Raw genomic sequence first — 139,109 nt, forward strand, 5'->3', positions numbered from 1 at the left:
ATGAACCCTAGGCCACTTTCTCTCTTCTATCATCTATTCGTTATTTCTTTATCCTCCATTGGCCAACTGCTCTCTCCATTCCCCACTCCTCTTCGTGTTTGGCATAGCCTCAGACTTCTTGATGTAAGTCATTATACTGTTACATGTTTTGTATAGAATTGTGCTTACTTTGCCATTGCAATTTGACATTGACTTTGTTTCATGTGAATCCGTAGTTGTCTTTGAAAATGTTGGTTCCTCATCTCAAGGCCGAAGGAATAGGTCAAATGTTGTCTCCAACAAATGCAGCGGCGTATCGCAAAAGCTATATGGCTGCAACCGTTGTCTAGACATTGATGAAATATAGATGGTGCACAAATCTTTGTGATTGTGGATTTGTGAAAATAGTATTGCAATATGTTACTGAAGAAACTTTTCCTTATCCACTTATAAGTGGAAATAGGAAGAATGTGTATATATGTAAGGGGTGACAATTATTTTGAAATAAAATTAAGAAAATAACAATGAGTGGCCATAATAATTCCGTTTCGACGAATTTACCTTTCATTTTATTATTATTGTTATAAACATTGCTTTTGCTTTTGCTTTTATCAGTGTGTCAAGTCATATCTTAACAAGATGTCAAATGATAAAACAAAAACAATTAAGTACGTGTTTGAAAATGATGATCATCAGAACATGTACAATGGTGAGAACCCATGATGATTCTAATGATTAGTTTAATAGTTAAATTTTTAATTTGTGAAGTTTAGAATCTTTGCTAATGTAATTAACTTTTTCATGGTCCAATGAAAAAGCTTTTTTTGAGGTTTTTAAAAATGATTTTTTTTTTTAATTTTAAAAATTGAATGATTGGATTTCATATAATTTATACAAATATGACATAAAACATATTAAAAATAGAAATACAAATTCACTACAAGAAAACACATGTTTTACGAGGAAATTTAACGAGGAAAAACAATTCTCGTAAATTTACGTCGATTTTACGAGAAACTTACGTGGAAAACTAAAGTCATCGTTATTTCCTCGCAACGTAACGACAAAAGCGTTTCGTCGTAAAGTGGATGTAATTTGACGAGTATTTTACGAGGAAATACTATTTCATCGTAAATATGACGTAAACTTCGCGTGTTATTTACGAGGAAATAGTTTACGTGTATTTAGCGAGGAAATTTTGAATCCACCAACTTTATAGGTGTTACACATTTTTTTTTTGCCACCTAATTAATTTTCGTCGTAAATTCATAGGAAAATTACAACTACCAGATTCGAAATTTCCTATAAATATGGATGTTTGAACATCATTTTAAACACACCAACAACAAAAAACGTGAAAGAAAAAAAAATGGCTGGCTCCGGGACTATTTACGAGTTGCGGAAGTGGATGTATATGCATAGAGATGCTAACGGGAGAGTGACGAAAGAATACCTTGCGGGCCTGGAGACATTTATGCATCAAGCAGATTCAACACCGCTCGCCCAAGAAAGTGGTAAGATGTTCTGTCCTTGTCGGAAATGCAACAATTCGAAACTGGCAAACCGTGAAAATGTTTGGTAGCATTTAATAAATAGAGGTTTCACGCCAAATTACTATATCTGGTTTCAACATGGAGAAGGTTTTAATTATGATCAGAATGAAGCTAGTAGTAGTAATAGCAATTTTCAGGAAAAAGAACCGGTTCATCATCATTTGCATAATGAACATAGTTACCATCAGGAGGAGATGGTAGATTATGATAGGGTTCATGATATGGTAGCTGATGCATTCGTAGCTCATGATGAAGATGAAGAACCTAATATAGATGCAAAAAAGTTTTACGAAATGTTAAACGCGGCGAATCAACCACTTTACAGTGGTTGTAGAGAAGGTCTCTCTAAATTGTCGTTAGCTGCTAGAATGATGAATATTAAAACTGATCACAATCTACCTGAAAGTTGCATGAACGAATGGGCGGACTTGTTTAAAGAGTATTTGTCGGAAGACAATGTGTCTGCTGATTCTTATTATGAGATTCAGAAACTGGTTTATAGTCTTGGGTTGCCTTCGGAGATGATAGATGTTTGCATCGACAACTGCATGATCTATTGGGGAGATGATGAGAAGCTAGAAGAATGTCGATTCTGCAAGAAGCCACGATTCAAGCCGCAAGGACGGGGACGTAATAGGGTACCGTACCAAAGGATGTGGTACCTACCAATTACAGACAGATTGAAAAGATTGTATCAATCAGAGCAGACTGCTGGAAAGATGAGATGGCATGCCGAGCATACTCAGACGGATGGTGAGATGACTCATCCATCAGATGCAAGAGCCTGGAAACATTTCAACAAAGTACATCCGGATTTCGCTAGCAATAGCCGGAATGTGTATCTCGGACTATGCACAGATGGATTTAGTCCGTTCGGAATGTCAGGGAGACAATATTCATTGTGGCCAGTCTTTCTTACACCATACAACCTGCCACCGGAGATGTGCATGCAACGGGAGTTGCTATTCTTGACCATATTAATACCTGGTCCGAACCATCCAAAAAGGTCCCTGGATGTTTTCCTACAACCACTGATAAAAGAGTTGAAGGATTTGTGGTCAACAGGGGTGAGGACGTATGACTGTTCAACGAAGACGAATTTTACGATGCGAGCGATGCTTTTGTGGACCATAAGTGATTTTCCTGCCTATGGGATGTTGTCTGGATGGACTACACATGGGAGATTAGCTTGTCCATATTGTAATGGAACGACATATGCGTTTCAACTGAAGAATGGTAGGAAGACAAGTTGGTTTGATTGTCACCGTCGATTTCTTCCCATTGGCCATCCTTACCGAAGAAACAAGAATTTGTTTAGGCACAAAAGGGTTGTGAGAGACACTCCTCCTCCATATCTAACTGGAGAACAAATTGAAGCGCAAATCGACTACTACGGAGCTAACGAAACAGTTCGTTGGGGTGGTAATTGGCATGTCCCTCGTAATATGCTTGATTCTTACGGTGTTCATCACAACTGGCACAAGAAGAGTATATTTTGGGAGTTGCCATATTGGAAGGATCTTCTTCTGCGCCACAACCTCGATGTGATGCATATAGAGAAGAATTTCTTTGAGAACATCATGAATACAATATTGAATGTCCCAGGGAAGACAAAAGACAACATAAAATCGAGGTTGGACTTGCCGGATATTTGCTCAAGAAGTGAGTTACATATTAAAAGCAATGGACAAGTTCCCGTTCCGATATTCAGATTATCTTCAGAAAAAAAGTCGGTGTTGTTCAACTGGGTGGCATCAGAAGTGAAGTTCCCTGATGGGTATGTTTCGAATCTCTCTAGATGTGTTGAAAAGGGTCAAAAGTTCTCCGGTATGAAGAGTCATGATTGTCGTGTCTTTATACAACGACTACTGCCCTTTGCATTTGCGGAGCTACTTCCAACAAACGTACATGAAACACTTGCAGGTAAGTTGTGTATTATATCACAATAATTTTATAACGGTCTAATTTGCAAAATAATATATGACTAACAATGTGTTTAATTTTTTTTGGAATATAAAAGGCATTGGAGCATTTTTCAGGGATCTGAGCACACGCACTCTTAAAGAAGAAGTTGTGGAACAGCTTCAGGAGAACATTTCCATCTTATTATGCAATTTGGAGAAGATATTTCCTCCTAGATTTTTTGACGTCATGGAGCATCTAGCTGTCCACCTCCCATATGAGGCATTGGTTCGTGGACCTGTACATTACGGATGGATGTATCAGTATGAGAGAGCCATGAAATATTTGAAGGGAAATCAAAGAACCTCGCCAAAGTTGAAGGTTCTATAATTGCTGGAAGTTTGATGGAAGAAGTTTCTCACTTCACATCGTACTACATTGCGTCAAAAGTACGTACCCGGAGAAGAGCTCCAAGAAGATATGATGATGGTGGTGTTGCGCCAACATATGCAGTTGCTGGTGTTCCAGACATCTTTAGCCAGATTGGGCGACTCGGTGGGAAGTCTAAAGAGGTTTGGTGGTCGACTGAACAAGACGCTCATAGTGCACACACCTATATTCTACTCAATTGCGAAGATCCATTGATGCGTTATTTTGAAAGGTAACATGTATTGACACTTCAAAACACATATAAGTATAATTAATTATATAATTGCGAGAGATTCATTCCTATAAAATGTGATTTTAAAGCCTATTTGTTTCTCAAGTCGAAGAAACATTTTCTGGTATATCCACAAGTGACGTAGACAAAAGGAAAGATCAACACTTCATTAAGTGGTTGCGGAATCAGGTATTAACTCAAACTCTTTTTTCATACATGATCTGTATTTCATTAACATTCTCTTTATTTTTGCAGGTTGATTATGACGACGACGATGCAGATTATCCTAAGTGGTTACACGAAGTAATTCAATCTCCACTTGTAAAGGTCACCACATCACAGATGTATTTCACACGAGGCTATACTTTTCATACATATGAGTATGGTAGACAGCGGGCGACCAGTAACTATGGAATATGTGTGAAAGGGGAAACAGATTTCTACGGGATCTTGACGGAGATTATTGAAGTCGAATTTCCAGGGATACTGAAGCTGAAATGCGTCCTCTTCAAATGTGAATGGTTCGACCCCGTCGTCAACAGAGGTGTTCGGTCTAACAAATTCGGTGTAGTTGATGTCAACGGTGGATGAAGGTACAACAAATTCGAGCCTTTCATCTTAGCTTCACAAGCAGACCAAGTTAGCTTCCTTCCATACCCTCGGATGAGAGATTCAGGTATAAATTGGTTAGCAGTGATCAAAGTTACACCTCGAGGACGAATCATCAGTGGAGAAGAACCACCATTGCAAAAAGAACAGATAAATGAAGTCGAGGAACCTGAACAAGAAATTGATGACATCCTTCTCATTGATCCGCATAATCACGAGTACGAAGATCTTACCGATGATGCCACAGACGAAGCTGTTGAAGACGAGTTTAATGAAAATGATGATGTTTCTAGTGATGACGAGAATGTCGATGTATCCGATTGATGTATTTGTTTTATGAATAAGATGTGGGAGTTTGTTTTATGAATAAGGTAATGTGGGGTTTGTTTTATGAATAAGGTAATGTGGGAGTTTGTTTTATGAATAAGCAAATGTGGGAATTGTGGTTTGGAATGGAAATAAAGATGGGGTTTTGAATATATGAAGTAGAAAATAAGGAATATGGGGTTTGGGGTTTGGGGTTTCGGATTCTAGGGATTTAAACATAACACTCGTTAATTCCACGTAAGTAAAAATCGTCGTAAAGGACTCGTAAGCCAACGAGGAAATAACGACGAAATATAAAAATAAAGAACGCGGGGCTCGTTAATTCCACGTAAGCGCAAATCGTCGTAAAGACCACGTAGGATGAAATCGTCGTAAAAACCACGTATGAGAAATCGTCGTAAAGGACTCGTAAGCCAACGAGGAAATAACGACGAAATTTAAAAATAAAGATGAGGTTTGGAATATATGAAGTAGAAAATAAGGAATATGGGGTTTGGGGTTTCGGATTTGGGGTTTAGGGTTTGGGGTTTGGGGTTTCAGGTTTGGGGTTTGGGGTTTGGGGTTTGGGGTTTGGGGTTTCAGATTTTAAGGATTTAAACAGAACACTCGTTAATTCCACGTAAGCGCAAATCGTCGTAAAGACCACGTAGGATGAAATCGTCGTAAACACCACGTAAGCAGAAACGTCGTAAATACCTCGTAATGTAAAAACTAGAAAAAAAGGAAAAGGAGAAAAATACCAGATTAACATGTGGCAAGACTTCCAGCAATTATAATACGTAAGTCTCGCCCACATGAATTCTAATATCTTCTCCTTTTCCTATTTTTTTCAAATATTTATAATTTGAATAGGATTTTACTGAGGAATGTGATTTGAGATAGGGTGTGATTTGGGAGTTTGTGTGTGGTTTGAGAATGAGAGTTGTGTGTATATTTATAGGAAAGCAAGGCTCGTTAATTCCACGTAAGCAAAATCGTCGTTAATACCTCGTATATAAAAACACGGGCCTTTGTGATTCCTCGCAATTTCTTCGTACTGAAAAACACGGGCCTTTGTAACTGCTCGCTATTTCGTCGTAACCTTACGAGGAATTTGCGACGATATGTAATCTTATATATACCCTCGAGCGCTCACTCTTTCTTTCCTCTCTACTTCCTCTCCACTTCCTCTCCATTTCATAGCAATGGTAAGCCTCTCTAATTCCTCTCTAATTTGGTTAGTTTAGGATAGATTAGGTGGTTAGTATAGGAAATTTAGATAGGTTTACGGATTTTATGTTATTTAGTGTTGATTAGGTGGATAATGTTGGGAAATATACTGTTGATGTTAATTTTAAAATTTTAATTTTTTTCCCAGGTTCGAAAAGCAAGACTTACTGCTCATTACAGAGAGATCTTCGGTGAGCCGGGTAGTCGTTTTGACCCGACCTCTTCTTCAGCTCCCGGTTCTTCGGGTCAGAAGACTGTCCCCGAGACTCATGACACTCAGAGAGTCTCTGGGTCTACTTCTTCTAGTGCACCATCGGCTCTTCATGTGCCTTCCCCGATGGCTCATCCGACGATGTCTCCTCCTGTGCCTCCTCCGATGGCACCTTCGATGGCCGCCGATATTCATCCCGATTTGATGGTGCCTCCGAGTGCTCCTTACTCGCAGTACACTGTAGAGGACATTCACCGTCTGCCAGGCAGAGAAGGTTTACCAGTCATCGACCCCGACCGACCGGACGGAACTTTGTGGTATGTTGCATTAATTTTTTTTAATTCGTTTAAAATTATTTTATAACATTAAAAAATAATTTATATTTTAAATTTGTATTTTCCAGGTGGGGGGTTGACGGATGTCTTGCATCGGACGTGACCGACACGATCAAAGGTTACTTCCCCATGGCACATCCGAACTGGAGTAAGACGCCTCACTACGTCAGAAAGACGTGGTTCAAAATTTACGCTATAAGTTTCTATTAATTAATTATATATACTTTAATTTTTTCATGATTTATATATATACTTTCTAAAAAACTAATTGTTAATTTATTTTTTCCAACAGCAAAAATATAATTGGGCCTTGGAGATCACTGAGAAGGTGAGGAAGAAGTTTAACGCGAAGGCGAAAGTTCGCTTGTTGGACACGGTCTCCAACTGGAAGGGTGACTGGATCGTGAAGGGGTATGAGCGTGGCAAACCCGCTGAGCTCACCACGGATGTGTGGGATGGCCTCATCCATTATTGGCGTCTTCCTGATTCCATTAGAATCGCCCAGGCTTGCTTTAACTCCCATAACACGGTCGATGAGCACGGAAACGGGCCGATGCTTCACACTACGGGCCAAAAACCCCACGCCGGTGTCTGTTTGGAAATGGTAACTAAATATTTTATTAAATAATTTTTTTAATATATATATTTTTATTCTAACTTTCTTAAATGTTTTTTAGGCCAAAGAGACTGGACATCTCCCGTCTCTTATGGAACTTTACGAGAGGACCCACAAGAACAAGGCGGGCGTATTTGTAGATGGCAAGTCCGAGCAAATCTACAACGACGTGGTTGCTCGGGTTGAAGACCGCCAGACCCAGCTGACCCAGCAGTCTACCGACGGATTACCCGTCACCTTATCCACACTTGAAGTGGATAAGATTTACGAGGAGGTAAATTTTCAAAAATTTTATTTTTTTATTATTCATTTAATATAACTTTAAATTTTTACTAACAACATTTATTTTTTGTTTTTAAGGTTGTCCCTAAAAAAAAGGGACGGACGTTGGGGATTGGTTCCGTCAACGATGTTCCGAGAGCGACATCGTCTTATGGTCAGCGACGGGATGATGAAGTCACTGAGCTGCGTAACGAGTTGGCCGCGACAAAATCTCGTATGGGTGGAGTCGAGGGCTTCTTGGACGTTATAGCGGCCTCAAATCCGGAATGGGAGTCCATGTTGAGGAACATGCGACAACAACATCCCATTCGAGGCGAGTCATCCGACGTACATAACGAGGCGGATGTTACGAGGAGGAGTGATGAATTCTACCAGGCGATGAACGACCCTTAGTTTTTTTTCCGGTTGTTGTATTATAAATTCAAAACTTATTTATATATAAAATATTTTCGTATTGATTTATTTTTATTTTAAATTATAATTTTATTAATAAATTAAATAATTTTAATTATTTTTTAATTATATTTTTAAATTCTGTAAAATAATAAAAATGAATTAAATTCGTAGCTAATGTATGACCTATTTATGTGGAAACCTTACGAGGAAATGACGAGAAATAATAAACGAGTATTTTACGAGAAAACATTTACGAGGAAATAACGAGGAAAGATAAACGAGTATTTTACGAGGAAATACTTTCGTGGTAGTTACGTGTATTTTGCGAGGAAACCCTTTCAAGGTATTTACGTGTAGTTTACGAAGAAGGTATTTACGAGGAAATATAGTGACCTCCTTACGTGGAATATTTACGTGGTCTTTACGACGAAATGATCTACTTCGTCTTTACGACGAAATATTTTCCTCGCTAAGTTACGACGAATTGGCGAGGAAATATGTGTTACGATGGATGAGTAACGAGCAAACGTGGTTCCTCGCTAATTCGTCGTAAAGCCTCTTTTACGACGAACTCACGAGGAAAACCGCCCTCGTTAAGATTATGTTTTCTTGTAGTGATTTATAATTATAAATTTTAAACAAACACGAAAGAAAAACTTAAATCTAGTTGGTACTTGGAAAGCCATATACCTTCAGATCTGAAGAAAAGTTTTCAACGGTTTTCTTGTAGCCACCTTTCTTGAGATGAAAGTTCAACTATTTGAGTAAGACTTTCTCTTGGGTAATCTCATAAATTCTTCTATCTCCTGCAACAAACATGTAACTATTTATTGTTACTTACAGCACACATATACATTAGTCAAAATTCAGAAAGAGATATGCTTAATCATTACGTCGCTGTCCTCAACCAACTCAATAAGCTGAGGCATCTTCTTCAAACTAAGATCAGTGAGGAGCAGAATCTGCAGTTCCCAATATTAGTTAGTAAATCATCGAGCACAAATACAAAGGAATATGAGTATAGAAAAACAAGTGTGGACCTTTATGAGTTGTGAGATCAATCCAAGCACAAGATGAGGCTTGGATAAATATTTGGTTATTTCTATATTAGATAGTGGATAAGTCTGGATAAATATATCTGGAATCGAAGAACCGAAGCGTGCCAAACCGATCAAAACGAAAATTAAAAGGAATTTCATAAATAATCGGGAAAATCTTATATTTTGGAATAAAAAAACTGAGCCGGATCCAAATCAAAAACCAAATGAGTATCCAAAATTTTAAAATACAAATTATAAACCTACAAATATGAATTATACTAATATCTAAATAAACAAATATCTTAAAATACTCTTTATACACCGAATTACCCAAAAACTAAATTACACGAATATGTTTTTTATCAAAAATATTCAAATTTATTCAAGTTATCTGATATTCTTATCCGAACAACCCGAATTACCTGCTATTTAAACTACCCCCCCCCCCCCCCCCCCCCGAATTATCTGATATTTTTACTTACATGATATGAAATTACTCGGAAAGAAAACCGGAACCGAATTTGACCCATTGTTTTTGGATATTACCGTGTTTCTTATTTATGCACTACCTGAACCTAACCAAAATAACCAAACCGAACTTTGTAAATATTTGAATTGCTAAATTTAATGGTTCCTAAATATAAGGAACTGAAAAAAAAAATACACGAACATAAACTGAATGCTGAGGCGTAATTGTTTATCTACATTTAAATGATGCGAAGAAAACATTCTATTTGTACAAATTATTTATTTCCTTTTAGAGGAGTACATAAATAATTTATAGACGAATTAAGATATAAGAAATGTTTTCATATTCTACCCAAACATGCAATTAAATTGGTAAATCCGATGATCCATATATAATCCAGTTCAGATTTAACAAAAAACTGGTAATTAAAATTTTGAAAATACCTAAAAATTCACCTTTAACTTGTGACTTGATATGATGTTGGTCGACCTAGTAAAAATCCAGAAAATCTAATATTTCTAAAAAAATTGATTTACTTTTTAATAATACATTAAAACTGAAGAAAATAGTTTATCAAGTTGTTGATTAGCTTAACTTGTTTTAGTATGTAGTCATACACTTATTCTACGTATATAATAAAGATTGGTAGGTTGTTACTGAATTCAATAAATATCTGAAATGAGTAAGCAATCCGATTTTGTATTTTGTAATCGTAATTAAACCAAGCCAGCCAATTTTTTTTTTGATTTTTAGTGTATCAATATATGGTAGGCGATTTTGTAGGTAAAGGGAAAAATTAAATGATCATTTTGCCATTAATATGGATGCTATTAGTAATAATCTTGTATAGTTAGAGATAAATAAGGTAAACCAAAAAATAATTAGCTAATGAATAGGTCCAACAACTTTGTATAAGTAGATTTTTTAAGACTCATTCCCCTTTAATAGTATAGATAACATGTATTTTGTACAAATGAACAAATCGCTCTGTTGAGTTGTCATGTGACTAGAATGCTAATTTTGCTTACGTGGCGGCTTGAGAATCAACTGAGAATTTTGTTAGTCCAAAAATTAAATTGCTAGGGAATGTTATATTATATAGTATGTCTATTATGGACCATTCATTTATCAAATTGAAATTATTATGTATTCTTTCATTAATTAAAACCTACGAAATTACCTAATGTGATTAAGATATATATGACAATTAATGATTTTAAATAATAAAGATTTGCTAACAATCTGTATACTTTATATAATTTTTGTTTAATTATTTATTATTAAAATAAATTACACAATTACATTAATCATATAAAAAAAATTTAGATCTTTTTTGTATATATTGTATTTTGAATTTTTCAAAACGAGTATAAATTACTAAAACTGTAAAAATCTCACATAAACTTCTCTGATCAAGGTTTAATTTTTTTTTTTCTATAACAAGATACAATCACTACTATATAAAAGGAACTAGTTTAGAGATTCCTAAAGCTGTCCACATAGGACAAGATATTCTCAACCAATTAAACCACCATGTCATCACGGTCATTTCTTAATACTCAAGCTATTAGGCCATGAAAGCATCCCAGCCCTTCCAGATATTCGGCCCAATCGTAATACTTCCATAGCCCTAATATCTACAGGGACGCCAAATCTGTTTGTCTATCCCACTCTTCTGGTTTAACACTTACAGAGAGCCATCTTATCAATTATTTACACTCTTCCGCTATATTTCTTGCCGCTTGCAAAAATCAAAACCAGTCTGTTACAACACTTTATATCTTCCACATTCCACTTTTTTTGCTAGATATTGGACTGCTAGATATTGCTGCCCAATTAAAAGTGAGTATTGAGTAACAACATCATCTCCGGACTCCAAGCTCTCTTCGTCTTCTCCCCTTCTCAATATATAAATCGATGCCTTTCTTTTTTCTCACCAATGGGTTTGTACATTTGAGACGAGCCACAGTAGAGCTAATCGTACGGCGGCTAGAATCTGATTGAGGTTAAACGCTTTACTCACGGTATAGAGGTAATGACAGTGAGAATTTGATTTGTGGTTAAACGGACTCATTCTCTTTTTATATTTTTAAACTAAAACCACATAATCTGGTTTGGTGGTTTCGCTTTCTTTTGCAGCCATTTGAGTTTGGGGAACGATGAACCATGAAGGTTTGTATCCTAGCTCCTTTATACATAACTTCATTTTCTAATCCTGGACACAGAGAGATTATGAAGAATTCAAGGTTAACATCAATGCTTAGTTGCGACTGCACAGAAAGTGTCTGAAGAAGTCTTGACTAGGCACAAATGCACTCCCTGGCCTGGTAATAATATTTGTGATCATTTGTTCTGATCTAGGTGAGATTCTCAGAGGCGTTTAACTGTTTCATTTTTGTTATATGTGCTGAGTGTACACATTACTCCCAGAGTTATCTGTTTATTTTCATGTTTTCTCCTTTGAAACAATGGTGTTTGCGATGTATAAAACCACAAGCTGCCTAGGCTGGTTTGTCTTCCCATGAGAAGAGACCCAGAGTTGACCATCATAAAATGTTGGAGCCATGAATCTTTTAGTAAATGATTATGCCTAATCCTTGATTATATTATTTGAATTCTTTCCGCAAATCTCGGGGTTTCTATCTAATGCTCCTTATCTTATGAATGTAGATTGTGATCACTACATCAACAATAGCAAAGCTCTTAGAGAAGCAGAGGTAGATCCTCAGCTGGGAAAGAAGATTCGATGGGATCAGTATACACGACATATACATATATCCCAATGTTGTAGTCTTCGACGTAAGTATACGATAGTTCTGTCACCACCCTCCTTCTCTTGAGTCATAATCTCGGGCTTAAAATTAATTTTTCATCTTGATCGAGCTCCCGCTTTGGCACTGCTTTATGTTGCTACCTTTAGCTTCAATGGAAGCAAAACGAACAGCTACTGAATAGTTTTTTAAATGAGGTACATATATATATCACTCAAAATATTTTTTTTTTTAGCGCCCACTTTGACCTACAAAAGAATTACAATTTAAAGCACTTGAAAGTTGAGTCAACCGATTGAAAACAAGACTTTGATGATTTTGTTATCCCCCACGACAAAGAGACACTTCTTACCGTAAGAAATGCACCATATATTATCTCTAGGGTCTCATCTACTTATGATTTGCATCTTCGTTTTCTCCACAAATAAAGTTTTCCGAGGAGCGAGTTGAGGAATTCCCATAAGTTATATGGTCAGTGAACAAATAGTAACTGTGGGAGCCAGCTTTTCTGGGATCCTTGACACAGAATACGTAGAGAATCCAAGTAGAATAATGGTTTGTCTCCGGGCAATAACATGTGTCGGGATAACAGTACACTGTGAGTTTTGTGTATTTGACAAAAAGTAATTACAGCGTATTTGTGTATATGCATGTGTCAGACACAAGTTCGTGATTGATTTAGTTGCTGACATGTGAGCAACCTTTTTATGATTGTTTCGTCTTTCTCAACAGATAAATGAACTTATATTATGTCAAGCAATCAAACAAATAAGTTAACTCATTAATTTTTAGATAAGTATTCAAAGTTGTATAAGCCGCATGCAATTTTTCATGTTTTGTTTATTAAGCTATATAGGCTTTCAACCTAAAACCAATTGGTAATAATAGGAGTGATCCATCTATATTATATATTACTAATGATCTCTTCCAATATCCGATGTGGGACTTATGTCCCTAATACGCCATCTCGAGATGATGGTTATTTGAACGTCAATCTCGGAATGTTTGGGCAAAGATCGATGGGCCGACTTTGGGCTGGATCGATAATAGATCGGGTTGAATTGTTTGGATCGGGCTCTGATACCATATTAAGCTAGATGAGTTTCCAACCTAAAACCAATTGGTAATAAGAGGAGTGACTCATCTATCTTATATATTACTAATGATCTCTTTCAATACCCGATGTGAGACTTATGTCCCTAATATTGTTGATATATACTATCTCTCTGTATTTTAAAATGATGCTTTAAGTTTTTTCACAAATGAAATGTTAAAATTATTATTATTGGGATTAATATTATTTAGATTAATTTTAATCTTTTATATTTTACATTTTAATTACAATATTTATTTGTCACTAATGATGCTCGCCGTTAATGATCTTTGAGTTTTTTCTTGATGCTTTAAGTTTCAACTTTAAAAAATGTTATATAAACAATTAGTAATATTGTAAATATAGTGGAAAATTTTGTAAATTAATAAATTTGAAGCATGTAATCCGCGCGTAGCGCGGAAAAAGAATCTAGTGATTATAAAATCATATGAATAAATAATTTTATTCTAATAGGTGTTTCTGTTAATATATATATATATATATTTTATATCGTTTAAGTTAAACTATACATCATATGAAAATGCATACTTATATTTTGATATCTGCATTGAACATATATTGAAAATTTAATATTTTAATTTAAAATATTCATTATTTTTTTAATGATTATAAATTACTGAAACCATTAAACATTCCCTTTTAAACAAATTATTGGTGTAAAATTTTGTTACACAAATATGCAAATAATCATAAAATCATATAAGTAGAAACCTCATTTAATAAATATTTGTATTAAAATTATATTATATATCTATGTTAATATCATTTAAATTTAATTATATATCATATACGATAGATAAGATTGATTGTTTTGATTTATTTACCCTAAAATGATTGTGAATAAACAAGAGCGTCGTTTGATTTATATACGCACGCCAATTTATTACATAATAGTAACTGATTTCTTAGTTATTTAATTTATCATTATTATTTTATTATTTCATAATATGCAGAAAAACATAAAATAAGTAATAAATATTTAAAAAAAATATTTTGCAAGTATGTATCTCTTTAATAATTTTAAAGCTTAAACATTTTCTAAATCACATGCCAAAACAAAATAACGAAATGAGAATAAACTCAAAATTCAATATTTATATCGACCAATAACCAAAATGAAAAAAACGACACAAAAATGAGAAAAATATTAAGATAAATAGGATTGACACGTGAACGTAAACTTCTCATAACCATAACTAATTTTTAAATTGCTAAATCATGATATAAAATCGAGCTTGCATAGTTTCATTGTAACCGAATAGTAGACCTTAGATTCTTCGGCCTAAACGTTAGGTTCTTATGGGATAAGTGATTTTTTGACCTAAAATATTTTTTTTTAAAATGGGATCAGCTCATTGATAAACAATTTATGTAATTAACAAAAAAATGTTTTTTAAAAAAAATTTAATGGACAAAAATATTAATTTCAAAAATATTAATTTTATTTTTTCATACGATATTTCTTATAGAGTTCGGTGGGTTTGAGGGCGGAGTTTGATCGCGCCTTGATTCTCTGGGAGATGGAGGAGATCTCGACTGGGTCGATGGGTTCGTGGCGCGGGGTTTCTTTTCCAGTGATACTACGGTGAAATATCGGTGGTTCGGGCGACGAATCTCGAAGCGGTGAAGGGTGGAGGTGTCGTGAAACACGTGTTCCTCATCGGTGAGGAGTCAAACACGTAGTTTGGTCCTGATAATAAGTCGATACGTGTATGGGGTAAATTCTAGTGGGCTTGGGGTGTTGGGTTTTTGGTGCTGGGTTTTGAGGCGCAGATCGGGTTAATGTTTTTGGGCTTTTGACCCAAATGGTTTTTTTAGTTTGTCTATCGGGCCTTTGCGTTATGTATGGGTTATTAGGCTTTGACCCGTCAATAATAATAATAATAATATATGGAAAAAAAATATACAAAATAGAATCCCAGTAGATTTTTGTAATAGTATGTATATGGGTTACTGGATAAGACTAGGTAGTTACGGAGAGTACTAATTTATTCGTAGCTTGACACGTCTATGAATGATATGATGCACACTCATGTAAACGTGGCCAGTTCCAATCAGCGGGTTGACTTTTTTGTCGGCCAACTTTTTGCCTACCTAATACCCAAAAAAACGGTAACCAAATCCTAATTAAATTGACCTATTTGATACTCATGTTATTCCTTAATGCACAAAAATTAATTTTTTTTTTTTAAATAGTTTTAAAAATATAATTTAAAAATCATTCAACCAATTATAGAAATAACTAAAACATCTAATTAGTTACACAGTTTTCAATAAAATTAAAAATAACATAAAAATATTAAAACATCATCTATTTTGAAACAACAATTTTTTTAAAAATATCATTTATTATGAAACGGATGGATAACTATTTATGAATTATCTATTTCTGGAAAACAAATATTTCCAAAATTTCGTTTTCACGTAAAAAATAATTATAATGATAGTACAAATACAAATATCACTGTGACTCGATCTCATGTCTGTCTATAATCGATTTGCCAAGCTGTGAAACTCAAATTTATTTAATATATTTTTCTAGGTTTGACATTGTAGGTTTCTCCTATTTAACTATATCATTTCCGAGTTTTTTGTTTTGTTTTGAGAAAGCATTTCAGAGTCGAAGATAAAGATATCATTACTAAGTGGAATGGCAACGACATACACGTGGTTATGGACGCTTCTCGCCTTCATTCTGACATGGATGGTTTTTCACCTCATCAAAAGAAAGAAGATTGGAACAGAGGAGACAGAGGTCGATGCAGAAGAGACCAGAGATGGTGAGGCTCATGATGTCATCATTGTTGGGGCGGGTGTGGCAGGCGCGGCTCTTGCTTATGCTCTTGCTAAGGTATATTTGCGTATTTGACAGCTTTTTGTTTTTTTTTTGTTGATTTTACAATTGATCAATCAATCATGGTAAGGCCTCGTCACTAAGATGATCTTTTCAATAGGCTGTGTTGTTTTTATATATCTAAGAAATTTTGATCTGCCATGTTAATTGCAGTGCAGTGACCACTCTAGTAGAGATGATATTCGTTCAAATACGTACTGATGTTTTGAAACTTAGATAACTGATTAAACTAGGTTTTTGGTAGCTTTTCATGTGTTGTGTTTAGCTTCTATAATCAAACTCAGATAATTTTTGTTGTTGATTAGGGCGGTAATGTAATCATCAAATAGGTTACATCATATGCATTAATCGTTTTTAAAACGGATCATGTATTAATCTCTTAACTTATTTTACTTGTAAAAAAAAATTCGTAGAAGCTCTCTATATATTGTGGTGGTCGATTTTAAGGATTTTAGAAATATATCTTAAGTATTTTTTTTTTGAAATTTTCACATAAAAAGAGCTGGTATTTTTTACATGGAATTTTTTTTAAATAAAAATTATGTATCTTTTCATTTATACGAAAATCATATGCACTAAATCATCAGTGGACATAAAAATGCATTATTTTATAAAAACAACATATAAAAGAAATCTAATTTGAAAAAGAACTAATAATGGCCCATGCAGCATGGATCATGGGTGTCCATGAGTTTATGTTATATGGGTGTCCATGAGTTGAAAAGATACAAAAAAAAAAAAGAATGGGAAATTAGGAATGCAGAAAAAGATACTTTTTTAAAAAACTAAAGATACTTGTTCTATATATATATATATATTTTTTTTTTTTGCTAACCGAGTATCCTGACCCCACCGAGGTGGTCCAGACTAGAGACTGAAGTGAGCATGGACGCTGCCAGGGCGTCACCATGTGGCTCACCGTGTAACGGTCTTCGGTCTCGGGTACTGCAGCCCACATGTAAAATCCGCAGTGGCCAAGGCTCGAACCCAGGGGCGGACACTCCAGCTGGAGCTCCTACACCACTAGACCAAAGCAACTTGGTTAAAATTGTATAGGTTGAACTTTTTATAGTGACTGGGCTCACCCCGAAGGGCCACCTCGCCAGAAATCCCCGTAGAGATTTTTTAGCTAACCCAGTACCACCCTGCTGTCCCTGAATATCGAACTGGCGACCTCGGGTAGTCGTGTGTGAGAAACATTCAGTACTGCCGCTAGGCTACCTGGCGTTCTCAAAACAGTATAGGTTGAACTTTTTATAGTGACTGGGCTCACCCTGAAGGGCCACCTCGCCAGAAATCCCCGTAGGGATTTTTTAGCTAACCCAGTACCACCCCGCTGTCCCTGAGTATCGAACTGGCGACCTCGGGTAGTCGTGTGTGAGAAACATTCAGTACTGCCGCTAGGCCACCTGACGTTCTCAAAACTGTATAGGTTGAACTTTTTATAGTGACTGGGCTCACCCCGAAGGGCCACCTCGCCAGAAATCCCCGTAGGGATTTTTTAGCTAACCCAATACCACCCCGCTGTCCCTGAGTATCGAACTGGCGACCTCGGGTAGTCGTGTGTGAAAAACATTCAGTACTGCCGCTAGGCCACCTGAATGGACGGCGAGTACATGTGATAGAGAGATGCCGGATGCCGGATGCCGGATGCAGGATGGACGGCGAGTGTGTGAGAAACATTTTGTCCCTATTTATATGAGGATGCCGGATGCAGGATGGACGGCGAGTACATGTGATAGAGAGAGACTTGAAAGAACCTCAAAGATTTATGGGAGAGCTGATGCAACCGGGTGGACGCCTCATGTTAGCTCAGCTTGGTTTTGAAGGTCTCTCTCTTCACTTAATTCATCTTCATATTCATTACTAGACAAAATTGTTTGATCTTGTTGCCATAGCTAGGCGCATTGGATGTATCTTAGCTCAATTATGTTACGTGTCGCTTAATTTGCGATTTTGTCTCTGTATATCTATTAGATTGTTTGGAGGAGATAGACGCTCAAGAAATAAAGTTATTGGCAATTTACAAGGACGGGAAAAACGACACCTTGTATTTTCCGGATAACAAAAATTTTCCTTGTGAATCTGCCGGTAGACTCTTACGTAATGGCCGTCTGGTACAACGTCTACACAAAAAGGCAGCTTCTCATGCCAAGTACGTACATAAAATACATATTAATGTTTTAAATTTTTGTAACGTTTAGCAAAAAAAAAAAAAAAAAATTGTAACATGGAGATTTCAAACTGTATTCAAAACTAATTTTTGGAACTTGCACTCGAGATAATTCTTCTAGTGGAACTGAAAATCAATATTTTCGTTTATAGATTTACAGTTCAAAACCGGTTACAATGAATAAAATTATATACCACTCGCATATACATAATTTATCTTCTCAATAAAATTAATGAAATGAACATTGGCAGTGTGCAACTCGAAGAAGGAACGGTGAAGTTTTTGATAGAAGAAAAAGGAGTGGTTAAGGGAGTGATATACAAGAATAGTGCAGGCGAAGAAATAACTGCCTTTGCACCTCTCACTGTGGTATGCGACGGTTGCTACTCGAACCTTCGCCGGTCAGCCGTCGATAATAAAGTGAGTGAACATATGTTTTAAGCATCATAGACTTTTATATTCTCATTGAATTTCGACAAAGATAAGTTTCGTGTTTAAGGATCGTGATCAACTAAACATATATGTATATTATACAGGTGGAAGTGCTCTCTTGTTTTGTGGGTTACGTCACGAAGAATACCCGACTTGAAGATCCACATAGTATGCATCTGATTTTTTCTAAACCTTTACCATGTGTTGTATATCAAATAACAAGCAGTGAGGTTCGTTGTGCTGCCGAAGTTCCTGCTGATAGCATTCCTTCTATAGCAAATGGCGAAATGGTTAACTTTCTCAAGAAAACTGTGGCTCCCAGGTACGTAAAGGATTGGTGTAAACCTATAACTTTTAGTATATATATGCATTGTTTAATTTAACTTCTAACGTTTTCAAGGAATCATATACGGAGATGCTTTGTTTTCCAGAGGTGTAATTTTGTTCATATGACTTACTTTGTATCATTAATCTTTTTCGTTTCGTAGATACCAGATGGAAATCTCTGTGAGACATTTTTGAAAGGAGTTGAGGAGGGACTACTAGAAATAAAAACAACTGCGACTAAGAGTATGTCAGCGAAGCAGTGTGATAAGAAAGGAGTGATTGTGTTGGGAGATGCATTCAATATGCGTCATCCTATAATCGCTTCAGGGATGATGGTTGCACTCTCCGACGTTCTCATTTTACGCAATCTTCTCTGGCCAGTGCCTAGCTTTAGCAATACTAAGAAGGTCTTGGAGCTTGTTAAGTCCTTTTACATCATCCGCAAGGTGAGTTCTGACATTCTTTTTTTTTTTTTATAATGACGAGCTATATAGCATTGGTTGTTCATTAAAATGTGTAAAAGGTCATGGATCTATCATTTTATACGCTGGATTAGCTGATTAGATCCTATTTTTGTTACCAAGTTTTGTTAGTTTAGTCGTATTACCACCTATCGGGAACCTTGTCCATGAAGATATAATGAATGCTACTTTGATGGAAACTCATATAATGCTCACATATAGTTAAATAAGATTTATTATATATGATAATATCCTTTTATATGTGTTGATCATATTGGACGGTAAAAGCCAATGTCGGCAACGGTGAACACGCTGGCGCATGTCTTCTCAGAAGTGCTTGTTGCTACAACGGACGAAGCAAGAGAGGGAATGCGAGAAAGCTGCTTTAGTTACCTTCTCCAGTGGTGGATTCCGAACATCCGGAATGATGGCTATTCTTGGTGGCATGAACCCTCGTCCCCTTAGTCTAGTTTTTCATCTTGTATGCATCACCCTCACCGCCATGGGCTATTTGCTCTCTCCCTTTCCTTCACCTCGTCGCTTTTGGCATAGCCTCAGAGTTTTTGCGGTAAATATTCATTTTTTTCTGGCTCTTTAATTTTATACACTAATGCACATATTCAACAATGGTTATACATATGTTCTTCTATTGTGATTTCTTATGTGAACCACCAGTTGGCTTTGAAAATGTTGGGTGCACATTTGGGGGATGACGGGTTGAAAGAGATGTTGATCCCAACAAACGCAGCTTCCTATCGCAAAAGCTATATGACCACGGCCTCCGACTGTTGATTGATCATTCCAAAACCAAGACTATGTATTCGGAGACGAAATCAGCTAACTCAAACAGTTAAATTTAATATTCAAATAAAGAACTGGTTATGGCGAGTCTATTTCCGGTTGAGCCTTTGATTAGGCCTTGTTGTTTTGTCTCGTAACCAAACTTGAATATGTTTCTTTGTGCTAAACACCATACTTGGATAGTTGGATATGTTCCATGCTGATTTGTTATTTTGTTATATTCTCTCTGTTGGTTCTTGAGTTTCTGTTCATGTTCTTTACTGATTCTACTAGGGTCCCCACAACTCATAATCTTCTTTGCTCTAAGCAGGCTTTTTAACCAAATATCAAACCAGGGGACTGAACCCTGGTTCAGTACCCGGTATGGGGCTCTTCATCTTGTCTAGTGTGATATCTCCGGTTTAATGACAAAGAATCAAAGAGGTGGAAAGACTTGAAGTCTTGATGTATTGTTAAACATTTCAAATTTTCAATATCTCATAAAACCCTGACAACACAGCAGATCCAAAAAGGAAACGAATCTTAACATCCATTTCACGGTAAAACCTGTGATCTCAACTTATAAGAGATTAGAAATGTAGCACAAAAAAACACACGCGGACGTGACATATTTAGCTCTGTCCTAGGAGAACATCCTTGTACGGTGTCTGAGAAGTCCCCATCACGCTCTCTACAGCACCAGCTCCCTCCTTGGAGTCTAAGTGGGACCGAGTTTTGGCTCTATTAGAAGCTTGGTCAGCTTCCATTTTTCTTATTCTTTCTTCTTCAGCAACAAGAGGGAGATACCCTTCTCTCTCCTCAAGCAGCCTGTCTTGTGCTCCACCTCTAAGTTTCTCGAGGCGGAGCCCAGTGATTTGAACAAAGTTAAAAACCTTAACAACGTTCATCAGTCCTCCAACAAACAGACATATTGACCCGGAAAGCCCAAGCCAAATCCATCTCCTCCCCTACATTGTTACTAGTTAACGTAAGAGGCGGTTTTCAAATTATGCGGTAAGTTTTTTTTTTCTAAGTACTTACAAGAAGCTTCAAGGCAGTGTGAGATGACCCGGTCTGATCAAAGCTATTGAGAAGTGAGGAAACCAAGAAGAGAAGGGATCCAACCAAGAAAGGGATGTGCACACACTGCTGTAGTATCTGGACGTGACTGTCAGCTCTTTCATAGATTTGGCACGAGTTGTGAATCGATCCTATCACCCAAAGCAAAGGACCCGCAATAAGCATGTTTAATGCGTGCTTCTCTCTTCCACTATTTCCATGTTTTGTCTCTGCCTAAATATTCCATTAAACAAAACAAATAAAATCATTTCAGCACATGACTATATATACGTGTAAATTAGTCATACAAACCTAAAGCTACTCGCATTTGTGACATGAAACCATGCACGATGAATGTATACCTAATAGACGATGCCTCCTTCTTAAATACTAGCTAATTGTAAAATATGGTAACACCAGGACAAAACCAATTTTCGTTCTTCTCTCCAGTACAGTAGTATACTACTTACATACTGAGACATATTTGTAAAATTAAGTCTAGAATTCAAAATGCGCAGGGGAAAAGGGTCAATGATATAATGACAATAATGAAAATATTTACCTGATTGAAAACGAAAAGGATGCCCAAGAAGAAGACGACCGAACCAGCTATCTGAACCAGAGGGACGGCAAATTCCACTAGCCCCAGTTGCAAATCATACTCCATTAACTTTAAACTACAATCACAAAAAGAAAAATTATATATATATGGCTGGAACCAAAACGTTGTTATATTAATCCCCCAACATTTGTGAACTAAAACAAACATATCACAGATACACATCGAGCTTTATTTATAACACACAAGATTATATCAAGGATAGGTTTCCAGTAGGCCAATAGTCAAGTAACAGTAACATAAAAAAAAAACTAAATCAAATGCATGATGGTTCTTTGGTTTTAAATAGCATATCATACCGGTAATCAATTCCGGCTAAATGAGCTACCAGATCGTGAACATTCACGGCAGTTATAAGAGCAAGAGCCAAGAGAATAAGGACGAGGCCGGATCTTGGCTCCCACGAGAAACCGGTGGCTGTGAATCCGCCGATGAGCACCACGGTTGCGAACAGGTATAGACCAGCGTTGATGTACTCGGCTCTGCTCCTCCCGAGCCGAGGGCCGTACGTTCTAATCTCACGCGCCGTCGCGAGTTTCACCATTTGATTGGAGATTATGTCTGGAGAGAGACAGAGAAAGTGTGTCAGGATCTGGAAGTGAGAGAGAGAACGCTTTACGTGGCTTTGTGCATGGAGTTTTATTCAGTGGGACGTGTCAGATTGTAGAAAATAGTTGACTTAATTCAAACGGCGTCGTTTCTCATCCTCCAGATAGTAGTACTTAAGTCGGGCCTTATATTGGGCCAAGTTAAAGCAAACTTAGAGATAGAATAAAGACTCCAATAAGATTTAGGGGAGATGTTATTCGTTACTAAATTTTTTAAAAAAAATACATCAATCCAAATATCATTACACAAATCGAAATATAATTATTTTTATTTACTAATTTTATGCTAAATTTCTTCTTAAATTTGAACATTATTGACTTTTAAATTTCAAAGAAAATTTAATGGGGTTATAATAAGGCTACGTAGATGGTTGTAAAGCCACCACTTTATTTGGGTCCCACTAATGCTGAGAAGACCATCCACGTCTGTATTACCTGATCCATAACCACAAATATTTCCCTTTAGGAAATATCTTCTCCTCCACTACAAATTGGCCACGTCGACCCTCTCTCCATCTCCGCTTGTGCACTCTTGCAACCGTTGGTTTCTTATGAAAGCCTTGTTGGCCGTTGGATCTTCCTGAGATGACAAACTTATAGTTTTATTGGCATCTTTACTCCTTACCTTCAAATTATTTGCACATATAGCTAAATAAATCTAGATTTATATTTACAAGTACGAAAACTTTTTACAATCGGCAAAACCGTAGATTTCACTAATTTACCAAACCGTAGATACTTGACATATTAACTAGTTAGAGTAGTGTATGTATAAAACATTGGAACACATTTATCCCGCAACGTGATCTCACGCATATATGGGTTAAATTGATTAGATAAAATAGTTTGAGGCTTATTAATTAGTTTATTGAAATATAAGGCGACATATCGTAATTAGTCAATTTAATTGTTAATCTCTGTTCTATTTAAAAAAAATGGTTGTGAAGCAGAATCTAAACCGGACGACGAAGCATCTCTCTCTCCGACACGGCAAAGGTACGCACGCTTAGCGATGTGCTTCGAACTTTAGTTTTTTTTTCTGACAAAAGCTAAGCTTCGAACATTAGTTTCTTTCATGCAATATCACTTATTGATTAAAGCTTTCGAATTTTGATAAAAAAAACTGTAGAAGATTAGCTATTTCTCTCTGTGTATTGTTTATCTTCGATGCTCACGAAAGGTTCTGCCTTTGCATTTGGGTTCTCTTTGTGTTTCATTGTAGAACAAGTTGATCACAATTTGAGTTTGAGTTTTATGCCTTTTTTGAAGTTATATGTCAAAGTTTGAGACTTAAGTTTTTCTTTACACATATGAAAATGACAATCAGACATGTTTTTTTTTTTCTGTTGCAGCACGATTCAGACCAGAAGTGAAGCTTCGAAAGATTTCATTGTAATGGGAGTTGTGTTTATTTCAACTTCAGCTGCAAGATCACCTCTGGGGCTAAGCACTGATCTTCTGACACAACGGTCTTCACTGAAAAAGCCATCCATTGTTGCTTTCAAAGCAGATGATTCCATTCCCACCAACTCATCTCTGATCATCGTCAAGCAAAAGGAGAAGAGAGTAGTAGCTACGAGGAGAAAGCCCTGTAAAGACACGAAAACACGAAAACCTCTAGATCAAAACGTGGCTCCTTCCTGTCCCTTAGATTACAACGAAGCTGCCGCGAGACTAGAAAGCATTTACAAGCTTAGTCCTCCTCCTGCAACATCCCTCGAGGAAGAAGATGGTATCGATGGCAGCTCCAAAGTGAGAGTTCCACGGAGGAGGAAGAGGAAAGAGAGTGGAGAAGAGAAGAAAGTAGTTGTGAGGAACAATGTGAAGAAAGAGAAGCGTCTGACTCTTGATAAACGGATCGCGTTGAAGAGAAACGTTCAAGAGAAACCGGTTAGCGCTTCTTCTTCTGCTAGGGAGAAAGTAACGAAGAAGCAGCAAGAGGAGGAGAAGATCGAGAGGCTAGTGAGAGACTATTCAGCTTCTAATGATATAGTCAGCTTGGACTGGAAGAAAATGAAGATACCTCCTGTTGTTTCATCCGCTGAACATACTTGGTTGTTTAAGTTGATGCAACCTATGAAGGTATCCTTTTTCTTCACTTTCTTGCATGTAGTCGACGTAGAGATGGTTCACTGTAGGCTTGCCGGTTCGGTTCTCGGTTAGTTCGATTTCAAAATTTTGAACGGAAGTTTTTGGTTTTCAGTTAAATTTTAGTTTAAATTGAATAAAATTATACACTTTTTGGTTAAGTACGGTTATTTCGGTTTGGATTTTGTTTAGTGCAAGTTAGTTCGGTTCGGAATTTTAGTTAAGATTGGTATTGTTTGGTAAATTTTTCTTTTTTTTCAACTGAACCGAAAACCAAATTTATTTTTTTAGTTGCCGAATTGAACCGAATCTTCTAACCGAACTGAACCAAAAATCAAATCTGTTCGTTCAGTTATTAGTTAATGACCGCAGACCTAGTTCACTGTATGCTGAAAATGTTTGGTGTTTAACATTGCAGGCTCTCCTTCAAGTGAAAGATGAATTGCAAAAGAGCATGGGAAGAGAGCCGAGAGAAGCTGAAATAGCTGGAGAGATCAATATGAGTGTGGCTGAAGTGAAAAGGAAAATTGAAATTGGTAGGGCTGCAAGGAACAAACTTATTAAGGTGAGTGTCAATAAGATTTTTTTTACATTGAACTTTCTTATTAAAGCTGTTTTAGCTTAATTGTCTTTTTTTTTTTTTTGCATTGCAGACCAATCTCCGCCTTGTATTGTTTGTTATGAACAAATATTTTCAAGATTTAACCAACGGACCGAAGTTCCAAGACCTGTGTCAAGCCGGTATGAGAGGGCTCATCACAGCCATTGACCGGTTTGAGCCTAAAAGGAAGCTACGTCTCTCAACTTATGGCTTGTTTTGGATCAGACATGCCGTCATACGGTCTATGACAACCTCTAACTTCACTCGTGTCCCTTTTGGACTTGAATCGGTAACGTTACGGTCCTTTTCCTCAGACCCTTAGATTTGTTTTGCAGGGAAGCTTACATGTTGATTCCATTCAGGTTAGAGTGGAGATCTATAAAGCCAAGATGGAGCTCTTGTTTGAGTTTGGAAGACTCCCTACAGAGGAAGAGGTGGTTAAGAGACTCAAGATCTCACCTGAGAGATACCGCGAAGTCTTGAGAGCAGCTAAACCGGTTTTCTCATTAAACTCAAAACATTCGGTTACTCAAGAAGAGTTCATCAAAGGGATCACGGATGTTGATGGTGTGGGAGCTGATAACCGGAGACAACTTGCTCTCCTCAGGCTCGCTCTCGACGACGTGGTAACGTTTCAATCCTTCCATCTTCTTAACACAATTAGTGAGGCATAACTGATCACGTTTTCGTTCTTTCAGCTCGATTCACTGAAGCCGAAAGAGAGTCTGGTTATTAGACAAAGATACGGTCTCGATGGGAGAGGAGACAGGACGCTAGGAGAGATAGCTGGGAATCTCAACATCTCTAGAGAAATGGTGAGGAAACATGAAGTCAAGGCTTTGATGAAGCTCAAGCATCAGGCTCGAGTTGATTACCTTCGTCAGTACATCATCTGAAAACCAAAGCAAACCGAACCAAACCTCCCCACTTAAACCTTTTGAGCGCATGCTTGGTATGATTCAAACAGTCTTATAACGTTGTTATAGTTTGTGTATATAATAATATCAGAGTTACTTATAGCTAGGTAAGTAGTAATCGTTGTTTTAATATCATATTATTATACTGAGCGGATACGGAGAAGTTATACATGTAAAGTTTGAGACCTGGTATACAATGTTTTACAAAAATCGAACCGGTATTAACCGTTGTACATTAACTTTATTCAAAAACAAATAAAAATTTTGCATGGAAAGTAAACCATTGTGAAACGAGTTATCATTTAACCCGTTCTGAGCCCGGTTAAATTGAAATCGAATAGATTAATGCCGGTTAAGAGCGGTGGTGAAGATACGTACAAGAGTTCAAATAGCTTTAATCCGGTTAAGAGCGGTGGTGAAGATACGTACAAAAGTCATAGTTGACGTAAGTGTGACACCGTTGATTCACTGTCTATAACACGGCAACGAACGAACCTTTAGGTCTTTGCCTTGTCAAATCATAATGTTCCTGCCGTATTCGATTTATCATGACTAGTTTTGAGTCCACCGTCCACTACAAATTATACGCAAACAGTATAGTCTATAGATTGTTCTGTACGTATGAAAAATAGAGACGCTTGATACTATCCTCGTAGTGAATTTTTGTACCAGTCAAAGTAACTTTTTGTACTTAGATGAAAAATATGCCTAATAATCAATTTTTAAAAAGAAATGTGTCCTTAACACGAAATTTTGATACAAAGCCACACTAGAATGGTCAAAAGGCAATATCATCACAAAACTGTAGTCGCACTTCCATTGTTATTCTATAATGACGGTGATGTAATTGAATTGTAAACGTCATGAATTTGTGTTTACCCTGGCGTGTTTGTAACTAGTGCGCTTCTTAGGACGGCAAATTGTGTTTGTACTAATGATGATGAATACAGTAAGTTTAGAACACAAGTTTTTCGGTTCTTTCTCTTTCGCTGGTCTTGAAGAAGACGATGATTCAGTTTTTAAGAAAGTCTGAAATAATTAGTGTGTGATTGTGATAATTGTTTGCTTATCGTATTAAATAGGAATCTAAATCGCTAAGTGGTTTCTCTTGTGTTGAGGATATTTTATCATTGTTGCGATCCGTTTTGATTCCACTTCCAACTCTCGGTCAATGGAAAACTTTAGGTAATCAATATGGTATATATTTTATTTTTATTTTCTCTTATCATTTCTAGCGAAATTTCCATACTACATATCACTCATACCATCTATAGTAATCCGGAATAATATACATTATCTAAGTAACCAATCTGAAATCCATTTATTAGACCCCATTCTGTTCCTTGTAGTTAGTACTAGTCATGTATTGTGTCACGACTTATTCTTGAACCAACCAATAGAATTGTGCTATTTCATATTTGATATTTTTTAAAAAAGGAAACAAAATATTATCAAATTATATTATTTTTTTAAAATTAAAAGGTAAAAAGAAATAAATAAAAAATAGTAGTAATTACAAAAAAAATATTTTTAACATCGTCATCAAAACATTAAACCTTAAATACTAATCCCTAAACCCTAAATCCTAAACACTAAACCCTAGGATAAATCTTAAACTCTAAATCAAAATCACTAAACACTAAAACACTCAAGGGTTTAGGGTTTACGATTTAGGGTTTAGAGTTTCAGGGTTTAGTGTTTTTATTTAGAGTTTAAGATTTACCCAAGGGTTTAGGATTTACCCAAGGGTTTAGAGTTTACCCAAAGGTTTAGGGTTTACCCAAGGGTTTACGTTTACCCAAGGGTTTAGGATTTAAGATTTAGGGTTTAGGGATTAGGATTTAGGGTTTAGTATTTTGCTGACGACGTTAAATTTTGTTTTTAATTCTTTTTTCTGTAACTGCTATTTTTTTTTACTTTTTAATTTTAAAAACATAATATGACTTGATAATATGTTGTTTCTTTTTTTTAAAAGATATCGAATTTGAAATAAAGAAATCCTATTGCCTAGTGAACCTAGAGCACCCCTTGAACCCAAGAATAACTCTCGTGTCACCACCTAAACTCAAAGATGTAAATAAGAAAAACTTATAGTAGTGCTGGATTTTTGTATTCCTCATTCCAGAATTTGGGCGGCTTTGTAAGCTCAGTTTTTTAATCGAAAATATGTATTATGTAAGCTCAATATTACAAGTTAAATTAAGTTCAAAAAAATATTACAAGTTAAATTTACAAGCAAAAATATGTTTGTATATTTTAATTAAGAAACTAGATCTCGATCCGCGTAACCGCGCAGATTTTTGTTTTCATTTATTTTTATATAAATATTTTGTTTTTAATTCTAAATTGGTATATATTATAATATATATGTGTTTATCAATTTTAAAAATATAATAAGTTTACTGTATATTTTTTTCATTGAATAGATTGTTTCAAACTTTCACATGTATTTGTATCTTCTTCTATATATATATTTTCGGATTATTATTTCATTATTAAAATCGTAACTATATATATAAAGATTAGTAAGGTATTGTTTTATTGTCATATTTAAAGATATTGTAACATTTCACAAATTTATAAAGTTTTTAAAAAATTAAACTTTTCGCTTCATAGATTTATATTATCGAGTAAATAATTAAACATTTAGTTTTGGTTTAATTTTAAAAATAAACTATATAGTTTAAAATTTGTTTTCATTGGTTTAAGGTAGTAATGATTAATCATTGTTAGATAATATGATTTTTGTTATTTTAAAAAAAATCTTTATAATTTTAAAAGTTAACATCGATAAATATTTAAATATTTAGCATATATAGGTATAATATTATAATATTAAATTATATTTATTTAATTTATACTATCTATAAGTTTAATGAATCATCTATTGTTTAAATCCAATTATTGATAGCCCAATAAAAATTTCTAGTAGGTTAAAATTTAAATGATAAGATTAGATATTAAATGTAACATGACTTTCTAGGAATCAGTTTGTCAGGTTTATTTTAAAAAAAATTACACATGAATCAAAACTGTGACTTCTGTTTTAATATATAAGATTTGTGTAACATGATTGTATGCCTAATTTTAAAACTAGATCAAGTAAGGCCAAAAAAACAAAAAAACAAAAATCCTAAAACCAAAAATAAAGGATCGAGAAGCAAGGAACTGGTCAGCAGGTTGGACTTTCCAAATTATTTGACCAAAGACCAGTCTCACTTCTCCATTTTATTATTGCCAGGTCAGCTTCCAACGTTCTTCAGTCAAAAAGTCAAACACTGTCTCTCTCACGAAATCCTCTTTATATTCCCCTCTTTCAAATATATCTTCTACAAGCCATGCACAATACACATACATCCTCTTAATTTGTACCACTTTTAATCCATATACCATATTATTTCACTCTCTTAACGTAATGGAGAGGAAAAGTAATAGTGGAGAGTGGGAGAAGATGAAGAAAGAGATCAGCGAGCTGATGACAGAAGGAAGAGACTATGTTCACGAGCTCAAGTCTCAGCTCGGCTCTTCTTCATCTGATCAAGAATCACGTGAACATTTGGCCAAGAAGATTCTTGAATCTTACCACAAGTCTCTAACCATTATGAACCACTCCGGCGAACTCGACCAAGTTTCTCCCCATATCCACGGTGGAGGAAGCCCCAAGAGCGATGATTCCGACCAAGAACCCCACCAAAACATGAAGAGGTATAGTATAAAGTATAAACTGTCATTTTTTATGAAATTTTTGAATTTGGATAATGTAACAACGGCGATACTAGCTAGCATAAACCACTAAACTTGTTACGAATGTGCCTTTCTATTTATGTTTTTTTTTTTTGCATATACAAACTCCTAACTATTTGAAATGTGAAATTTTGAAGTTCAAAGAAGTCAATGCCAAGGTGGACGGAAAAAGTCAGAATTACCCCTGGAGCTGAGATTGATAGAACTCTTGACGATGGGTTCAGTTGGAGAAAGTACGGCCAAAAGGATATCCTCGGAGCCAAGTTTCCAAGGTTAGTCTCATAAATTACCTCTGCATAGTTCCTCAACTTAACGTGTTCATTTATTAATCACCGACAAACTTGTGCCCGGAAATGTGACAGAAACATAGTAGTATTACATAAGTACCAAACTTTTATAATCATAAATTCATATCGTACGAGAAAACAAAATCATATATTATAACTTCTTTTCTTTTTTCTGGTACAGGGGATACTATAGATGCACGTATAGAAAATCTCAAGGATGTGAAGCCACCAAACAAGTCCAGAGATCCAACGAAAATCATCAGATGCTCTTTGAGATTAGTTACCGAGGAATACATTCTTGCTCCCAAGCCGCAAATGTACGTTCAGCCATTCCGGTGCGAGTTCTTGAACCAAACCAGCCACAAGAACACGAAAATCTTGAGATGGTGAAGGAAAGTCTAGACGCTGGTCATCACAACTACAATCATCAAGCACATTTGCATCAAACCCTTCAATATCATTTGTCCTCTACCCCAACTCTAGAGAGTAACAATATGATGCTTCAACTGGCAGATCAGAACATTGACTTATTCGGATCTACGAGTTTCTCTAGTGATCTAGGAGCTAATGCCAACTATGATTATCTGGCTTCTCACAATGTTGGCTCGGTTTCTCACTCTACATCAAACTCTCCTTCGGAATCTCCTTTTGAAAGCTTTGATCCAAATAATCCATTCAAAGGTTTTGGAGGGTTCTAATCTTAGTTAATCACTAAGAGAAAGAGGTTGAAACTTTATGTGATCTATTAAGAGAGATCGTTTATTCATAATAGTTAATCAATTTCCAAATCAATAGTCCTACTTAGTTTCTTAATCATGTTTTTGTTTGCTTATTAAATAAGCCTTATTTTGAGATCCATGTTTCTTTTACCAAATGTTGTTGCAACAAGTTTGAATCTTTCTATTGCAAAATAAAGCTTTCTTTGCTTTAGTTTTTGTCGGTCAATGTCAGAGATTGATTTTTACAAAGCGTTTCTTTAAAAGTCAATACGAACTCACAGTGGCATCAATAATTGTTTTGGGTTTTAATTTAAAAATTTAAGTTATAAAGAATGTCACTGAAGATACTGAATATGGGAATGAAGAAAGATGTAAGGTGATGAAATATATTTCCAACAGTTGACGCACATCGACGTTATACAAATGAACTTCAAAATTGTATCACTCCAAATATTAGAAAACCTCGTTAATTTCTCTACCACATAACTTTTATGGTCTCCATTCAATTATAATCAAAATGAGAAAATATAATTAAACTAAATAGAGACCAAAATTAAAATGACAAAAGGATTAATGGATGTAATAAGTGAGGACCAAAGCCACCAACATAAGGACATATGCTATGCCCTGGTCTATTGTTGTTCCTGCAAATGAAAACAAAAGGTTATCAAAATATAGAGTTGTAAAATTGTATACTAGTTGGTTAAGGAGAGTTACTACTCAGTAATTTCCTTATTTTCAACTAATGCCATATGTTAATTAGTTTTTCCTTTGGGAGCATCCATGTTTGAGAAGTTTAAGATATATGCATTCACACATGTAACAAAATTTTCACATATTATCTAAATCTCTCTGTCTCAGATTATTAGTCACAGTCATTTCTATATTATAAGTTATATTGGTTACTAAAGAATGATAATATAAAGGCATATAAGTAAACTGACCATCGCTTGTCGGAGCCGGAGCAGGAGCTGCGGACTGAGCCTGTGCCATTGGGAAAAAAATGGAGAAAACTATCCATACGATTGTAAGGGCTCCAAAGAAAAGTTTAGACACCGACATTTTCAAGGTTGAGATTTTCTCCCTCTCACTCTTCCCTTTAACTGCTTAATTTGATATATAATAACCAATTATATACTCAGTTTTAAAAGGATTTGTACGTTCTTCCCTCCCTCAGTTATGGGTGATGATTTAGAGAGGGAAGAACAAGAGAGAGAAGAAAACGAAGGAAAAGAGAAATTTGAACGAAAAGCTAGGCAAAAGCGAGAGAAGAGGTAATGAGAATTTTGAGAGCTTCTTTTGGCATTTTATTGAACAATTATTTTCAAGTTTGTGGACGACCCGCATCCCTCGGAATATCACCAGTTATTCATGCTTATTTCTTACAATAAGCTATTTCACAAGAGTTCTATTTTAACTGATGGTAAAAAAAAGAAATATCCAAAAATTGTGAATGTAGAATATAATTATAATTATAATGGGCCACATGACACGTAAGAGTCAACGCCATAATAAAGATGAACACAACAAGAAAAGTCAATTCCAAACGTGAAGTCTAAACGACATCGTTTTGTCTCCTCACTCAAGATAATACTGAAACGGGAGGGTTTTGTTCTTTTCTCAGAGCAACTAGAATGGCGTTTACGACCACCAACGTCCTCTCCTTCGCTCCCCTCGGGGCATTTTCATTCGTACTCCATTTTTTTCTCTAAAATAGAGTAAAAATAAATATAGAGTAATGAATGTTCCAATCTAATTTAATATTTCACTCCATAATGAAATCTCCATAAATGGAGTAATTTATTTTTTGTTTGTTCATTGAGAAATTGAGTAGGATTAAAACAATTTTACTTCATTTTCACTTTTAATCCGTTTTGGAAGAAAAAATAGAGTTTTACGTTGGAGATGCTCTTAACCAAATCCCTAATCCACAAACTCTCCGCCCTATCCCCGCAGATCCAGGCTTCCATCCGAATCTCCTCCTCCTCCGGTGGTCCTCTGTTCTTCGCGGCGATTTGTGACCGTCCCGCCGGCTATCTCAACACGCCGTTGACGGTCGTCGCGGCTGGGTTGTCCAAGTGGCTGGATATCTATAGTGGCGTGTTGATGGTTAGAGTTTTGCTGAGTTGGTTCCCAAACATCCCTTGGGATCGCCAGCCTTTGTCTGCCATTAGGGATCTTTGTGATCCGTATCTCAATCTCTTCAGGAACATTATCCCTTCCGTCTTTGACACGCTTGACGTCAGTCCTTTGCTTGCTTTTGCTGTTTTGGAAACTTTGGGTTCCATTCTCAACAATAGCAGATGATTTAATTGTTCCAAGTTGTTACTACGAGCTTATGGATATTTGGTGTTTTATATATTTCTGTAGTTATAAGCTAATGATAATGTATTGGACTCAAACGTTTCAGTATCAAAAATATCTTTATGTTCTGTGTTTCTGTCAATGAATGAGTTTGGTTTCAATGTGAAAGCTTGGAAATTGTTTTTTTTTAATTATGTATTAACAGAAGTAGATTGTTGTTTGTGGCAATGCACAAATTTGATTTCAGTAATAGAATTGGAGTTAGATAATACGGAAACTAACAAGGAGTAATACATCGTCTGTGACAACATTGTGTTGTCGGTCGGCTTAAGATTCGGTGTCTGTATCCCAACAATGTATTCCTAAACTGCGTGGTATTCCGGTTTATTCTCCATAAAACAAATATTTTTGTACTTTCCGATTGTACTTGTAAAAGACATTGTGTTATGAACTATTCTTGTCTCAACACCAGACAAACTTACGAGGCTTGAATAATGTTTAGAAAATTGTCATTCTTTATTTCTTTATATAACTACAGTTAGTAGGCAGTGATTCTAGATGGCTTGTTAAAACGTTTGAGATCTGCATCTAGTTTAAGTCGTAAAGCGATATAATTTGACAGAAAAATAGACAACCAATTGAAGTCATGCAATGTGTGTGAGAGCCACTATAAAGTACAAAGATAAGTTTTGAAGTGCAATAAAGGAAAAGCGCACAAACGCTTATTTTCATGGCAAATTAAGCGCAACATTAACCCCGGTTTTTTTTTCTTATGATTTGATATTTTTTTGTTTTTTCCTTTTTTTTTAACATTTTTCAACTAAAATTCTTATATCTCTTATTTAAGAGACGGTTCTTAACTTTTCTTAGTTAAAATCTAAAAAAAACTAAGAACCGTCTCTTATCCGAAGCTATGAACTCCTGTTAATAGACTGAGGTTAATGATGGTCTAAGTCTTTATAAAAGCATTTTATAAAAACAGTTAACCAATGACAAACAAAACAGTCAACAAGAAGACAAAACATACAAAAACAAAAATACGAGTAACATAAAATTTCTTAAGCCTGTTTTATCTTTTTTCTTCTTCATAAGCTGTTGTTTTTGCAAACTCTCCCATCCATCCAGAGGCATAGCCATCTACTGGGGCCAAAACGGCTTCGAAGGTAGTCTCTCCTCCACATGTGCCACCGGCAGGTATGCTTACGTCAACATCGCCTTTCTTGTTGAAATTTGGAAACGGTCAAACGCCGGAGCCCAACCTTGCTGGGCACTGCAACCCTGCGGCCAACACTTGCACCCATTTTTGCGCTCAGGTCAAAACTTGTCAACGTCGTGGCATCAAGATCTGTCCATTCAAACATTTTTAACGTCTAATCAACAATCCGGTGATAAGCATCTTAATTTGATATTTTTAAATAGAAAAAATCAGAAAACTATTTCTTTCAAAATAAAATGAAAATAAAATAGGTAAAAAAAAATGGTTTATAAAATAATTTACTTGATATATAAAATAAATGTTTTAAATTAAACATAAGATTCTACCTAACCAAAAAGAAATTTTTTTAAAAATAAATCAAGTTTTTATAAAAAAAGCCAAATATTCATGTATGCAAAATTAAAATCAATACAAAACTACAAAAATATAAACTAAAAAATGTAAAAACTATCTTAAAAGTTATATTGATATTGATATTATCTTATTTAAAATTTAATATAAAAGATTTTAACAAGAAAAAACAAAATTATTTATTTTTATGAGAAGGGATATATGTTTTTAAAATATTATAGATATAATTTAAAACTATCAAAAACATGCCAAATCAGAATCATAGTTTAATATGTTTAGAAATCAGAAATTTCTATAAAAAATCTATTAAATAAACTTAAAATATCAATTAAGATAAAGAAAAACAAAAAGAAAAAAAAAACTAACTTGATATATAAGCTAAGTTTTTCAAAATAAACAAAAATATATTGATAAAAATTACATCATAAATTATGTTAAGTCATACAAATAGCATATACATCAAAATAAAATAGATAGTTAAAATCAAAATAGTTAACCTAATTAAACTGAAATTTAGTATTTAAAAGTTTCTTAGATATATAGGTATCGGCTTAAAAATAGTATAAGTTTATACTATGTTACAATATTTCTTTTTTAAAAATGGTTGATTTTGGTCTTTTTTTTTACTGAGCCAATTCATTCTTTGATTACAATAAGTGTACAAAGTTTTATGATAAATAAATGATGATAAAAGTATTTTAATTGTGTAAGAAACATATTGTTAACTACCTCATTTATCTGGAAGAATTGCCAAGTGTGACTCAAAACTTGGAGTCAAACCCAAAACAATACCCCAACTTGGGTCAAACGCAAAAGTAACCTAAAAGGCTATTGAAATTACAACTATCCCCTTGTGACCAAACAAAAAAACGGAATTTTTTTTACGTTTCTACCCCTCGCAAGTCGTCTGTTTAGACGACTTGAAAATAAGTCGTCCAGACGACTTAACTGAAAGTCGTCTGGACAGTTAGTCTTAAACATAATTTAAAAATTTTGTAAAAAATATTTTGATAAGTGAAAAATGGGAATTATGTAATTAACATATGTCTTAGGAGGTATAAATTAAGATATAACAAATTTCAATTGTTTTCAGCATAGATGAGTGAAAGTAGTGAGTCATGATATTCTTTAGTTTATGTTTCATCAACATATGTTGTAGTATTGTATGTGTTCTTAGGGTTAGATTTTGGAAAGCATTAAAACCGTTTTTGAAAATTTTTAAAATTACTTATGCGTGTTCATTTCTGTGTATAGTAAACACTATTTAAGTATAATTTGATTTTATAACGTGGTTAGTTAGTTAATCTAGTCATTTTAGTTTAGGGGTTCATTTTAGGGTCTAGGACGACTTAATATTTTGTCGTCTGAAAACAGACGACTAAATATTAAGTCGTCTGTTGTACATTATCAGCCAGAATAAGTCGTCTAAACCGGACCAAACCTTAAAGTTTACCAATTTACTTTTAAAGCTAACCGGATTATTTACCCAATATATAAGGTGATTTTTTTTTTTTCATTTTTCGCGAAATTCAGAAACCCTAACAGTTCTCTCTCAAAACCCTAACAGTTCTCTCTCAAAGGCGATTTCGAATTCCCACGATTTCCGAACAAACCATCGTTCTCAACGTCGGCTATCTATCTCACTTCATTCTCACCGTTGTCGCCGCAGCTTCTTCTAACCCTAGCGCCGCCGATTCCTCTAAACCCTAGCGCCGCCGATTCCTCTAAACCCTAGCGCCGCCGCTTCCACTATTTCCGAACAAACCGTCGCCCTCGCCACCGTGGTCACCAACGTTCTCACCGCCGCTTCCTCTAAACACTAGCGCCGCCGCTTCTTCTAAACCCTAGCGCCGCCGCTTCTTCTCTGTAAACCTTAGCGCCGTTTCTCTGTAAACCCTAACGCCGCTAAGTCATCAATCTCGAGGAAAAGATGAACATAAAACGTTGTCTCTATCAATTTACTCATTCTCACCGTTTCACGTTTATTTTTTCAGATCTATAACCGCAATGACGAGTACTCCAACTCCTTCTGCGACTGGAAGACTTGTAAGTAATTTAAGTCGTCCGGCTTTGTCTTCCAACTGGACGACTTAGTAGATGACTTAAATATAAGTCGTCCATTTGGAAGACTTTCCAGACGACTTAATTATAAGTCGTCTACTAAGTCGTCTGGACTTATATTGTTGTCTTTGATTATTTTGCAGACAAAAAGGATGGATATTCCAGAACTCCCCCGTAGGTTATACACATCAGGGGAAGAGCCAGAAGCCCACAATAGCATTTCGTATCATACGGATAACAGCAAGTTGCATACTGCTCTTAGGAAAGCTCTTACTGATGACGAATTTGAAGAGCTCAAGGAGTCGAGTTTGGGAGTTTTCATCAAGTTCAAGGAGCAGGGATTTGGTTGGGCTTCAAGGCTGGTTCACTACATGCTCAGTTTCAAGCTGGACATTAAGAAGAAGTATGAGATGTGGTCTCTCGTTGGTCCAGAACCTTTGAGGTTTTCACTGTTAGAGTTTGAAAACCTCACTGGTCTAAACTGCGAGTACATCGAGGACCTTGAGACACCAAAATGTGACGTTACCCCAGAGATGGTTTCTTTCTGGGGGATGCTGGGAGTTCATCTGGAAGCTGGGCCAACTACTGATCAGATAATAGCAGCACTGAAGAGATGCGGGGATTGGTCCAGGGAAGATCGCAAGCGGCTCGCGTACCTCTCCATCTTCACTGGATTCATTGAAGGGAGAAAGTTTTCAACCGCTACACGATCTACTCTGGCAAGGCTAGTGATGGATTTAGAACGGTTTGAGAATTATCCATGGGGGAGAGTCGCGTTTAAGGTGCTGATGGACTCTTTGTGGAACAAAGAAATTGCTGGCTGTTACACCGTGGATGGGTTTATACAAGTTCTTCAAGTCTGGACGTACACAGCTATGCCGGAATTGGGTGCTAGTATTGGTGGTCCCAGAGCAGACAGTCCGTCTCCACCGATACTGGCTTACGAGGGCAGCAGAGGCCGCAGATCAATGAAAGCTGCTATCTTGAGTCAGGTATTTACTTCAATCCAAAAGACTGCGCAGACGACTGGAAGTCGTCTGGAAGGTCGTCCAGCTTGACGACTTATCGGACGACTTATAATAAGTCGTCTGGAAAGTCTTCCCAGCTGGACGACTTATCGGACGACTTAATTTAGTCGTCTGGAAAGTCTTCCATCTGGACGACTTATTAGACGACTTATAATAAGGCGTCTGGAAAGTCTTCCCAGCTGGACGACTTATCGGACGACTTAATTAAGTCGTCTGGAAAGTCTTCCATCTGGACGACTTATTAGACGACTTATTATAAGTCGTCTGGAAGGTCTTCCATCTGGACGACTTATTAGACGACTTATAATAAGGCGTCTGGAAAGTCTTCCCAGCTGGACGACTTATCGGACGACTTAATTAAGTCGTCTGGAAAGTCTTCCATCTGGACGACTTATTAGACGACTTATTATAAGTCGTCTGGAAGGTCTTCCAGCTGGACGACTTAGTAGACGACTTATAATTAAGTCGTCTATTTAGTATTTTTTTTCAAATATCTAACTCGATTCTTCTATTTACTGCAGACCCGCGTGATCAACTTTGTTGAGAAGGACATTAGTGAAATGTGGCCAAAATGGGACTCTGAGGTTGAGGACCTGCCCGCGGAGAACATCATTAAAGTCATGTATGAGCGGAGACCGTGGAAGTGGACCATGGATTGCTGGGAAGTCACTGGTACTAAGGTCAATACAAAACCTAAGGTTGTGACTCCATCGAAGAAGGCCAAAGAGATGGTTGTGTTGGAGGAGGAGGAGGAGGAGGAAGACAATCCAAGACCTCGGAAGAAAGCTCGTAAAGAGGCTCCTGAAGAGGCTAGAGAAGAGGCTAGAGAAGAGGCTAGAGGGGTGACCAGAGAGGAGTTGGAAATTATGTTCAAGGGCGTAGCTGAGGCTATGAAAAAAGGGTTTAATAAGTGCATGAGGGAGTTTAGGAAGTTGTCTGATAGATTGGAAGCTGTGGAGAAGAAGGTTGGTGTCACCAATCAGGCTACCCCTCCACCTCTAACCAATCAGGCTACCCCTCAAGATAAACAGCCTACCCCTCTTGCCAAAGAAACCGGGGGTAGAAACAAACAGGCTACCCCTCATGCCAATGAAACCGTGGTTAGTAACCAGCCTCCTCCTCATCAAACCAAACAGCAGCCTCCTCCTCCTCAAAAGAAACAGCAGCAGCCTCCTCCTCTTCAAAAGAAACAGCCTCCTCCTCAAAAGAAACAGCCTCCTCAAATCAAATATGTTAGTATCAAATCCAGGGTTAACTAGTTGTCCAGACGACTGTAAAAGTTGTCTGGACGACTAGTTGACCCTGGACGACTTAAACGTAAGTTGTCTGGACGACTAGTTGACCACGGAAGACTTAATTTTAAGTCGTCCAGGGTCAACTAGTCGTCCAGACAACTTTTATTTAAGTCGTCCAGGGTCAACTAGTCGTCCAGACAACTTTTATTTAAGTCGTCCAGGGTTAACTTGTGTGCAACTTTTATTGCAGAGATGGTTGCCGGAGGATACAGCAACCGAGGCGAACTCGGTAAATAAAGCAGATGGTGTCACCTCCAAAGAGATTGTTGCTGTCACTTCCACCGATCACCAACCGAGCCTCGCTTCCACAGATCAACAACCGAGCCTCGCTTCCACCGAGCCAAGCGATCCAGTTTCACAACCGAGCCTGGTTGTATTGGACAAGCGTGCAAAGAGTAAACGAGCGAAGAAACCTGCTCCTACTGTGAGATCTCCTTATATGGCAGAGAAAAAAAAAGATAAAGTGGCAGCCTATAATCCATTTCCGCCAGTAAACAAAGAAAAGTTGAAGGAACTCGCTGATTGGTTGAAAACTGATCCGTAAGTGATTGCTTTACCCATAATAGCTTGATTTAGTCGTCCAAAACTGATTGCTTTTTTGTTTGCAGTCATTATTTAACTAAGATCGAGGACAAACCACGTACATCACCAACAAGGTGGTACCACTTCCTCCGGACAGCCAGAGGATGGCTGGAAGACTGCGTAAGTCTTCTGCACACGATTTAAGTCGTCTACAAAGTCGTCCAAGTAGACTACTTTCCAGACGACTTAAAGATAAATCGTCTGGAAAGTCGTCTACTTGGACGACCACGTAGACGACTTAAATATAAGTCGTCTTCGTCTGGTAACTTCTAACTTGTTATATTTAATATGCAGCATATAGATGCTTGGATTAATGTGCTAAGGCAGAGGTATCAGGAGAACCCACAAGCTTTCAGGAGCGAGCGAATGTGCTTCCTGGATCACAACTTTTCTCAGTCTTGGAGAGAGCAGTATCAGCTCTTCAAAACATCGGAACCTGATCACAAAGGTTTAGGAAGAGTTCTACCTGGTGGGGCGTCGTATTTTTATGACGGATCAATACCTTCATTTTGCCAATCAAACAAGAAGTGGGGGGAGGACATTGATGATATCTATGCGCCAGTGAACTTGGACGACAAGCATTGGGTTGCTATTTGGATATCGATCCCTAAGAGGCACATAGTCGTCTGGGACAGCATACCTTCATCTAGTGTACCAGACGCATGGGATGCGATAATGGAGCCTTTTCTCCAGATGGTCCCTTATCTGCTTGTTGAGTGCGCAGCCACCGACGAAATGCGGGTCAAATACGGGTTGGAGCCATACACATATGAGAGACCGCTGAAAGGTGTACCCACGGCCAACAATGGTGATTGTGGCGTGTACACTGTAAAGTACATTGAATGTCATGCGCTCGGGGGCTCCTTTGACCCTAAAGACTTTGCTAGGTGCAACGCGAAGAAAATGAGGGATAATATGGCGGTGGATATATGGAAGGAGCTTGTTGATCAGCATCTGAAAGAAAATGTGGATGGTGATAAGTTCGTGGGCATGTATGATTAGATTTGTATTTGAACATGATTTTTTAACATGATTTTTGTATTTGAACATGATTTTTTAACATGATTTTTGTATTTGAACATGATTTTTTAACATGATTTTTGTATTTGAACATGATATAAGTTGTCTGGAAGAAATAAGTCGTCTGGAAGGTTTTCCAACTGGACGACTTACAAATAAGTCGTCTGGAAGGTTTTCCAACTGGACGACTTACAAATAAGTCGTCTAGAAGGTTTGGACGACTTATTATAAGTCGTCTGGAAGGTTTTCCAACTGGACGACTTACAAATAAGTCGTCTAGAAGGTTTGGACGACTTATTATAAGTCGTCTGGAAGGTTTTCCAACTGGACGACTTACAAATAAGTCGTCTAGAAGGTTTGGACGACTTGAAGGGATAGTAGAAGGTAGTCTAAAAATAAAATACACTTGAAGGGATAGTAGAAGGTCGTCTAAAAATAAAATACACTGGACGACTTAGTAGAAGGTCGTCTAAAAATAAAATACACTAGACGACTTAGTAGAAGGTCGTCTAAAAATAAAATACACTGGACGACTAAAAATTTAGTCGTCTGGACGGGTAATCAAGACTGGACGACTTAAATTTAGGTCGTCTGGACAACTAGTCAACTGGTTGTGTACATTGTGGTTTCGTATGGCCAGTTTCCTTGCAGTTTGAGCATCTCCGTGCCCTGTGTTTCTTCCTGGGTTTGTGTCCTCTCATCCTAGATAGCTCCAACCAAGATTGCCATCTTGATTTCTTCGGTCTCCCCCGACCACGCTTTAGTTCTGGAGGAAAGCATTCTCGTTCCTCAATATGTTGTGACACGATAGGATATATATTCTCTGAGTATCCTGCATACAGATAATTCTTTGAGTACAGTGGACATACAAGTGTGGAGATATGCAAACCAGCATGTATTCCAGCAGCTATAGCATGAGAGCAAGGTATTTTCTCCACTCCATAGACACCACAATCACACTTTGCATGTTCCAAATCAACCACACAGTCCATTTTGCCACCTTTGACAAAGAAATGCCATCCATCAATTGGTTCGACCGTCATCGTACCCGCTATCTCTTCTCGAACAGCAAGCAAGTATTCAACACCCCCGCTATGTTCAGTTGTGAGACTCAAAGCATCTTGTCTCCTTTTCCAATACCATTTTCCTAACTTCTGCCTTATGAACTCCAGCAGGAACGTAATCGGAAATCCTCTTGCTCGCTTCAGTGCGGAATTAATAGATTCAGCAATGTTGCTTGTTTTTATGTTGAACCTGTTCCCCTTACAATAAACCCTTGACCATAGCCTGACGTCGGCTTTCTCCAAATACGTTGCAAGTTCCGGGTTTGCACTCCGTATCTCAGCCATGTACCGGTCAAAATCGTAAACCGTGTGAGCATAAGCAGCCCCTTTCACCAAGTACATGAGATGTTTCCCTTTAAACTTTTTGACAATGTTATCTTGAAGGTGATAATAACATATTCCTCGGGTTGCCCAAGGAAACACCTTATCACACGCACTTTTAATGGCCTTGTGCCGGTCGGAGACTATCACCAGAGGCTTGTCATGAGATATACAACTAGCCAATTTTGTGAAAAACCATTCCCAAGAAGGTATATCTTCCTCATCCACGATCCCAAAAGCCAATGGGAATATCTGAAAATTGCCATCTTGTGCGGCTGCAACTAACATAGTTCCTCCATACTTTCCACTTAGGTGAGTTCCATCCACCACAATGACCCTTCTCTGATACTTAAAACCTTTGATAGAAGCTCCAAAAGAGAGAAATAGATACTTAAATCTTTTCATAGAATCAAGTTCTATCGCCGTGATAGAATCAGGATTTGCAATGGAGATTTGCTCGAGATATGATGCCAGACGCGAATACCCTTCTTCTGCTGATCCTCTCACCAATCTTTGTGCATATAACAGTGCTCTGTATGAAGTGGTGTAATCAAGCGCCATGCCAAACATGTTCCTCATTGCATCAGTGATATGCTGCGGAGTTATCCCATCAATGATTCCAACACGATCAATGAAAAGACTACCTACATACTTCGGAGTACAGTGTCTCCGCTGAGCGATTCGGTCTCCCGCTGAGCATAAATGTTTTTCCACATACTTTGTTACCCAAAACGTGTTTGTCCCATGTTTGACACTCGCTCTGACCTTCCATCCACAATAGCTAACCGGACATGTTGCCACAACGAGAGTTTTCGTTGATTTGTATAATCTGAAAGAAAACTTACCCCTCACTGCTGCCAACCGCAGCTCTGAAAGCAGTGCACCCTTGCTAACAAAACTCTGGTTGACATAGATACTGGTACCATTCGATTTTCCTCCTTCAATAGCATTTGTCTTAGCATATGTCTTTTGGATTTCTTCAAAACAAATATTATCATCATCTTCCTCGTCCTCATCTGGAACCTTTCCATAAAGACTGTAATCCCCACCATTCTGATCCGTTTCACCAACAATAGAATTATCAGCATCCTCCTCCCCATTTTCCTCCTCCTCATTATCACCAACATCTTCAAAACATTCATCAGCTTCATCATCATCACCAACATCTTCTTCCCATTCACCAGCTTCATCATCATCACCAACATCTTCTTCCCATTCACCAGCTTCATCATTATCACCAACATCTTTTTCCCATTCACCAGCTTCATCAATATCCCTTTTCTCTGAAACCGTTTCGACCTTGCTGCGGCTTGATACACAAAGACATACTCTATGGGTTTTGAGTATCTCCAGCAAGTTTCGAACTTGTCTATCACTTGTAACATGAATGGGAAGACTGCCTGGAGCCATCATCATTTCTGCTGGTAATGAGTAGCTAATCTCCACACTCACTGTTCTCATGTCCAGGTTATAATCTTCTTGAGCCATTGCAACAAGTTCAGCATGTGTTGAATCTTCATTCAATAAAAACAATCTTGCTCCTTTGAGATCATCAACCACAAAATCCCAACGGAAATCTCTCAACAACCATTCTCCATACACTGCATGTAACTGAAAAATCATCTGCAAATATTCAAAATAAAACACATTAGTAAACATAGAGAAAATGAAGAAGTTCAATAAACATTGCCGCAGACGACTTAGCATTAAGTCGTCCAGAAGACTTAAAGGTAAGTCGTCTAAAGAGGTCACTTTTGCAATTGAAAATTAAAAGGGACGACTTAATTCTAAGTCGTCCGGCTTTGTTTGTTAAAAAAAAAACTTCAGACGACTTATATATAAGTCGTCTACGAGAAACGGGCTAGTTTTGCATTTGACCGAATCGTGTCAGATCTTTGACTATTTCTGGACGACTTATAATTCAGTCGTCTCTGGGAAAGTTAAAATTTCAATATTTTATGAAAACTTGACGACTTACGTGTAAGTCGTCCTAGGTTAGTTTTGTAATTGAAAAATAAAACTTGAAATTTAACTTTCTCCAGACGACTTAGATGAAAGTCGTCCAGCTAAACGACTTAATTTAAGGTCGTCCGGGATAAGCAAGGTTTGACCAGAAAATTGGGAAAAATTCTGGACGACTTTGCTTTCCCCGGACGACTTTAAATTAAGTCTTCTGGAGGGACGACTTTATATTAAGTCGTCTGGTTAAAGTTAAATTATGAAGTTTTATTTTTCAATTACAAAACTAACCTAGGACGACTTACACGTAAGTCGTCAAGTTTTCATAAAATATTGAAATTTTAACTTTCCCAGAGACGACTGAATTATAAGTCGTCCAGAAATAGTCAAAGATCTGACACGATTCGGTCAAATGCAAAACTAGCCCGTTTCTCGTAGACGACGTATATATAAGTCGTCTGGAGTGTTTTTTTTTAACAAACAAAGCTGGACGACTTAATTTAAGTCGTCCGTTTGACCAGAAGACTCATCAGTAAGTCTTCTACATACAGATGACTTACTAGTAAGTCTTCTACGCGAACAGATCTTGAAAAAAAATTCAAATTCGTACCTTAAACTAGGTGAGATGACTTCGTTTGCACACAGGTCTTCTCCAACCACCCAGAACCTCAAACGAAAGCAACCGTAAGTCAAAACGAAAGAAATATGGCTCTGTCAACCATAGCCCATATTTTGAATCAAAAGCTTGAGTTTTTTGGATGAATATAGAGAGAAAGTGAAAGAAATGTTGTTTTTAGTTCATAACAATTGAAACAGAGAGAGTGTAAAGAGATTTACGTGCATTAAAGGGCAATAAAAGCTCCAAACAGTTCGTACAAGGTTGTTGCCACTATTCATTGCAGTGGCAATATTGTAAATACTTGAAGAAGATGAGGTTGAGACAGTAAAGAAGCCATTTTTGAAAAAAAAAAAAAAAATGTTAATGGCATTTTCGTAGATAAAATGCAGGTGTGGGGTTAAAATCTCAAAAAAAAAGGAATCAAAAGAAAATGTTAGTTTTCTGTTTGACTCCAAGTTTTGAGTCACTTTTGCAAAAAGCCCCATTTATCTATATATTTTTAAACGGTCATTTATCAATCAAATGAATTAATATAGTTATTTACTCATCAACAAATAAAACTTTAATAACACTACTATATTATTTTTTGGAACAACATTTTAAAGAAAATTATAATACAAATCTTCGCTAATATAAGTCACTCGGATCGTCCACATATGATTCAAAACAACCAATTCTAATATGACAAATCAACATTTTAGTTTGCTATTATAAAAATATCAATATTATTTAAAAATCGTTAATTTCAAAATAAAATATAAATTAATTTAAATATGTTAAACTTACAAAAGTCATAGAATTATATATAAGTTAACTTAATATATAATATATTTTCGAAATTAACAGAAAATATCTTAAAATATAATAATTAATTTAAATATGAAAGATATATAAACAATTCTATCCTTGCCTTTTGATCTTGTTGTGTTCCCTTCGTCTGATGTTCTTTACCTCTCGCAATTAGAACTTTGAAAAGCCGCAAAAACACCTAATTTCACCCAATCAACAACAGATTCATCGGAGGTTTTTTTTTTCATCATCCGTACTTACAGATCTAAACATTGAGGGACAAAAATTCTTAAGAAAAAAAAACACTAAAGTTCCATCCTTTTGACGGGATGGCTGATGCTGAAGTGGAGAGAAGAATGAAGGTGATGAGAGGTGATACCTGGACGATTAGTACTCGACGACGTACATATAGGAGGATTGAGAGGTGATATTTTTTTTTATTGGCTCTCTCTTTCATGGTCTTTTTGATGCAATTTCAACGTATATGTGGTGTGGTTTTTGAACAGTTGTTCCTCTTTTTTTTTTATAGCAAAGCTGGATCTAGTCGATCCCATAAGGAATCATACATTCAGAAGGAGCGCTCTTACTTGCAGTTTATCAAGATCGAAACCAAAGTAGGCACAAGTTCTTTGTTTCTAATTCGTTAATTATGTGTTGAGTATGAAACAATTTTCTTTTGACATATCTATGTTGTGTTTCTGTGCAGAACCCTCCCACTAGTATTCCATGCTCTTCTTCTCTGACCAGGAGGTTTTTCGACAGACCCTTGGACTCCAAGGTGCGTCACTGTCTTTTTTTCATCTGCATATCATGGCTAGGTTAGGATGCTTGCTAACCAAATATATTTTCTTTGCAGTGCTTTAACGTTGGAGCCTTGGATCAATTATTTATCCGTGATGGCACACTTGACAAGCTTTTATGGAATGATAATTGGTCTGTTGATGGAACCGTATCTTTTTTCCGTTATCCTTCTTATAAGAAGTTGCCTTCGCGGTGGTCTCCTCTAGGTTCCTTCTTTGTCACATCTAACTACGGCGTGGTCAGTATTTGGGGCTCAAGATATTATACGGACTTTGGCCGCCTCATGCGTTTTAGTCACTATCAGGTTTGTCTTCTTCATATTTATTTTGAAAATAACCAATCATGCCTTCTCTCTTTGTTTTTTTAAATAGACTTTTGATTCTCTTTTTTTTTTTGGTTCTTGAAGGTAGAAGAGTTTGATATTTCCCCAGGTGAGAAATACCTAGTAACCTATAACAGACCAGACCTAACTGACCCAAATGTGAGTGCTTCTTTCTTTCTTTTCTTCCCATAATTTCTCTTTGTTGCAAAATTATTCTAATTTGTGCCGTTTGCAGGGACTCTGGCTAAAGATTTTCGATGTGAGCACTGGGACAGGAATCGTTGGACTAAATAATGGTGATGTTGCTGACTCTCCCCAGTGGCCTGTGATAAGGTATTTTTCTTAACTGCATTTCAGTTTTATTATTATTATACAAGTTCATTCATATGGTAAATGTTGTTCCATGCAGATGGGCTGGGGGTAAAGATGATACATACTTCGCCACGCTTAGCAAAAACAACACTGTATCTGTCTACGAGACCAAGAATTTCAACCTGTTGGGCAAGGCACCACTGAACCTTGATGATGTTATAGATATTTCTTGGTCTCCCACAGAAGCTGTGCTTGCAATACTGTTGAAAGCCGGTGGCGAGCAGCATGTCAAGACTCTTCTTTTACAAATCCCCGACAAGTTGAAGCTGGCAGAGAAGGATCTTACCGCTATTGTTGGTGACTGCAAGATGCACTGGCAGAGCAATGGTGAGTACTTTGCTGTCAACACTTACGGGGGATTTGAGTTTTTCCGCATCAAAGAGGAAGGCATACCCACAGATTTTCTCAAGGTGGACAAGAGGATCCTGGCTTTTGCGTGGGAACCTAGCGGTCACAGATTTGCTGTGATTTACGGAGACGAACCAACCCTATCTGTCAGTTTCTATTCGATGAAGACACCTGGAAAGGTCACAGAGCTTACTACTTTGAGCAACAAGCAAGCAGATTCCCTCTTTTGGTCGCCCAAAGGCAATCTCGTGGTTGTTGCTGCATTGAAAGAGGGCAAGCTTGAGTTTTTTGATGTGGATCGGCTTGCTCAAATTTCCTCAGTTGCAAACGTGAAGGCCAACCAGGTTGTTTGGAATCCAAGTGGGGAATATGTTGCAACGGTGTCTACGCTACCACAAGAGGAGTTTGATAGTGATTGGTGCAGTGATCCAAATGACCCTCTTGATAGGTTTACTATCTGGTCCTCCGGTGGAGATTGTCTTTTTGTTCATCAGTGTCAAAATCGCATAATGCAGGTAACGTACAATTATGACATAGTTTCTCTTGGTAGAATACATAACTGGCTTTTACTCATATACTTTATTTTCTCTGATTGCTTGCAGCTTGATTGGCGCCCTTAATTACGGAGGAATCATAGATGATGACATGCTTAAGACGCAGTGAAGAAGAATGCTTTATTGTTTATGCAAGTATTTAAACTTTTTATGTTATTTGTCAACTTCTCTGCTATGTTTGGTTTTGGCTTTCGTTTCCAAGATCTCCCTAGTAACTTGTTTTTTCTTATTTTTGTCAGCACTCCAGTAACTTGTTATAAAGCTACTATTTGGTCCAATAGAGGTAGGAAGATAATGCCTTCGAATGTTTAGCACATGTACGCTGCTTTTGTTTAAGTAGTATCTGATTACGATTTAAACATGCTATCTCATTGTTGTTTAGCAGAGACCAGAGAGCACATTTGTTCAACTCATGTAGCTAGTTTTGATTCCTATATTACAAAGTAAGAAGACTTGAGATATCAGCTGCATTATTAACAGTTATAAGTTACTATATTTGATCAAAAAGCCCACGTTCCTCTCCCGCCGGAGCTCAATTGATTGTGGCCTCGTTGCAACGTTCCCCAACGTTGAAGGATGGCAGCTTTGAAAGGTCACGTCTTGATCTCCATTGACTCTGCCCTCCATTTCTTTTTTTTTTTTTTTGAAAAAGGGCATCTCTGTCCTCCATTTCCCTCGTACGCATCAATTCGAGGCCTACAAGAGGGAATGCGAGATGGGTCTCTTCAATAGCAGCTGTGATACCTAACTTTCATCTCCCAATGCGCAGTCTCGAGGATAAAAACAGGACGAACACAGATGACATAAGGTCTCTTAGAGTGTGATCACATTTTTTGGCATTTTATCGAACAATTTTTTGTTATATATATTAAATTTTTTTTTTCATATTTGTGTTTTTTTTATAATCATATTTATGTATTTATTTGTAATCATATTTGTGTTTTTCTTTGTAATCCTATTCATCAAAATAAAATGTATTTTGTAAATTTTGACCCAATGTAAATAAAATTCATGTTACCTTTGAAAGCGCGGGATTAACATTTTGACGATAACCTTTTTTATTTATCTAAATTTTTAATTTTATATATAATTAATGGTTACATGAACTATTTTAGTTGATATATTAGATGGATTAAGATTTTAGGCGAGAGTTTTGACCTGCAGAAAATATAATATTATTTTAATTTAAATGTTTATAAAATTGTCATTTTCAGTTTATTTTTCATTTTTAACGTTTAGTTTTTGATTTTATATCTATAAATAGAAAGGGAGAATATATTTTATGTTATCAAATATAATCAAAGTTTAATCATATTAAATATAATTTTTAATATTCATAACGTTTAGTTTTTGATCTATTAATTTTCACCTATACAGCTATTGTAAATTTAATTTGATATATTTTTTTACTAAATAACCTATATTCTTTTAAATAAATCTGAAATCTTTAAGAAGGATCAAACAATTTGTATTACTATATTTGTATCAAAGTAGGATAATACATTTATTTAAGTCATCTCACTTAATTTTAGTTTTATGCTTAAATTTATAAAATTTATATATTAGTTTAATATAGTAAAAGAATTTGTTAATATATTTGTTTATATATCCAAATTTATTTAGTTTTTGTATTGAATAGATTATTGTCTACTTTGTGGAAGACCCGCATCCCTCGGAATAACACCAATTATTCATGCTTATTTCTTACAATAAGGCAATAAGCTATTTCACAAGATAGTGACAAAAAAAAAAGCTATTTCACAAGAGTTCTATTTTAACTGATGATAAAAAAAAAAGAAATATTCAAAATTGTGAATGTTTATAATTATAACTGATCAGTTAAATAATTATAATGGGCCACATGACACGTAAGAGTCAACGCCAAGAGGGAAAACCGAAAAAGTCAATTCCAAAATGTTTTATCTCCTCACTCGAGATAATACTGAAACGGGAAGGTTTTGTTTTTTTTTTCTCAGAGCAACTAAAATGGCGTTTACGACCACCAACGTCGTCTCCCTTCGCTCCCCTTCACTTTACGTCAGCCCTAGATTCCCACCACTCCACCATCCTCGCAATCCTCCTCTCCGTCTCTCCTTTCCCTATACACCCTCCTTCAATCTCTCTCTCAAAACCGCTAAAACCACCCTCTCCTCCTCCACATCTCCAACAACACTCTCTTTCGCTAAACCCTCTCCTCAATCTCCCTTCTCAGACTCAACCAAATCACTCACCACCCTCGCGCTTAGAGATCTTTGTGATCCGTATCTCAATCTCTTCAGGAACATTATCCCTCCCGTCTTTGACACGCTTGACGTCAGCCCTTTGCTTGCTTTTGCTGTTTTGGGAACTTTGGGTTCGATTTTCAACAATAGTAGATGATTTAATTGTTCACGTTTTTTACTACTCTGCTTATGGATCTTTGATGTTTTATATATTTTATGTAGTTATAAGCTAATGATAATGTATTGGACTCATACGTTTCAGTATCAAAAATATCTTTATGTTCTGTGTTTCTGTCAATGAATGAGTTTGGTTTCTATGTGAAAAGCTTGGAATTTTTTTTTTTTAAGTATGTATTAACAGAAGTAGATTGTTGTTTGTATATGCACAAATTTGATTTCAGTAATAGAATTGGAGCTATATAATACTGAAACTGACAAGGAGGAGTACATCAGTTGTACTTGTAAACGAAGTATTGTGCGATGAACTATTCTTGTCTCAACCCAAGACAAACTTATGAGTCTTGAATATTTTTTTCCGGTTACTTCAGTTACAAAATTTAGTATTAATGATTTGACCGGCGAATGTTTAGAAAATTGTCATTCTTTATTTTTCTTTATATAACTACAGTTTGTGGGCAGAGATTCTAGATGGCTTGTTAAAACGTTTGAGTTCTGCATCTAGTTTAAGTCGTAAAGCGATATCATTTGACGGAAAAACAGACAACCAATTGAAGTCATGCAATGTGTGTGAGAGCCATTATACAAATACAAAGATAAGATTCAAAGTGCAATAAAGGAAAAACGCACAAACGTTTCTTTTCTTAGCATAAGTCTTTTATAAAAGCAAGTTAACCAATGACAAACAAAACAGCCAAGAAGAAGACAAAGACATCAAAAACAAAAATATGAGTAACATAAAATTTCTTAAGCCTGTTTTATCCTTTTTCTTCTTCATAAGCTGCTGTTTTTGCAAACCCTCCCATTCATCCAGAGGCATAGCCATCTACTGGGGCCAAAACGGCTTCGAAGGTAGTCTCTCCGCCACATGTGCCACCGGCAGGTATGCTTACGTCAACATCGCCTTTCTTGTGAAATTCGGAAACGGTCAAACGCCGGAGCTCAACCTTGCCGGCCACTGCAACCCTGCGGCTAACACTTGCACCCATTTTGGCGCTCAGGTCAAAACTTGTCAACGTCGTGGCATCAAGGTCTGTCCATTCAAATATCCTTAACGTCTAACATACATTTATCCAGTGATAAGCTAGTAGTCTACATGATATTACAGTATTTTGCTGGTTACAAGCTACAAAGATTTTCATCTATTTATGAATTTGCTTCCAGTATTCTATTGTCAATAATTTTTTTCCCTTTTAACTCAAACCACTTTTCCCTCCCTCAAATTTAATTAACTAGTTTGAAAGCACATCTACTTTTAGATTTGGTCATGGTTACAAAAAGTTCACATGAGTCTTTTTAATAACAAGGTTATGTTGTCTCTCGGCGGCGCCATTGGAAACTATTCAATCGGGTCTAGGGAAGACGCAAAAATGGTCGCTGATTATTTGTGGAACAACTTTTTGGGAGGGAAATCATCGGCACGTCCCTTAGGTGATGCTGTTCTTGATGGTATCGATTTCAATATCGAACTTGGCTCTCCTCAACACTGGGATGATCTTGTTAGGTACTAGGGGAACATTTTGATCTACATATAGATTTCATCTTTTATCACCAAAAAAGAAATTTTATTTTTTTCAATTCTCAATCATATTATAATACCTGGGCCAAAAAATCTAGAACCTAAAGACATATATTGTCAATATATTGTCAATATATTGTCAATGTTTTAAAAATCGGGTAGGCCATAGCCGAAACGATTTTATTAATTTCTGATTTATGCAACTAAAATCGGTTTAAACTGTTTTAAATTAGTTAAAATTGGTCTCAATCATTTAAAGCAATCTAAACTTGTCTATATCTGTTAAGTTAAGAAATAATATTAATATAAATCTAAAAATTTGTCTAGTTCTTTTTATAATTCATCAAAATAATTTTACAATTAAACCCAAGAACTAAAATATCTGATGTAAATGTAAAATATATAAACAATAAATCAATAAATTGTTAACATTTAGGTCTTGTATAGGTCCCGAGTAATCCATCTAATTGTTAATCCTCAACGAAGCGCCATAGTTACCGCCTAGTAATTTTTTGAACATTGGACACGTAGTAAGATGTGGTATACTTATAACAAAAGAACATAAAAAGACATTTTCATAATTGTTGACTTATAAATTTGTATTTGAAAATTTGGACAGGTTTCTTTCAAATTTTAGCCACCGGGGAAGAAAAGTGTACATAACAGGAGCTCCTCAGTGTCCATTTCCAGACGATCTAATGGGAAGTGCCCTTAAAACTAGACTTTTCGACTATGTTTGGGTCATGTTCTACAACAATCCACCTTGTCAATACACTTCAGGTGATACGCAAAGCCTTTTCCATTCATGGAAGACGTGGACAACTTCGGTCACTGCCCAAAAAATCTTTCTAGGTCTCCCAGCGGCTCCTGAAGCCGCTGGAGGTGGATATATCCCAGCGGATGTACTGGTTTCACAGATTCTTCCAACTGTAAAGAAGTCACGAAAATATGGAGGTGTAATGCTTTGGTCTAAATTTTGGGATGATAAAAATGGTTACAGTTCATCTATAGTGGCTCGTGTGTGAAAGGAAGCTGAAGTTACCTTTTTATGCTTTCAGTTCTCTCGTGTTTGGTTTATGAAGAATTGTTGTGTGTGTGTGTGTGTGTGTGTGTGTGTGTGTGTGTGTGTGTGTGTGGGGTGCGTGTTGGTATTTTGATTTGCAATGTGTGTATCAGTATTAAATTACGTCATCATCAACCTTCAAATAATGAAATAAGGATTACTTGCTTTTTAGTATGCACGGATACTTACTATATATTTCATATTATATTATATGTTTCAGCTCCACATGGCATATAACACCATTATTTTGAAGGTTGATGATGAAACATATAGCATCATTATTTTGAAGGTTGATGATGTTCAGCTCCACATGGCCGACTCCAGTTTTGAAAGAAAAAAGTATGTAAAAGATTTGCAAAATTTATTTTAAGGCGTTGACGAATTTGCTTGCAGACTTGAAGTCAAAACTATTTTAGTTTCAGACGTTTCTCTAGTATCTTATATAATAAAGGAGACTTTGATCTCTCCACATTCATCCACATCAGCAGTCACATAGGGGCAAAACACTCCACGTGTCCATCTCTTTTACTTTATGCAGAGTAGTGTAGTCTCTGATTGTATTTATGTGCTACGTTGGTGGTGGGTTTATATTTATGTGCTACGTTGGTGGTGGGTTTATCAAAGGCAACATCACTCCACTTATTCATCGGTTACTCTCATTTTCAATTAGTAATCGAATGAAGGATTCAGCTGTTGAGATCCAAAAGAATCTGAGAGGATTTTAATTTACGCCAGCGACAAATTCAGAGACGGAGGATTTGCTGGGATGTAAAGAAGGTGAGGTAGAGGAGAAGAGAGAACTCCGGAGGGAGTGATATTGGTTGTGAATCTATCTGGCGGCGATGAAGTAGGGGACAGAGATGATTGCGATCGTGGCAGGTTTGTTGTTGATCATAACATAAGAGATTAAGTATTTTTTTTTTGGTCGAAAGAGATAAGTATTTTTATGAGTGAGTGATTGAATGATTATGATGGTAGCTTATTTTGTTTGCAGTAAATTGTCAAGAGTAATACTGAACAGATTTTGCCATGTCTGCACCTGCTAAGAAAAAGTTACACAGAAGCTAAGGAGAAAGATCTAATGCTTGGTAAGTTTTAAGTTTTTAAGAGCTGGTTTCAATGATCTAAACCTTATTGAATCCAAATTTTGTTTACAAGTGTGCTTGCTAAATGATTGCCCTCAAGTAAGTTGGTTGCGGCAGAAGAAGATTAAAGATATTTCTTGAGAAGTTTAATATGAATTCACCGAAATTTCGACATACTATGAAGAATAAGTGGCTACTAATTCAAAGCTTTTTTTTTTAAGAATACTATGGATTACTTCTGTAAGATAGCCTTGTTTGACAACAAGGCACACTGTCTCACATAGTTACGTTTTTCTGTCTCCTTCTCAGGGATATGGGTTTCGACTTGGGTGGAGTTTTTGGCAAATTATCATCATTTAAAATGGACATATCGGACTTTGATTTCTCAAGCCCAGTCAAGAAAACCACAAAGACGAAAGAAAGGTATAGTGTGGAAGTCTAAAACAGAAAATAATTTGTTTGCCTTTTTTTTTATGATTTTGATGCGTACGTATCCACTAAAATGAAATCATATCTATGTTAATATGAAGTAACTTAGCAATATGCTTTTCTGCAAGCAGGTTAGGCGACTTTGAACTTCATTCAAGCCCACGGAAGAAGGCAAACGAGAGTACGACGACCAAGTCCACAGATTTCAAACTCCAAAGAGTTCACTGCTACAAGAAGAATTAATAAGTTTGACTCTTTGGACTTTGGTCCAGACTTACCAACAACTAGACAAGCGGCCTCCAGGAGTCCAGAGACATATACCTATGTCAAGGAAAATAATTCAGCTTTAAACGTCTACAGAGAGTATGAGCAGCACACACTGGAAACAAGCTCATAGTATTTGCATTGCATCACTCGAATCAAGCTCCAATAGAGCATGAAAATTTCTGAGGAGGTGGAATCACCTCAACATCTAACGATGAGAGCCTCACGAGTTCATACAATGCGTGGACAACTTTAGTACACCAACATTTCACCATTGATTATACCGTATCCAAAGGTTGAAGAAAATAGACAGCATCACCTCGCCATTACATTCTTCTGAGACTGTACATACTGCAGGAAGTAGAGAAACCATTCTATGAAATATGTAGTTCTGCTGCGAAAGAAGATTCTCCTAGGGATCCAACACAGATTACCAACAATAAAAAGATTTCCACCACGAGATCAGGTTATGAAGCAACGAGTACAAATACACCATCTTCCAGCGATGAACAGCACAACTCACCGTAACGTCTCCCTTCTCCTCCACAGCACAACTCACTGTAACGTCTCCCTTCTCCTCTGTTTCTGGGAAGTTAGGAATTCCAAGAAAGGTGGAAAGTTTATGGGGATCGATATAGTTCTGGTAGATGAGAAGGTAAATTGCCTCTTTGGAAACATATGTTCTTAAAATCATTGGAGTTTTGCTTCCAACGTCATATTCTTTCTCTCATAGAACGAGAAGTCACTTAATCTTTTGTTACTTTCTCTTATTGTAATCGATAACTGTGTTTATAATATCTTCTTTTTTTTAAAGGATGCGGTCTATGATGATCCAGTGATTGATTAGCGTCCACCGCGTTGAACACGTTCCAACGCGAGAGGGAGGTAGTGATGAGCTGAGTTCATTTGATGTGACAGAGAGCAATCAGTACTCTCAGAGAGGTATGTAGTCTTTGTTATATCCACTCTCTGATTTGTGTCTCTCAATTTCTATTCTGGTATTTTTCGTATCTTTTTTAGCACTCATTCAGTATAAAGTTTTGGATGAATTTCTAATGTTTTCTTTACAGCCAGAAAATCATGGCAAGCTCAAGCTCGGCTCTTATGAGGGTACTATGTTTCTTGGTGCGTGCTTATATTGTTTCTTTTTCTTCACGATCAGTTGTGGGTTTCAAATATAGATGAGTGTTGCCTAAAGTTTTTGTTTTGCACTTCTGTTGTGCAGATTAGTTAGACGGACTTAGCTGAAGCTATAGGTGCTTTTTGTTTTGCACTTCTGTTGTGCAGATTAGTTAGACGGACTTAGCTGAAGCTATAGGAGCTTCCCTCCTTCAGTCAATAAGTGATTACATATCTGACTTTGATATCGTTATGATCGGTACGTCTGCTAGAAATTACAGACTTTCTCTTTATGTTTTCGTATCAACGAAACCATCTCTTTTTTACATGGTTGATTGGGCAAGTAAAATGTTGAATAGTGCAGAAAGAATAGGAAAGTGTGAATAATATTTTAGTGATTGTAAATCCTTTTCTTCTTTTTTTTTCTCTATCTGCTTTCCAGCTTATAACCGAGAGACTAAAGCCGGTGCATGTCGAAGGATTACCAAGCACAGTGATTTCGAGTATTGCCCAACTCCAATGGAACATGGTAGTTTCATCTTGAAGTATTTGCTCTTCTCTCTCAGTTTCCTTAGCCAGTTAGTACAAATGATTATCATCATGGTCATAGACATGTCTGGTGAATCTAAGCCATCGTAAGTGTGATCAATAAAAATCAGATCTTTTCTTTCCGTCTCTTTGTTATAATTTTTGTGGTCATAGACATTTGCATTGACACTTTGTGTCCGATGTGGTGTATAACCACAGCGGTATTTCTGGAGGGGTTTCCTCGAGTCCAAAATTCGAATCAAAGGTATTTTCTCTACTTTCTTCTTTTTTTTTTGCTTTTCGTTTTCCTCAGACTGTTGTGGTTCGTTTGTCACTAACCAGTGTCAACGCAAATTTTGTTTGTCAGATTCATGAATTCATAGAAAAGGTTCCAGCACATGGTTGATGCTTGTGGTGTGAACAAATCACTGAAGAATGTGGCTTTAAAGAAGGTGATAACGTGATCATAGAATAGGTGTGTATGAGTTACTCTGAACCTTTGTTTGTTAAGTGGTTTAAATTTGGGGATTTTAAAATTTACTGTATTTTGCGTGTGTGAATAGCTGGAGTTGGTGTGGCATGACTCAACCAATGGCTCGATCAAGACTATGACACTCAGATAGATGGCCTCAATGGAAATGAACCATCTTAGTTCTCTTGTGGAGTGTTTCTTATATCGACCCTAAAAGTGAATCAGGTGTCTTTTCCAGTCAATGATTACCCAACAAGTTTCAGATCACTGAATCAATTTCTATATATGTTTTTCGTACAAAAATGAATTTATGCCTAAATAGAACAGTTAAGCTAGAAATAAACTAAATAAATTTTGTTTTTATTTTTTTATTTGAGATTTGTAGCGGTTGGGGGGGGGGGGGGGGGGGGGGAGAAATGTTCCAATTCTCAGTTTCATTTGCATAATGTTGTTTTTGATTTTCATTTTAATTTTTTTTAAAAAATATAGAAATGTTTTTCCTCATTTCCTAATATGTTCCATTGCCATAATTAGTTTATTACCAAAAAGCAAATAAAAAACATATAAGAACAAAACTTCATTACACACATTTAAGTTCCTTCTATATATTGTTCACATGATATTTAACAATATAACTCAATATGTTCTCTAAAGAAAACATCAATTTTACTTTATGTTTAAATTTCAACTAATTTAAATTTGTTACGACTATCGGCTTTTTATTCTACTTTTATTGAATCAATTAGTTACAACCACTTATGTTATTCCACTTTGAACTAAGCAACTTCAAAATAAAGTAATACACAGTATCAAATGGATCAGAAAAAAATATCATTTTCTTTTACCATATTTTCTTTACTAAGACCATAAAATAAATTTTAAATTTATGTAAGAATAAAATATACAAACTCGGCGCGTAGCGCCGGAATACCACTAGTATATACATAAAAATTAGATCGAAAGAATATACAATTCAAGTTTTTTTTTTTTTTTTTTGTAAACTGAGGCGAATATACAATTCAATTTCTGTTTTGTTAGTTTTAAATTTGAGGGTTTAATATGCATTGCACTAGTCCGTTTATTCAGTTTCCATCATATATAAAATGGTTTACTTTTTGCTGATTTATGCGACACTGGATAATCTTCACTTCCACGAACACATTGTCACAAATTATAAAAAAAATGTTATAAAACATTAATTATTATTAAATTATGGATACACCTATTTTCCATTACTATTTAAATTTTGAGTTGGAGAAAAAAATCGAAGAAGCGCTTACCTTCTGTTGGAGAGTAATATATCTTGCATGTCAGAGATTTTCGATCTAAGGGATCTTCGCTTCATCATGATGCGGATGAATGCAAATTTGATTGGAGATGAATTTAGATCCCGAGATGATGAATGGACTTGAAGGAATATTGTCCATGTCCACAACTAGTTTTTAACTAATTTATAGTTCTGTTAAGATATCTATGTCCACAACTAATTTATAATTATGTTATCCACGCTTTGGTGTTCACGTCCACATTTAGTTTTGTTTACACATTAATATATATATAATATATATATGAAAATAGATCTTAAAAGATAGATAAATTTATATATAGTTTATTATGATAATTATTTTTATTTAATATATTTTAAAACTTGAAATAAAAGTAAATGAAAACATAAAGTAGAAAAAGAAAAATGATAATATGAAATAAAAAGAGGAGAAAGATTTTCTTTAATTTAGAGTCATAAGAGTCTTTTTGATAAATGAAAATGTGTCTCAAGTGATAAGTGTCTTGTACTGTAATTGAAATGTGAGAAAGTATTTCTAGATGTAAAAAATTCTTAAATTTTCATAATATAGTGTCAATTATTTAAAAGGCACAAAACAGGTTGCCGCCAAATCCAAAAATCCAACATTGTCAATTATTTAAAACCGACCATTTAAGAAAACGATGAGCTTTGTCAAAATTTAGGTCACCCGTAAAGACACGTGCCACAACCACCTTCGTCAGAGTTCTCCCACCGAACCATCTCTCTAATGCGTTCAAACCATTAATATGCGATATATAAACAATACAAAAGCACTTGTTATAACGATTTTTAGTCTCTTCCTCTCTTGTTACAAGATTCTACTATGTCTTCATTTCATTTTAGTTCTCCTTATTTTTGTCTCTCGTTCTCGTTCTTCTGCTTGTTCTTGGTTAGCTCGGTTCAAGTTGGCTTGGCTTCTGAACCGAACATCAGTTTGGGTTCAAAGTTATTAGCTAGTGAACCGAACCGGGTATGGGTTTCCGCAAATGGTACTTTTGCAATCGGGTTTACTCGGTTTAAACCAACCGACCAGTTCTTACTGAGCATTTGGTTCGCACAACTTCCCGGTGATCCAACCATCGTTTGGTCTCCCAATAGGTACACATAATCCTCTGACTTTTTATTAAATCAAGTATTATATACAACGTTAAAACTAATTTATTCAGTACCAGCGGTAGATTTGTCTATGATAAGAAATTTTCCACATTATTTTCACTCAAAAAATCCAATATCTAAAATATAGAAACTCCCCAGTCACAAAAGAAGCAGTCTTGGAGCTAGAAGCAACCGGAAACCTTGTACTCTCCGACCAAACCACCACCATATGGGCCTCAAACACCTCAAACCACGGCGTGGAATCAGCGGTCATGTCTGAATCCGGAAACTTCCTCCTCCTTGGGACCCAAGTTACCACCTCTCCAGCCATTTGGCAGAGCTTTTCACAACCTGCCGACACTCTCCTCCCAAACCAACCCTTAACCGTTTCTCTACAACTAACCTCTAACCCTTCACCGTCTCGTCATGGCCATTACTCACTGAAGATGCTTCAACAACACACTTCGCTTAGCCTAGGTCTAACCTACAACATCAATCTTGACCCTCACGCAAACTACTCATACTGGTCCGGACCTGAGATTTCCAATGTGACTGGAGATGTTACCGCTGTTCTTGACGATACTGGAAGCTTTAAAATCGTTTACGGAGAATCCTCTACAGGAGCAGTGTATGTCTACAAGAATCCAGTAGACGAAAACCGGAGCTATAATAGTACTAGTAATCCCCGGTTAACGAAAAACCGGATTCTGCGGAGATTGGTATTAGAGAACAACGGTAACCTCCGGTTGTACCGATGGGACAACGACATGAACGGTTCAAGCCAATGGGTACCTGAATGGGCGGCTGTATCAAACCCCTGTGACATAGCTGGGATATGCGGTAACGGAGTATGCAACTTGGACCGGACCAAGAAAAACGCCGACTGTTTATGTCTGCCCGGTTCGGTTAAGCTTCCTGATCAAGAAAAGAATAAACTCTGTTCAGACAACTCATCTCTGGTCCAAGAATGTGAGAGAAACATCAAACGTAACGGTACCTTCAAGATCTCGACGGTCCAAGAGACTAACTACTATTTCTCGGAACGTTCTGTTATCGCTAACTACAGCGATATCGGTAACGTGAGTAAATGCGGTTCGATGTGTTTGTCTGATTGCAAATGTGTTGCTTCGGTTTACGGTTTAGATGATGAGAAGCCTTATTGTTGGATTCTAAAGGGCCTCAACTTTGGCGGGTTTAAAGATCCTGGCTCAACACTTTTCGTCAAGACTAGAGCTAATGAGTCTTATCCTTTCAATAATCATGATGATAAGGATTCTAAATCGAATAAAAGCCATGGGTTAAGACAGAAGGTTCTTGTGATTCCTATAGTTGTTGGGATGCTTGTGCTTGTGGCACTACTTGGGATGTTGTTATACTACAATGTAGATAGGAAGAGAACACTAAAGAGAGCCGTAAAGAACTCGCTTATCCTTTGTGACTCTCCTGTGAGTTTTACTTATCGTGATCTTCAGAACGCTACAAATAATTTCTCCCAACTTCTTGGATCAGGTCTGAATAAAGAATCTTCATTTGACTTTTATAACAAGTCTTTCTATATATAGTAAGAGCTGTTTTAAATCTTATTTACTATGTTTTTATGATGGCAGGTGGATTTGGGACAGTATACAAAGGAAGTGTAGCGGGTGAAACGCTGGTTGCAGTGAAGAGATTAGATAGAGTATTATCTCATGGAGAGCGAGAGTTTATCACCGAAGTCAATACCATTGGTTCCATGCATCACATGAACCTAGTTCGTTTGTGTGGTTACTGCTCCGAAGACTCACACCGGTAAGATAAAAACATTAACCTTAAAAAGACTTTTTACAATATAATTTGCTCTGTTTTAAAGAAAAAAGATTTGAGGAGAATATATTATTTTTGGACATTACAGGCTTCTAGTTTATGAGTTCATGATAAATGGGTCGTTAGACAAATGGATATTCTCTTCAGACCGGACGGGCAGGCTGCTTGATTGGCGCACACGTTTTGAGATTGCTGTGGCAACTGCGCAGGGGATATCTTATTTTCATGAACAGTGTAGAAACAGAATTATTCATTGTGACATTAAACCCGAGAACATCTTGTTGGATGAAAATTTTTGTCCTAAGATATCGGATTTTGGGCTGGCTAAGATGATGGGGAGAGAGCATTCTCAGGTGGTAACAATGATTAGAGGGACGAGAGGGTATCTAGCTCCGGAGTGGGTGAGTAACCGGCCAATTACAGTGAAGGCTGATGTGTATAGCTATGGAATGCTTCTTCTTGAGATTGTTGGTGGTAGGAGAAATCTTGATGTGTCCTTCAACGCTGAAGATTTCTTTTACCCTGGATGGGCTTACAAGGTAACATCGTAATATCTTTATAAATCTTTGTTATGCATGTAAAAATGTATCATAATATGTTAATAAATTTTTGTTTTGCATATAAAAATGTCTAAAAATAGATTGGCGTGTTTGGATAGTTTGTCTAGCATTTAGACTGCATTTGAACGTATGACTAATGCCTAACGATTTTTTTTTTTGAAAAAATGCCTAACGATTTTTAACAAATTGATTAATAATGTATAGGAACTAACGAACGGGACGGCCCTGAAAGTTGTGGATAGAAGGCTACAAGGAGTAGCAGAGGAAGAGGAAGTGGTGAAAGCTCTTAAAGTGGCGTTTTGGTGCATACAAGATGACATATCAATGAGGCCGTCAATGGGAGAAGTGGTGAAGCTTCTAGAAGGATCTTCAGACGAGATAAATCTGCCTCCAATGCCGCAAACGATTTTAGAACTTATCGATGAAGGACTGGAGGATGTGTATAGAGCGTTGAGGAGAGAGGTTAATAACCAGCTTAGCTCTTTCACTGTTAATACCATGACAACCTCTCAGAGTTATCTTTCTTCCTCTCGGTCTCATGCTACCTGTAGTTACTCTTCCATGTCTCCCAGGTAGTTCTTTTTTGGCGTTTTGTAGTTTGAGATTATTTCTCTTTTTCGGTTAGCTAATCAAAATGTAATCTTCACTATTTTTTTCTATGTTGTGTTTGTTTAATTAAAATTAATACAATGATGTTATGACTAGATTACTAGTCAGGCCAGGTGGGAGTTAAAAGATGTTGTTAATGGTAACATATTCTCTGTAGCACCTGATATAATTATGGATGGTATTTTGGATCATCTTACCTTGACTTTTTAATAGTTTATTACCTTATTGGGTTTATCAGATTAATACTTCCCTGTTTCAATTTAATTGTCGTTGTAAAGTAAAATATTTGTTTCAAAATAAGTGTCATTTTAGAATTTTAATGCAAAATTTATTAACAAGATTCTTTTTTTCTTTTTTCTATTTTCTATTAGTTGAAATATAATTAGGTGTATAGGTAATTGTGTTTTTATTTTGAAAATATACAAATCATATGTTTTATTAACCTGTGTACATAAATCTAGAACGACAACTAAAATGAAACGGATGGAGTAAACGATAAAGAATATTGGGGCAAAAAGTGATAAGAAAGGATATTGGTGACTTGTAAATAGTTTAGAGTGTTGTCGCTTTATTTTCAAATACTAGTGCCTTGTGTCATAAGACGTTTTCTTTTGTTTTGGGGTGTTCACCTCTTTTGATTAATATTAATTCAGACGTTAAAAAAATGGTTAGATAAATCGAAGTCCCAGAAAGCTGTTGTAATTTTTTTTGCCACGAATATCTACATAATATATTACATTAGACTAAACTCGTTTTACAAACTCAGGATACAAAACTAACATAAGATATAAGGAAGAGAACTTTGTGATAACTTGTTTGCCATTGTATTTGTTACTTTTTGTATATGTGTAATCACAAAATTTGAAAATTATAAAATAACTATAAAGATAAAAAGGTTATGCAAAATCAGTCAGAGGTTTTGCTGGCCTTTGGGTCTCTCGGAGAAAAATCAGTCGCAAAACTACGGTACTGTTCTTGTTCTTTACTCTTTCTCTCTTTAAATGAGGTTTATGGGTCTTTAGGATTAGCATGACTTTGAATGTTTCTCGAAATCGAATCTTAATCGGAGTTGAATGACAACCAAATCGTGAGAATATTTTATAGTTGTCTCTCTTATTGGGTATTCGTAAAGGTTTAGCCTTTAGCAGCGTTATTTTCCATTGGGCTTCATCAGATTTTGGCCTATAAAGCCGGTTTTTCACAGAGATGGATAATGCCTTATCCATACATGTCTCAAGACATCGGCAATCCATCGAAACACATACCATTATTTTTGTAGTTGTTTAATGACTATGTTCATGAAAAATAACATAGATGGTTATTATGTTCTTGGATAACATAGATGATAGATTGTCTTGAACCATAATCTAAACACATACCATCTATTTCTACAGTTATGTTCTAAACACATACACTTGATGGTTATTTATGTTCGTGGTTAGAGATGGCATGTAGCCGGTTTTTGTAGGGTACTAGTAGATGTTATTTATGGGTTTTCAATAACATAGATGGTTATTTATATGTTATTGATTATGGTTCAACACATAGGTTTTGAATGTATGCATACCAATCATTAGAGGCAATGAACAAAGTTTGTACTTTTAATGGAGCCATTTGTATTGCGATTTCTAGTAGGTGTTCTCTCTAGTGAATCATTAATTACCATTTATTTTTGCGTCCTTATTTCTACCAGTGTTCTTAGTAATCTATGTTTAACTTGCACTCTAACATGATAGTCATGTACTTTATTGGATTCCTAACTAAATATGTTTGTTTTTATTTTGCAGAGATGGAAGTAGTATTTCCTAGACAAGTTGAGCTTCCACAAGAGTTTTCGTGTAAGAAGATAAATTGCTTGGACACCTTGAATTTGAGTGTAAAGTTGCATTTTCACATGCCACATCAACACATTTTTGAGGTTTATAACTCAAGTAATTGATTGAGATGCAACAACGAAATGATGATGAGAATCTTGGTTGAATTCTTGGAAGATGCTTATCTGATTCATCGTGATTCTGATTGGCCTATAAGCACCAATGAAATCCAGAGGATTCCATTACTCGACATTAAATTTGGAAACATGGACTGCAACAACGAAAACATTATTCTCAAAGAAGAAGACATGCATAGCTCACCTCATACCCATCGACCACGAATACACATTTCCAATGAGGTACATGCCTAAAATTGTTGTGGATTTGTTTGGTTAAAATCAAAAGGTTTTTGGCAATTCCAATGTTTTTCTAAGGATTTGTTTTTGTAAATTAATAACTCTATAAATTAATAATGTTAGAACTATAATATTTTATTAATTTATAAAGTTATTAATTTTTTTTAGAATATATTTTTTTTATAAAATAAATAGAATAATATATTTTACCGTATATACATAAATTATATTTTTGAAATTCGACTTTCACGTTATTTTTTTATTGTATTATTTGGTGCATATAAAGTATATTTTATAAAGTTTAAATGTGGTTTAGATATAATTTTAATAAATATTAGCAAAATATATTGAAATGTTAAGAAAATATAGAGATAGTTCTATTGTGAAATAAAGCAATAATACAATTGTTTGTTTGTACTTATATAAAATGTATATATACAAAGTTTATTAATTTATAATTTTAACGGGATCATATATTTACATAAAATCTTCTAAAATATTATTATTTTATTGATTTTTGTGATATTTAGAACCAGCCTAACTCGGTTTATATTTTATAGAGTATTAATTTATAGAGTGTCTACTGTAATATAAACGTTGTCAAATTTATATTTTAATCCTTATTGTATAACTCTCACGATTATTTATAGCATTACCTACATAATCTCGTTATATTTTTGAATAATGGATTTTCAGAATTTTATATTTACCTCTCTTAAAAAATATGTAATATAAAAAATATGTAATTTTCTTGGAACTCATACGGGTTGTTTAAGGGGCAAATTGACTAGTTCTAGATACTTACAAATTAAAAATCCTTTAAACTAATTTTTACGCAATCATGTTTGTTTAAAAGTTTCAAAAGTTCTGGAAGGAGTATATTAACTATGTAGTTTTTTTATGTAGTTTAAAACAATTATTTAACTTTTAATAATGTTTTAATAATTTTAGATGAATTAAAAAGGTACGTTTCCATAAAAATATTCTTGAATTTTACATAAATCATAAAATTAAGATTTTTATGTCTACAAGAATCTAGCAGACGAAAACAGGAACTATAACAATAGTAGTAACTCCCGGTTAATGAAAACCTGAATTCTGCGGAGATTGGTATTAGAGAACAACGGTAATCTCCGGTTGTACCGATGGGACAACGACATGAACGGTTCAAGCCAATGGGTACCTGAATGGGCTGCTGTATCAAACCCATGTGACATAGCTGGGATATGCGGTAACGGAGTATGCAACTTGGACCGTACCAAGAAAAACGCTGACTGTTTATGTTTGCCCGGTTCAGTTAAGCTTCCTGATCAAGAAAACAATAAACTCTGTTCAGACAACTCATCTCTGGTCCAAGAATGTGAGAGAAACATCAACCGTAACGGTACCTTCAAGATCTCAACGGTCCAAGAGACTAACTACTATTTCTCAGAACGTTCTGTTATCGCCAATCACAGTGATATCGGTATCGTGAGTAAATGCGGTTTGATGTATTTATCTGATTGCAAATGTGTTTCTTCGGTTTAGATGATGAGACACTATTGTTGGATTCTAAAGAGCCTGAACTTTGGCGGGTTTAAAGATAGTGCTAATGCGTCTTATCCTTTCAATAATATGATACGGATTCTAAATTGCATAAAAGCCAGGTTAAGACAGAAGGTTCTTGTGATAACTATAGTTGTGGGGATGTTTGTGCTTGTGGCACTACTTGGTATGTTGTTATACTACAACGTAGATAGAAAGAGAACACTAACTAGAGCCGCAAAGAACTCACTCATCCTTTGTGACTCTCCTGTGAGTTTTTCTTACCGTGATCATCAGAACGCTACAAATAATTTCTCCCAACTTCTTGGATCAGGTCTGAATCAAGAATCTGCATTTTCTAATTTTATAACAAGTCTTTCTATATATAGTAAGGACCGTTTTAAATCTTACTATGTTTTTATGATGGCAGGTAGATTTGGGACAGTTTACAAAGGACGAGTAGCGGGTGAAACGCTGGTTGCAGTGAAGAGATTAGATAGAGAGTTTTCTCATGGAGAGCGAGAGTTTATCACCGAAGTCAATACCATTGGTTCCATGCATCACAGGAACCTAGTTCGTTTGTGTGGTTACTGCTCCGAAGACTCACACCGGTAAGATAAAAACATTAACCTTAAAAAGACTTTTTACATTATAATTTGCTCTGTTTTAAAGAAAAAAAATTTGAGGAGAATATATTATTTTGGGACATTACAGGCTTCTAGTTTATGAGTTCATGATAAATGGGTCGTTAGACAAATGGATATTCTCTTCAGACCGGACGGGCAGGCAGCTTGATTGGGGCACACGTTTCGAGATAGCTGTGGCAACTGCGCAGGAGATATCTTATTTTCATGAACAGTGTAGAAACAGGATTATTCATTGCGACATTAAACCCGAGAACATCTTGTTGGATGAAAACTTCTGTCCTAAAATATCAGATTTTGGGTTGGCTAAGATGATGGGAGAGAGCATTCTCAGGGGGTAACAATGATTAGAGGGACGAGAGGGTATCTAGCTCCGGAGTGGGTGAGTAACCGGCCGATCACAGTGAAGGCTGATGTGTATAGCTATGGAATGCTTCTTCTTGAGATTGTTGGTGGTAGGAGAAATCTTGATGTGTCCTTCAACGCTGAAGATTTCTTTTACCCTGGATGGGCTTACAAGGTAACATCATAATATGCTCTTTTTTTTTGCTAAATAGCATCATAATATGTTTGTAAATCTTTGTTATGCGTCTAGACTGCACTTGAACGTATGGTTAATGCATTACGATTGGTGCATAGAAGACGTATTGTTAAACATTGAGTAAAAATGCTTATTGCACTTGAACATATGGTTAATGCAATTGAACGTATTGTTAAACATTGAGTAAAAATGTATAGGAACTAACGAATGGGACGGCCTTGAAGGCTGTGGATAGAAGGCTACAAGGAGTAGCAGAGGAAGATGAAGTAGTAAAAGCCCTTAAAGTGGCTTATTGGTGCATACAAGACGATGTATCAATGAGGCCATCAATGGGAGAAGTGGTGAAGCTTCCAATAGAAGATTCTTCAGACGAGATTAATCTGCCTCCAATGCCGGAGACACTTTTAGAACTTATTGATGAAGGACTGGAGGATGTGTATAGAGCGTTGAGGAGAGAGGTTAATAACCAGCTTAGTTCCTTCACTGTTAATACCATGACAACCTCTCAGAGCATTTATCGAAAGTGTCTTAGGTTGGGTCTCTTAAGATAATATAAGATACGGTCTCTTAGCTTTTTTAGTTAAAAGCTAAGAGACTGTATCTTATATTACCCTAAGAGATTCAACCTAAGAGACCTGCAATAAACATGCTCTCAAGAGTTACCTTTCTTCCTCTCGGTCTCATGCTACTTGTAGTTACTCTTCCATGTCTCCTAGGTAGTTCTTTTTTGGCGTTTTGTAGTTTGAGATTATTTCTCTTTTTTCTGTTGGCTAACTAAAATGTAATCTTCACTCTCTTCGGCATTTTTTTTTGTTCGTTTTGTGTTTGTTAAAATAAAATGATGTTATGACTTGATTACTAGTAGGGTGGAGTTAAAGACGTTGTTAATGGTCTAATATATATACTATATATGTAGCACCTGATATAAATATAGATTGGAGTTTGGATTATCTTACCTTGACTTTTTAATAGTGTATTGCCTTATTGGGTTCATCAAAGACTAATAAATGGTAAGGAATATTGTGCCAAAAAGTGATAAGAAAGGATACTGGTGACTTGTAAATGGTTAAATAAATCGAAGTCCCATAAAGATGTGGTAACTTTTTTTTTTGCGACTATTATCTTCATTATATATTACATTAAACTAATCTCGTTTTAAAAAGTCAGAGGATACAAAATGAACATAAGATATAAGTAGAGATTGCAATTGAAGACCTGAACCGCAGACATGGCCAATAAGATTTGTAACGAGGCAGGTGCCGATCTGGAGTTTATGAGGCACTGTGGATGGGAGGTTGAACTATACTACGTTGAACAACTCACCATCTTCACAATGTTCTTGAAGAAAGCAGTGTTCAAAGGTCTTACTGCGTTCGTCGGTAACATTGCTTTATTTTAGTGTGATGATGAAATGCATAACCTGCAGGTTATTGTTGACAGCATTGTGAGAGGAGGAAATTACATTGAAAATGTAGGTATACGCATGGAAGAGTGTCTCATAGAATTGTCGTAGAAGAAGTTTACAAGATTGTCTTTATCCTTAGTTTCTGTAATCTTTACTTTCTTTTTTCTTAGGTAATCACTTGATGGTTATTTATGTTCATGGTTAGAAAGGGCATGTAGCCGGTTTTTGTTGGTCATTGGTAGATGTTATTTATGGGTTGTCAATAACATAGATGGTTATTTATACATTATTGATCATGGTTCAAGACTTATGTTTTGAATGTATGCATACCAATCGTTAGAGACAATGAACAAAGTTTGTACTTTTGATGGAGCAATTTGTATTGCGATTCTAGTAGGTGTTCTCTCTAGTGAATATTGTATCCAAATATTTTTGTTTTTTTTGCAGTGATGGAAATAGTAATTTCTAGATTAGTTGAGCTTCCACAAGAGGTTTCTTCTCAGACTATTTGGTCAACATGGATCTGAGTGTTAATCTGCCTTTTCACAAGCCACATCAACACATTTTTGAAGCTCACGACCCAAGTAACCAATTGAGATGCTTTTTCAAGATATTATGCGATGATGATGAAGAAGAATCTGCTCGCTTTTTTTTGAAGACTAACCACTCAGCAATTTTTTGCTTTCTTATTGCTTTTCTTTTGCTTTGTTTTTACTTTGTTTTTGCTTAATTGAAATAGGTTGATGTTATGACTAAAGTGCCAGTCAGGTGGAAGTTAAAAAAATGTTGTTGAAGGTCTAACGTATTCTATGTAGCAGATGATACAAGTCTGACTGGACCACTTGCATTGACTTTGTAATAACTTATTTTTTCATAAAAGACTATGGAAACTATAGCAACAAAAGAATGATAGGAAATGACAGTTGTGACTTGTAAGATGTTAAAAAAAATTGAAGTCTCATGCTTAGCGAAGGCAAAAGATACTCTAGCTTCTTTAATAAATCATCCTCTAGCAATATCTAACCAGGTCAAAACGGACCTGGCGGTCAAATCCTATTTCATTTTATATCATTCTTTCGGATGAGAACATTTATAAATTAATAGTTTAACAGAGAACCTTCATTGCTAAAATTTCTCAACTGGACCGATTCCTAAATTCAATAATATTATATTTTAATAAAATTCAGTTATTTAGTTGTTTTTTTAAGATTTCAAATTTTATTTTTTCTTTTTATTATTAAGATACTTATTATTGGGTATCTTATATATCTAATCTATTAAATTAGCATCATGACCGGTTGACAAATGGTATGTCCAAACAATTTGTATATATGTAACTATTTTGAGTCGTAAAAGTATATCTACAAGTAATTTTGCCTTAGTGGACTACCAAAAATAACGGCCACAAGTATAATCCCAACTCCCTTTTAATAACTGTTTGGTATTATCAACGAATCATTTTTTCTTTTGTGATCTTTCCACATGAATTTTTAATCATCCGTGTTTTTACCTTCAACCATATATTAAAGGTGTCCACTATTATGTTCACCATTGTGTTTTTGGTAATGGGGTTTAAGTGGATTTTAATAGAAATAAATATTCATATAAACTCGTTTAGTTTAACCAGTTTTTTTATTCGATTAAAAAATATTTATTAAATGTGATTTACTTAAAGTTAGTGAAGACCATATTAACCAAATGTATACATATATTTAACAGAATATATTAAAAATATTTTGGTGCGGGCTGGTTTTGGTATTGGTTTTCGGATATAACACTTTAAGAAACGTTAAAAATATTTCGGTGCGGGTTGGTTTTGGTATTGGTTTTTGGATATAACACTTTAAGAAACGTTCGAGTATATAAACAAGGTCTAATAGAATATGAGACTTTGATTTTCAGGTCAATTCTGAGTCGAATTTTTTGGTTACGAATATTCTTGACTAATTATGTTAAGTAACTAATAATAAAATATAATATGTTGTAAACTTTAGGAATAAAGTTTAAAAATAATTTCTGAAAAGCATATAGCACAAGTGTATAGTTAAGCAACTTGACATATTTAATATAGTTACCAAAATTATGTTAAACACAAATATTATTAAAAAAAAATACAAATAGAAAAATTAAATTTTTCAAAAAAAAATAAAACAAAAAATAAAAAAGAAACAGACTAAACCGCAACTTGAGAAAACAATGGTTTATAAAAGAAAACAGGTTATCAATTATATAAGTTAGTTAATATTTTAAACCATGTTGATTTGTAAAGTGGAGAAAACAAACAATGTTGATAGGAAACTACGAAATAAAAGTAACGTAGTTGGGTCATGAAGTAACTGTGTAAATACATTCCTGAGAAATTGCAACACCATGTTTTCGAGTAGACGCTTAAGAAAGGACAAGTTTTCAGCAATGTGTTAGCTTGTAACGTTGTTCAGTAATTACAGCTAGATTTTGTTATCAGGTTTGTGTTTTCTTGTATATATATGGAAGCTTATTTATACATCCATTACAAAAAGCAAGCGAAATGTTTTATTATGAATATTCTTCGCCGACCAGTTTGTCTCACAAGTCAGAAAAGACGCTAATTGCAATTTTCAAAATACAAGATATGATGATTAATAGATTACTTAGAATTTTTTGACCAAAAAAAAAAAGATTACTTAGAATTTAGTGACTATGATCCAATCAGATTACTATATGCAGTTTTGTGGTCTACAATTTTGAATACTCTCGAAATTTCGTTTATTATCATATGAAGTCTGTAATGGTAACTATCTAGGACATGCACGTATATGGTCGTTTATGATATTATAAAAGACGTTCATCATATCTGGAAGGTATAACCAAAGTAGGATTTCTTAGCCGAGAAAATAAAAGAAAAGACTAACCATAGTTCGAACGTGGAAGAACATCGTTTCATGTGAATCCACGTTTGTCATACACGCTTCCTTGTATTGTACATCAATACTATCAAAGTCAGAACGTTATAACAATTTTATACAACGATATAACCGGTTCGCCCACGTGGACGTGCCACCCTAGTGAAACCTTATATATCCCTCACTCATCGACCACTAATCCATATCTCTCTTAATTCATTACATTTATTTTTCCTCATTCAATTTCTTTTTCTTATAAACAAATAAGATCAACTACTTTAATCTTGTAATCAAGAAAACAACAAAAAGAACAAAGGGTTTTTGTGGTGGAAGTTATTTTTCGTTTTTATAAAAATGAGGCAGTTTATGAAAATTTTCCCACTATTGGCCCTCGTAGTCATAAGCTTAACCGGAACGGCTACGGTAAAGGCTGCGACGGGATTGAACCCTCCGGTGAAGCTGGTTTGGCATTATTACAAAGTTACCAACACTTGTGATGATGCAGAGGCTTATATTAGACACCAAGTCGAAAAGTTTTATAAGAATGACACTACCATTGCTCCGAAGCTTCTTCGTCTTCTTTACTCGGATTGTATGGTTAATGTAAGTAAAAACGTCGTCCTTTACTTTTCACTAGCTATAACATCAACAATTACCTACATTTTTTTATAACCTATGGGCTATGGTGTTAAATCTATGTAAAATATGTATGTAGGGATGTGATGCTTCGGTACTTTTACAAGGACCAAACTCAGAGAGGACAGCTCCACAAAATCGAGGACTTGGAGGTTTTTTGATAATCGATAAAATAAAACAAGTTCTTGAATCACGTTGTCCTGGTGTTGTTTCTTGCGCTGATATACTGAATCTTGCCACTAGAGATGCTGTTCACATGGTACATATATAGATAAACTTGCATGTTATCTTAAAGAGATCTCATGTTCTGTGAGAGTGTCGATCTATTATTGTGGATTTTGTAATTAGTTTAACTGATTATCTTGTTTTGATTGGTTGAAATGATGATTAGGCCGGAGCACCATCTTATCCTGTGTTCACGGGGAGAAGGGACGGTGGGGCACTAAGTGCAGACGCTGTGGATCTACCGTCACCGTCTATCTCAGTCGAGGAGTCACTAGCATACTTCAATTCCAAAGGTCTTGACGTTTTGGACATGACTACTCTTCTAGGTAATTTACACTATCTTCTTCTCTTTCTTTTTTTTTCCCTTTAGACCCAAGCAACTTTTCATCATTTCTTCAAGGGAAACGTAATCGCAGAGTTATGTTATATTTTAAGACCTCATCGGGTTTATCTTTACGTACGTTTGCGATTAGGTTAGGTTTATATATAATGTATAATATTTATTCAAATGAATGAACAATCATAAGCATCTCAAGTAATTTTGTTTTGTTAATTGTAAACGTAACGCCACTCTTCTTTTACCTTTGTAATTTACAAATATATCGTGAAAATTTAAATATATTTTAAATTTATAAAATGTGTATTAATTTGTCTAATTCTCATTCCATGCAAAACCAAACTACTATAAAATTTTATATAAGAAAGTGGAGCTAAATAAGATTCGCTAAATGTATGAATTTCAACGGCTTCTAATTTTATAATTGATAATAATGGTCACAGGAGCACATTCGATGGGGAAGACACATTGCAGCCACATAGTGAACAGGTTGTACAACTTCAAGAACACTGGAAAACCAGACCCGACCATGAACACAACATTGGTGTCACAACTTCGATACCTTTGTCCTCCAAGAACACAAAAGGGCCAAACCGATCCACTCGTTTACCTAAATCCAGACTCAGGCTCGAGCAACAGATTCAGCAGCTCTTACTACTCTCGTGTCCTGTCTCATAACGCTGTCTTGGGCGTGGACCAACAGTTGCTCTACAACGAGGACTCGAAGGAGATCACTCAAGAGTTCGCTGCAGGTTTTGAAGATTTCAGAAAATCTTTTGCTTTGGCAATGTCGAGGATGGGATCTATCAATGTGTTGACCGGCAAAGCTGGAGAGATTCGCCGAGATTGCAGAGTTACCAACGCCAACTACGGTGCTTAATATATATAAATATGATATCTTATTTTATGTGTGTATGTGATTGTTGTACTATAACCTAAATGTTTATGTTGTTTTGATAAAATCTTTAATCAATAAGGACGATATGGAGAACAAATAACAGAGATCCAGTTATTTAATTGATCTATTGTTGTAATTATAGAACTAAACTTCTATGAAAGAAAGAAATATTTTATTTTCTGTATCCAAAAATGGTGTTACTATATAAATAAAAATTGCTTATTTTTTGTTATGGATGTACAGACACTAACCTATAGTATTAATATGGCATGTTCTTGTTTTGTAAGTGTAATCTAATTTTGGAATCCATATTTAAAACAAATCCATATAGATTTGAAAACGAATCTTTAAATGAGAAAAAAAAACATTCACTAAACTCTCCGGTATCTCCTTAAACGTTAGGCAAATAGGAGGAACATAAAGGTAATCCTCTAAAAATTATTTGAGAAATAATTTTGTTATATGTCATCGCCACAATGATTTTAAAAGAAAAATGATTAGATTTTTGAAAAGTTTATTGTGACATAAACATTTATACTTAACGTTGATAAATATTTTTGGTAAGTTTTTAAAATATGTGTAAAAATTCATAAATCATTATTAATATAATAATAAATAATATAATAGTAGATATAGAAATATATAATATTTTAAAAATTTTGAAATGTTATTTAATTCTATTTTTATAATTATTTAATTTTTATTACTAAAATAATTCATCAAAAATTTTATGCAGTATTTTTTTTAAATTAGAATTTTCTAATTCCAATACCGTGTTATAGGAAAACACCTAGTCAAATTTTTTAAACATTAGGCAATTAAGAGCTTTATCCATGTAAATAAATCATAACCAGACCTAAAAACGCAGCGTTTCTAAGGATAACCTTAGTGAACGCCTGTTAACACTCAATCTCGAGTAGTAGCCAATGACCATCTGACACGTCATCACCAGAGAGAGAGAGAGAGAGAGAGAGATAAAGCTATGGCATTCCTTCCCCACTCGCAGCTTCCCTGAAGATTAAGGAGACTCGACTCAGTCATGGCCGTCCGTCTCTTCTCTTCAACGGCGCTCCTCGGTAATTCGACTCTTCTATCAATACTCTCATGTAAAGGAAACTTGCTTTGCTTCATATGTTGAATCCAACAGAGTTACTTTGTGTTTGGCTTCTTGCAGAGTATCGTCATGTACCCAACACAGAGGAAGAAAGAAGCTGCTTTGCGCCTCGGCGAACTTTTCATTCTCACCGGCTCAACCCTATTGCTCCTAGGTACTGTGGATTGGATTGCCTTCCTTTCATTACTATTTACTCTGCTCAAAAAAAGTTAGAGATTTAAATATCTTTTCCATTACCAGTTACTGTCTTCAAATAAAAATGAGATTTTTAATAATTTTTTTCATTACCACTTGCTCTGTTCATACAAAAGTTTAGATTTTTAATCTTTTTTTTCCATTACCACTTACTCTGTTCATACTAAATTCTTAAAAATCTTTTTTTTTTTCATTACCAGTTACTGTGTTCAAACAAGGTTGAGATGCTAGTTCAGTTTCTTAATATGTATTGTATTTGATATTCAATTATCATTTGTACCCTTTTCGTTATATCTGAATCCTCGCTTATTAATTGACTTGTGTGTGCATATTACCAGGAGTGGAATTCTCAAGTGTAACAATGACTATTTCACTAGAAAGTGTCTGAGGAAGAGTAGGACTCAAGCCATTGCAGAGTATTTAGGTTCAGCTTCAGATCCAAAGAAGCCAAGTTATCATCCTTCTGAAGAAATCAGAGCGTATCTGCCAGAGAATCCTGGTGATTCTAGGCTTCCACCTGCTGAAACCGCTAGAACCATCATTGAGGTATTACATGACATCTCTCAATCATCCAACAAAGATTAGGTCCCTTTTAACAATACTTTGTTGATACAGACCTTGTGACAATTTTGCGTAGTGTGTCTTGTTTTCAGGTGAACAAAAAAGGAACTCTGATGCTTTCAGGTTTACTTGGTATTGGACTTCATGAGAACATCCTCTGGCCTGATATTCCTTATGTAACAGATCAGCATGGAAGTAAGCAAACCTTTCTTCTTCCTATTTTTATTCACTTGGCTTATTTATTACTGTCAAGCAATTTAGAATTGAGTTATGTGACCCTTATGCAATGCAGATATATACTTTCAAGTTAAGGAAAACGAGGACATTATGCAAACCGTTGTCACCTCTGATAATAACTATGTGGTATGTGGTTGCTTTCTTTCTTCTTTTCCCCTGGATACTCATGCATGGAGATAAGAGGTGTAATAAGTTTAGGTTATGCAATTGCAGCAAGTGATAGTAGGTTTTGATACGATGGAGATGATCAAGGACATGGAGCTGAGTACTCCCTCTGGTATTGGTTTTGAGATTGAAGAAATGGAAGATGGTATAACTGAAGTAGACGATGAAAACAAGACGGATGAAGACAAAGATGATGAGGTTTGTGGACATTTTATTTAATCTTTGTCTCATTTATCTCTAGAAGACTTAAACTAGATATTGTGACGGTGACTTCAGGAATGGGTTGCTGTTCTAGAAGATGGAGATGAAGATGAAGACGATGATTATGTTTCAGACTCTGATGAGTCACTTGGAGACTGGGCAAACTTGGAAACGATGCGAACTTGCCATCCTATGTATTTTGCCAGGAGGATAGCCGAGGTTGCGTCAAAGGATCCTTTAAACTGGATGGAGCAACCATCAGCTGGCCTTGCTATCCAGGGGCTATTGAGCCGTGTCTTTGTGAAAGATCACTCACACATCTCTGCTCCCAAGTCTACAAGTAGTGACAAAAACAAGGAGGGAGAAAAATCAGAAGAGAAGGTTGAAGACATTGATGAAAGTGAGAAGATATTGCAACTTGAGAATTCGAGAAATGCTATATCTTATTACAAGCTGGAGATGAATAAAATCCAGCTCATCACAGCACAGGGGCATCAGGTTTGTTGATAAAGACTCTTTATCCTTTCTCCTTGTGTCGATTCTTCTCTAGGCTCAAGCTTTTGCTCGGTTGTGTGTATTTTTGTTTTTGAACAGACTGAAGTGGAAGTGGGAGATGTCAGAAAAGCACAACCCGATGCTATTGCTCTTGCATCAGACGGTATTGTGAGACGTCTAGAAGAAGATGGTAATATGCTAACTGAAGCGCTCAAATCTCTATGTTGGAGACATAACGGGATTCAAGCAGAGGTAAAATGAAACTTGAATATCAAGTTGTTGTTTATAAGGTCTATATGTTGCATTGATCAAGATTATGTTTGGCAATGTAGGAAGTGAAGCTCATCGGTATAGATTCACTTGGTTTCGACATCAGGCTTTGCTCCGGGATGCAAATTGAGACATTACGGTTTGCATTCCTGACAAGGGTAAGTCTCAAACTCTGTTTACTGATCATCGATGGTAACACAATATGAGGCCTGTGAGTTGACATAACAATTTCACTAAGATTAATGTTTTCTGGTGAACTCTGTATTTGCAGGCAACATCAGTGCACAGTGCTGAAGGACAGTTGAGAGAATTATTATTCGCTTCCACACCTCATAAGCCGCAGACACCAAAGCAAACGAGTCCAAAGGAATCTTGGTGATGTTAGTAAAAAGTCTAAAGAAAACAAATCCAACCGCAGTATTTGCATATCAACAAATCTTTTCCTCACGAGTCAAAACATGAAGTAACTGCTGTCAACGATAAGGACCAGTGCTTTTCAGTGTTGCCTTGTTGGAGATTGGCAGATGAAGTCTGGATCTCCTGTTGTTTGATGTTTTTCAATTCATTCTTGATGCATGACGTATCTTTGTTTGTTTGTGGTTCAAAACTGTGATTCGTTATACTTGGTATCAGTGTTCTAAAATGCAGTTTACGCATCTAATTAGATGGTGCGTATACATTATACGGTAATCAATCAAATGTACTGGTTTCATGTTATAATGTGGATTTATATACTTGAGACATATAATAACGGTTTAGATAGATGTTATGCGGTCTATGCGATCCGCTTAGGTGAATTTTAAGTAGGATTATTCAGAACACCAACGTAGTATTATTTTATATTTTCTTAATGTTATTTATTTATATTAATTTGTTACTTATTTTTTGTATTTATATGATTATATCTAGTAGATTAATCATTTATAAAATAAGTTTAGATTTATTTTTATATTTTATGTAAAAACATATACAGTAGAACTTTTATAAATTAATAATGCTGGAACTTTGAAATTTTATTAATTTATAGAGATTTTAATTTACAAAAGTTTTTTTATATTTTAAAATAAGAAAAATATTTTATTTTAGTGTATAGACATTAATTGTTATCTTTTGAAATTTGTTATTTGATATTAATTTTATTATATTATTTGGTGTATATAATCTATATTGCATAGAAATTAAATATTGTTTTAGATATAATATTACTAAATCTTATCAAAACTATATTAAGTGTTAATAAAATATAAAGAAAATTTCATTGTGAATATAAAACAAATAATATAATAATAGATTCTTACTTATATAAAATATGTATACTTATAAATTATTAATTTATAATTTTAATGGGATCATATATTTACATAGAATTTTTTAAAAAATATTATCTTATTATTTTATCGATTTGTACCAAATTTTGAACCGATCCAAATTGAACCAGCAAAATTTACTAATTTATAGAAATTATTAATTTATCGAATATTAATTTATAGAGGTTGTATTTTGTATATGCTCCACTTTAAATGCAGCGATACGGGTTCTTCTGTCGATAATAATGGCTAACGCGTTTTAGAACATGCTACACGTCAAGCCAAAAAATGTCAAAGCATTAACTGAACTGAAATTACAAGTCAAACACGTTTTAAGTTTAGGCTTATAGAAGCTCCACATGATCCTCAGATCAAGTCAGAGAATAAAGAAAAATGGAGAAATGGTCTGAGTTGCCGCCAGAGATCCTCCACTCCATCTCCCTGAGAATCGACAACCCCTTTGATCTGATCCACTTCTGGTCAGTATGTTCATCTTGGCGATCCTGTAGCCTCTTATTTCGACCGAAGACATCACTTATATGTCCTCTTCTCGTATACTCTTCTGGTTATGGTGATGATCGTTATATCTTGAGCAGAAGTGTTTACCTTCTCAAGTCTTCTGATCTCAACGGTCCTCGATATTGGTAAAAACATTTCTTTTGAACTTTGTTCTTGAATCTTGATGATACTTAGATAAGCTATTTAATCCTAACAGGTTGTTTAAGCTACAAGAGAAAGAGAACGGAGACATAGTTCTACATAGTTTGTTCCTAAGAAGAAACACCGATGAGGATAGATATTCGTATCCAACTTTTTCACTTGACTTGCTCAGATGTCAAGTCTTTGAGTTAGCTCAAGAACATGTGGCTTGTTACAGCGAATGGTCCGAACCATGCGAGGGGAAAGTGGAAAGACGCATTGGCTTTATGAGTTTAGACGCAGAGAGCAACGAGTTTATGGTTCTAGGGCGTCTCCCATTCAAGGGTCCCGCTGTGTATAGGTCAATCGATGGGCGTTGGACTGAGCTCCAGATAACACAACCCGTTTCCTTTGAAGGGATAGTTTCATATAAAAGCAAGTTTTACGCCATAGATCTTACCGGCAGAACAATAGTTGTAGAGCCAACTCTACAATTGCATACGTTTCAGCGGTCTAGACCGTCTTATAAGGCAAGGAAACGCTGGGTGAGGAAACTAAAAACTTTTATATCCTTGCTTGGACTTTTAAGTTTTCTTGAGACATGAGTTGCAAACTAAGGTTTTATAGTCCGCACATTTCACTCATGGTCTGTTTTGAAAATTTGAGGGTTATAAACATTTTAGGGTAGATCTTAAAGAAAAAAAAAATATTTCCTAATTTAGGGACCATCAAACCTATGTTTCTAATCTTTTAAAAATTTGGAGGCAAATGCGAATGTTGCATCCGGCTGCAAGGCGCATGATACCAAGCAAATCAAGCATTGGCTTCGGGTCGACAAGTTATATTTAATTTAGGGGGCAATTGTTACTGAAGTTCCTCACTAGTTCTGTTGGTAAAGACTAAGAATAGTATAGTTTGGGGTTCCGGGCTTAAAATACTTGGGTGTACTTTTTAATATTTTTTTGTGTTACATGTCTTCAACGCACAGCTTCTAAACTCAGGGGATAAGGTCCTTCTCGTAGAGATGTGCACAGAGAGACGAGCCGATTTTTTCATACCAAATATCCGTGAGAAGGAGATATGGTTCGAAGTTTCAGAGTTAGACGTGGAGAGAAACGACTGAATCAAATGGAAGATGTGGATGATTGATCGTGTGCTGCTACTTAAGCTTTTGATTTTTTTTTTTGTTAAACTGTAAATATTATAAATAAAATGTTTTAGAGTTACAAAAACCTATTATAATGGAAAAAAAATCTATTATAGTGCCAAAAAAAATAAATAAAAAAACAAAGTATACACACGAGTTGATTTGAGTGACACTGTCATCGAATCCAAAATTGCATAAGAGAGTTTAACTTTCTCCTATGGCGTCTCGCACTTATTGTGTTGGGGATGTCCCTGTCGATAATGCCGATCGAGGGTTATTTGCGGTGGGGTGAATCCGGTGAGATGCACTGCTGAGTAGCTACTTTTTTGATATATTATTTCATATTGTTATGGACAAAAGATAAGTTATTCCCTTGTAATCAGCAAGGCTTTTGTTCCAACATTATATATAGAACAAGATGTTTGCATCAGCCATCATGTCACATTTCAACACCTAAAACAATATGGTTGTATAAGAAATTACGTGGATCAACTAGATATCTCCTGACATGGCATTGAATTGGACTTTGTAATATTGTATCATGTCTCTATCGGTAATTTGGCATGGACTTGCGATTCACTAAGAATTCTTAACTTTCTAAATTTTGTTGATACGTTTTGCTTATATCATAAATCGTAAACTTATCAACTACAAGGTAGAATTCTACCTAGTACCTATATTATTTGTTGCTATACTAGGAATAATATGTCATCAGATAAAATTGTGTGCTATCGTATAAAGTAAGCACGCGACAGTCGAAGTTGTACCATAAAATTGATGAACATATATGTGGGCAAGTGGCAACTTATTGTAGGATAAGAAAAATAGAACGATCATATTCACGAAGTCTTCTTTTCAAGCGTGCACAACTTGAAACTTATATTACTCTATAATCGTAATTTACTTTAACGATTGATATCAACTCGAAGGCAGATGGAAGGGTTATATATATGGGTAAAATGTCTGCTTCTTTTTCATTTTATTTTTGTAATTTCTGCATTTCTATCCTCCATAATTCATGTTTTCTAGTAGTAAGAAGATTATATAACTTTCACGATTTTGTTATTATAATTGGCGGGAAAGTAGAAGATGCCAACTTGCTTACGACAGCGACTCCAAGCTCCAAGGCAAAATTGACAATTAAAGAAACATCAGTTATCAAGTCATATGGGTACATAGGACCATAAGGCCATAGCCTATCAAATCATAGCTCCATATTTAATCAAATTTTATTTAACTTTCCCCAATTTTTGTCGTTCACTCGTTTGCAAATTGGTCGGAAGGTAGAATAAATGATCTCCCTGTAAATATCTTTATCTACTTTTGTCTGCTTGCATCATCATCCATCCTACCAGAACTTTTTTATTCTTTTTTTAGAAAAACCAGAATTTTTAGTTTCACATTCATACGAAAACCATATTCGAAAATCGACTCTGCTAAAAAATATCGGAAATAAATTCAGCATCAAATATACTGTTAAGAAATTCACCAAAAATAAAGAATCGGTTGATGAAAAACGATTAGAACATTATAGTTTTTGTAATGTCCTAATTGTTTCCGTTTTTAAATTCCATAATTTTAACTCTTTATTAGTTCTTACACTCTCATTTTCATTTACTTATCTCTCTGTGGAAATCTTATTATTATTTATAGTCAGTTTGCTATCTCCATCCTCAAAAAGTTGAGGATAACTCAAATCAACGTTTCTTGTCCTTCTAATATTATTCTGCGTATGTATCACCTAACATTATTTTAGATTATACACATTTAACTTTAAAGAACTTATAATCTTTCTTTCTCAAAAAAAAAACATACTAAAAAAAAACTTACACGTTTACTATTATGCTCTAATAGACAAACAATTTTTTAAGCATCGATTAATGGTTTGGTCAGTTTCATAAGTTACATCAACCTAGTAGACTAACCTTTAAATGATAAAATATTTTAATATGAAAACTTAAATTATCAATTATAATTTAACACTAGAAAAAAACGTTTCCATAACAACGAAGATTTACGACGAAAATAATTCTTCGTAAATTTACATGGTGTTTACAACGCAGTTACGAGGAGACCAAATTTTGTCGTAAACTCCATGTAAATTTACGGGAAAATATTTTCGTCGTAAAGTCCATGTAAGTTTACAACGAAAATACTTGGAATGAGAAATACGTCGTAATCGTTACATCGACATTACAACGAAACATGTTACCGTTATATTTAGGTGAAAACGTGTATTCAATGTGCTTTAACTTACCTAATTTCGTCGTAAAGTCGTTGTAAATACTATGTTAAAACCATGTAAAATCCATGTAAAACATTCCTTGTAAAATCGTTGTTATATTTCAACTACCCAACTCGAAAATTTCTCTATATATATGTCATTTCCCACAACTCTCTTCCTCACAACACACAAACGGAAAAAAAAAATCAGAAAAAAAAAATCAGAAAAAAAAAAATTTCAAAAAAAAATCTAAGAAAAAAATGACCGGTGGCGGTAGTATTTACGAGTTACGGAGTTGGATGTATTTGCACAAAGATTCCGGCGGGAGGGTGACGAACGCATTTCTGAGCGGGCTAAAGACATTCATGCACCAGGCGGGCTGTACACCGATCACACAGGAAAGCGGTAAGATGTTCTGCCCCTGTCGGAAATGCAAGAATTCAAAATTTGCACGTAGTGAAACTGTATGGAAGCATTTAGTAAACAAAGGATTTACACCACAGTACTACATTTGGTATCAACATGGAGATGGTTATGGGGGAAATGAAGCTAGTAGTAGTAATAATAATTTTGAGGATGCTCATCATAGTGAAGAACCGAATCATTTGCATAATGAATATAATTATCATCAAGATCAGGAGCAGATGGTAGATCATGATAGGGTTCAAGATATGATAAGTGATGCATTTTTAAAAACAACTACAACAATAGCTGATGGAACTGGAAATGTAGAAGAACTTAATTTGGATGCAAAAAGGTTTTATGAAATGCTAGATGCTGCAAATCAACCAATCTACACTGGTTGTAGAGAAGGTCTCTCTAAATTGTCTCTAGCAGCTAGAATGGCGAATATTAAAACGGATCATAATTTACCTGAGAATTGCATGGATGCATGGGCGGAGTTGTTTAGAGAGTATTTGCCAGAAGATAACATGTCTGCTGAATCTTATTATGAGATTTAGAAATTGGTTTATAGTCTTGGGTTGCCTTCAGAGATGATTGATGTTTGCATCGACAACTGCATGATCTACTGGAAAGAAGATGACAAGTTAGAAGAGTGTCGATTCTGCAAAAAACCACGATTCAAACCGCAAGGCAGTGGGAGGAATATGGTACCGTACCAAAGGATGTGGTACCTACCAATTACAGACAAATTGAAAAGATTATATCAATCTGAGAGGACTGCTGCGTCGATGAGGTGGCATGCAGAACATGTCCAGAGAGATGGTGAGGTTGCACATCCATCAGACACAAGAGCGTGGAAACATTTCAATAAGGTACACGTAGATTTTGCTACAAATATTCGGAATGTCTATCTTGGGTTATGCACCGATGGATTTAGTCCATTTGGAATGTCTGGTAGACAATATTCTTTGTGGCCAGTCATTTTTACGCCGTACAATTTACCGCCGGATATGTGCATAGAACAAAAATTTCTATTTTTGACCATATTAATCCCTGGGCCGAAGCATCTAAAACGGTATCTTGATGTTTTTCTTCAACCGTTGATAGAAGAGCTAAAGCAATTGTGGTCACAAGGGGTGAGGACGTACGATTGTTCCTTGAAAAACAATTTTACGATGCGAGCAGTTCTGCTGTGGACGATAAGTGATTTCCCTGCTTATGGGAGGTTGTCTGGCTGGACAACACATGGAAGATTATCTTGTCCATATTGTCTTGGATCGACGGATGCTTTTCAACTGAAGAATGGTAGGAAGAGTTGTTGGTTTGATTGTCATCGTCGCTTTCTTCCACTTGCCCATCGGCACAAAAAAATTGTCAGAGACAGTCCTCCTCCATATCTCACCAGCCAGCAGATCGAAGCAGATATTGATTATGTCTGATGGGTATGGTGTCTCTCACAATTAGCATAAGAAGAGTATATTTTGGGAGTTACCCTATTGGAAGGATCTTCTCTTACGCCACAATCTGGATGTCATGCATATTGAGAAGAACTTTTTTGAGAACATCATGAATACACTACTTAACGTCTCTGGGAAGACAAAAGATAACAAAAAAGTCAAGGATGGACTTACCTGATATTTGCTCAAGAAGTGAGTTACATATCAAGAGCAATGGAAACGTTCATGTTCCCATCTTCCGGTTGTCATCAGAAGCCAAAACAACCTTGTTTGACTGGGTTGCATCAGAAGTTAAGTTTCCTGATGGTTATGTTTCAAATCTGTCAACATGTGTTGAACGAGGTCAAAAGTTCTCCGGAATGAAGAGTCATGATTGTCATGTGTTTATGCAACGACTACTTCCATTTGCTTTTACCGAGCTCCTTCCAGTAAATGTCCATGAAGCACTTGCAGGTAATTATAATTTTATAATATATATACATATGTTATGAAATGTTAATAATTTGATTACTTTTGCAATATATAGCCATCGGAGCATTTTTCAGAGATCTTAGCACACGTACGTTCAAGGAAGAAGTCATCGAACAACTTCATCAGAACATTTCGATCATATTGTGCAACCTGGAGAAGATATTTCCTCCTTCTTTTTTGACGTCATGGAGCATCTAGTTGCCCACCTACCGTATGAAGCATTGCTTCGTGGACCTGTTCACAACGGATGGATGTATCCGTATGAGCGACAGATGAAACATTTGAAGGGGAAAGCAAGAAATCTTGCAAAGGTGGAAGGTTCAATAGTTGCGGGGAGTTTGACAGCCGAAATATCTAACTTCACATCATACTACTTTGTTCCAACTGTTCATACGAGAAAAAGAGTTCCTAGAAGATATGATGATGGTGGAGTACCAACATCATATCCAATTGATAGTGTTCCTGACATTTTCTGCGAAATTGGACGGTTTGGTGGTAAAATGAAAGAAGTATGGTGGTCATGTGAAGAGGATAAACATAGTGTCCACACTTATATTCTGCTCAACTGCGAGGATGCAGTGACCCGTTACTTTGAAAGGTAAATATTTTTGTGAATGTTAATTATATGAATTGAAGTTAATTATGTATGACGTGATTATTTGTTTAATTTGCAGCATGTTTGTATCTCAAGTTGAAGAAGCAATACCAGGAATATCTGCAACTGATGTAGACACACGTAAAGATAAACATTTTGCCAAGTGGTTAAAATCACAGGTACGTAATATATCACATACATTGATTAATTAAGTAAGTGTTTTGATACTTCAATATTAATTAAGAATATCTGATTTTTGCAGGTTGATTATGACGATCCTTATTATCCCGTATGGTTTCACGAATTGGTTCAAGGTCCGGTTGCAAAGGTCACCACATCACCTATGTATTTCACACGAGGTTTTACCTTTCAAACATACGAGTATGGGATACATCGGACAACGAGTAACTACGGAATATGTGTGAAAGGTGAAACATACTTTTACGGGATCTTGCAGGAGATTATTGAAGTGGAATTTCTGGGGTTATTGAATCTAAAATGCGTCATCTTCAAATGTGAATTGTTCGATCCTGTTGTGAACCGAGGGATTCGGTATAACAAATTTGGTGTTGTGGATGTCAATTTTGGGAGAAGATACAACAAATTTGAGCCTTTCATTTTAGCTTCACAAGCCGAGCAAGTTAGCTTCCTTCCTTATCCTCGGCTTCGAACTTCCGGGATAAACTGGTTAGCTGCTATCAAAATTACACCTCGTGGACGTATTGTCGCTGGAGAAGAACCGCCCTTGCAAGAAGAAGACGCTATCAATGAAGTTGAGCTACCAGAACAACCAACTGATGAAATCCTTTCGATCGACTCGCAAAACTTTCAATATGAAGATATTCCCGAAGATGCGACAGATGAAGCACGTGAAGATGTGTTCGAGAGAAGCGACGATGATGATTGTAATTATAGTGATGAGAACGAAAACGATTTAGAGTGATGTAATATTGGTGAGAACGAAAACGATTTAGAGTGATGTAATATATGTAACAAATGTTGTATTTCTCTATTGTAACGTATGTTTAAAGAAATATTGTTTTTTTACCATCTTAATGTATGTGTAACAAATATTGTTTTATATAATATGTATTTCTTTAGTTTTTAAAAATTTATTTGGAGTTTTAGGGTTTTAGAGTTTAAGTTGGAGAAAGAGCAAGAAGTAGTAGAGAAGAAGATATGATGTTAGATGATATGTGACTTTGGGGTTTAGGGATTTCATTCTCGGTGTTTAGGGTTAAGCGTTGTAAAATCGTTGTAAAAATTACACGGGCATGGTAACTTCGTCGTAAATGGTTAAATCGATTCCACGTAATTTCGTCGTAAATGGAAAAAGACGGGCCTGGTAACTTCGTCGTAAACGGAAAAGCCTGGTAAATCGATTCGACGTATTTTCGTCGTAAATGGAAAAAGACGGGCTGGATATCTTCGTCGTAAACGGAAAAGACTGGTAAATCGATTTGATGTAATTTTATCGTAAATAGAAAAACGCGGGCCTGGTAACTTTGTCGTAAATGAAAAAACGCGGGTCTGGTAACTTCGTCGTAATATTACGTCTCGTTTACGAAGAAATATTTTCTATATATTAAGACGCCGAGAGCGAGGCTGCCTCGTTCATTCCTCCCAAACTCCTTTGCTCTCCCTCTAAGATACACTCCCTTTTCTCTTCTATTTTTTTTAAAGTTAGTTTAAGTGATTAATTAGTTAGGTAATTAGTTTAGGTGATTAGTTAGGTAATTAATTTAGGTGATTAGTTAGGTGACGGAATATAGTTTAGGTGATTAGTTAGGTAACAGAATAATTTTTTAATTACGTCGTAATTGATTAAATTTATTTTAATTTTTTTAGATGGCTCTTAGGAGGAAACCAGCAGCACCTACTTATGCCCAGTTGTTTGGCGATGGTTCCGGTACATCTTCTTCCGGTCCATCGTCTTCCGATGCAGTTCCAGACTCTCAGACTTCTCAGAGAGTTTCTTCGAGTCCTCCTCTTCCACCGCAGATGCCTCCACCTCCTCCTTCAGTGGCTGCACCTCAGCCTGTCCCAGAAGGTGCAGTTCATCCGGATTTGCGTGTGCCTTCATACGCTCCATTCGCGAGATATACGGTGGAGGATTTGCTTGCCCAGCCTGGACGGGAGGGTTTGGATGTTCTAGACCCCGATAGACCCCGAGGAACTTATTGGTAAGTTATAAATTTTTATTACATTAAAATTAAAATTATTTTTATTTTCTAACGGTTAAATTTTTTTTTTTAGGTTTGGGGCTAACAACCGTGTTAGCCGGAGCGTTTCAGCGACGATTAAGGGTTTCTACGACGGGGCATATCCAAACTGGAGCAAGACACCAAATCACATTAAGATCACTTGGTTTAAATGTTTTGCGGTAAGATTTTTAAATTTAATTAAATTTTCACTTTTAAATATATATATATATATTTTAATATTTATTATTAATTGTAATTTTTTCAAAATTTTTGTGTTTCAGCAAAAGTGGCATTGGTCTTTGGGAATCACCGAGAGGGTGAAGGCGGAATTCGATGCAAAGGCAAAGATCCGCCTCTGCAACACAGTCTCCGATTGGAAGAACAAGTGGGAGATCTACGGGTATGAGAGAAAGCCCACTGATCTCACGAAGGATGTGTGGGATGGCCTCATCGCCTATTGGGAGAACTCCTCTTCGATCAAAAAGACCAATTCGTGCTCGGCTTCTCGAAGGACGAAGGATAAAGATGGTCATTTGCCCATGCTTCACAGAACCGGACAAAAACCTCATGCAGGAATCCGTCTAGAAGCTGTAAGTTTTGTTTTAAATATATATTTTAAAATATTCAATTAATATAATTTTTAATATTTAATTTATTTATTTTTTTTGTAGTTCGAGAAGACGGGAGTCTTACCATCTCTGTCTGACCTATTCAAGATGACTCACGCCACATCCGACGGAGTTTTTGTGGATCTTGCATCTGAGAAACTCTTCCAAGCAGTGGCTGCTCGGATTGAAGAACGGGAGACACAACTAACTCAGGAGTCTTCCGATGGATTACCCGTCACATTGTCCACCGAAGAGGCCGACAGAATCTTCGAAGAGGTACAACTTAAAATTTTTGTTTACATTATTTTTAATATTTTAACATAATTAACTATATTAATATATGTTTTAATTTTATAGGTGGCTCCTAAAAAGAAGGGATGGATAGTCGGTATAGGTTATGTTAACGAAGTTGCAAGGGCATCTTCGTCATACACTTCGAGACGGGATGAAGAGACTTCTCAGATGAAAGCTCGAATGGATAGCCAGGAGGTTCGTTTAGACTCTCTTGAGAATTTGCTATACGTGATAGCCATGGGAAACCCGCTTATGCAGAGAATGTTGAGTGAGAGACGAGCCGCTATTAGGTTGCCAGTACGAGATCCCCAAGAGTCCGATCCAACCCGTCAACAGCCGAGCAACCCCACCGACTACTTCGAGGATTTGTAGTTTTTTTATATTTCTATTTGTATTATGAATTTAAATATTATTGTATGACTTTTAAATGCTTTTTTAAAAATATGTTTTTCATTTTCATATTTCGTTTAAAAATTTAAATTATTTTAAATTCCGAATATTAAATAAATTCAAATTTATTATATATTAATAATAAGAATCGATGTAAACTTCACGTAAATGTTTACGAGTGATTAACGTCGAAAGATTTACGAGGGTTTTACATCGAAATGTTTACGTGTTCTTTACAACGAAAGTATTTACATCTGCTTTACATCGAAATAGTTACGCGAAGTTTACCACGAAAACTTACGTTTCGTTTACGACGAAACATTTCCCTGTGCTTTACGAGGAATTTATTTCATCGTAAACGTAACAAGTCGTTAACGACGAGATCTCCGTTACGACGGACGTTTTACAACGAAACGTATTTTGAAGTTAATTCGTCGTAAAACCCTGTTTACGACGAATTTATAACGAATATTGTCCTCGTAAAAAATATGTTTTTTCGCAACGTTTGCCGGCGACTGATTTATTATTATTGTAACTCGTTGAGTTTTATCTTAGCATTATTAACATGCTGTTAGTCAAACATAAGTTTTGTCCGCTCTAAAGACAAAACTCGTGTACAGCGCATGTAGATTGGAACCAAAAAGTATTAATATTTAATTATTAAATCATGAACTTATCATTGGGACAAATATAAATATAACAAAAACAGTTCGGTGACAGCAAAAATCCTACTTCAAATTAATCAGCCAAGTATTGTACCTAACAACACGGTATGTATACAACAATTTGGTATCTTCCTCTTCCATACGTCTTTGTGCAATTTTACAAAATAATAGTTGTCGGGTTGTCGGGTTTAGCCGTTTAAACCAATGATTCATATATTTGTACGCGTCACTCTATCATCAGTTTAAAAACTATGCACCCAACAATTATTGTACTTGATTTCTGAAAAACAGTTTTGTATATAAAATGAATTAATATTTGCCAAGTCTAATTATGAGGTAGCAAAGCAAACCATATGATACCCGTGAAAACTTAAGAACTTATGAAAATCATAACCTAAAAGAAAAAAGTGAAAACACATGCACATATTCTAGTAACATATAACCTTGTGGTGCACAAAAAAAACATATAACCTTGTGGATATGAAAAAGAAAAGTACAACTTTACAAAGCTAAATTTGCCAAACATAAAAAATCCATTGCATATCATATGAACTAAAAATACGTACTGTATGTTTATAATGTCATAAAACCCTCATATTGTTTGGGAAATATTGACAAATATATATTCAGATATTCTTATAGTACATAAATTTTTCGTTAATGTACAACAGTTTTGGTCACTCGATTTCCATAAAGGTTTGAAGAAATATTTAGAAAATTCATGATACTAATGATAATCTTGTGATCATATAATATAAAACATTCATGACACCAATGGTAATATATATTGTGAATACATTATCATTTGTATCATGGATCTTCTAGATCCATTATACGTACTCATGTTGTTTTTTGAATCAACCGGATCCTTTTCCAAAACATTTTAAGGTTTCGTATGAGGAAATCAAAATCATTTATAGAAATAAAATTTATGTTTTTATTACATAAGATATTAACTCAATTGCATAAATTTATTTCAAAATTTTCCAAGTTGCTTAATTTTTTTTGTTCGTTTCGTAATAATGTGGTCCACTACCGAACGACCAAAGCTAGATTGAATAATGCGTCTAAATAATAAAGAAAAATACTTAAGATTGTCAATAACGTGAATCATGACCAGTTAATCAACAAGAAGACGGCCACGTTAAAAACTTTGTATTACAGCTATACATATAACAAATACATTCACTATAGATTTCCGTAACTGTACTTACGTGCACATAGATATTATCTTCCCTATATATATATAGTACAAAGACGTGTTTTGTTTTCGCTCAAACCAACTCATCATTTTCTTTATTTCTCTCCTTTAGTCTTCGCTTCTTTTCCAACAAAAAGACTCCATAGTTATGTCCACAAGAAACAGAAAAGACCTATAGATATTTCAAATCTCAAAGCAGCATTTCTCTTTTTCTCGTATTTTCCCCAGAATTTCAGGCATAATTTAGCAAGCTCGACCTGACTACGGCTGCAGGGTTCATAATCGCCAGGTTAGTGTTTATTTTATTTCTCGTCCTCTTTTTGGCTCGTTGACAGATCTCCTTACGTTTTTGTTTTAATGCATCCTTTTAACGGAAATGCATAGGCAACTTAGAATTCTGAATGCATGTTCAACAAAAAACTTAAGATTCTTAATTAACAAAGAAAATATACTTAGGGTCACTACAAAATAATGATCATTTAACATCATTTATTTTATTTATTTTTATTAGTTATAAATGATGTAAAAACATTTTACATCACTTAAATAAATGACTCTGAAAGTGGTGATGCAAATAATTTGCATCAATCTATTAATAACTGATACAAAAGTATAAATTATTTACATCAATTACTGTAAATGATGCTAATATGTAGTATCAATTATAAGAAATGATATTAAGTTTACATTAGTTCTTAAAATGATGTAAGTATTGACATCAATCAAAACAATTGATTTTAATTATTTATATCATTTATTAATAACTGAAGCTAAATTAGTTTCAGATTTTTAAATGATTTAATAGCTAATTATATCATTTAGAATTATTATTTAACCATTATTCTCGTTTCTACATAATTGATGATAAATAATAATAATGGATAAATCAAATAAAATCATTTTACATTATTTCTTTGATCCATCGAAATAAATTCTGACAAAAAAAAATATACAGAGAAGCAAAATAACAGGAAAAAGAAAATGATGAACTTTCAGAAGAAAAAAAATAGTTAACAAAATTAATCATGAGGATTTCTTCAGTTGTGATTCTTCTTTTTCCTTTTTTTTTTCTCGTTCTCTTTATCTGTATTCATCTTGGATTTCCGTTGGTAGCGTGAAGCTGAATCAGTTCAATAGACTAGATTCAGTGAAGAATTCTCCATCAGCCACATTATATAACTGCATATGTGCTTCTCTCAAACTCCTTTCAATGAATCTTTTTCTTTGTCTGCTATAACTCAGATTCTGCAAAACAATAATAAAAGATTGATCATTTTATAATTGTGTTACAATAAAACGTATTGAAACAAACACAGATTCCCCATTTGAGAATGACTTCTTATCGTTACTTTTATCACTTGCTAACGTAAATGAATATAACTTGTTTTCAGAAAGAACTGATATGAAGAGAATCAAAGTTAATGTTTGTACATTTATACATAATTCAAAAACATCAATGAAGCACAAACACAATTATAAGATCCAAATTAAAAGAAAAACTGTGAACTTATCTTAGTCAAAGTGACAAAGGCAGATCACCGTCTTGGTATTGCTAGGTGATGAACCACATGTTTCACCGTGAACATGTTTTTTATACAGAGAGAGTGAGAGAGAAAAAATATAGCTTATCATGAAAATAAAAATGGGTTTAAATGATGATTGAGCAGTTAGAGAAACATGATAGAGAACGTGAAGAGGGAGAAATTCTAGGGATATTTTCAACGTGAAATGTTTGTTACTAGTAACAAATAAAATATATAAAACTATAAATCACAAATCAAGTGATAAAAGTTCTCGACACTTGTAATTAACATCAATAGATAAAAAAATAATTTTAGTTAACGTCACTTTCTTTGTTGATGTAAATGTTGCATCTTTTTTTAATTGATGCTAATAGAAAATTACAAAAACATCAGTTAAACAATTGATGTGAATCTACATTACTGTGTCAATTACTTAAAATGATGTGAATTAATATAGATTTGTATCAGTTTTATTAAAATGATGTTAAACAAGTGAATAAAACTATTAGTGGACTTTAATAATATATATTGTATCATTTACTAAATAAGTAATTTAAACAAGTATCAGTTCTTTTTGTGATACTATTTATCTGATGTAATTTAACCTTTTTCTTGTAGTGGGTTCTGATAACGAACTGTTAATCTTGTTAATTAGAATTGTTATTTTCTTGTTTTGTCCTTTTTCTCATCGTTCTTCTTTCATAAAACCAAAATGCTTCCAGAAAAAAATAACTGAGACTAAACCCCAATATGCCAATAGCTAACATTTAATTTTTAACGCATTAGCTGTAGCCAATGCGACGGAATCGGTTTGTTAGTCCGTTATATGTAGGATGAAAACCGTTTTTTCACAGCGATTGATTACCTGTTGGCTGTTTTTGTTACAATAACCATAAGCCTTGTTGGCCGGTCGGACCATAAATTTCAAGTGGACCCGATAAGTTTGATGGACACAGCTTAGCTCGCCAGTCACCACACAATTGACTAGAAATCTGTCGTTAGTTTTAAAAATGTACACTTTTTTTTATTCCGTTGTTTGCAGGAATTTTTTTGTTTGTTAAAACTACTTTAGTGGTAGAGAGCAGCATCATTACAATTAATTACCGTGATCACTCAATCAATTCTATGATTACTCAATCACGAAAATCACTCATGATCATGCTACTATCCTAGTTATTGAGGTATTGAATCGAATGATATTATTGACAAGAGCAATGCTTATACAAAAGAGATGATGCAAGTTAGGTAAGAGTATATGCAGGATTAATGTGAGAATATATGCATCGTAATGATAGGAGTGTGCATCAAGACTTTCCATAGTCCCATACTAGTCTGTAGTCTCCTACTCAATAATATAAAGTACATATTCTTTACATTTAGTACCGTATTTTTGGGCAACTTTGGTAGAAAATTTGTTACTACCATATATTTCCATGTTTTTCTTAGATCATAACGATGAAAATAAAATCCATGTAAACAATCCGTAGACTCATTAAGACAGTTCTAAAATTATTTAGTTTTCTGAAATAAGATTTGAAAGATTACCCTATACAAATTTAATAATCTTATGAATTTGTTTTAAAGATAATTATTCTCTTCTTTTTACATTATACTTTGTTCTCTTTTATGATTGTTGTTTGATTTGATGAGGATTTACAAGAGCCTCCAACACATATTTATAGTTTGAAGTGGAATCATTTAGGATCAAACAAAGAACAATGGTGTTTTTTTATAGCCCGTGATGTCGAATCGAGAGTAAGTGTAGTTGAATTCCATTCAGCTGAGAAACCACCTTAGTGGCTAGACCACTAGCCTTTAAATATAATGATTTTTAGGTGAATGTCTCTATAGGTGGAGAATTTAGGTTAGAATATATATAGGTGGAGAACTTAGGTATATAGATTTAGTGGGTTAGATCATGCTTTTGTTTTGATAGAAAAAAACTGTTTCTATTTTTTATCAGCTTGTGATTTGGAAAATTTAAAACCCAGATCCATTTTCTAGATAATGGTAGAAAGATATGTTACAGAGAATAATTAAGGAAAAACAGAGAAAAAAAAGGTAAAATCTTGTGACCAAGAACTGGCGAGAAGTTTCTCCTCCACGGAACATGGCCAGTATTTTATTTAGAATATTCCCGAACTATATAGTTATTGTTTTCCCTCGCATATGCTTCAAAATCATATCAGATTTATACTATTCGATCATTTTGGCTAATGAATGAATCAATGATACAAGTCAAGTCAAAAGATAAATTACTTTTGTAGATTAAAAAATAACGTAATAGTTGACGTTTTGTTTACAGGGGAATATTTGCTAAAAAAGATTATTAACAATGGAGGGGAGATCAAATTGTGTGCAAATAGAATTAGAAGAAGAGCTGCCAACATTACTGAGAACAGCCACGACAGAAGAAATGGTTGGCTTTGACAATTACAAGGATAATAATCTTCCTCTTCCACGCTTCATCAGTCGCTTTCATCCTTATCATGCATCCACGACTACTTTGGTATATTATTTATTGCATTCCACATTCACAAACATTAGGTTTTGAAGTTATTATATAACTAAAGTCGACCTAATTTCGTTGCATATATATGTGAATAGAATGGTCAAGAAGCAGCAAGATCATCAATGGAAGGTCATCGTAGCTATATTGAGGATCTCAAAGAGACTGCACCATGGATGCAGATCAATCATCAAAGAAAACCATCACTTTCAATGCCAACTTCACCAAATGTTCTCATGATCTCCGACCCGACATCAACGTCTTCCGACAACAACAACACTGGATCGACTGGAAAGTCAGTCAAGTTCATCTCTCAGCCGATGGCCAAAGTGTCATCTCTCTACATAGGAAGCGGCAACGATGATGATGATCGTCGTCCTCCTGACAATCATCATCATCAGCAACATCAACAACAGAGTGGTCAACTTCAAAATCAAAACCCGGGGATGCATAAGCTTAAGGATCACAGGTACACCTCGTTCAAGACTTGGTCAGGGAAACTGGAGAGACAGTTTACAAGAAAACCAGCTGCTATTGAACCGGAGACACCAAACCGGCCTAAGGAGAATATAAATACTAATGAAGCCATGCCTGTGGACCGTTACTATGATGCCTTGGAAGGTCCTGAATTAGAGACTCTCCGGGTACGTACCTACACTTGTTTTCACTAGACCAGTGCCGGTCTGACATTTTAAAAAAGAATTCATAATTCCCTACACTCAAATAAAATTTTATGCTCTTATTCTTCATATAAATTTTTCATAATGTTCTACATACAACTAAAATTGTTGTGCTCTAAGCGATCGGTTATTTTGATTATGCTCCTGACCAAGCCTGCATTAGACTATATATTCATGACTTACATATATTCTAATTATTTTTATTTTCTTGGACGTTCCAGCCTCTAGAAGAGATCGTTCTACCAAGTGAACAAACGTGGCCGTTTCTTCTGCGTTACCCCATATCAACCTTCGGTATGTGCCTTGGAGTGAGCAGCCAAGCCATAATGTGGAAGACCCTAGCCACTGCTGAGCCAACCAAGTTCCTTCACGTACCCCTATGGATCAACCAAGCTCTCTGGTTCATCTCAGTCGCTTTAGTCTTTACCATTGCCATCATTTACCTCCTCAAAATCATCCTCTACTTCGAAGCCGTACGCCGTGAATACTACCATCCCATCAGAATCAACTTCTTCTTCGCTCCTTTCATTTCATTACTCTTCTTAGCCCTCGGGGTCCCACCTTCCGTAATGACAGAACTGCCACAGTTCCTGTGGTACCTCCTCATGTTTCCTTTCATCTGTCTTGAGCTCAAGATTTACGGTCAATGGATGTCCGGTGGTCAACGCAGGCTCTCCCGGGTCGCCAACCCTACGAACCATCTGTCAATCGTCGGGAACTTTGTGGGGGCCTTGCTTGGTGCAAGCATGGGACTTAGGGAAGGACCAATGTTTTTCTACGCTGTTGGGATGGCTCATTACTTGGTTCTGTTCGTGACACTATACCAAAGGTTACCGACCAACGAGACTTTGCCTAAAGATCTTCACCCTGTCTTCTTCCTTTTTGTTGCGGCCCCAAGTGTTGCTTCCATGGCTTGGGCTAAGATCACTGGCTCCTTTGACTATGGTTCCAAAGTTTGTTACTTCATCGCCATCTTCCTCTACTTCTCTTTGGTACGTTTCACATATAATTTTGGCTCATACGTATTTGCTTATTCAGAAAAGTATATCCATTTACTAATACAAATTTTCGCAAATATTTTATAGGCTGTGCGGATTAATTTCTTTCGTGGAATCAAGTAAGTTCTCGAAATTTTGTTTATGCGTTAGTTTAAACTGTCTCTTAACCCTTTTTATTGTTTTTTTTTTTTAGATTTTCACTGTCTTGGTGGGCGTATACATTTCCAATGACCGGAGCTGCAATTGCAACCATTAGGTACGCAACAGTAGTGAGGAGCACTATGACTCAAGTCATGTGTGTGATCCTCTGTGCCATAGCGACACTAGTCGTTTCGGCACTGCTAGTGACTACCATCATCCATGTCTTTGTCCTCCGCGATCTTTTCCCTAATGACTACGCCATAGCCATCAGCAACCGCCCGAGACGCAAACAGACTAGCCACCACCGGTGGCTCGACCAGCTAAGAAACGTAAGCTCAGAGAACATCGAGAATTTCTTGAAATTCACAGACTCCGACAGCAGTCAGAGTAATGATCTAGAAGCTGGGAATGGAAAAATTCAAGAGAAGGATTCGGCTTAAAAAACATAAACAGTTTTCATAACCCCTGGTTTAATTGATACGTGGTATCCAAGTTTTAGTTTTGTTGTCAGTGTCTCTGACACAAGTGAGGAAACCTAGTAACGTAACTGTTGGTTGCTATGGTTCTAATGAGCATGTGTGAACCAGCAGTAAACCAGTGAAAGCGGTTATGAAAATACTGTATTTGTTTCAATAAATAAAATTTTTTGAGGGTTTATCATTATATCAGCAGCATCATAAAATATGATCAGCAGTTCTATTCACTTTGGTTCAGTTCGACAGATAAAACTCTAAAGAGACCAAAGACATCGAAAGCAGAGTAAGACTAGATGTTAAATAAAAAGAATCTGGATCCATTGCAAATCAGCAGAATCACCATTTATAATGTAATTCCCGCAAGGAATATCTGCACACTATAGGACAATCGCAGTAGCTAGAGCTTCAGTTTTGCACTAGCATTTCAATTTCAAGAACTTAATGGATACCTTACGATCAAAGTTAACACCCAAACAAAAATTGTAGAACTACTACTCAAACCAAATGAGCTAATGCATTAGCATAGTGGTGAAAATTTCAGATCAGATCAGCTAACCTATTTAGTTCTCATAGCTCAATTGACATGAGAACTCGAGATATATTGGAAAATCTCAGTTTTACATAAAGAGATACAGAACATCAAGAAAAGATAAGCCATAGAATCAAAGCTTGAACTCAGCAACAAACTAACAGTAGAACTCGAATTGTCCCAGGAACGAATCTTAATTCTCAGACAAAACAAGACAAACCTTCAAAAAAAAAATCTAGTTCCTGTACAAAAGCTTTTGATGCAGACATACCCGAGGAAGTTCAGTTCAGTTTCACTTTCAGTTCCACTCAACCACCAAAGAAAGAGAAGAAGCCACGTTTCTTAGGCTCCTCCTCCACCATAACAGCCTTCATACTATCTTGCTCCACGAGCCTCCACGCCGCCTGCTCAAACGCCAACCCCGCAAGCGTCGGAGGCTTATTCAGAACAAGAGGAAACCCGCGGTTGGTGCTCCTGATCACCTCAGAGTCTTCAGGAATCGCGCCGAGCAGCGACAAACCAAGCATCTCCTGCACATCCAACACAGACATCATATCTTCCCCTCTGATCATATCAGTCCTCACTCTATTCACAATCATCTTTATATCCCTAATCCCGTCGCACTCAAGCAGCCCCGTGACCCTGTCCGCGTCCCTAAGCGCCGTAATATCAGGAGTCGTCACAAGAACCGCCTCGTTCGCCGGAGTGATGGCGGTTATGAACCCGGCGTCGATTCCGGCGGGGCAATCGATGATGATGAAGTCCGGCGAGCCTTCCGGCCTCGTTTTTAGGGCGTCGACGAGCCACTCGAGCGCTTTCCCGCCGAATCCCATCGGGAGCTTCGACCTAGGTTTCGAGATGCAGAGCAGTTCGAAGTTTGACCAGCGCTTGTCGCGCACGAGAGCCTGGTCGAGGCGGCAGTCTCCGTTGAGGACCTCGACGACGGTGTAGTTGACGCGATTCTCTAGCCCTAGGAGTAGATCGAGGTTGCGGAGGCCGAGGTCCGCGTCGATTGCGACGACGGAGAAGCCGTAGCGCGCGAGGGAGAGTCCGACGTTCGCGGTGGTGGTTGTCTTTCCGACGCCGCCTTTTCCGGAGGTTATGACGACGATGCGCGGCGTTTCTCCGGCGAGCTGGGGTTTGCGATTGAATTGGAGAACGGATCGGATTGGTCTCCGTCTGCTGCTAGGGCTTTTTACGAATCGTGGTGAGGTTGATAGGGGATTTAAAGAGAGTGACGATGGAAGAAGCGGAGGTTGATGGCTCGTCGTGGAGAACACGCGCAGAGACGCCATTTGATAGTGGTGCTCTTCTTCAGCTCTCTCTCGAGAGAGACCCAAGGGCTGTACTGTTTATCTACAACATTTCAGATTCCGGTTTATAATTTCTCAACCGTATACCGGTTTAAGATCCACTAACCAAAAATCTAAACCAAGAAAAAACACAAGCAATATGATGTTTATTCCCAGTTTTGCTTCATCCGTATTACAAAAAGTTACACAAAATTGAAGAATACATTCAACTCAACACTAGGCACTCTACACGTTATACAAACCGAATTATACCGCACACAAACCAAATCTGAGATATACCGGTACACCACTTTGGTTTTCCCGGTTTATGTATTTGACTATAAACACTCTCTATAAAGCAGTGACTTGTTTATTATCTGCCAGCGTTGTTCATGAGCTGAGAGAACACTTGGCTGCTATCAATTATACCCGAAGTCCCATCTCCACTGTCCCTCTCTGCGTTCGAGTCACTAGACGGACCCTGCCTTGCCGCCCCCGAGCCATTGACATCTCCACAAGCTTCTCCAGGCTCAGCCAATGGTCCTGATTCTTGAAGCTGAAGCACATGTTCCAAGTTCCACAGAACATCACCTATAGTCGGTCTATCCACACCGTAATCCGCACAGCATTTCTCCGCGGTTTCCGCAAACTTCTTCAACGAGCACGGTTTGATCTGATCAGCGATGTTCGGATCAACGATTTGATCTAGCATTCCTTTCTTCTGCCACGCAATAGCCCACTCTGCTAAGTTCACTTGCTCCCTTACAAGCAACGGATCAACGGCTGGTCTAGCGCAGAGAACTTCGAACAAAACAACTCCAAACGAATAAACATCGGACTTATCAGTGAGCTGCTGTCTCCTAAAGTACTCAGGATCAAGATAACCAAAGCTTCCTTTAACCCCTGTGCTGACATGAGTCTCGTCAAGACAAGGACCGGATCTCGACAGTCCAAAGTCCGCAACTTTGGCTACGTAATTATTGTCTAGCAAGATATTAGTGGACTTTATATCACGGTGGATGATTCCTTGCGAAGAACCGGTGTGAAGGTAATGAAGACCTCTTGCTGCACCAATGCAGACCTCAAGCCGTTGCTTCCAAGACAAAGGAGGGTTGGTGGAACCGTATAAGTGGCTCTTGAGCGGTCCTTTGTCCATGTACTCATAAACAAGGATCATCTCAGACTGCTCTTCGCAGTATCCAACGAGTGAAACGAGATGCCGATGACGGATCTTGGAGAGAATGGTTATCTCCGAGAGAAACTCTGGTAAGCCTTGTCTCGAACCGGGGACGCCTCTCTTGACCGCTACTTTGGTGTTGTCCTTGAGAGAGCCTTTAAAGACCATCCCGAATCCTCCAACTCCGATCACTAAACTCTTGTCGAAGTTATTGGTTCCTGACTGTATCTCAGCGAAAGAGATTCTCAGAGTTTGGTAGCCGTTGGAGCTCACAGTTCCTTCGGTCGTTCTACTGATGGAGCTGTTTCTGAACCTCCTCAAAGGCGTCCACCCGGTGCTCTCTGACCTCTTGGTTCTATTCTTCTTGGGCCTGCATAAGCACAAACCCAACAAGACGAGGAGAGACAAGAACACAAGACTCCCCAACACCGAGCCGGCAACGATCCACACCACGTGCTTCTTCCCATACCCCACTTTGGAACCCACGGGATTCACAATCCTCATGATCTCCACTCCGTTCAGTATAGCATTAGCCCTCGCAGGATTGCTGAGATCAGACGGTCCAACGCTTATCCTCACCATCCCATCACGATCAGACTCAGCAACAAAGTCAATATACAAAGGAGAAGCAAGCACATGGAAGTTCAACGCGGAGAGATCAACATCTCTATACGCGAGATAATCATTGATAAAGACATTGAAGTAGAGCTGGTTAAGCGACGAGCTAACGATGTCACAAAAATGCAAACGAACCAAATGAAGAACTCGTTTCGAACCAACGGGGAACTCCCAGCTGATGTTAAACCTCGCCTGCAGCTCCTGGCTATCACGGTTCATCTCCTGCGCTGTCATGTAAACATTGTCAGGAGCAATCTCCCTCGTCGCGCCGCCGCTCTGGTAATTCGGAGAGTGAGTGGTCCACGCGCGCTTCGCAGCTCCTTTAAGGAGAAGGTAGCCGTCGTCGACGAGCCACGTCCTCCAGAGCGAGTCGTTGAACGGAGTTAGCTTCAAACCGCCGACGTTGATTCTGTGCACCGTCTCGAGAACTTGGGACGATAAGTTGCTGAAGATTTGAGCGGAGTTGGGGACTACGCGCTTAGTGCCTTGATCGATTATGTAATCTTTGGGAGCTGAGAAGACTTCTAACGCGCTGACGAATCCAAAAGTGGATGCTTTCGAGGGGAGAAACGAAATCTCGAGAACAGGGGAATCGATTTTGAGTATGAACTCTTTGACTACGACGGAGTTAGCGCCGAAGCTGTTCAAGACGGAGAACCCATTAACCAAGACGGAGAATTTCGCTGAATTTAAGTCAAAGGTTGAAGCTTTGAAGGGGGCGAAGTGGAGGCGGATGAAGTGAGTGCTGTTGCTGGTGAGGTGGAGTCTGTAGGCGGGAGATGGGGGTGAAGATGATCCGCCGGGGAAGATGCGGGCTGTGTGGTATAAGAGGGGAGAATCCGGAGGTGGGTTTTGGTCGGAGAGGGAGATGGATCGATCGGCGGAGAGAAAGGTTGAGGCTTGTTTTGAGGAGTCGCCGAGGAAGGAGCGGGTGGAGAAGAAGGAGGCGTTGATGTTGGCGCCGCAGTTAAGGAGGTAGTTGTCGGGTGGAGTGAAGGCAGCTAGAAAGAGGTGGAGGAGAGAGAGGAAGAAGAAGATAAGGGTGAGGATTAGATTTACTGGAAACGCCATTGGAGATAGCTTTGAGAAGAGAAGAGATGAAGAGGAAATAGAGAGAAGCTAGAAAGTGCGTATTCGCTGGCGCTTTTCTGTATTCATTTCGTATTTTCCACTAATTAGGCTGCGAGTGTGTTGAGAATCATTAGGCTGCGAGTTTTGTCAACTACAATGGGAAACCGAAAACTATAACTTAACTGGCTTTTAATCGGTGGCAATCGTTTTCAAAAAGTTTTTGCTTTTTCAAATAATTGATTTTACTGATTTGGTAGAAGATTAAGGAAGAAAGCTTTAGTTAGCCACTCTTAGTTTATCTCCATTCATACTCCATTTTTTTCTCTAAAATAGAATAAAAATAAATATAGAGTAAAAAATGCTTCAACCCAATTTCATATTTCACTGCATAATGAAATTTACTCTATAAATGAAATAATATATTTTTTTTGTTTATCACTCCATTATAGAATAGAAAATGGAGTAGATTTAGAACAATTTTACTTCATTTTCATTTTTACTCTATTTTAAAGGTAAAAATGGAGTTTTATATTAAAAATGCTCTTATACGCTATCATGCGTAAGATTATGACTCTGGCTTTCACTATGCAGTAAATGGGCTTGGACCGAGGCATTACCGAAAAACGAAGGCTAGTTATTAGAAGCATCCATCTTTTTTTCTCCAAATTATAGAAAACAAGATGACGGAATTATTGTGTTAAAAAAAATGACAGAATTGTTATGAACCAGATTGTGGATGGTTCATAACCAAGAGACTATGATTTGTAATATTTCCATTTATCTATGACGGTGTAATCTCCTATATAAGCAACCTCTATGTTATGAATAAAAAGAGACTTTTCCATTACTTTCACAACACGTTATCAACACGAAGCTCCCTAATTCCCTAAGTTCTAAAATCGACCAGAAACCCTATTTTCCTTTTCTTTCTCGTTTTGAAACCTTGATCATCATAAACCCTAATTTTTCTTTCTCTCTCGGCGGTTACCCTCTCATCCAATAAAGCCATCCGATACGACCAGTCAATCCGACGACCCGATAGAACCTCAGTCGATCCGACGATCCGATAAGTACCCGACTAGATGGTCTGTTCGAATCCTGACGTACCGACGACCAGGCGATCCCGATAGCGCATCCGATAGACGATCCGACTGACGATCCCAACTACTTTTCGCGACCCAACGATCCGATCTGGCACGTACCATAATATTATGAGCACATAGAAATAGTACTGCTGAGACTTGCTAGAAATTGACTGATTGATTAAATGCCTTTAAGATTGATATTTTCATGGTTCTCACAAGATTGAAATCCAAATTGATTGTTTTTAAGAGTAAGGCCGCATGAAAATTATACCTAAATATTGAGTGATATATGATTTGAGATGTCGAAAATCAACCTAGATTTTGATGCCCTAAATCTCTCAGGAGATAATTATTTACAGTGGGCATTGGATACAAAGATTATCCTAAAGTCAGAAAGACTTGGTGAATGTATCATAGAAGGCAATAATGCCAATGAGAAAGATTGATACATGGCAATATTAATTATTCGCCATCATCTTATTGAGAGTCTCAAAGATCAGTACTTGACAATTGAGAATCCTCTAGACCTTTGGACAGAATTCGAATCGAGATATGATCACCAAAGAAAGGTGTTATTACCAAAAGCTATGGAGGAATCTCAGAATCAAGGACTACAAGTCCGTGGATGAGTCTATTGCTAGCTAATAAGAAACAATGAATTGAGACCTCCTGGATCAACCCCATTACCTGAAGCCAATAAGGCCGCAAAGGAAACGAAAGAATCCAAAGAATCAAACCACGTCCAGGATGATAGACCACACGGACATGACCGTGGAGGGTAGAAAGGACGTGGCCATGGCCACTATTATACCTTTGGCCGTGGGAACCACTATGGCAAAGGCCCTCGGTATCAACCCTAATTTGAGCCATGGTTGAGGCAGAGACCGTGGTATATCCTTTAAACCACAAAGCTCGACCAAATCAGTGTACCATAGATGTGGAATGGGGAACCATTGGGCTAAGATATGTAGGACTCCCAAACATCTTTGTGACCTCTATCAAGAGAGCCTGAAAGGGAAGAATCCTGAAGCCCACTTGGTATATAAAATGGTAAAGATGATTTTTGATCATGAAAGAGATGATCCTACGGAATATGAAACTTCTGATTGCCTAAAAGAATAATGATGATTTCGACTTTTGTGTTTGTTTGGCTTTTATACTTGCTTTGTATTATCACTTTGAAATTATTTTATTGCTTTGTTTGCTCTGAACTTGATAAAAGGAATGAATGATTTTTCAAATATATAAGTTTATAAGAAATATAGTTGCGGGTATAGCCATTCTCATGATAGGCTACGGCCAGACTGAAGAGATCTAATGATTTATATTCACTCATAGAAGTCCATTGAGTTCAAAAGATATAAGAGTGGTTTCCATATTGAAACAATGGGCAAAGGAAAAAAAATTTCCTTTTAGATACATAAAATTTGCCCAAGACCATAGAAAAATGGTCGAGACTATACATGCATTTTTTACTGGTTTTTACTATGTCAAGATCAGGATGATATAGGCTAAATGCCTGCGAAAAATATTTACTTTATGGCATAACCGTATTGGCCATCCTGGTTCAAACATAATGCGAAATTGATATACAAATGGACACACATTGAAAAGAAGAAAGAGTTATCCCAAAGAATCTCATGTGTGTAGCATGTACAGAAGGGAAACTCATTGATAGGCCATCACCAGTCAAATAGACTAAGTAAATAATAAACTGGTAAATACATGTCTCAAGCATTTAAATGATTATGGTATGTCCATGGAGGTAAGTGTGGACAATTCCATGATACATGTCCATACCAAGAACGGCTTGGCCGAAATCTTTTAAAACGCAAATAGCTGATTGATAGACCATAACTTATGAGGTCAAAACTCTCATTCACAGCTTGGGCCACACGAAATTTACATACACCTAAGTTAATACGCATCAGGCCATTTAGTGAGCATAGATATCCCCTATCACAATTATTAACGGGTCAAGAGCCAGACATACCCCATCATAAGATATTTGGATGTGCTGTCTATGTACTAATTTCTCCACCACAGAGAACTAAGATGAGACCTCAAAAGGAGGATGAGGATATATGTTGGATATGATTCTCCCACAATAATAAAGTACTTTGAGCCAACTATGGGTGATTATATTTGAGGCCAGGTACACGGATTATTTTAAGACTATGAGGAGAAAAATAATAAAGATGGTAAAAGAATGGTAAAAGAAATAGAATGAAATCAACCATCAATGTTTTGGTAATATCCTCAGACTAAAGAATGTAAAATAGACTTCCAAAGATTATACATTTACAAAGCTAGCTAATCAAATGCCAAACACATTTGCTGACCCGAAAAAGAATGACTAAGTCATATATAAAACAGCTTGTAAAGCACCAACGAATTTGATGTCCAAGAAGAGACATAGTCAAGTTGCTACAGAGTCTAGACAATGTATGAAACGCGGTAGACCAATAGGTTCCAAAAGATAAGAATCCTCGGAAATAAAAGAAAGGTGCAGAGAATGATAATCAAAATCCAAATCCGAGGTTACTAAGGAAACCATCCCAAACATGGAGATAAGACCGGCCGGCTCTAAGGTACAGGTACCAAACAATTTAGCTTGGGACGCCAAGCTGCAAAGTATTAAAGGTCCTGATAATAATGAATCTCAATCGATTATACCATGTCTGGAACATAATGAAACCAATAAGGAATGTCAACATAAGATGATTTATTTGCATACAATGTAACACTTGAATTTATGAATATAAGTGAGGATCATGAACCCACGTCAATATAAGAGTGCGCACTCGTAGAACAGATTGGATTGAATGGAACGTGGGGTTAAATAGTTTAAAGAAGAAAGGCGTATTTAGCCATATGATTAAGACGCCTTGTGATGTTAAAACCAGTGGATATAAATGGGTCTTGTAAGGAATAGAAATCGTGTAATATAAAGCTGATGTTGCACAAGGATTCTCACAAAGACCAGTAATAGATTATGAGGAGACATACTCTCATGTGGTGAATGCAACTACTTTTAGATTTCTCATAAGTCTAGCTATATAAGAGAGAAAATTAGACTTGCAGCAAGGTGATGTAGTGACTGCATATTTATATGGTCCACTGGATAATGAAAGTACTAGAGGGTATTGAGCTGAAAGTACATCAAGTTCTCGAGAACAATATTGATAATCATCAAAATATATGATCTGAATATCCTAGGAACCTCTGGATATAATTTTCCAAACAGTTGAATATCTCAAGAAAGAGTTTGAGATGAAAGATCTTGGAAAACAAAGTTTTGTTTGGGATTACATCTTGAGTACATTAACAATGAAATCCTTGTGCATCAAATAGTATATATAGAAAAGGGTACTCAAGAGATTTAATATAGACCAGTCTCACCCATTATCCAGTACATGGGCGTGAGATCACTTGTTTTGGACACTGATCCATTCAGTCCAAAGGTGGACGATAAAGAAGTCCATTTAGTCCTGAGATGGACGATGCAGAAGTCTTGTTTTAAACACTGATTTGATTGGTCCATAAGAAAGACGATGAAGAAGCCTTTGATTTTGGTTTATTTTGTACTAACCAGCCCAAAGAGAGGTTATTTGGTTTTGTTGATTTATTTTCAGACATGTTATGTTTTACACATGGTGGTACACGCATATCACACCAACATCATCCGAGATTTCGTGTGTGTATTTGAGGTCGATGACTCAATATGTTTGATCAGATTGTGGCATGACCGATGGTAAAGAAGAACCAACTATCATGTTCGAGGACAAAGCATATTCTGCCCAAGATCTTCATCACCCACGGATTGCAGAAAATTAGATAGATCCAAGGGACCTTCATTAATGTCCAAATCAGAGGGAGTAATGTGTGTTGTACTTTTTTTTCTTCATCATAGTTTTGTCTCAATTGAGTTTTCCTGGTAAGGTTTTAATGAGACAACATTAAAGCACATTAAAAGTTCTAAATGGTTATGGCATCCAAGAGAGAGTGTTATGAACCAGATTGTGGATGGCTCATAACCAAGAGATTATGATTTGTAATATTTCTATTTATCTATGACGGTGTAATCTCCTATATAAGGAACCTCTATGTTATGAATAAAGAGAGATTTTTCCATTACTTTCGCAACAAGAATTACATGAGAGCAATAAATCATGATTCAAATCGGTGATCATCGGGTAATCTTGTTTTTATTCTAATCTGCTGTTATAATCATCATTACGTTTTCAAAATGTGTTCCTCTTGTTTATGTCTTGTTCTGATTTGTGATGTTTCTTTCTTTTATTCTGTCCCCGTCCTTGCAATGATTTTATTATGTTTGATGTATTTGTTTTGTTTAGCTAAGACCATGTACAATGGTCATTTGGATTCAACACCCTAGTATACACTTTTTCACGATCCACGTCATATTCTCTTGTTTCCACCTATTAATTCAACACATAAACAAATTTTATATCTACAATGATTTTGTTTAATCAAATTCAACATCCTAATTTATATTTTTATTCTATGCCAAATAGGAATATATCAATTTAAAAATAATTATAATTAAACTCAATAATTAAAAATGACATGTTTTAATTAAAAATAACATAGTTTTAACTGAGTTCATAAAATTAATATTAATAAAAAATAAAACTATAAAAAACATGTATTTTTATTCTATATCCAAATTAAATGAAACTAGCCTCTATTTATAGATCATTACAAATGATGAATTTTGATATACTTTTTATTTTTTAGAAAAGTATTTTACCATAAAATAATTAAGTTTAAAGTATTGGGTGAAAATAAAATAAAAATAAAAAACTAGATAATCAATAATAATAGGACATATGTTAAAGTATTCAACACTTGTGAATCCACGTGTGTATTTTTTCTATTCAACACCCATTGTTAGTAGTCTAATGTGCTTTGTTTTATTTGTTTTGTATATGTCTAATTCTTTGTTTATGTCATTTGTCAACGCAACTGAGGTCATTAACGAGTGATATTGGGTTTTGACTCTATCGTGTCGATGTTATTGATGTTGATGCCCATCTCAATCCTGTAAGAGTTGTCTTGCGCGAGCAAAATAATCCTATTTATGCCTTTAAATTTAGAGATTATAATCAGTTAGAAGATACCATTTATAGAGTTTAGTCTTACTTGATCTGATAAGTATAACATTATAGGAGAATTGCTATTGACAGTTGTTTCGTTTAGCTTCATAAACCAAGCATGAATCATCTAACACTCAAAATGGTTACAAACTTACAACAAACCAATAAAGAACCATGGTCAGCAAGAATAGACTAGTGTAGTGTTGATTATTAAAGAAAGCATGTGGTAGCTGAAAGACATAACATCGGCAACTTACTGCTCAGAGTACATCAATGTGCTTGGTTAGAATATCCTCAAGCTAGTTTTTACAAGAGTTTACTACCATTTGTTCTGATTATCTGATGATTGTATATGATCCAGATGTTACAATATCCCTTAGATTAATTAGAGAAATCTCTGAGGAATACTTTTAGGCAAGTTGTTTCTCTACCACTGATGCTCTCTCTCTCCATACAGTTCAACTCCATCTTCCTATTTAGTGGGCCTAAATGGGCCACCGAACCTGATCGATAGGCCTTGGAATAAAAACTATAAATGGACTCCTAACTGTAATCCAACGGCTTTGCTTCCAATCAATGGCACTTCATATATTCGCACGTGTGTCACTAAATCCACTGTCACCCTCATTATCATTGCACCACGTGTCACCTTCCCGCCGCAACTTATCGCTGACTCCCCTACGCCGGAACAAATCGCCGGGAACGCTTCCGTCGCAGTTCCCTCCACCGCCGCGGCGTGTGAAGGTCTCCTCGCAACTGCGACTCCCTTTGATATCTCCTACAGATCACTGGGGTCAATGGGCCGCTCTCTTCGCCGCCGGAGCCTTCGGTGTCTGGTAATCATCTCAACAGTAACTTCCAAGTTTATCGGAGTTTATGTATTACTGATTCGGTTACTGGCTTCTCGAGGTCGGAGAAGACGAAGATGGGGAGTATGATGAGCGGGGCGTTGAGCAGCACATTGCTTGGACTCGCCGCGAGCAACTTAGGGCTAATACCGTTCGAAACGCCGTCGTATTCCTTCTTCATGGAGTTTCTCTTGCCGCATACGATTCCGTTGCTGCTGTTTAGAGCTGATCTCCGTCGTATTATCCGATCTACTGGGTCACTGCTCCTTGCTTTCTTAATTGGATCTGGTAAGAAAAGATTTCATCTTTGATATGTAAAGCTCCCGACTATGGATTAGCTTAGGTGTTTGAGAAGCAGAGCGTTGTTTAAAGGTTGCTCATTTATGAAGCTTACATAGTCTTCGAGTGTTTTGAGAAGCAGAGTGTTGTTTAATTCATGAAGCTACATTGTCTATGATGGTGTGATTAGTGGCATTTTTTAAAATGTAGTTGGTTCATGGCAGTTGCGACGGTTGTGGGGACTGTGGTGGCGTTTATGCTGGTGCCTATGAGATCACTCGGTCCGGATAACTGGAAAATAGCAGCTGCTCTTATGGGCAGCTACATTGGTGGATGTAAGTTCTTTAGCTTGTTAACACATAGATGTACTTATCTTCTCGGTTCTATAAGGTTGTAGCTTTGTTGGTTCTTGTTTTCTCTCTCTGCAGCTCTTAATTTTGTTGCGATATCGAAGGCTCTGCGCATTTCTCCATCTGTTATAGCGGCAGGGGTGGCTGTGGATAATGTCATATGCGCTCTACACTTTATGGTGTTGTTTGCGTTAGCCTCAAAGATACCACCTGAGACCATCTCAGCAGCATCTTCTCCTGGTAAAGTTCGTCTTAAGTAAATATCATATCAGCGGCTATAAGCACAAACACTTCCTACTCAAGTTTCTATGTGGTCCCTCTGGCAGATGTTGTCATGACTAAGGATGTTAAAGCTGAGGACAAGAACAGAGTGGTTTCAACTTCAATTGCATTATCAGTTTCTTTCCTCATATGTAAAGCTGCGATTTCGATGACGGAGCTACTCAAGATCCAAGGAGGCATGCTTCCTGCTGTTACAGCCATCACCGTCGTCTTGGCTACTTCTTTCCCTGGTTTCTTCAACTCTCTGGCTCCTTCTGCTGAAACCATCTCTCTCGTTCTCATGCAGGTAATTCCTTTATTAATTAGACTATATCCATTATAAACCATCTTTTATTTTTGAATCTTTTTATTTGTTCAGGTATTTTTCACGATTCTAGGAGCTACAGGGAGTATATGGAATGTGATCAACACTGCACCAAGTATCTTCCTCTTTGCTGTAATTCAAGTAATGGTTCATCTCGCAATGACTTTGCTTCTGGGGAAGCTGTTCTGTATCGACATGAAGCTACTGCTTCTTGCGTCAAACGCTAACATAGGAGGTCCAACGACTGCTTGTGCCATGGCAACCGCTAAAGGATGGAACTCTCTTGTTGTTCCCGGGATTCTCTCTGGCGTTTTTGGAGTCTCCATAGCAACTTTTCTTGGCATTGGATGTGGAGCTTTGGTCCTTAAACGATTATAGATTTTTAAATCAAACAGGCTTAGTTAAGATTGGTGTAAGGGACATCATCCATGGAGGATTCTGAAGCCACATACTTTGTAAATCGTAACTGTTATTGTCTTTTTAGTTTTGATTTTTTTTCTCCCCAAAACTAGAGTGGTCTCATATGAAACAGTAAACGTTTCAGCTGTTGTTTTATTGGGGCATTTATCGCATAAATAACATTAATAGGCCTTGGCATAAAATCCGGAACCCGAAATCCGAATCGAATCCAAACCGAAAAACCCGATCCGTTATCTGACCCGAAATGTAAAAATACCCGAACGGGTCATGTAGGGTAGTACAAAAAATATCCGAACCCGAAATGTTATTAACCGAGCCTGAACGGGTAACCCGAAAAATCTCAAATTAATAGTTAATATAAATATTTTGAAATATATATAAGTATTTCAATTATTAAATTTAATATTTATGGTGATATGATATATAATAATAAATATTAAAATTTTAATAAATAATATAAGTACACAATTAGTATTTTAGAATTTGCTCATTGAAATAAAAAGTCTACTCTCTATATGACAAAACATATTATTTACAAATAATGTTTGTTTTCATGTGATTTAACATTTTATTTTTATTTTATCAATTTTATGTGTGATAGATTATTTTTTATTTAATTTAGATGTTTTTCTTTATGTTTTGCTTCAAATTTTTTATTTTTTACTTCGGTTATATTCGAACCGAACGATATAACCCGAATCCGTACGATATATGATTACTTTATGGGTTTTAAGACGCAATACAATTTTCAACCGAACCCAAAGTGTTAATATCCGAACCCGACCCGTATTAATAAAATTTTAGTGTGGGACCTAGAAGCGTAAACCCGAAAACTCGAAAAATCCGACGCGAACGCCAACGGGTACCCGAACGCCCACGCCTAAATAACAATATGATCATTTGACTTCAAATTACCTTTTTTCGTAATTTCCCAGATGGATTAAAAAAAACACTTGATAATAAAAAAAAAAAGGAGAGAGAAAGAAATCAACTCATGCAAAAATTATTCAAACACAAATGGATTAACCAACATAAATACAAATAAAAATAGAAATGGAAACGGATGTACCACACCAGCATTACAACCACACATACAACGGGAATACAAATGGCACATATTTTGAGAACGACACGGTTTAACCGTCGAGAAATTTATTTGACCATCATTTTGTGATGAATTATACTCCATAGATAGGAATAATCACAATGGATGTTTTTAAATGGGTATGTCTTCAATGAACAAGGAGACGATGTGCTCTTTCAGGAACTCAGGGTGGGTGTAACAATCTTGGTACCGATAGAATACATCGATGACACGGGATAGGTTAAAAATTCGCATCAAAAGAGGGAAAGGACATGAATGAGGCCTCATTAGCTCTTGGTTCATGTCTTTCCATGCATCAGAAAGCATGATGTTTATTCCTTCCACTGCTTGTTCCTTGGAAACACCAAATTGCTTCATATAGCAGTCAATAGCCGTTGCTACATGCTCCCTTTTTCGTTCAAACTGCAAACCATAATATATTTGTCAAATGTATTCAATTAATAAACATGTATATACAGTTAGGACTATACAAGCTCGTTGATTCTGAAATTGACTTAAATTTATGTACACTAGTAGAAAGCAACATTCGTTTGAATTTTTTTAAAAAATACTTTATTAGTATAAATATATTTTTCTAAAGAGAAAAGAAATATCGGATTTTGAGAATAGTATAAATACATATGTAAGGATTGTAAACTTATCATTCACATAATTAATATACAAACCTTAAACATGTATTTGATTCGATTGGTTTTGCTTCATTTGCTTCCTTATAACTTAATTCGCGTTTGGTCATTGACAAAATTCAAATAATAAAATATTACTCTCACCTCGTAGGTAGAAATGTCATCTGTGAATCGACCGATTTTCTCGGAAGCTACCCTAATTTTAGGGTTTGAGCTTAACCATTCAAAAGCATCAAGATTTGCGACATTTCCCATTCTCGAGAATGTCATGGCACTCACGGAGTAGTAACCGGAAGTCACTAACGCATTCTCCATATACTCGTCAAATGTAGCAGTGTACTTTTCTTTCAACCACTTTGCCTCTTGCATATATCCATTCGCCATTGTCTTCAACTGATTGTAAATAATTCATCAGGTCTGAATATATACATATGTAAATATGAAACAAAGTGATATTGAAGGTTGTTTTTTGTGGTCTTAACTGCTTTCTTAAGATGGAAGCCACAACCTGACCTTCCTTCGTTCACAAATTCCTCTTCAAGTTTTTCATAGAAATCTACCATGATACGGTACACGTACTTCATGCTCTCAGGTATCATGTTAGGCGGAGCGGGAAGCCACCTATTAAAGCCAACCGTATCGTATTAATCATAGCCATAAAGAAAATTAAAATTCTATAGTACATAGTTCATTGTATTTTAATTTTTGTTTTGCAAATGGAGTACTTTTCTATTGCATCTGTGAAAATCTCAAGTTCCTCCATTGTGCCATAGGCATCATACGTATCATCAAGCATTGTGAATATGATTAGTGCAATAGCTGTTTTAACTCGTGCTTGAGAATATTGAGGCTCGAAATATGCCCCAATTGACCACAAGTACGCCTCTGCTACTCTATGCCTTGTGTATGTTACTTTAGATTTAATTTCCATTGCTTCGTACCACCTGAATTGTAATGGTAAAAAAAAAGATCAACTTCATGTCACATACTACTACATGCGTTGAGCAGCTCACATAGTTACCTTGTTACGCAAGCAAGCTCTGTGCGGTGCAACATTTGGAGCATATTAAAATCTATCTTTGCAAACTCAAGTAAAACTGCGTCACGCTTCTCTTCTGCCTCGTAGTATGAGATATATTTCCTCGTTTCTATCCTTGAGATGCCTTTGTGGTAAGGATGCTTTAGAGCATTCTTGATGCGTACTGCAAGATGCTGGGGATAGATTGAAATGAAATTTCTTTTAAGTGACAGCTTGAAAAAGCGAGAGCTTGGTCGATGATATCTTCTCCACGAGTGTTCCACTGTGAAGCTTCATACAAGCTTAATATACCGCTTGCATCTGCCACTAAGTGTTCTTTAAACTTCCCATCCTCGCCCTTGAACTTCTCAAACACATCTTGAGATGTATAAATTTTAACTTGGATTAAATGAAAATCTTCCAAAGTTGCAGTGTTATTTATTAATATATTTTATTTGAAAATTATACTCTCTCGGTTTCATAAATGATAAATCCATATTTTAGAAAGAAAAAAGTGTTTCAAAAAGATATATTTTTATCAACTAAACAGTATAATATTATTTGAAAAGTCAGTTTCTTACGTGTCGCACTCACGTTCATTCTTATAGTGGTAAATTACAAAGGTATCTTTAATTATTATTTTTTGTTTTATTTAATTGTCATTACTAAAATTTAGTTTTATTTCCTTTCATTCAATAAATTTTTAATTAAGCTTTTAATTTTTATTCTTCTTTTAATTTTTAAAAATTCACATTTATAACAATAAGTAAAGATTATAGTTTATGGAATATATAGATCTTATATATATAACGTATTTAATTATATTTTTCCAAAACAACATAAACAGAAAAATAAATAACAATAGAATTTTTATATATATATATATATATATAAACCTATATAAACCATAATTTCACAAAAATCACCAAACAAAACTATTTATTTTGAGCAAATTTGAGAAAAAGAAATATAGTTTAATATATAAATAGACCATATATTATTTTGAAAACATATTAAAATATAAATACTTACAATATATATATAATTTAATATAAAAATAAGAATCAAGCTAAATGCAATAAAAACTGAATCCGAAGTAGCCTAATCAAAACAAAACAAAAAACAGTTGTGACTCACTTCAGAAGAATATTTTCTATTCAATATACTTAAACAATGCGTAATTGAACCAATCCAAATTTATACAATAATAATTATTTAAAGGTCTAATTAAAACAAAACATTATTACTAAGAATAATATTTTATTTACTTTATTCATATAAATTACAAAAATTTAGTTACTATTAAATTTTTATTTTAAAAATATTTGTACACATGCATGATCTCTAATCACATAGTAATGATTAATTGTAAGCTTTTAAAAAAATTGGATTTATTAAATATTTATTGGTTTAGAATTATAAAAAATAGAGAATCCCAAATGACTATACATTTATAATTAAGATTTTATATATTCTATTAATATGTGTGAAATTTTAAATTATCCATCATTTTGAATAGAGGAAATATAAAATAAAAATAATTACCAGCGGAAAGTTTGAACCCGAATTGCCTGAAAACTTGGAAAAGCAGCCCAACTGTGTACAAATCGCATTCATCATGACGTATCAACTGATTAAAATCAAGACTATTAAATGCATATCCCAACTGCTCTATGATGTCTATCTCAAAATGATATGAGATACCAAGGCGACATAGAGCGTCGATGAACTTGATGTTCTCTATCGGATTCTCTTTTGAAGCCATAAATGATTCTGTCACAGCCTCCTTTAGAGTACTATGCTTTTCTTTTAACGTATCAATAGTTTCCTACATGGAAATAGGAATATAAATGCATAAGTGAATCAACTCACAATAGGCCAAAAAAAAAATGACAATAGCCTGAGGATGCTATGCGTGTTATATATGTGATGCTTGAATTGAATAATACGGAAGAATATACGTACAAGTTCGGACTTTGAGAAATGTGTTAAGATATCTTCCCAGATGTTTGCTGAATAATCAGCTAGCGGACGGTGGACTTCACTCTCAATGCTCATGTTTAAGTTAGCAATCACTTGTGGTTTCAGATGCTTTACCAAAACGAGTGAGCTCTATCCATATATATATAAGAGAAACTCTAAACTGTTATAAAAGAACTGAAATTTTATTATATCGCAGGAATTTAAATAATGGCAAAATTTTATATCCGTACGAAGAAGATAAACACTGATAAGAAGAGAGGATGTGTTATTAAATGAGAAGGGATGGTGTAATCGTGTTTTCACAAATGATCGAAAACTCCGTATTTATAGAAGAAAAATCACTGTGCAAATAGTGACAGTGGGACCCACATCTTTAATTATTTCAACATTTTCGGCGTTGGAAATGTCTGACTTTCATAACACTCCCCCTTGGGGACCGGTGTCACTCTCCGCTCTCGCTTAACGTCTTTGTTGCCTCGTTAAAAACCTTTCTAGGAAAACCCAATGGGAAAAACCATAGTAAGGTAAAAAGAGTACAACTACGTAAGCTCCCCCTCGAATGAGCAGTCATAGATCCTTCTGATGACGCATTCCAATGTTACGAACATGTTTTCTGAATATCGAAGTCGGAAGTGATTTTGTGAAGAGGTCAGCTGCATTGTCGCATGATTGGACATATCTTACTTCAATCTCTTTCTTTTTCACGAGCTCTTGAGTGTATGAGAAGAACTTCGGATGAATATGCTTCGTTCTATCGCTTTTGATATATCCTTCCTTCGTTTGAGCAACACATGCCGCGTTATCTTCATATAGAATAGTTGGCTCCGTATTTTCGCCAATCCCGCTGCTTGAACAGATGTGTCGGCTCATTGATCTCAGCCATACACATTCTCTACTTGCTTCATGGAGTGCAATGATCTCAGCATGATTTGAAGAAGTAGCCACGAGCGTTTGTTTCTGGGAACGCCAAGATATAGCAGTGCCTCCGATCGTAAAAACGTATCCTGTTTGCGATCGGGCTTTGTGTGGATCTGAAAGATATCCTGCATCTGCAAAACCAACCATTTGACCTTTTGAACTTTTAGGATAAAATAAGCCCAAATCAATGGTCCCTTGGAGGTAACGAAAAACATGTTTAATCCCATTCCAATGTCTTCGAGTTGGAGATGAGCTGAATCTTGCCAAAAGATTCACAGCAAATGATATATCAGGCCGTGTACAATTTGCAAGGTACATCAGCGCTCCAATTGCACTTAGATATGGTACTTCTGGACCAAGTATCTCTTCTTTCTCCTCAGGTGGTCTAAATGGATCACTTTCAATATTAAGTGACCTAACGACCATCGGGGTGCTAAGAGGAGTTGATTTATCCATGTTAAATCGTTTCAACACTCTTTTAGTGTATGTGGATTGATGCACAAATATACCATTTTGTGAATGTTCTATTTGTAGGCCAAGACAATACTGTGTCTGTCCAAGATCTTTCATCTCAAATTCTCCTTTGAGATAGTCTGATGCCTTTTGTATTTCCTTTTGAGTTCCGATGATGTTAAGATCATCAACATATACCGCGATTATTACAAATCCGGATATTGTTTTCTTGATGAAAACACATGGGCATATAGGATCATTCACATATCCTTCTTTTGTTAAATGATCACTGAGACGATTATACCACATACGTCCAGATTGCTTTAACCCATATAATGATCTTTGCAATTTTATTGCACATACATCTTTAGGTTTGGAACTTAATGCTTCTGGCATTTTAAATCCATCAGGAACTTTCATGTAGATATCAGTATCTAATGATCCATATAGATAAGCTGTAACAACATCCATGAGACGCATCTCTAGATTTTTATCAGCTGCTAGACTCATCAAGAATCTAAATGTAATGGCATCCATAACTGGAGAATACGTTTCTTCATAATCGATTCCAGGTCTTTGAGAAAAACCTTGAGCCACTAGACGAGCTTTGTATCTCGTAATCTCATTTTTCTCATTTCGCTTTCGAACGAAAACCCATTTGTACCCAACTGGTCTCACATCTGCAGGTGTGAGCACAATAGATCCAAATACTTTTCGTTTATTAAGCGAATCAAGTTCAGCTTGTATTGCATTTTTCCATTGTTCCCAATCATGTCTCTTTTGACATTCATAGACAGATTTTGGTTCTGGATCATCGATTTCTTCATTTATTTCACTTGACACAATATATGAGAAAGCATCATCAAGGTCATTTTGTTTATTTCTATTCCATATCCTTTTATTATGGATGTAATTAATAGAAATCTCATGATTATCTTTCGATTCATGATGCTCTGATTCATGATGCTCTGATTCATCAGAATCCTTATCATTTATTTCTTCCAAAATATTTTCTGCTATTTTGGGTGCATCATATATTTCAGCTTTCTTCTGTTTCCTAGGATTCTTATCCTTAGAACCAACAGGTCTACCACGCTTCAGGCGTGTTTTTGGCTCTCGTGTGTCATCCTCCTTTTCTTGTTCATTTGGCATTTTGATACGAGCAGGAGCATTTGCAGCTGGTATATGAGATTTAGTTACCGTCTTGGTATCTACAAATGCATCAGGTAGCTGGTTAGCTATACTCTGTAAATGCATAATTCGTCGAACTTCTAGTTCTGACTCTTTAGTAGGAGGATCAAGATATAACAATGATGGTACACTCCATTTTATATCACTTCCAACATTTTTGTTTTCTCCCCCTAGAACTGGGAATACATTTTCGTCAAAATGACAATCAGCAAAACGTGCTGTAAAGACGTCACCAGTCTGTGGTTCTAGGTATCTTATAATTGATGGGGAATCAAAACCAACATATATTCCCAATCTTCTTTGTGGTCCCATCTTTGTACGTTGTGGTGGTGCTACAGGCACATATACCGCACAACCAAAGATTCTAAAGTGGGAAATGTTTGGTTCTCGACCAAACGCTAACTGTAGTGGGGAATACTTATGGTATGCACTCGGTCTGATCCGAATGAGTGCTTCTGCATGCAAAATGGCATGTCCCCATACAGAGGTTGGAAGTTTTGATCTCATGATCAATGGTCTTGCAATCAATTGCAGACGCTTAATTAAAGATTCAGCCAAACCATTTTGCGTATGAACATGAGCAACCGAATGTTCAACTTCAATTCCCATTACCATACAATAGTCATTGAATGCTTGGGATGTGAATTCACCAGCGTTGTCTAGTCTAACTCTTTTAATAGTATAATCAGGAAACTGTGCTCGCAGTTTGATTATCTGAGTTAGAAATCTCGCAAATGCCACATTTCGAGATGATAATAGACAAACGTGTGACCATCTACTGGATGCGTCAATTAATACCATAAAATAGTGGAATGGTCCACAAGGTGGGTGTATAGGTCCACATATATCGCCTTGAATTCTTTCAAGGAACTTTGGTGATTCTTTATCGATTTTGGTTGGCGATGGCCTTACGATCAATTTTCCTAGAGAACATGCAACACATGTCATTTTATTCCCTTGAGAAATCTCCTGGATTTTCAGTGGATGACCATGTGAACTTTCTATGATTTTACGCATCATTGTAGTTCCTGGGTGGCCAAGGCGATCATGCCATAACGTGAACTCTTCTGGGTTCCGTTCTACTACAAGATTTGATTCGATCTCATCGATATAAGTATGATGTAACCCCGAAGGAAGCTCTGGAAACTTTTCCAATATGTGTTTTCTGCCACATTTCTCAGAAGTTACATACATGTATTTCTTTCCATCCTCAGTTGCAGACTGAGTATCATATCCGTGAAGATATATGTCTTTAAAACTCAACAAATTCCTTTTAGAACTTGGAGAATATAGAGCATTATTTATGGAAAATTTTGTTCCATTCGGTAAAGTAAAGTTTGCTTTACCAGTTCCTTCAATCACGTCTGCAGGACCTGATATTGTATTGACGACAATTCTTGTTGGTTTTATATCAGAGAAATATCTCTTTTGTCTCAGAATAGTGTGCGTTGTTCCACTATCTGGTATGCATATTTCACGAATCCGTTTCTTGGATTTTGCTTCATTACCATTCTGATCCATTTCTGAAATTGTCATAAATATAAAAGGAAACATAAAATTCATTCATATAAGGAAAAACACAATAATTATACATTAAGGTGATGTTAAAACATCATTATTTGTTTAAAACAAGAAATGTAATAATTATACATGGTAATACTGAAAACTATTCAATACTCTTATCATAGGCATTTCGATTCTCTTCAGGAGTAATCTAGTCCAGCTCATTAGCGAAGTCGGAGGATTCAAGGTATGAAGTCCCTTCAACATTTTCTGTGAGGTTCACCTCTTTAGCCTTTCCTTTTATGGACTCTTGATATAACTTGCACAAATGTGGGGGAGTACGACAGGTACGGGACCAATGTCCCTTACATCCACATCTGTAACATACAGTCTCACTTTTCTTTGTGGTATCCTCTTCGGTTTCTTTGCCTTTAGGAGGTTGTTCAGATCTAACCCATTTGTTAGATCTAATACTTTTAGGATAGTAAGGCTTTCCACGTTTGTTGTTGAAACGCCGACCACGACCTCGGTTGGTCTGGTTTCTCCTTCCCGAATATTCTACCGCCGTAGCATTCACTTCGGGAAATGCCTTGGCTCCCGTAGGTCGGGAATTATGGTTTTTGATTAGTAACTCATCGTTCTTTTCAGCCAACATGAGTGTTACCATCAATTCAGAAAATTTGGTGTACCCACATTTTCTGTAAATTCGGGATAAGACGTTGTGTTCTTTGTGGAAAGTATTATATGTCTTGTCAAGCATTTCTGCTTCGGTGACAGGGTTACCACAATATTTTAATTGTGCAACTATCCTCAAGATAGTGGAATTGTAATCTCTAACCCTTTGGAAATCCTGAAACCTCAGGGTTTTCCACTCTTCAAGAGCGTGAGGGAGATTGATTTCCTTTTGATTATCGAACCTATCTTTAAAGGCTTGCCATAGTACGGCTGGGTCCTCAACGTTTCCATAGTCGTGAGTTAGATTCTCATCTAAATGCTTCTTCAGGAAGATAATCGCTTCGGCTATATGCTCGGGTGGCGATTTGTTACCGACTTCTATCGCTTCGGTTATCTTTTTTATTACAAAATAAGGTTTCACATTTGTGACCCATCTGACATAATTTTCGCCGGTTACTTTCAGAGCCGGGAACTGGAGTTTCTCGATGTTTGCCATTTGTATTTCTAAAACACAAAATAATAATTTTATTAGAACTTCATAATTTAAAAACCGTTTACATTAATCATACAAGCAATTACAAGGAGAAGCGATGTAAAGAAAATTAAACCGATATTCATCTTAAATTCACTCGGAGTAAATTCTCCAACGAATAAACCATAAATAGAAACACAAATAAAAATGGCACATAAAAACAAAAGTGCGCGAATCATCTTTCTTGAAATGGAAAATCGGAGGAGAGCGATTTGAAATTTTTGAGAGAAGATGAAATGTTTTGGATGATGAAATGGAGTGAAAATGAGTTGTATTTATAGGTGAAAAACACTATTCATAACCGTTGGAGAAAGGGGAAATTTTTGAAAAAAATTTCTTTGTGACCGTTGGGGTTAAATCGAGTGCACCAAAAATTAGTCTGAAAATATCGTATTAAACGGTCAATCAAATCTATAAAATTTCATAAAAGTGAAAAAATATGACAATAAAATATTTATGTTATGACAACAAATCATGCGACGGCTCAGCCGATCAATGCAGAGTAATAAATAAATTATACGGCGGCTCGGCCGACCAATTAATAATAAACAGAATATAAGGCGGCCCAGCCGACCAATAAATAATAAACAGAATATGAGGCGGCTCGGCCGACCAATAAATAATAAACAGAATATGAGGCGGCTCTGCCGACCAATAAATAAATTAAATCACTAGTAAATAATATAGGCGGTATTCCGGCCATTATAACATGATATAAAAAATAGTAGAGGCTGTATACCGACCATTATAACAGGGTATAAATGATACAAATAAATTTTACCGAATCGCGGAGTGATCGTGCTGATAACGTGTTATAAAAGAACTGATATTTTATTATATCGCAGGAATTTAAATAAGGGCAAAATTTTATACCCGTACGAAGAAGATAACACTGATAAGAAGAGAGGATGTGTTATTAAAGGAGAAGGGATGGTGTAATCGTGTTTTCACAAATGATCGAAAACTCCGTATTTATAGAAGAAAAATTACTGTGCAAATAGTGACAGTGGGACCCACATCTTTAATTATTTCAACATTTTCGGCGTTGGAAATGTCTGACTTTCATAACATAAACTATATATTAGGGACAAAGATATTAAAACATATCTTAACTAATACTCCCTCCGTTCCCGAAAGAAGAATTTTCTAGAGTATTCACGCATATTAAGAATATAATAAATATTTACAATTGAATTTATTATTTATTTTACTATACATTTTTCAATAAATATCAACCAATAGTATTTAACCAATTCAAATATTTTCAATTAATGTTTCTTAAAAGTATACAACTTTTCAACATTAACTACTAAAAATACCTTAAAATTTTAGAAAATTTATCATTTTGGAACAAAAAATAAATCTAGAAAATCCTACTTTCAGGAACAGAGGGAGTATATACAAGAGAAATATGTCAATTCATTTATCAACAATTAATTTTAGGTAGAGAAATTTTAATTTAATATAGTACTAAAGTATGATGGAAGTATTCTTTCGATTATAACTTTTATTTATTGACATTTTGTAATTGTGTTCAATGTGTGAATAACATTTCAATTTCAACGTTTGGGTTTTTACGTTTATAATTGAGAGTTTAATATTTTAACTTAGTTTTAAAAGAAAATTATATCAAAAATCATATTTAAACTCTACGAAGCATAATTAATATACATCAAATAATATAACAAACCTATATAAAATGTAGAATTTCGAAAAGAAAAAAAATTAATTTATTTACATTAAAATTAATTATTTATCTTCTTTTCAAAATAATATCTTAAAATGCAAAAATAAAAATAAAAAGATATTTTTGTAAATGAATAACTCTATAAATTAATATAATATCATAGTGTCAATATTATTGGTTTATAGAAATTTTACTGTATTTGGTAGAGTTAATCGTGAATAATAATGAAAAGATTCTTATGTAAATAAGCGAACGACGATAAATGTAGGAAATCTAATGTACCGAACTATGTTATAAATGAACATTACTTTTGAATATTACATCTTCCTTTAATTAAAACCTTACCTAGAAACAAGTTGAATCCAACACAATGTTTCTGTTTTAATAAGATAGATTCGAGTCCAATCGATCCATGTTATCTAATCTGATTATAGATCGATTCAGTTCAAAGTTAATCCATTGATCTTAACTCAAATATTATGAGATTAATGGTCAAATAATCATCATCTCAAAAAGTTGTATTAAGGACAAAATCACACCTCAAAATTGAAACGGATTTTAAATAATATTTTTTAAAATAATCAAGTTTATTTATCATCAATTAGTTTTAGGTTATAAGTATATACAGTATAACTCAATTAATAAAAACAATTTTTACGAGAAGATATTTCTTCACGATTTAGGCGTGATTAAATGTTCCACCATAGAAATTATTTTTGGCTGTGATTGAATGTTCCACCATAGAAATTATTTTTGGCTTGTAGGATAGTCGACAATGACAATGGGCCCCATAACCCCGTTTAATGAATTAATTTTTTATTTATAACGCTGATTTATTATGGCATTACATTTATGAGAAAGATTACATAGACGATTCGACAACCGACAACACTACCTGTCTTATGAAGATCTACGCCTAACTGCATCATCTCAATCTGAGCAGTTAATAAATCTAAACAAGTTTACTTATCATCAATTAGTTTTTATCATCAATTAGTTTTAAGTTAAAAATATATACAGTATAACTCAATTAATAAAAACAATTTTTACGAGAAGATGTTTCTTCACGATTTAGGCGTGATTAAATGTTCCACCATAGAAATTATTTTTGGCTTGTAGGATAGTCGACAATGGCAATGGACCCCATAATCCCGTTTAATGAATTAGTTTTTTTTTTATAACGCGCTGATTTATTATGACATTACATTTACGAGAAATATTACATAGACGATTCGACAACCGATAACATTATCTGCCTTATGAAGATCTACGCCTAACTGCATCATCTGAGCAGTTAATAAATCGCTCTCTCCGAAATTTGAAATCTGAATTTTCTGTAATTTGCAAAAAATTGCATAGCTCGATGTAAAAGCATTTAAACTTTAACTATTAGGCTAAGGTGTTTCCGGCGATGAATTAGTTAACATACGAATCCATATTAGATATCACTTGTTGACAAAAATGGCGTTTCACTCCGTATATTTTAACATGTGAATCTAGTTTGAAGTTGCCCCACTCATTTCCACTAAGCAATAAAATTTTATATATATATATATATGTTTCCTTAATTGTTGAGAAGATTTGCAACAAACAGACAAAAGAGAAATTAGAGGTGAAAGAATAGAATTTATGTAACTAAAACCTTTCAAAAATCTGTACTTGAAATACATAATCCAAAATTAGAAATTTGATAAGTTGATAAATTGTTTATTATATCATATGCTGAAAGGGCCGCTCTAAGGCGATGGTGATCAAAACCATCAGCAACCGGCTCCTATCTATCGACAACTACAATAGTCTAAACCCAACTATTAGGCACATTAATGATCAACCAAATTTTCCTCAAGTTTATTTTATTTTTGAGAAGTGGTCCTATTATACGGCGAGGGAAATACATATGGTCGTAATATATCGTTTCGGTCGTCCTTTCTACCTGTTCACGATCTGATTGTTGCTCCTCGTCCACATTAATTCTTTGTTTTTTAATACTTCATTAGTTCAGAAAAAAAAGTATTCCTTCTAATATTGTTTGAAGATATTGTGGACTGGGACGACAATGGTGATTCAGTTTGGTTGTATACTGATATTGTTTGAAGATAAACATGTGAAGATCCTGACATCACGATAATGGTGTATTTGCTTTGAATTTCTGACACTCGAATTAGTACACAGCCTACGGGATTAAGGAGGCGAAAACTATAAATAATTGTACCAAATTCGGAGAGATAAACCGATTTATATTTCCACCACAATGCCCTAAAAATCTCAAATCAACATTTTTAAAATAGAGGAAGATTACTAAAATAACACCAAATCATGTCATTATTACTGGAGTAACTTATAATTTTTTTAATTACTAGACTGTTTTGTATATCCAGAATGTCCTTATTTCTTTTGTTAACAAAAAATATATTTACAAAAAATGCTATTAATATTTTTTTACCACATCATAAAAAAAAATTATTTTCGAAACAGTTAAATAAATTTGTGGTAAAAAATCTGTGACACTTGATGGCAGATTAATAATGTCTAACAGATTTACATCTTCACACAAACTTATTGCAGCATACTTTATATCATAACAGACTTTCGGTAAAAGGTCTACTGCACATAATGGTAGATTTAAGTACGTTCGCAGATTTGTTTTCTGTTGGCAGATTTATAATGGCATACTTTTGCCTTATGATAGCAGGTTTATAAAAATTAAGAGACTTTTATACTGGCACGTAAATTTTTCTCGTAGACTTTTATAATTTAGCAGATTTTCGTGTTGCTGAAATAGCATACTTACATTTTTCATTTATAAACATCAAACTTTTCGAATAAGTATGCTTCGTTGCAGAGTTTAAAATTTATAACAAAACTAACTGCTATGTGGCAGCAAGTTTTAATGTATGTGATGACATACCTCTAAGGAGTGACAGACTTTTTCATCCTGAATCAATTAACAAATTAAAATTTTGATTACTTCTAATTGAACCAAAAATCCGACCACTAACCGCAACCAGTTACTAGAACCTGGTTTCAATCGTAAAACTCTTTTTTCTCCAAGTCACGGTTTCCTCTTTTTTTACAAATGACTTTCACGTTAGTCTCAAAAAAAAAAATCGATGGAGGAAGTTTTAACAGTTTGTGGCAGAAGAAAAAGGCGAATTCAAAATATATAAATCCAACTAGATCCAATATCAAATAATGATCAAAATTATCTTCTCTTCAACCCATATGATGATGCATTTTGTCAAGCAAATCATTGTTGCAAATTCTGTTGATCAAAATTATGTTCTCGTAATCTCTCTCCTCTGCATCTTCTTCGTCGAGGGGACCGATAGAGACGACGATTCCACCGAGATAGACGACGGCTGGTTCCATCGACGAGAGATTCCGTCAACGAGAGATCAGATTTGAGGAGAGATGGCCAGAGACAGTCGGTTTCGTCGAGGAGTCAAGAGAGAAGGAGAGAAGAGCATCCGTCGAGAAAGAGAAGAGAAAGGTGAATGTGCGACGCGTGTCCCAAAAACCCGTCTCTTGTGCACTCTAATTAATATACGTCTCTTGTTTAATTAAGCAATTTTCTTTTTTTTTTAAACCTAAAAACACTAAATACTGGTCATAAGATACCGCGATGAGGCTGCTCTTAGTGCCATCGCCGGTTCAGATCTCCTTATATCTTTTTCTATTGTACTTTGTGTAGTCATTTGTCTCGGAGGTCGCAGATCTGAACAAACAAAAAGTGTGAGAGCTCACTTGACGTCGTTCTCATAGCGATGGTCCTCAAGGTTTTAGTGGGGTCCGTCTGTGTCACAACGTGGTGGATACTACTGGACCCGAGATTTCGGTCCATTCTAGTTTGGGATTCTTAACCAAACACATTCGGCTTCTAGATTCCTTAGTCCTTACACTAAACACAACACACCTAGCTCTAACAATACATATATGTTCATGCTTGTTTAAATTGCCAAACACAACACATCACACAATCAAGACCAGAACATATGGTTAGTGCATTATGCTGACGTTGTCATTCTGTCACCATCCAAATTTTAAATCATATATTAAAGTTGACTGAAAAAAAATTAAAACATCACGTTGCACCCTTTTTTGTTAAGCCTATCTTTTTATTTATTTATTAATCTTCTTTGTTTTATATTTTGTCGACTGTTTGTCTTCTTTAAAACTTTTTGTTTGGGTGTAAGTCTTCTTTAAAACTTGCATCCTTGATGTGGGTAATTTTTCTACAATAATGTCAAAACATAAGATTTTATTAGCCGGAGAAGTCGCCCTCCAACTTCCACAGTTCCACATACCTACTATTTCAATATGGGCAGTAGAGTCCTTTAAATCCAATAAAGTGATTGACATGTGTAATGTTTAGAGAAGGTAATTTATCCCATAATAAAGTTTAGAGGATAAAAGTAACTAAAACTATTAAAAGGCCATGCACCAATTTTGACAGCTTAGGATCTTTGTAAATCCAGGTACGACCCATAATAATACCGTTTGCATTGGTCCACTGCTTTTATGCTTCTTTACCATCTTTCTCGGCGATAAAACACATCGCATCATTACACTAATTCAATTTGTGTATCTACTCTCTAACCTAAACCCTAACTCACCTTAACAATTCATGCAAATATATTTATCGAGAGTGAGTTTAATTGAGTCATTAGTTGAATCTCAACTACTTTCATGGAACCTTAAATGCCTACCCAACTACACACTGTACGTCTCTATAAATAACAGTCTTTAGTTCTTACTTCACCACCCCACACTACACTACAATCTCACACCAAAAAGAAAAGATTGATATATTCTTGTGATCATCACAGGTATATTACATTGATCCAAAAGGATATATAAAATCTCTTTTTCACCATGAAGATAAAGATAACAAGCAAAACACATGTGAAACCAAACAAGCCAATACTAGGGAAGCAACAATTCCAGCTCACCACATTTGATCTTCCTTACCTAGCTTTCTACTACAACCAGAAGTTTCTGCTCTACAAGTTCCAGAACCCTCTAGATCTCGAGGAACCCACTTTCCAAAACAATGTCGTGGAGAAGCTCAAGGACGGTTTGAGTTCGGTTCTTGAAGACTTTTATCAGCTTGCTGGTAAGCTGGCCAAGGACGACGAAGGGGTCTTCCGAGTTGAGTACGATGCTGACGACGAAGAGATCAACGGAGTGGAGTTCTCGGTTGCTGAAGCTCCTGACGTCAGCGTCGGTGATCTCACGGTTGAGGATGGGACATCTAAGCTCGAGGAGTTTGTTCCGTATAGCAGGATCTCGAATTTGGAAGGACTTAGCAGGCCTCTCCTTGTTATCCAGGTAATTATTTAATACATACATATTATTCCATATATGCTTAGTATATTTGTCGTGTATATTGTCTATTCTCACTTGAAACAGAAAGAAGTTTTATATAAAAACCTTGGTGGCAGAAAAAATGCTAGTATTGATTTTATGCGCGTTTGAATAATATGATTATGGTATACCCACTTATTTGACATATCTGTGGCGATGTTTTATCTATGTCTATTGCTGAACGAGGTTAAGTTGGTATATGTTCATCTCAGTGAAGCTCTTACAAAAATGAGTCAAAATTTAATTTAGTCATGACTCATGAATTAACATATTCAGCTTTCAAATGCTTTTGAAATTGGTTAAATGTGCAGTTTTATGTAAAAGAAACATAAATTTAGCCAACACACTCATTAAGTACAACATTCAATGACTGACCAATAACATTTTTATGGATGGTAACTACGAATCAGTAAGTACCGGGACAACGTCATGTACTTACTCTAGTCATGTACGACAAAACAAGTACTCAGAATTAATTATAGGTTTACGAATCAAATCCTAATAAGTATCTTTAATATTAGCACACAGAATCTAATTGTCGTTATCAATCAAAACCTACATATATATGGGTGTTAGCTTTAGAATTAGACCCAATGCATATTAGGACTTAACGTACTTAATTTATCTTAGGATTATATATATCGTTGGGACTTACAACCAATTAGAACTTGAGGCAAACATATAAAATACAAACATGCACTGTATTCATAGGTAGAAACTTGCGTATATATTATACATACGTAACATACATGCATACAATACTTTAAATCAGTGTCGGATGCTCATTTTAAATTCTTGTACGGCATTTAAAGTGAAGTTAATGCCTAGGCTTTTGAAAACAGGTGTGGTAGTTGGAGTAGTCATTGTTTCTGTTGCTTTTCTGGTTTCAAAACTATCGTCCAGTAAAAGTACTCCAAAGAAACGTCGATTCGATTCTTCTAATTAAACATATATATACGCTCAACCGTTAACTTGTTTCGCAAAACAGGTGACCAAACTTAAAGATGGGCTTGCAATGGGCCTAGCTCTCAATCACGCAGTCCTAGACGGAACTGCCACATGGCACTTCATGAGCTCATGGGCCGAGATCTGCCGTGGGGCCAAGACCATCTCGACCCAGCCTTTCCTGGACCGAGCGAAGGCGCGTGACACACGCGTGAAGCTGGACCTAACTGCCCCAAAGGACCCCAACGCCGGGGACGGTGCGGCGGAACCGCCGCAGCTGGTGGAGAAGGTCTTCAGGTTCTCGGACTCCGCCATCCACACGATCAAGTCAAGAGCCAACTCGGCCATCCCATCCGACGGCTCAAAACCTTTCTCCACTTTCCAGTCCCTCACATCGCACATCTGGCGCCACGTCACCCTCGCGCGTGGGCTCAAACCCGAAGACATAACTGTCTTCACCGTCTTCGCCGACTGTCGCCGCCGCGTTGATCCTCCGATGCCGGAGGAGTATTTCGGAAACATGATCCAGGCGATCTTCACGGGGACCGCGGCGGGGCTTCTGGCGGCGCACGGACCGGAGTTCGGAGCTTCGGTGGTGCAGAAAGCGATCGTGGCTCACGACGCGCGTGTGGTGAACGCGCGGAACGAGGAGTGGGAGAAGTCGCCGAAGATATTCCAGTTCAAAGACGCGGGAGTGAACTGCGTGGCGGTGGGGAGCTCGCCGAGGTTCAAGGTCTACGAGGTGGATTTCGGGTGGGGAAAACCGGAAACGGTTAGGAGCGGGTCAAACAACCGGTTTAATGGGATGATGTATCTGTACCAAGGGAAAGCGGGAGGTATAAGTATAGATGTGGAGATCTCTCTGGAAGCTCATGTCATGGAGAAGCTAGAGCAGAGCAAAGAGTTTTTACTTATCGAGGAGGAAGATGGAAAGAGTCTCAGCAATGGCAATGGTAATGCTAATGGTAACGGGTTGGTTTGAAGTTTATCACATCGAGTTGATTAATCAAAACTCCAAATTTGGTTTTTGAGTTAATGAGCTGATTATATTTCAGTGGTCGTATTAAAGTCTGCTCTTTGCGTTGATAATAATCAAGCAGAGTGCTGGCGTGTGAGTTGTAAGTCTGTTGGTTTGTGACTTTGGTGTGTGTTCGGACAATGTTTTAAGGTGGCTTAAATGTTGTTGTTTAAGATTAAATAAAATGTACTTTGCTATCTAATCTCGAAAATTTGTCATTAGAATTTTTTGTTGTCGGCCAACCAACTTTAGAGCAGCTCCATCGGAAGTTTTTAACTTGGGTTTCTAAACCAGAAAACTAAAAAAATAAATCAAAAAGAAATTAAATTTTAAAACCGGTTCTGTAAAGAGAGTTTTAAGAAACACTAAGAACCTATACGTGTCAACTGGATCAAGAAGAGGCTGGGTACATGCGTCGGTGACTACGACATTGGAGTAGGAATCAGCGAAGGTGGAGTTTGGGTCTGCGAAGCGGTGGCGGTGACGAAAACCTAATTGCGATCCTGGTTCTGTTCAGGCTCGTCCGTAACCGCCATAGATCTAAACCAAGCGAATCTCAAAGGCACCATCGTCAAAGACCTCTCTCTCTTCTCTCGGATCTAACCATCCTCCATCTCAACAACAACAGATTCTCCGGTCAGATCCCAGATTAACTTGTCACTTTGGCTTAGAGAAAGAAGGGATCAACGCTTTCTATTTTGATTTTTCTGGAAATGGGTCATTGTTTCTCTCGATTGCTTTATCATTGATTGGTGAATATGAGAATGAGAGTATTTTGATTTACGGTTGTGGTGTTTCCATTGTTGCAGGTGGAGGAGTTGATACAAGGGATTCACATACGGATAGATATCCAAAAATCATGAAGGATGAACAAAAGTTTGTATGGGAATGGCAAGGAATAATATTCTTTAGAACCTTATTTGAGGCTGTACCATTGAAACCATTATTTTTAGAGAGGTTTTTAATTTAAAAATTTTCAAAATTTATGACTAAAATAATTCTAAAACCCCATCGTGAGTTCCTACAGATGGAGGTGGTCTTAGATTACGTAGTTCTTATCACAAAAAAGGCAAAAACATTATGTTGTCTTATTTAACAAAAAAAACATTATGTTGTCTTTGATGGAATTATTTTTCTTTTTCTTCGATGGATATTAAGTTTTTTTTTTTTTAACGCTTTGTAGCCAGTTCATAAGAAAGAAAAATAAGTCGAAAGAAACATAGCTTGGTGAAACCAACAGGGTCCCAAACTCCAAAATTAAAAAAACAAAACTCAACATCATCTCCCTTGCTCACATCCATCTCCGTTGGGAATGAAATGAAATGGATCAGAGAATATGAAAACCAGACGCAAGCTCTCCATTAGTACACATTAACCGTGCCAACAGCATCTGCACGAATCATAGGAAGAAGCCAAGAAGGGCCACCTTTCTCAATATACGAAGCATAGTGATGATCTCTTGTGACACTACGAGCGATGGCATCGGCGCACCGGTTCGCTTCGCTGTGTACGTAAGTTATGAACCACAATTGTAACCTAGATAGCTTCTCTCTTGTCGTGTCAATCAGGACCCGGAACTGAAGAAAATTATCAGGGCTCAGAACTGCCTCTCCTGCCAAATAGGAAGTGGATTCAAACACTACATTTCGTGTCGCAACGTTGATATGCTCTCTGCGGCCCACAAAAAAACTAAACAGCTCAGCCTCTAGCCACGATGCCACCATCGAATACGAGCGACGGCAGCTTTATATCATGTTCCCATGTTTTATTACTGGTTAACTACATTTTCAAAACTCATTTCATACCTTAAGACATGATTGATGTGATTCTTAAAAATCAAACTAGTCACTGGTGCGTAAGGTTTTATTTATATCAAAAATCAAAGAGCCCACCAGACTTATTAATAAGCCCAACAGGCCCACACAATAGATTTTACGACAAAACTCCTCAAAACTAAACATTCGGTTCTGTAATAATAATCATAAACCCTAAACCGAACCGGCTTCTTCTCTCTCGCCGTCAATCTAGTCCCCCATCTTCTCATTTCTCTTCCTTCTTCTCAATGTTTTCATCGATACTCAATACTCGAAGGTCACGCGAGTTACATCAATGGAGGAACTTAATATCTCCACTATCAAATCTCCTCCTCCCACAAGCCTCACCTGCTCTTGCTTCTCCCTTCTCTTCCGCCACCGCATCAGATCCAACCCCCGAAGACGAACGAAAACGAAAGAGCTTCACAGTCCATTACCTCATCAACTCCTTGGGGCTAACTCCAAAACTCGCCGAATCGATCTCATCGAAAGCCAACTTCGACTCTAAACAAAACCCAGACTCGGTCCTCAAACTCCTCAGAAGCTACGGATTCGCCGACCCGCAAATCTCCACCATCATCGCCACCTACCCGCGCTTCCTCGTCGAAAACCCCGAGAAAACCCTCCGCGCGAAGCTCCACTTCCTCAAGCTCAACGGGGCCTCGAGCTCCGAGATCACGGAGATCGTCTCGAAAGTCCCCAAGATCTTAGGAAAAAGAGGACACGTGTCAATCACTGGTTACTTCGATTACGTCAAAGAGATTCTCCAAGATCAAGACAATGTGAAGCAGACGAACAGGACACGGAACGTGTCTGTTCTGAGAGAGCTTGGAGTGCCGCACAAGCTATTGCTCAACTTGCTGATCTCCAAAGCTAAGCCAGTCTGCGGGAAAGAGAGGTTCGAGGAGTCGGTGGAGAAGATCGTCTCCATGGGGTTTGATCCTACCTCCAAAAAGTTCGTCAACGCTCTCTACGTTTTCTACGAGCTGAGCGAGAAGACTATAGAGATGAAAGTGTGTATCTACAAAAAGCTAGGATTTAGCGTTGACGAGGTCTGGTCAACGTTCAAGAAATGGCCTTACTTGCTGAAGTACTCGGAGAAGAAGATTACTCAGACGTTCGAGACTTTGAGAGAGTGCGGCTTAACGGAAGAGGAGGTGCGTGCGGTAGTTAAGAAGTATCCGGAATGCGTAGGCACTTCGGAGGAGAAGATTGTGGGTTCGGTCGACACTTTTGTCGAGCTGGGGTTCACTGGAGAGGAGGCGTTGATGATTATCAAGAGACATCCTCAGTGTATTGGATTGGCTTCGGATACGGTGAAGAGTAAGATAGAGTTTCTTGTGGGGAAGATGGGTTGGGCTTTGAAGGATGTGGCTTCGACACCTATTGTCCTTGGATTCAGCTTGGAGAAGTTCATTTTGCCGAGGTGTAATGTGATCAGAGCTCTTGTGTCGAAAGGGCTGATCGGTGAAATGCCTGCGATTTCGTCTGCGTTGACGAGTCCTAAGCTGAGGTTTTTGAAGAATTTTGTGAAGAAGCATGAGGAGGTGGCGCCTGAGTTGATCTCTATCTTCACTGGAGATTGTGTTTCAATAGCATTATGAAGAACAACAGCACAACGTCAAGGATGTGTTTGTTTTGGTTTTGCATTATTGAAATGTATTATGGGACTTCTTGGTTGTAAAGAAAACACCTTGGGGAGATTCACTTACAGCGAGATAATAAAGAAAGATTGATTTGAAATTTTGATTCTTTGACATTGCAACAACACACACACAAATCATCCGACAGTAGAAGGTCACGACACAGTTGTCATTAAAACGAACTACACGCAAAACACCTTAACTTATTATTCCATTGATCATATACAGAATCTTTCAAACTCTTAGCGGAGCAACTCCGGTCCGGCTACTGGAAAATATCTCCAATCTCTTTCCTTAGCATTCCCTTAATCTATCAATGCAAAAATCCATTACACATGTAGGTGCATTTACAATTTTTGAAGTATACTTACATTCCTATGTGCTTGAAATTATGTATCATCATCATAACAATCTCAATTATCTCTACCACACTATCTATATAAACCTGATTTTGATACAACATTCATATATCTAATTTTTTTCACAGTTGAGTTTAGTTCCAGATAACCAACTTTAGTTCCAGATAATCCTCAAAATTATGATTTGGTAACCAACTTTTCACCCCAAAAAAATAAATAAACAGGACATGTGGTGATATAACTAACAAGCTTACCTGTTTTTCTGAGAGTCCAATATCTTTCAAGTCATCCAGCTGCAATGGAAGATAAGAGAAAGCTTATAAAATAACCCAAAATGAAACTTGAACTTCACATTTAAAAAACCAAAATTAGGAGAGAGCTTTGACATATGTATACTGATAGAGATGCGATTTTGTTAGGAGTGAACCTAATCACCCCTTTGATACCTTTGAACACAAGTTGCTTTGATGCCAATTAAGGCCCCTCCTCAAAGCTAAGAGAGTTTGTGAAAACAAACTAATAAAACAAAACACAAGTTACTACAACTTTATCTTCTCTGTCATTCTCTTCACAACTCATGCTTAAATACAAAACTAAATAAACAAACTAACTACTACGTGAACATGGGCAACTAACACATCCACTACACCCTTCCACTAAACAAAACGTTAAATAAAGAAAACATTTGAAACCATTATTACCAACCCATCAGATTTCTCATTCACAAATCACGAAAATAGCAGAGGTGAGGCTTACTTTCTTAAATGGTTCAGGAGATTCTTGTCGGAGCTCAACTATATAAGTCGCTCTCTTTTCTCCGATGCCCTATATCATCCATCAATGAAAGCCGTGCATACGTATTAGTTATTCTACCATAACTATTTAATATTTTTCTGATCACGCTAGTCATCTAACCTTTAGCTTCTTTAGATCTTCCCTGTAAACACCAAAAAGATAATGAGAACAAAATAGATTAGTTCACTTCCTTATCACACCGAAGTAGAAATGATTTCAAATTGTGATCTAAACAACAATTTGGATCCAATGAGTTGTACCCAGATAATATCAGAATATGGAAAGTTTATGATACTCTAAAAAAAAAAACGATGCATGTCTCTCTTGTTTATCAATATACTAACTTTATTTTACTATAGAGATTAAGACAACTTACTTATCTGCAGTGTTTAGGAACTTGAGGTACTCACCAACCGCAGAGTTCTGCAGCATTTTCATACAAAATTTTTTTATGTCAACCAACCACAATTAACATACAACATTTTTAATTTCTGTTCAACTAAAAAGAACAACTTTAACCATGACTATTAACTCTTATTACCTTCAGTTTAGAGCTGTGCGCACTGAATGTCTTCCAAGGACTAAACCCAACATTTAAAGGCATACTTCTCTCTGGTGTTCTTAGCTCAGCTTCAGCAGTAATATCTCCATGCTCTGGTACTTGTTCAGGATATTTAGTCAGTGCAGCTTGGTACTTCTCAGGTGTTGATGGTTGGTTTGAGGTATTACATATGGACTTCAAATTGTTGGATAGCTCTTGAAGCCGCAGGCTGAGCGGTGGTGATGTAATTTCATTGGCTAGCAGATTGGTGTTTTCTTTTTCCAAGTTTTCACCTACAAACAGGATAAATGCAAGAAAATGAACTAAGGGCTCTCAGATTAACATTATAAGACTCACTGCCTACCTTCACAAAACAGAGTGAGACCTTCTTCAGCGTCTGAACGGTTGTCATCTCTCTCTACAATTTGAGCTGCAATACAAAGAACAAATTAGTTAAATATTTCGGTAAACCAAACCCTTCACTGTCGACATTACAGTTTCACCTTTGCATGCAACAGCGTCAACGCAATTAGTGGCTTCTGAAAACCTTTCTTCATGTTTCCAAAGTGTGTCCTGAAGATTATTGGAACTTGAGAGAGCCGGGACAGAATTTTCCTGCAAAGAAGTCACCGTTAACCTGAACCACTGAATAAAAATATTGTCATTAACAATACTACAAAATATTACCTTCACTAGGAAAGAAGATTGAGAATCTGTAACAATAAATTGCGAGCAGACTTCCTAAATTTAAAGAACAGAAGAGCTTGTTAAAGTAATGCTTTAGTAATATAGAACCATGCATTTCCATTTAAGTTCATTTACTTCTTCTGATGCGGAGGACTGAACGTTCAAGACAACTTTTGAAGTGAAAATTTCCTGCACCAAAATAAACATAAGTGTCATTTGAAGTGCTAAAAGAAACTGAAGAGCATTATTCTAACAATCCTGAACAAGGATCTCAACCTTTTTCACTGCCATCATTTCTTTGCCTTCCATCTACAAAAATCCAAAACGAGTCTAGCTAAACTACTACTGAAATTTTATCTGAATAAGAACAAGTGATGATTTACCTTCTTAGAGTTATTTTTAGATTTCACCGAACCATTTGCTTCACCGAACAGTTTCCTTCAACCATTGGGGAAAAAATAACCATCATTATTTAATGTTCTAAAACTGAATATAACATATGCAGGTATAGCAAGTAAATTAGAGCTGATAAAGTGTTACCTTCCTTTAATTGCAGAAGTGGAAGTGTTGAGTTTAATCTTTCTCTCACTCACGTTCCCCCTTAGCTCAGTCCTTTGTTTAGAAGAAGCAGTCACATTCAAAGGTGTTTGCCTCCTTTGAGCGACAGAAGATGAAGAAATAGATCTTGCAGGACCATAGCTCTTCTTAGTTGCATTAGCCATGGCTCGGTTATTGCCTAAGCAGATACGTGAAGCTAAGTTTAGCATGTAAAACGAGTCTTGGCTGAGTTCCCGAGGCTGAAACAAGATGATCAAAGAAATGGTTAGCATTGCCTTGCCTGCAGTGAAGTGTAAGCCTAAAACAATTCAACAGCCAGCAAAAATGTCTACCAAACAAGTGATCAGCAACGTTCTGTTGGGTCTTTGTAAACAGTCTTTCAGCATGCGAGTGAGTTTGCTCTCCCGATATGGCACGTGAGATTCATTTGCGTTGAGGGAATACATGACGTTCTGTAAAGCATATATCGACTTATTGATTCTGGTAATCTCTAGAGGACCGAGACCATTGTTTTGTTTCCTGGAGTCCTCATATCCTGTCAGAGGCAAGACAAGACCCATCAGATGCTAAGAGAAGATAATCACACTAACAATGTGATAGAAAATATTCAACCTGCCAAATCAAGAAAGTTCATCCTCCCAATGGATCCTGAACTGACGTTGCTACCATTAGTAGTTACATGTATCATCACACCTCTATGGCTCCGAAGAGGAGGTTCACCCTTCAGCTTCTGAGTTTTCTTGAGACCGAAATATAATTCTTTGAACTCTGAGAGTGACTTCACATGTACCTGAAAGCACAAACTTTAAAACATTAATAACATTAACCAGCAAAAATATGAATGATACACTGAGAGACTTAATGCTAATGACTTTGCCTTAGAAAGTCCCTTTAGTTGGATCTTCCCTTGTGCACCTTCTAGTACAGACACCGCTCTCTTTTCTTCGTCTGAGATGTCATACACTGTTTCATTACAGACCTCGTAAACCGACACTGAAATCGAGTATCCTCTTTCCTCAGCCATGGATAACATCTCATCCATTGTAAGGACAGCTAATCCAGGTTCCTTCTCAGACCCCTACAAAAAAAAAAAACCATAACATAATAACTCCATTACAGCATTTTTTATCGTCAGTAATAACTTAAAATGATTTAGAGAGTACCTTTCAAGGAATCAATACCTGAATAAGATGTGTTTTTCCACTACATCTGGCTCCGTGTGCAATCACATTAGCATCTTTACCCTCAAAGACGGTAGAGATAAGAGGCTTAATCTCCATGGTGAGAATTAAACTCGTGGTTTCGTGTTCTTCGTAGCAGTAGTCCAACTTATATGAATCTTTCGAACTGCCACAACATAAAAAAAAAAAGAAAAAACTTATTCTGTTAATTAGGCTTGGGGTCGCTTATGAATTTAAAAACTCTGTGACTGGACTGGTTGTTGATTTCATCTAAAGTCTCTCTTTTTCATAGATTTTACACAACAGATAACTCATAAACTGAAACCAAAGTACAATTAAGCTTCATGGCTTTTCTGTTAGGACATATTAAAGACATAGTTTTCCACGTCAGAAGTTTGGAAAAGATCTAAGTAATATATATAAGATAGATAGTTCAATCCACTTATCGTTAATTGGTTTTTCGGACATCTAATTTAATAGGACATATTAATCAATAATATAATCAGATTGAATAGAGTGAAAAAAAAAAGAACACGGAATTACCCAGGGAATTGAGCTCCGAACGAAATGGAAACAGCCTCGGATTTATCACCGTTGGGTTTGTGAACTGATGATACAGCTGATGATGATGATGATTTTACACTCGGATATGCTGCTGATGGCTTGATCCTAGCCACCACCCGAACCGCTTTTTCTCGTCCATGACTAGTCATCGGTAACTTGGTCTCCATAATCACAAAATCTGAAACTCTTACCCAGAGGGAATTTTTCTCAATCGATATCGAAACAATAAAATCTGTAGATAAAGGAAAGGCCTTTAAAATCTGAAGTTTGTTTCCTTTCCGTTCCTTTGTTTGTTCTGCTCTCTTTATACTTTGAATTGATTTAATACAGATTTGAGTGAGTAGAGCGGTTTAAGTAAAAATTTGAAATTCGCGTCGTCTGGTAGCTCCTTCGATGACTCAGAATGGGTCCCACGCTTATTGTGAGCTTGCGTTCCGTTTCGAGTGCGTACAAATACATCTCCCTTTTTGAATGATCAACATCTACGATTTTTTTTTTCGATATGGGTCCTTCTTCGCATCTTTTCCTTCTCGCATTTAGCTCAACACTTCAATAAACAAAATCTTTAGCCCCGTAAGCACTATATATTGTTTGGTTAGGATCCTTAAACATATTTTTTTGTAAACCAAAGATGTTCGGGCCAAGTGAATTTTCTAAATGTTTGTTTAGCCGGACATATTGGAGTTTTTGAGCCCAAACTAATATATTCCATCTAGATCAAAGAACTTTGAACATATGACCAATTAAAGACAAGATGAAAATGTTTGTTCAGCCTTAAAAATAAGCTGAAGCGTTGAGTCTAGCCAAACAAACAGAGTACGTAGCATGATGAGTAAAAGACATAAGATAAAGTGAACAAGTACGAATCAAACTTTATAACCAGCTTCTCCCTTTTGAACGGTCTTGAGATCAGTTTCATGAGCCACCTGAGCTCCTACCACTTGACCTATAATTATATTTACTTCCAAACCGTTACCAACACTATAAATAACACCAACCCAAATTCGTTAGGTGTTCATATTACTAACCTGGAAAGTTATTGATGTTGGCTGCGTTTATAGCCTTTTGCCTCTGGACACACACGCATCAGATCCCCGCGGCGACACCAAATATAATGAAAAGCAAGACGAAGAGTCCGAAGACAGCACTGGCAGCAGAGACCGAACCCGAACCCGAACCACCTGTGTACCCTTCGGTGTTGCACTCCAAACCCATCCTTCCCAATTCACGTTGCGATTCCTCGGTGGATTCCATCTGATTCTTCCAATTAGGAGCTGTGGGAGTTGATCCACACGGCGTTAGTCCTGAAAATTCCATGGTTATATTTGGTCAATTATATACTGAGTTTGAATGGTAAATGGATTTGATGTAGTATAAGGTTGTTACCATTAATTGATCCAACCAAAGCCACCAACGAAAAGATGAGGAAAAGTAGGACACGAGACATGGCTCTCTATTGGAGCAACCTGATAGTTTGGTGTATGTTTTCTTGATGTTTTGTTTTCTTGGTTAGTGTATGTTGCCAAATTAATTGTATTTACTAGATTAAGATCCGCACCTTGCGCGGGATAAAAGTTATATATATAAATTATTTTATGTATTATATGTTTTTACATATTATGAAATAATAAATATATATTAAATAATTAAAAGTCAGTAACTATTACATATATAATAAAATTGGTGCGAACGTATAAATCAATTTTATTAATACAAACAATTTTTTAAAAAAATTTGATA

At 36.2% G+C, this 139,109-nt stretch overlaps 20 protein-coding genes, 1 non-coding gene and 2 pseudogenes across 24 annotated transcripts in view; 17 read left to right on the forward strand and 6 right to left on the reverse strand.

The window, feature by feature from the left end:
* LOC106415877 (squalene monooxygenase 1,2) overlaps positions 1-504 on the forward strand; it is a 2,804-nt gene extending 2,300 nt beyond the window's left edge. The window contains 2 exon segments of the mRNA NM_001315561.2: positions 1-123; positions 216-504. The exon segment at positions 1-123 is cut by the window's left edge and continues 156 nt beyond it. Coding sequence (NP_001302490.2) covers positions 1-123; positions 216-329 — 237 coding nt within the window. The 3' untranslated portion in view covers positions 330-504.
* Positions 505-15,933: 15,429 nt separating this feature from the next.
* LOC106414035 lies at positions 15,934-20,740 on the forward strand (annotated as a pseudogene).
* A 202-nt stretch (positions 20,741-20,942) lies between these two features.
* LOC106414357 lies at positions 20,943-22,789 on the reverse strand. The gene is made up of 4 exons (XM_013855024.3): positions 22,479-22,789; positions 22,123-22,237; positions 21,543-21,794; positions 20,943-21,469 (listed from the first exon to the last, which is right to left on the reverse strand). Exons 1-4 carry the CDS (start codon positions 22,721-22,723, stop codon positions 21,134-21,136), a joined length of 948 nt encoding a protein of 315 aa, XP_013710478.2. The 5' UTR covers positions 22,724-22,789; the 3' UTR covers positions 20,943-21,133.
* Positions 22,790-23,697: 908 nt separating this feature from the next.
* Positions 23,698-26,632, forward strand: LOC106411623 (RNA polymerase sigma factor sigE, chloroplastic/mitochondrial-like). The gene is made up of 6 exons (XM_013852416.3): positions 23,698-23,783; positions 24,140-24,869; positions 25,294-25,440; positions 25,529-25,765; positions 25,839-26,102; positions 26,175-26,632. The coding sequence occupies exons 2-6, from the start codon at positions 24,183-24,185 to the stop codon at positions 26,370-26,372; spliced, it is 1,533 nt and encodes a 510-aa protein (XP_013707870.2). The 5' UTR covers positions 23,698-23,783; positions 24,140-24,182; the 3' UTR covers positions 26,373-26,632.
* A 3,081-nt stretch (positions 26,633-29,713) lies between these two features.
* Positions 29,714-31,354, forward strand: LOC106413892 (probable WRKY transcription factor 30). The gene is made up of 3 exons (XM_013854627.3): positions 29,714-30,098; positions 30,275-30,409; positions 30,606-31,354. Exons 1-3 carry the CDS (start codon positions 29,809-29,811, stop codon positions 31,120-31,122), a joined length of 942 nt encoding a protein of 313 aa, XP_013710081.2. The 5' UTR covers positions 29,714-29,808; the 3' UTR covers positions 31,123-31,354.
* Positions 31,355-31,511: 157 nt separating this feature from the next.
* On the reverse strand, positions 31,512-32,434 carry LOC106414185 (arabinogalactan protein 41-like). The gene is made up of 2 exons (XM_013854886.3): positions 32,088-32,434; positions 31,512-31,787 (listed from the first exon to the last, which is right to left on the reverse strand). The coding sequence occupies exons 1-2, from the start codon at positions 32,203-32,205 to the stop codon at positions 31,714-31,716; spliced, it is 192 nt and encodes a 63-aa protein (XP_013710340.1). The 5' UTR covers positions 32,206-32,434; the 3' UTR covers positions 31,512-31,713.
* Positions 32,435-32,640: 206 nt separating this feature from the next.
* LOC106436468 (ylmG homolog protein 1-2, chloroplastic-like) lies at positions 32,641-33,666 on the forward strand. Its single transcript, XM_013877431.3, has one exon. The coding sequence runs from the start codon at positions 33,049-33,051 to the stop codon at positions 33,448-33,450; it is 402 nt and encodes a 133-aa protein (XP_013732885.2). The 5' UTR covers positions 32,641-33,048; the 3' UTR covers positions 33,451-33,666.
* A 12,196-nt stretch (positions 33,667-45,862) lies between these two features.
* LOC106436466 (eukaryotic translation initiation factor 3 subunit B-like) lies at positions 45,863-50,655 on the forward strand. The gene is made up of 8 exons (XM_013877429.3): positions 45,863-46,176; positions 46,282-46,366; positions 46,459-46,530; positions 46,609-46,857; positions 46,960-47,034; positions 47,111-47,208; positions 47,285-48,110; positions 48,198-50,655. Exons 1-8 carry the CDS (start codon positions 46,082-46,084, stop codon positions 48,213-48,215), a joined length of 1,518 nt encoding a protein of 505 aa, XP_013732883.2. The 5' UTR covers positions 45,863-46,081; the 3' UTR covers positions 48,216-50,655.
* Positions 50,656-51,192: 537 nt separating this feature from the next.
* LOC106417827 (acidic endochitinase-like) lies at positions 51,193-57,325 on the forward strand. The gene is made up of 13 exons (XM_048761985.1): positions 51,193-51,579; positions 51,856-52,052; positions 52,687-54,009; positions 54,125-54,218; positions 54,525-54,638; positions 54,776-55,563; positions 55,723-55,850; positions 55,979-56,033; positions 56,134-56,286; positions 56,470-56,662; positions 56,775-56,820; positions 56,923-57,030; positions 57,119-57,325. The coding sequence occupies exons 1-3, from the start codon at positions 51,277-51,279 to the stop codon at positions 53,090-53,092; spliced, it is 906 nt and encodes a 301-aa protein (XP_048617942.1). The 5' UTR covers positions 51,193-51,276; the 3' UTR covers positions 53,093-54,009; positions 54,125-54,218; positions 54,525-54,638; positions 54,776-55,563; positions 55,723-55,850; positions 55,979-56,033; positions 56,134-56,286; positions 56,470-56,662; positions 56,775-56,820; positions 56,923-57,030; positions 57,119-57,325.
* Positions 57,326-58,561: 1,236 nt separating this feature from the next.
* On the forward strand, positions 58,562-62,617 carry LOC106436472 (G-type lectin S-receptor-like serine/threonine-protein kinase At5g24080). Of its 2 annotated transcripts, none has more exons than XM_013877435.3 (5): positions 58,562-59,431; positions 59,577-60,937; positions 61,036-61,216; positions 61,320-61,770; positions 61,996-62,617. In XM_013877435.3, exons 1-5 carry the CDS (start codon positions 59,157-59,159, stop codon positions 62,365-62,367), a joined length of 2,640 nt encoding a protein of 879 aa, XP_013732889.2. In that variant the 5' UTR covers positions 58,562-59,156; the 3' UTR covers positions 62,368-62,617. The 2 variants fall into 2 exon arrangements, with proteins under 2 accessions (XP_013732889.2, XP_013732891.2); XM_013877437.3 differs by having other exon boundaries at positions 59,207-59,431; positions 59,588-60,937.
* Positions 62,618-64,189: 1,572 nt separating this feature from the next.
* LOC106436471 (G-type lectin S-receptor-like serine/threonine-protein kinase At5g24080) lies at positions 64,190-69,945 on the forward strand. Its single transcript, XM_048764290.1, is given in 7 exon segments — positions 64,190-64,238; positions 65,586-66,428; positions 66,525-66,705; positions 66,809-67,050; positions 67,053-67,258; positions 67,477-67,802; positions 67,939-69,945. Coding segments are annotated over 7 exon segments (1,908 nt in total). The 3' UTR covers positions 68,000-69,945.
* Positions 69,946-70,249: 304 nt separating this feature from the next.
* LOC106436473 (probable peroxidase 61) lies at positions 70,250-74,039 on the forward strand. Its single transcript, XM_013877438.3, has 4 exons — positions 70,250-72,169; positions 72,282-72,461; positions 72,594-72,753; positions 73,208-74,039. The coding sequence occupies exons 1-4, from the start codon at positions 71,921-71,923 to the stop codon at positions 73,642-73,644; spliced, it is 1,026 nt and encodes a 341-aa protein (XP_013732892.2). The 5' UTR covers positions 70,250-71,920; the 3' UTR covers positions 73,645-74,039.
* A 535-nt stretch (positions 74,040-74,574) lies between these two features.
* LOC106436476 (uncharacterized protein At3g49140) lies at positions 74,575-77,617 on the forward strand. The gene is made up of 10 exons (XM_013877441.3): positions 74,575-74,738; positions 74,837-74,930; positions 75,310-75,517; positions 75,625-75,727; positions 75,825-75,895; positions 75,983-76,132; positions 76,211-76,633; positions 76,730-76,882; positions 76,963-77,058; positions 77,172-77,617. Exons 1-10 carry the CDS (start codon positions 74,702-74,704, stop codon positions 77,277-77,279), a joined length of 1,443 nt encoding a protein of 480 aa, XP_013732895.2. The 5' UTR covers positions 74,575-74,701; the 3' UTR covers positions 77,280-77,617.
* An 896-nt stretch (positions 77,618-78,513) lies between these two features.
* On the forward strand, positions 78,514-82,259 carry LOC106436470 (putative F-box/kelch-repeat protein At5g24040). Its single transcript, XM_048761986.1, has 3 exons — positions 78,514-78,851; positions 78,923-79,391; positions 79,835-82,259. Exons 1-3 carry the CDS (start codon positions 78,601-78,603, stop codon positions 79,967-79,969), a joined length of 855 nt encoding a protein of 284 aa, XP_048617943.1. The 5' UTR covers positions 78,514-78,600; the 3' UTR covers positions 79,970-82,259.
* Positions 82,260-90,551: 8,292 nt separating this feature from the next.
* LOC106436465 (S-type anion channel SLAH3) lies at positions 90,552-97,021 on the forward strand. The gene is made up of 6 exons (XM_013877428.3): positions 90,552-90,796; positions 94,336-94,539; positions 94,638-95,183; positions 95,441-96,211; positions 96,305-96,336; positions 96,411-97,021. The coding sequence occupies exons 2-6, from the start codon at positions 94,366-94,368 to the stop codon at positions 96,796-96,798; spliced, it is 1,911 nt and encodes a 636-aa protein (XP_013732882.2). The 5' UTR covers positions 90,552-90,796; positions 94,336-94,365; the 3' UTR covers positions 96,799-97,021.
* A 391-nt stretch (positions 97,022-97,412) lies between these two features.
* On the reverse strand, positions 97,413-98,717 carry LOC106436475 (septum site-determining protein minD homolog, chloroplastic). Its single transcript, XM_013877440.3, has one exon. It carries the CDS (start codon positions 98,656-98,658, stop codon positions 97,672-97,674), a length of 987 nt encoding a protein of 328 aa, XP_013732894.1. The 5' UTR covers positions 98,659-98,717; the 3' UTR covers positions 97,413-97,671.
* Positions 98,718-98,802: 85 nt separating this feature from the next.
* LOC106436474 (probable receptor-like protein kinase At5g24010) lies at positions 98,803-101,670 on the reverse strand. Its single transcript, XM_013877439.3, has one exon. The coding sequence runs from the start codon at positions 101,519-101,521 to the stop codon at positions 99,029-99,031; it is 2,493 nt and encodes an 830-aa protein (XP_013732893.2). The 5' UTR covers positions 101,522-101,670; the 3' UTR covers positions 98,803-99,028.
* Positions 101,671-108,278: 6,608 nt separating this feature from the next.
* LOC106348293 (uncharacterized membrane protein YjcL) lies at positions 108,279-110,344 on the forward strand. Its single transcript, XM_013788007.3, has 6 exons — positions 108,279-108,562; positions 108,636-108,862; positions 109,078-109,188; positions 109,282-109,443; positions 109,530-109,771; positions 109,844-110,344. The coding sequence occupies exons 1-6, from the start codon at positions 108,303-108,305 to the stop codon at positions 110,165-110,167; spliced, it is 1,326 nt and encodes a 441-aa protein (XP_013643461.2). The 5' UTR covers positions 108,279-108,302; the 3' UTR covers positions 110,168-110,344.
* Positions 110,345-111,192: 848 nt separating this feature from the next.
* On the reverse strand, positions 111,193-115,157 carry LOC111208271 (annotated as a pseudogene).
* Positions 115,158-123,738: 8,581 nt separating this feature from the next.
* Positions 123,739-123,868, forward strand: LOC125591010. The gene has a single exon (XR_007326999.1). It is a non-coding gene; the product is annotated as a small nucleolar RNA snoR111 (small nucleolar RNA).
* Positions 123,869-126,646: 2,778 nt separating this feature from the next.
* On the forward strand, positions 126,647-129,429 carry LOC111208198 (BAHD acyltransferase DCR-like). Its single transcript, XM_022707031.2, has 2 exons — positions 126,647-127,228; positions 128,253-129,429. The coding sequence occupies exons 1-2, from the start codon at positions 126,773-126,775 to the stop codon at positions 129,189-129,191; spliced, it is 1,395 nt and encodes a 464-aa protein (XP_022562752.1). The 5' UTR covers positions 126,647-126,772; the 3' UTR covers positions 129,192-129,429.
* A 1,760-nt stretch (positions 129,430-131,189) lies between these two features.
* Positions 131,190-132,784, forward strand: LOC106348296. The gene has a single exon (XM_013788013.3). It carries the CDS (start codon positions 131,290-131,292, stop codon positions 132,643-132,645), a length of 1,356 nt encoding a protein of 451 aa, XP_013643467.2. The 5' UTR covers positions 131,190-131,289; the 3' UTR covers positions 132,646-132,784.
* Positions 132,753-137,858, reverse strand: LOC106348295 (kinesin-like protein KIN-10C). 3 transcript variants are annotated; one of them, XR_007325849.1, is made up of 19 exons: positions 137,349-137,858; positions 136,806-136,971; positions 136,502-136,702; positions 136,237-136,414; positions 135,957-136,159; positions 135,607-135,863; positions 135,450-135,504; positions 135,343-135,375; positions 135,202-135,255; positions 135,067-135,120; positions 134,883-134,994; positions 134,744-134,809; positions 134,380-134,672; positions 134,215-134,261; positions 133,959-133,980; positions 133,800-133,868; positions 133,490-133,559; positions 133,298-133,336; positions 132,753-132,994 (listed from the first exon to the last, which is right to left on the reverse strand). XR_007325849.1 is itself a non-coding variant. In XM_013788011.3 (18 exons), the coding sequence occupies exons 1-18, from the start codon at positions 137,534-137,536 to the stop codon at positions 132,950-132,952; spliced, it is 2,082 nt and encodes a 693-aa protein (XP_013643465.2). In that variant the 5' UTR covers positions 137,537-137,817; the 3' UTR covers positions 132,753-132,949. The 3 variants fall into 3 exon arrangements, 2 of the variants coding, with proteins under 2 accessions (XP_013643465.2, XP_013643466.2); XM_013788011.3 differs by lacking the exon at positions 133,490-133,559 and having other exon boundaries at positions 137,349-137,817; XM_013788012.3 differs by lacking the exons at positions 133,490-133,559; positions 135,343-135,375 and having other exon boundaries at positions 137,349-137,818.
* Between the last annotated feature and the right edge of the window lie 1,251 nt (positions 137,859-139,109).

This window comes from Brassica napus, chromosome C7 (assembly GCF_020379485.1).
Source record: "Brassica napus cultivar Da-Ae chromosome C7, Da-Ae, whole genome shotgun sequence".
Lineage (NCBI taxonomy): Eukaryota > Viridiplantae > Streptophyta > Magnoliopsida > Brassicales > Brassicaceae > Brassica > Brassica napus.

What these genes read in the sequence shown, in the direction of transcription:
- LOC106414357 (XM_013855024.3), bottom strand. Translation starts at nt 22,723, where the DNA reads ATGGTGAAACTCGCGACGGCGCGTGAGATTAGAACGTACGGCCCTCGG. An exon ending in TTAGCCGGAATTGATTACCG is followed by an intron (nt 22,238 to 22,478) that starts GTATGATATGCT and finishes TTGTGATTGTAG; the next exon opens with TTTAAAGTTAATGGAGTATG. An exon ending in TCCTTTTCGTTTTCAATCAG is followed by an intron (nt 21,795 to 22,122) that starts GTAAATATTTTC and finishes TGGAATATTTAG; the next exon opens with GCAGAGACAAAACATGGAAA.
- LOC106411623 (XM_013852416.3), top strand. Translation starts at nt 24,183, where the DNA reads ATGGGAGTTGTGTTTATTTCAACTTCAGCTGCAAGATCACCTCTGGGG. An exon ending in CAAGGAACAAACTTATTAAG is followed by an intron (nt 25,441 to 25,528) that starts GTGAGTGTCAAT and finishes TTTGCATTGCAG; the next exon opens with ACCAATCTCCGCCTTGTATT. An exon ending in TCCCTTTTGGACTTGAATCG is followed by an intron (nt 25,766 to 25,838) that starts GTAACGTTACGG and finishes GATTCCATTCAG; the next exon opens with GTTAGAGTGGAGATCTATAA.
- LOC106413892 (XM_013854627.3), top strand. Translation starts at nt 29,809, where the DNA reads ATGGAGAGGAAAAGTAATAGTGGAGAGTGGGAGAAGATGAAGAAAGAG. An exon ending in CCCCACCAAAACATGAAGAG is followed by an intron (nt 30,099 to 30,274) that starts GTATAGTATAAA and finishes GAAATTTTGAAG; the next exon opens with TTCAAAGAAGTCAATGCCAA. An exon ending in CTCGGAGCCAAGTTTCCAAG is followed by an intron (nt 30,410 to 30,605) that starts GTTAGTCTCATA and finishes TTTCTGGTACAG; the next exon opens with GGGATACTATAGATGCACGT.
- LOC106414185 (XM_013854886.3), bottom strand. Translation starts at nt 32,205, where the DNA reads ATGTCGGTGTCTAAACTTTTCTTTGGAGCCCTTACAATCGTATGGATA. An exon ending in TCCGGCTCCGACAAGCGATG is followed by an intron (nt 31,788 to 32,087) that starts GTCAGTTTACTT and finishes TTTCATTTGCAG; the next exon opens with GAACAACAATAGACCAGGGC.
- LOC106436468 (XM_013877431.3), top strand. Translation starts at nt 33,049, where the DNA reads ATGCTCTTAACCAAATCCCTAATCCACAAACTCTCCGCCCTATCCCCG.
- LOC106436466 (XM_013877429.3), top strand. Translation starts at nt 46,082, where the DNA reads ATGGCTGATGCTGAAGTGGAGAGAAGAATGAAGGTGATGAGAGGTGAT. An exon ending in ACATATAGGAGGATTGAGAG is followed by an intron (nt 46,177 to 46,281) that starts GTGATATTTTTT and finishes TTTTTTTTATAG; the next exon opens with CAAAGCTGGATCTAGTCGAT. An exon ending in TGCGTTTTAGTCACTATCAG is followed by an intron (nt 46,858 to 46,959) that starts GTTTGTCTTCTT and finishes TGGTTCTTGAAG; the next exon opens with GTAGAAGAGTTTGATATTTC.
- LOC106417827 (XM_048761985.1), top strand. Translation starts at nt 51,277, where the DNA reads ATGAGTAACATAAAATTTCTTAAGCCTGTTTTATCCTTTTTCTTCTTC. An exon ending in GTCAACGTCGTGGCATCAAG is followed by an intron (nt 51,580 to 51,855) that starts GTCTGTCCATTC and finishes TTTAATAACAAG; the next exon opens with GTTATGTTGTCTCTCGGCGG. An exon ending in CACTGGGATGATCTTGTTAG is followed by an intron (nt 52,053 to 52,686) that starts GTACTAGGGGAA and finishes AAATTTGGACAG; the next exon opens with GTTTCTTTCAAATTTTAGCC.
- LOC106436472 (XM_013877435.3), top strand. Translation starts at nt 59,157, where the DNA reads ATGTCTTCATTTCATTTTAGTTCTCCTTATTTTTGTCTCTCGTTCTCG. An exon ending in ATCGTTTGGTCTCCCAATAG is followed by an intron (nt 59,432 to 59,576) that starts GTACACATAATC and finishes TCTAAAATATAG; the next exon opens with AAACTCCCCAGTCACAAAAG. An exon ending in TGCTCCGAAGACTCACACCG is followed by an intron (nt 61,217 to 61,319) that starts GTAAGATAAAAA and finishes TGGACATTACAG; the next exon opens with GCTTCTAGTTTATGAGTTCA.
- LOC106436473 (XM_013877438.3), top strand. Translation starts at nt 71,921, where the DNA reads ATGAGGCAGTTTATGAAAATTTTCCCACTATTGGCCCTCGTAGTCATA. An exon ending in ACTCGGATTGTATGGTTAAT is followed by an intron (nt 72,170 to 72,281) that starts GTAAGTAAAAAC and finishes ATATGTATGTAG; the next exon opens with GGATGTGATGCTTCGGTACT. An exon ending in GGACATGACTACTCTTCTAG is followed by an intron (nt 72,754 to 73,207) that starts GTAATTTACACT and finishes TAATGGTCACAG; the next exon opens with GAGCACATTCGATGGGGAAG.
- LOC106436476 (XM_013877441.3), top strand. Translation starts at nt 74,702, where the DNA reads ATGGCCGTCCGTCTCTTCTCTTCAACGGCGCTCCTCG. An exon ending in CCTCTGATAATAACTATGTG is followed by an intron (nt 75,896 to 75,982) that starts GTATGTGGTTGC and finishes ATGCAATTGCAG; the next exon opens with CAAGTGATAGTAGGTTTTGA. An exon ending in TCACAGCACAGGGGCATCAG is followed by an intron (nt 76,634 to 76,729) that starts GTTTGTTGATAA and finishes GTTTTTGAACAG; the next exon opens with ACTGAAGTGGAAGTGGGAGA.
- LOC106436470 (XM_048761986.1), top strand. Translation starts at nt 78,601, where the DNA reads ATGGAGAAATGGTCTGAGTTGCCGCCAGAGATCCTCCACTCCATCTCC. An exon ending in CTCAACGGTCCTCGATATTG is followed by an intron (nt 78,852 to 78,922) that starts GTAAAAACATTT and finishes TAATCCTAACAG; the next exon opens with GTTGTTTAAGCTACAAGAGA. An exon ending in ATAAGGCAAGGAAACGCTGG is followed by an intron (nt 79,392 to 79,834) that starts GTGAGGAAACTA and finishes TTCAACGCACAG; the next exon opens with CTTCTAAACTCAGGGGATAA.
- LOC106436465 (XM_013877428.3), top strand. Translation starts at nt 94,366, where the DNA reads ATGGAGGGGAGATCAAATTGTGTGCAAATAGAATTAGAAGAAGAGCTG. An exon ending in ATGCATCCACGACTACTTTG is followed by an intron (nt 94,540 to 94,637) that starts GTATATTATTTA and finishes ATATGTGAATAG; the next exon opens with AATGGTCAAGAAGCAGCAAG. An exon ending in AATTTCTTTCGTGGAATCAA is followed by an intron (nt 96,337 to 96,410) that starts GTAAGTTCTCGA and finishes TTTTTTTTTTAG; the next exon opens with ATTTTCACTGTCTTGGTGGG.
- LOC106436475 (XM_013877440.3), bottom strand. Translation starts at nt 98,658, where the DNA reads ATGGCGTCTCTGCGCGTGTTCTCCACGACGAGCCATCAACCTCCGCTT.
- LOC106436474 (XM_013877439.3), bottom strand. Translation starts at nt 101,521, where the DNA reads ATGGCGTTTCCAGTAAATCTAATCCTCACCCTTATCTTCTTCTTCCTC.
- LOC106348293 (XM_013788007.3), top strand. Translation starts at nt 108,303, where the DNA reads ATGGCACTTCATATATTCGCACGTGTGTCACTAAATCCACTGTCACCC. An exon ending in TGCTTTCTTAATTGGATCTG is followed by an intron (nt 108,863 to 109,077) that starts GTAAGAAAAGAT and finishes GGTTCATGGCAG; the next exon opens with TTGCGACGGTTGTGGGGACT. An exon ending in CTCAGCAGCATCTTCTCCTG is followed by an intron (nt 109,444 to 109,529) that starts GTAAAGTTCGTC and finishes TCCCTCTGGCAG; the next exon opens with ATGTTGTCATGACTAAGGAT.
- LOC111208198 (XM_022707031.2), top strand. Translation starts at nt 126,773, where the DNA reads ATGAAGATAAAGATAACAAGCAAAACACATGTGAAACCAAACAAGCCA. An exon ending in GGCCTCTCCTTGTTATCCAG is followed by an intron (nt 127,229 to 128,252) that starts GTAATTATTTAA and finishes TTCGCAAAACAG; the next exon opens with GTGACCAAACTTAAAGATGG.
- LOC106348296 (XM_013788013.3), top strand. Translation starts at nt 131,290, where the DNA reads ATGTTTTCATCGATACTCAATACTCGAAGGTCACGCGAGTTACATCAA.
- LOC106348295 (XM_013788011.3), bottom strand. Translation starts at nt 137,536, where the DNA reads ATGGAGACCAAGTTACCGATGACTAGTCATGGACGAGAAAAAGCGGTT. An exon ending in GAAAAACACATCTTATTCAG is followed by an intron (nt 136,703 to 136,805) that starts GTATTGATTCCT and finishes TTTTTTTTGTAG; the next exon opens with GGGTCTGAGAAGGAACCTGG. An exon ending in AACTAAAGGGACTTTCTAAG is followed by an intron (nt 136,415 to 136,501) that starts GCAAAGTCATTA and finishes TTGTGCTTTCAG; the next exon opens with GTACATGTGAAGTCACTCTC.